General features: G+C 40.9%; 10 protein-coding genes across 15 annotated transcripts in view; 5 read left to right on the top strand and 5 right to left on the bottom strand.

Annotated features, from left to right (window-relative positions):
• Positions 1-3860: 3860 nt before the first annotated feature.
• ptpn9b (protein tyrosine phosphatase non-receptor type 9b) lies at positions 3861-17499 on the bottom strand. The gene is made up of 13 exons (XM_083927162.1): positions 17446-17499; positions 13958-14101; positions 13722-13811; positions 13306-13430; positions 13020-13125; positions 12812-12922; positions 11250-12160; positions 10956-11052; positions 9731-9800; positions 9474-9552; positions 9170-9320; positions 8682-8889; positions 3861-6509 (listed from the first exon to the last, which is right to left on the bottom strand). Exons 1-13 carry the CDS (start codon positions 17476-17478, stop codon positions 6286-6288), a joined length of 2349 nt encoding a protein of 782 aa, XP_083783288.1. The 5' UTR covers positions 17479-17499; the 3' UTR covers positions 3861-6285.
• A 2155-nt stretch (positions 17500-19654) lies between these two features.
• Positions 19655-37885, top strand: polq (polymerase (DNA directed), theta; the record flags this gene model as incomplete). The annotated part of the gene is made up of 35 exons (XM_083937286.1): positions 19655-19725; positions 19860-19959; positions 20056-20507; positions 20592-20833; positions 21176-21352; positions 21441-21571; positions 21674-21830; positions 21912-22023; positions 22103-22304; positions 22637-22778; positions 22890-23036; positions 23119-23331; positions 23570-23712; positions 23880-24069; positions 24320-24462; positions 24641-24834; positions 25283-25407; positions 25863-26106; positions 27389-28985; positions 29754-31245; positions 31474-31614; positions 31702-31904; positions 32159-32366; positions 32454-32647; positions 32756-32884; positions 33022-33196; positions 33342-33465; positions 34206-34306; positions 34406-34488; positions 34569-34670; positions 34745-34856; positions 35055-35179; positions 37190-37325; positions 37445-37551; positions 37772-37885. 35 exons carry the CDS (start codon positions 19655-19657, stop codon positions 37883-37885), a joined length of 8328 nt encoding a protein of 2775 aa, XP_083793412.1.
• A 2267-nt stretch (positions 37886-40152) lies between these two features.
• uba6 (ubiquitin like modifier activating enzyme 6) lies at positions 40153-54350 on the bottom strand. Its single transcript, XM_083922484.1, has 32 exons — positions 54316-54350; positions 53745-53821; positions 53084-53178; positions 52933-52961; positions 52711-52805; positions 52438-52549; positions 52045-52125; positions 51775-51897; positions 49392-49515; positions 48793-48896; positions 48606-48668; positions 47356-47432; positions 47116-47182; positions 46815-46958; positions 46526-46672; positions 46363-46443; positions 46169-46246; positions 45792-45973; positions 45495-45600; positions 45265-45354; positions 45084-45164; positions 44828-44956; positions 44683-44734; positions 44524-44587; positions 44365-44434; positions 44214-44285; positions 43999-44122; positions 43565-43758; positions 42815-42942; positions 42516-42603; positions 42292-42386; positions 40153-42011 (listed from the first exon to the last, which is right to left on the bottom strand). Exons 2-32 carry the CDS (start codon positions 53783-53785, stop codon positions 41870-41872), a joined length of 3078 nt encoding a protein of 1025 aa, XP_083778610.1. The 5' UTR covers positions 53786-53821; positions 54316-54350; the 3' UTR covers positions 40153-41869.
• A 3082-nt stretch (positions 54351-57432) lies between these two features.
• Positions 57433-60040, top strand: grhprb (glyoxylate reductase/hydroxypyruvate reductase b; the record flags this gene model as incomplete). Its single annotated transcript, XM_083922875.1, has 9 exons — positions 57433-57611; positions 58228-58361; positions 58464-58536; positions 58640-58756; positions 58844-58932; positions 59029-59133; positions 59405-59540; positions 59686-59816; positions 59919-60040. 9 exons carry the CDS (start codon positions 57433-57435, stop codon positions 60038-60040), a joined length of 1086 nt encoding a protein of 361 aa, XP_083779001.1.
• Positions 60041-64157: 4117 nt separating this feature from the next.
• Positions 64158-68685, bottom strand: zbtb5 (zinc finger and BTB domain containing 5). The gene is made up of 4 exons (XM_083929884.1): positions 68540-68685; positions 67376-67589; positions 66278-67129; positions 64158-66040 (listed from the first exon to the last, which is right to left on the bottom strand). Exons 2-4 carry the CDS (start codon positions 67583-67585, stop codon positions 64940-64942), a joined length of 2163 nt encoding a protein of 720 aa, XP_083786010.1. The 5' UTR covers positions 67586-67589; positions 68540-68685; the 3' UTR covers positions 64158-64939.
• Positions 68686-69629: 944 nt separating this feature from the next.
• polr1e (RNA polymerase I subunit E) lies at positions 69630-74391 on the top strand. Its single transcript, XM_083922518.1, has 11 exons — positions 69630-69702; positions 69907-70010; positions 70539-70615; positions 70709-70850; positions 70949-71093; positions 71297-71407; positions 71976-72072; positions 72169-72299; positions 72394-72475; positions 72860-72991; positions 73142-74391. Exons 1-11 carry the CDS (start codon positions 69639-69641, stop codon positions 73305-73307), a joined length of 1251 nt encoding a protein of 416 aa, XP_083778644.1. The 5' UTR covers positions 69630-69638; the 3' UTR covers positions 73308-74391.
• Positions 73347-81393, bottom strand: fbxo10 (F-box protein 10). The gene is made up of 11 exons (XM_083922505.1): positions 81208-81393; positions 80210-80846; positions 79225-80052; positions 78280-78429; positions 77898-78034; positions 77521-77591; positions 76922-77074; positions 76444-76794; positions 75631-75941; positions 75325-75512; positions 73347-74620 (listed from the first exon to the last, which is right to left on the bottom strand). The coding sequence occupies exons 2-11, from the start codon at positions 80792-80794 to the stop codon at positions 74440-74442; spliced, it is 2955 nt and encodes a 984-aa protein (XP_083778631.1). The 5' UTR covers positions 80795-80846; positions 81208-81393; the 3' UTR covers positions 73347-74439.
• A 2134-nt stretch (positions 81394-83527) lies between these two features.
• LOC310960632 (interleukin-8-like) lies at positions 83528-85404 on the bottom strand. Its single transcript, XM_083932385.1, has 4 exons — positions 85298-85404; positions 84976-85108; positions 84730-84816; positions 83528-84069 (listed from the first exon to the last, which is right to left on the bottom strand). The coding sequence occupies exons 1-4, from the start codon at positions 85347-85349 to the stop codon at positions 84057-84059; spliced, it is 285 nt and encodes a 94-aa protein (XP_083788511.1). The 5' UTR covers positions 85350-85404; the 3' UTR covers positions 83528-84056.
• Positions 85405-91024: 5620 nt separating this feature from the next.
• Positions 91025-92056, top strand: LOC310953934 (interleukin-8-like). The gene is made up of 4 exons (XM_083923199.1): positions 91025-91223; positions 91378-91498; positions 91632-91718; positions 91857-92056. Exons 1-4 carry the CDS (start codon positions 91157-91159, stop codon positions 91867-91869), a joined length of 288 nt encoding a protein of 95 aa, XP_083779325.1. The 5' UTR covers positions 91025-91156; the 3' UTR covers positions 91870-92056.
• A 2911-nt stretch (positions 92057-94967) lies between these two features.
• The window catches only part of camk2d2 (calcium/calmodulin-dependent protein kinase (CaM kinase) II delta 2), a gene marked incomplete at its 3' end in the record, with an annotated part of 39160 nt that continues 10208 nt past the window's right edge, over positions 94968-123919 (top strand). For all 6 annotated transcript variants that reach the window (XM_083929189.1, XM_083929186.1, XM_083929187.1 and 3 more), the window contains exons 1-12: positions 94968-95378; positions 100156-100250; positions 115848-115907; positions 117252-117306; positions 118815-118880; positions 119519-119591; positions 121267-121369; positions 121537-121620; positions 121838-121932; positions 122959-123081; positions 123304-123387; positions 123644-123686. In XM_083929189.1, coding sequence (XP_083785315.1) covers positions 95317-95378; positions 100156-100250; positions 115848-115907; positions 117252-117306; positions 118815-118880; positions 119519-119591; positions 121267-121369; positions 121537-121620; positions 121838-121932; positions 122959-123081; positions 123304-123387; positions 123644-123686 — 943 coding nt within the window. In that variant the 5' untranslated portion in view covers positions 94968-95316. The remainder of the gene's footprint in view (positions 95379-100155; positions 100251-115847; positions 115908-117251; positions 117307-118814; positions 118881-119518; positions 119592-121266; positions 121370-121536; positions 121621-121837; positions 121933-122958; positions 123082-123303; positions 123388-123643; positions 123687-123919) is intronic.

The raw sequence follows: 123919 nt of genomic DNA, 5'->3' as shown, positions 1-123919 counted from the left end.
GAGTCTCGATAAGTCCGTCCTTCTACCATGCAACGATTAACCCCTAGTATCTGACACATAAAGAAATCACAGTCAATAGATCCACCAACACATTCTCAATCCCAACTTGTCATGCGCGGCAGCTTGGTCAGGAGTCCTTGGCGTCACTTTTTAACGCAACAGGTATCCTTTGGTGTCATTTTTCCATGTGCAGGGTTAGGTTTAGGCAACAAAATTAGTTGATTACTTTTAGTAAAAGATTGTAGTTGGGTTAAAATAAGTACATTTGTTACATTACTCATGAACATGACATCAGTTAAGTAAGTTTACTTTTGGTTTCACACGAGACATAAACCGCAGTCTCCTTGGCGAAAGTCCTATGTTTGTTTGACTGATCAATCAACCCTGACCTCATCCCTATGACGACTTTGTCGCTCTTCATACTACGTCATCTCACTGCACCGCAGTAAAGCAGTTGATAGCCCCGTGGGTCATGTCTAGATCATGGATTTATTATAAGAATTTCTTATAATACTTCAGTGGTCTAGGTGATAACCCAAGATTTGGGCCGTAGCATGCTCAACTAAACAGTTACTGCTGATGAACACCATGTGAAGGGGACGTAATCAATTTAATTTCTTTGAACATGAGAAACTCAATTCTATTGACCTCCATTTCATTGGGCTGGAGGCACATGTGTCAGAGGGGGATACCAAAATTGCATTTTTAAAAAATGCAATTATTCGCATGGCCAGATAGATGCTTTTTGTATTTTGGGTTAATTGATCCTTTAAAGATGACTGCCTAGTTTTTGTATTTTTATTTTAGACGATAAGTGTTGTCCACATTCAGTCCTCAAATTACATTATATACTGTACGTGCAGCTCATCTTTTCGCTCTTTCTTTCTATCACCTCAGTGTTCACGCTCCTGCAATGGTGGCTACCGTGTGCGTGAGGTACGTTGTCTTGCCGACAACATTTCCCCAAGTGACCACTGTGACCCCAGTTCGGCTCCAGAGAGCCGAGAAGAATGCAACAAACATCCTTGTACAGCAGTAGCTGAGATAAGTACGTCTGCCAAGCAGTGCTGTATCACCGCTGTGTGTCCACAGTTGGGTCAGAGTTCACACAAGGGTCAGATAGGACCTGTTTGGAGTAAGATTTCTCTGTGTTGCTGTCATTGTTGATAATGTCACCATGAAGATGTCCATCTGGGGCCTATTGTCTCAACCAGGAACAGTTGAGGGTTTGGCAGGAAACGGGCTGGAAAGATCATGTTTTTTTAATGAGTCGTATATTAAGGAACTTACCAAAACCAAAAAGATAAATATGTAACTTATCATTGGGTAAAAAGACGGAAAGAGGACCATTTGGGAGAAAATAATTATCTGTTTTGTATGTCTACAATCCATTTAATGGCTAGACCGCAATTAACCGCATGTGTGATCAATCAGCTGATATACTTCCTTAATAAGGAGTTTTTGTTGCGAACACCGCCGTTTTAATGCATAGGCTTATTATCAGGACTCAAGCCCAGGGGCCTGATTGTGCACATTTTTATTCTCAGTTCTATTCACAACATGACCACAGTACTTAATCTTCAGACATGGATTTGGACTTGTGTACTGAAATTGAAACTTGAAAACCATTCACTGAATTATGCCATGTGTTGGTGCTTCAGCTTCTGTACATGACACATTCTTTAAAACAGCTATGAAGTCCCAATACGGATCTTCTTATTCATTTTCTTTATATTTAGACATGTATTTCACAAATCACAGTCATTGCAACCGATATCTTACACAGATATGAATTTGGATGCATGTAAATTGTTCTAAATTGATTTCTTGGACTTTGATTCTGACTTGTTGCTCTTTTCCTTCACAGACCCATCATGCAGCGACCAGTATCATAACTGTATGGTGGTGGTTCAAGCCAGACTCTGTGTTTACCCTTACTACAGAAGTGTCTGCTGTGCCTCCTGTACCCTTACCCAGAAAACATACCCCAACTCCTCTCAAAAAAACCACATCCGCAGGTGATGCTGCCACAGGAAGGTTAAATTCACCCCACTTATTCTGTTTGGAGAGTGTCTCCGTATGTGGAGAATGGTTCAATATTTAGTACTCAATACTTAATACTCAGCCTGCAACACATTCACTGACTGTGATCAGCTGTTTTCTTCTATTTTGTGAACAATTATTATTAATAATATATTAAGATCTGTTTCATCTGACAGCAAACTGGATGAAGAATAATCTGAAATGTTCTGGTCACATTTGGTCATGTTGTATATTTATTCATTAAAAAGGGTGCATAACTTTTGGTATTCAGCTGGGTGGGTTATTATTACATGTTACATACACTATTTAACAGTTTGATGTGTCTATGATATTGTTTTATGTCTCAACAATTAGCTATAAGATAATTACATCACTAAATACAGCCCAAGTCAAAACCATTTGCGTCTGATTTGTCTCTCGATGACACCTGAAAAGAAAAACACTATTGTAACACCGACCTTAAATAATGGTCATAATGGTCAATTTATATGTGTCTTATAGGGAATAAAGGTGGGAATGTACAGCTGACAGAAATCTAATGGGTTCAACACCAGGGTTCGTACACCTTTTCCAAGGTCAAATTCAAGCATTTTCAAGGTTCATTCCAAGCTTTTCCAGCACCTTCGAGCTGTGTAAAATTACATATTTCTACGAAAACATATTGAAAATGATTATTTCACCTTTTTTTATCCCATTAAAAGAGATGGTATTGTGCTATAAACAACTAAAATTGTGTTTTGTAATACCAGAAGGATAAGAAATTAAACAACATTTCTATTCTATAGCTATTTGTTGTGAAAGAAATGCAATACAGATACAATTTCAAGCACATTTTTTTAACCTTGAAATCACAACATTAGAATTCAAGGATTTGAAGCGCCCGTGGAACACGCCTGGAACACACATTAAAGCTGCAGTTGGTTACTTTTATGAAAATAGGTTTTTGTCATATTTGCTGAAACTGTAGTGACATCCTGACTGCAGCACATGAGACGGATAATCTGTGAAAAAAATCATGTTTCTCAGCCTCCACCTAGTGCTCTCAATGGTATCTGCAAGATCCCACCACACCCGACAACCAATCAGAGACAGGGAGTCTCTAACGCAGTGTCAATGACCGCTTGTGAACTCAAAATCATGTTACCGCACTGTCCATTTCTTGTACATTTTAGTGTACTGTTTAGCTGCCTGGCATTTGGGCGGTAGAACATGGTGGCCGGGTCACAAACTTTCTCATGTTATAGTAGGCCTTCACTAAATTATGTTTTGGAAAACATTTCAGAAAAACTCCCCCCTGTGAGTGTATTACTGATGCATTAATGTGTCTAAGTGGCAACTTACAGTTTTAGTTGGTTGAGGTGGATCTTTTTTATATGCTTTAAGCTAATTTGATCTCTAACAATGCTTCATATTTTATTCTCATCAGATGTTTTGTATGTAAAATCTTAATTTGTTAAATCACTAGCAACAATTTGAATTTCCTCTGAAATGTAGTGGAGTGGAGACATAGTTATTGTAATGATTTATACTTAATTGCCAGACTTGAGTTAATGTACTTTGTTACTTTCCTCCACTGGTGTCAGGCACACATCAGTCTAGTGACACAAACTTACATCTACAAATCCATGTCTAGCTGTTTTTGTTGATAAGGGGCAGAAAAACTTGACACACGGCAAGCTGAAAGAACGGCAACTCTGAATGGAAAGTGAAGATTTGCTTCGGAGACATCGTGTCCATTCTGCACATTTAATCTATGCACCACACGAGCCAGTCAAGAAGAGATCACATTAGCTTTGTAATCATTCAAGATAGTAATACCGTTGCTTTAATGGGGCAGCCGGGCTGACAGCATGTAAAAGGCCATAATTCAATCACGAGAACTTAAAGCACAGAATGAAACATTAAATAAACACCACTGACAAATGCATGTTGCATTCTGTTTCTCATACAACAAATTAAAAGTAGCATGGAGACCAATACTCTTTTACATACACACACTCCCATTTTGTGTCTATACATAATCTTGAGTAATGTTCCCAAGTCTTTCTGCTTCAGTGGATGCAAGGCTGCACTGGTAGGTCCATGCTAGTAGGCTGTTGAGGATGTGTGATAGGGAAAAGATCTTTAGGGTGAGCCTGGGCCTTTGGCATTGAGGGATGCAGGGTCCACATTCACCAACAATATCCAAGACTGTCTTGACTAAATAGCTCGGACACCATTACCCAAAAAACATTCAAGGCTCGCTTTCCATGCTTTTATATATATATATATATATATAAAGTTTTTACTCATAGACACCAAGCTGGGGTTTGGTGAAGAGAAACGGCAGCCATTTTTCTTTTTTTGCTATATTTTCCTCTCTTGATAGTTCTTTTTTGCTTTGTCCTTGGCATTGGGTACCAGACAGTACAAGACATTAATGTAATTGTTACCGAGTTTAACAATAAGCTGTCAAAAAACATATTTGTTAGCTCCCCGCCCCTCTCCCCATTGTCCTATACAAGTCAGTTCTGAAAATACAATGGCAAGTGACATTTTCCACCAAAATTTCATTGTGAAAAACAAAAAATATATTTCACTCCCCATCTGATTTGTTCAGCTTATCAAATGCAATAACTGGTTTGTTTTTCTTTGTAGCATCGTACCAACATTCACTGATTTCAATATTGTAGAAGTTTTACAAAGACATAAATATAGTAGGATACAATACAGTAAAAATACAAAATAAAGTTGATATAGTTTTTTTCTTAAATGATAATTTACCAGAGGCAAACCCGGAAAATGATCTTTGACACTAGGCAAATAAACCACTACAATTAACCCCTGAGGTCAAATGATAAAAGAATAGCCATGTCTCAAACCAGAGCTTAGCCCCAAATAACTCACTACTTTCCTGTTATTCAAAAGTAGCGTACTACACAAAGGACTATAAGCAAAATGTGGGTGTCTTGTGTGACACAGTCAGCGTGTACTACTCAAGTGCACTCGCTTGGGTGTTATTACTATACTTGCGAGACATTAAGCTAAGGAAAACTTGAAGGCACAATTATCTGAGGCAGAATTTGCCTCGAGAATCAAACACAAGTTGTGGTATCAAGGGAGTACGATTCAAAAAATGGAAAGAAAAAGTTTACAGTTTCAGGTATGGATTAGGTCGGAGTACGACGAGGCAGTGAATCAAGTTAAGGCCAAATTACTTAAGATCGTCCAGTCAGAACGCTCTAACAGTAAAGATGATGTTAGACCTGACAAATCACACAGATTTGCAATACGATATCAGTTTTAATACAGGAACCCTTCTCTATATTTTGTCATAGCCTGGCTAGCTACATAGATATTTCTTCTCACGGTTTAGTCAATTATATTAAACAAGGCTTTTTTGCTCAGGTTATTATGCACAATAATGTATAAATGTATGTTACAAGAATATACATGGGCTTCAGTCTATAATATCTCAGTAAGGAGTACATCCAAGCATTCAGGGTAAGGACTTTGGCTTTGAAAAATTAGTCTACATATGCACAAATATGAAACACACGTAGAAAATGCACCATAGAAAAAAAGGACATGGAAAATAAAGAAAAAACTGAAATGGACTAAATAGCTCACGCACTGATCTACTGTCAAGACCATTTGCTCACGCACAACCATTTCCTCTCTAAAATAAAAATAAAAAACACAAACCAAAATACTTTCAAGTTTCACCTTTTCATACCCCCAACATTTTTTCTGTGATCACAGATTTTCTGTGCTCGGGGGTTGAAAAGGAACAAGAAATACAAAAAGGAACAAACACTGGGGTTTGGAGGGCTTCAAGGGGTAAAGTTCAAGTTTGTCATTCCTCATGTGCAAGTCAATATAAAATGCTACAACTCGTACAACTCTCTTGTCAACAAGACAGGTTCAGAGCAAGCCAAGTCCCTCTGTAGTTTGCTAAATAAAAAGGGGCTCGGAAATTGGCAGGACAGTTTGCTCAATCGATGACGCAATGCACAGTCTTTACTCCCTTTTTTTCAGCTATTCACCTCCGTTGATCAGTTCATGTGGAGGAAGAGCAACTGTGAGAGTCTGCATTATTACATCAAGAGCCAAAACAAGATCTCCATCCTTTGTCTCTTCTCTCTTATGGCAGAAGAGTTATCTCCCTCTTCTACTCTGAAATGTCATTCCAAACTCTTTCGTTCCTATGACTTCGGCTTAGGTTGGCTATGCCATTTGTTTTTCTGTCCCTCCATGTGTTCCTCACTCGCTGTCAGTCTCCAGGTCTGAGTCAGACCACTGCACCGGGCTCAGTTTTTCATGGCGCTGGGCATACTCGATGACTGCTGTGTAGCAGAAGTAGTACTGGTCCCAGGTCTGGATGCTAAAAGCTCTCTGTGTACGCATCCGCCGCACCGTCTGACGCACATCTACTGAGGCGATGTCCTCAAGCCGGGACAGGCAGATGTCCAGTGTACAGAACGTGCCTGGTTGGGGAGCATGGATGGGACAGAAAAAGATGGAGAGGGTTACACAAGAAAAAGTAACCCAATAAACTTGACAATAAACACAACACCCTGGGCTCAACACTAACTTTTAAAAATAGTTGCCATTTGTAATCACCTTATATGTACATTAAGATATTATGCAGTCATCAGTCAAACAACTTAATTTGCTTCACTATTGTCTCTCATGTCATCTTCATCCACTTATCCGGGGTCGGGTCGCGGCGCAGCAGCTTTAGCAGGGGACCCCAAACTTCCCTTTCCCAGGCCACATTAACCAGCTCTAACTGGGGGATCCCAAGGCGTTCCCAGGCCAGTGTGGAGATAAAATCTCTCCACCTAGTCCTTGGTCTTCCCAGAGGCCTCCTCCCAGCTGGGCGTGCCTGGAACACCTCCCTAGGGAGGCGCCCAGGGGGCATCCTTGCTAGATGCCCGAACCACCTCAACTGGCTCCTTTCAACGCAAAGGAGCAGCGGCTCTACTCCGAGTTCCTCACGGATGGCTGAACTTCTCACCCTATCTCTAAGGGAGACTCCAGCTGCCCTCCTGAGAAAACCCATTTCGGCCACTTGTACCCGCGACCTCGTTCTTTCGGTCATGACCCAGCTTTCATGACCATAGGTGAGGGTAGGAACAAAGATTGACTGGTAGATCGAGAGCTTTGCCTTCCAGCTCAGCTCTCTTTTCGTCACAACGGTGCGGTAGAGCGACTGCAACACCGCCCCCGCTGCTCCGATTCTCGGGCCAAACTCACGCTCCATTGTCCCCTCACTCGTGAACATGATCCCGAGGTACTTGAACTCCTTCACTTGGGGTAAGGACTTATTCCCTACCTGGAGTAAGCAATCCACCGGTTTGTGTTTAAAACAAATGTCTGTCTGCATGCGAGTGTGACACCCATATATGTGTGGTTTTGTTTTTGCCTAATGAATAATCAGCCATATTTGCCATTATTTGAATGCATAATTTATTCTAATTATTTTAGGGTAATGAAATTCTATTGTTTTTTGACAATGTGCACTTAAGAGTCAAATTGTATAAGGTAGCAGTGAGGCGGAACGGTTGAGTTCACTCTGGTTGCTGCGGGGACTGATAATAGAGCGGCACTTATGCTGTGTCCTCAGTTGCAATCTGGAATGACACCAAAAAGCCGCTTCTTCATTGCTTCTCCTTTCATACAGGAAGTCAAAACCTGTTCACTGGGTGCCAGTTGGTACTCGAGTAAACGCACAAATGCATGTGCCGCGTTGTTATGTGCAGTTTTCTGGTTCCGGTTTTAACTATAAGAGCAATGTGCAAATATTACTAACGCATCAAATATTAAGAAATTGCTTTTTGTGGTGCTGTCCCTATTTTTTGTATGTTAAAATGTGGTTGCCACTGATGACGACCAAAGACCAAAATTGGTTGACAATTTCTCAAAATTGTTGGCAATGGCAACTTGGCAACTGTTAGTCGAGTCCTGAAACCAGAGAAAAACCAAAACTGTAGTACTGGGAAGGACTTTCTTTTGCCATCAGAAGAGCAACCCATTTAAGTTGTTTACATTTATTTATTTATTTTTTACTAAGAATACATTTAAGACTATGTTTAAGGCTAGGTGACAAACCTTAATACTTCTTTGGTATTGAGTGAATGAAAAAACTAATACTGAAAGCTGACATCCAAAACTCAGATTTCTCTTTTCTACTATTTTTTTTAAATTTAATTAGAGGTTGACAGGAAAATTAATTATTTCACCAATTTTAACTGCTCATCTTTAGTCAGTATTTGACAGGTTTGAAACTTTATTTTTTGTTAAATAAAAAAAGTACTTTTTTTAGCAAAATGTTTACATAGACAGTCCAGAATTATATTTTATCATTAACATAATCTCAGTTATTGCACAGACTAGTATTGAACACTACAAATGTCCAAGTCTACTAAATTAATGGACATCACCACTATATAGCAAGACAAGGCCATATAACTGAAAGGAACAGTCTTTACATAAACATTTATGTAAAGACTATGTTCCAATATATATATATATATATATATATATATATATATATATATATATATATATATACATATATATATATATATATATATATATACACGTATAATATACGTACATTTGAAACCCACACTGGTAGTGGTAAATGCATTTACCTGTACGACCAATGCCGGCACTGCAGTGCACAACCACAGGGGGGCCCCCTGGAGGCCCCTTCCAACTGGAGCCCAGGCTCTGGACTGCAGCCTCCCTCCTCTGAAGTACATGCTCACGGAAATCCAACATAGCAGAAGCACTTTTTGGCACCCCAAAGTCTGGCCAGCTGACATAGAGGTAGTGGCACACTTCCCGTCTCTCTCCAGACTAAGAAAGGTCACAAAGGTTCATAGAAGAATAGATATCAGACTCATTCTCATCCATATGCAAGGATTATTGTAAATATACATGAAATGGTGATAACTTAAAAAATGAGCTTCCACTAAAAAAAAAACACATCCCACAATCTGGAGTCAGCAATGTCGTCATATGTTAACTTCTAATAAAATTTTAAATACCTCTTAAGTCATTAAAGATATTTCTACGGTTACTTTGTCATCTCAAATGAATTAAGAATTAAAGCACTAATGCCGTGGATGTGACTCACCTGTGTGTTGTAAAGTTCAAGATGGGAGAGTTTGAAGTCCTGAAACACCTGGATGTGTGTGTTTCTGACCAAGAAGAATCCATGCTGCTCCGTTCTGCCCTCCTCAAGAGGCCAGTACTGACCACACTTGACACGCCCGCGCTCAACCACTCTGAGACGCACAGAAATAAGCATCTTTTTAATCTCACCATTTGACCATTGAGGATATGTCACTTGGACTACCACTTCTGTATACAAACACCCTTTGTACATCTGTGTACAATACACAATTGACTTTAAAACTCAAAAGTAAAAGGAGTCTCACCTGGTGGTCATGACAATGATAAGTACCATCTGTTCCCACACCATGCGCCAGAAGTCACCAAAAGTTTTTGGAAGAGGACCTGAAGGACACAAAAGTCTGTCAGGTCACGGTAACACCGTCCTGAACCCTACATAGGTCTGAGGGGGGATTAAGGAGGGTTGGAGCAGGAAAAGTGTAAAAATGCAGTAAAATGCTACATCGATAGTAACATAGATAAAAACAAGTGGGACTATAGAAGTGTGTAAACTGCTTCTCACCCTGAGTTGCGATGTAAGCGTTGCTCCTCTTGTACCCATCCATGAAACTGGCATTAATGTAATCTGAAGTCTGCAAATCACAAAAGAAAAGGTGTGAGACTAACTGGCTGATGTAAGGGTCTACTGCCTCCTGTAGGGGGACATTGATCACTGCAATAAATGATTAAAACTGTAGACTGGTGTTGCATTAAAATGTTATAAATGTATATATATGCAACTCAATATGAATCCACAACAGATTCAGTCATTCTCCAGTTTCTTCAGTTAGAGATTGATTTTGTTGCCTATACCAACATCTGTTCTAAAGCCATACCACCATCTGAAGGAATATTTACAACCTGGTTTTATGTTCATAGTGTTGGTCATTATCAGCGTTGGTTACTATAACATTGTACTCTTTTTTAGAAAAGTAAAACCCAGGTTGCCAAAGAAATAAGCCCTTTAACCACATGCTGTGGTTACACTTGTCTTTTAAATGCAACTTTTGTCATCTGATCATACATGGATGCAATAACTGTCAAGTCGGTACTCTCCGAGATCAGATCTTGCTTGCATTGGGATCCGATCAGTCAGACCACATGCCAATGTGGATGGCATGCATTGAGTTCGGATCTCAGTGAGGCGTGGACATCATGTGGGCACTATCCTGCACAGTACGGGCCCTGCCACCATTACAAAATAAACAAAATATAAAGAAATGACTTTCTCTTGCACCAAGTGCCATTTTGGATGTATGACATTGAAGCGTCAAGTGTGGAAACCTATGTGGATACAGCTGAGTTCAGATCTGCTGCATACGATTAAGAAAGTCAAAAAGATAACGACAGCCTATGATACTGTCAAGCATTCCACTCCAATCACACATCATGTTCAGTAGATAAGGACAGGTGAAGACATCACAAGGAATAGACTCAAAAGTTGGAATACATTTTCTACATTTATGTCTACAGCCAATCTTTTTTTGATCGTCTCAGTGCCTTCCATGAATTACCCAACTAAATGCATGCAACATATAAAAACATTAAATTCTCTCAGAAGTGACCAATACACAGTTCTTGTGAGAAGGTGGAACGGAGCCCTAATCTAGATATGACAATTTAGCAGCAAACATTCATAAACCACCATCATCTACAAAGTAACAGTTGTTTTTTAAAATATGTGTGACTGAAATTAATAGAGATTACAAAAACAAAAGAGAGTGAGAGAACTGAAGTTTGATTATTACCTCATCCTCATCGTCACAGAGCTCGCTGAGTCGCACCCGTGACTGGTCGAGGCAGAGAACATCACTGTACCGGTTCTTTATCTGATTGGACAGTTTTCTGTAAAGGCAGAATTGAAAATAATGTGAGCTAACACGACAGATTTAAATAGTGGGTTGATGTGTTATCTGTAATGCATTTTTTCTTCACCTCTGTACAGAGAGACTGAAAATAAAGGGAGTGACTGGCAAAGACACAGAAGCACACAGAAGAAAAAAAAGGGGCCAGATGGAGAGATTTTTTTTTTTATCTCTTACTTGGAGTAGTCAAAGGAGCCTGCTGGTGGCTCCTTCCGGATCTCCTCATACTCCTGATAGATCCCCTTCTTCTTCTTTCTTTTTACATGTTCCACGAGATCATGCACTGTCATGCCTCCCTGCTCTGGCAGGTGAACAGACACCTCCATGCAGCTGTCCTCATCATAATGACCCCATGATGAAGAGAGGGGCGGGGACTGGGAGAAAGGCTGGTGAGGGGGGCGAGGCAAAGACTTCTGGGGCAAGGGAGGCACCCCTTCCTCTTCGTTGCCATCCTCCTCGTCCTCCTCCTTTACGTCATCATTTTGAGACCTGTGGACAGAGTCTGTCGCATCGCCATCAACTGTGTCCCCGTCACCTTGCTGGGAAAGTGGTGTGTCAGGGGGTGTGTCTGACTGGGGAAGGGCTTGGCAGCCACGACCATTCATGTTAGCATTGGGGCTAGAGCCACTAACAGACATGTTGGCCCCGCTCACTGCTGAGCCGTTCCAGTGTTGGTGGTTCCCCTGTGGCCTGTTTGCAGCAGACTGTGGGTTCTGGTGGTGCTGTCCTTGGCCTTGAGTCCTGCCCTCCCCCACACCGCAGTGGTTGTGTGGATTAGCATTGCTATCATCGTAGCAGTTAGAGTTAGCCACGGCTAGCTCAGAACCCAAATGTGTGTTTATATGGGTGTGAGACAGTGTAGCGCCTGCGCTTGTGTTGCTGCACTCTAAGCTATAGGAGCGCAACAGGCTTCCCACACAGTCGTGTGTGTCATGTTCTTGCGTGTCACCCTGAACAGTGTTTGTGTGTGTGTTAACACAGGACTGGATCCAAGCCACGTGGCTATACTGGGATGTCCCACCGAGGTGTTCAGGGAGGGAGGAGACTGGGATGTGACTGGCCAACTCATGAGCTTTCACTGTGCACACCTGGGGAATGGTAAATAAAAAGGATATATTTAAAATGACGGACGATAACCAAACATCTTAAGGCCATGGCACACCAACCTGACAGTCGGAGGTCTAAGTTGGGGCAGACAGTGAGCGACCGTAGCCCTATTTTTTTGTGGTGTGTGCCGCACCATTGGCAGTAGTCCGCTCTCATCGGCTGTTTTTCGGCCGATCAGCAATTGAATTAGGAAATATATTTTGTTCTTTCAACATCTGTCTTGCTGTCTTGTGTCAGGAGTATTAAAGGTGTTGGTTTTCACATTACTTGCACTGATCCGCGACAAGGAGTCACCAACTTCAAGGTCTTTCACCAGGAGGAATCCCCTATGTGTGTGTCTGGTCTCCAAAGTGGAGCACTTGCTCTGAAATCTAAAATTGCCGCGGATGGGTTTACTGTTGAAAACACACTAAATTTGAAACTGACGTTGTGTGTCTGTGTCATATCTGTGGGCCATGACGATGCAGCCGAACGCTGAGTCACGTTATGTCAAGTGCAACTTTTTGGGGCGAGACACAGGATGTGAGGCGCAACAGTTGGCCTTTGTCACCACTAGTTTGGTGTTGTCATGTTGGTGTGTCTAGGCATTTACACAGTATGACATAACTCCAACAGAAAATAAAAATACATACCCGTTCTCTTAGCTTCTCCCGCACAAATAGGCGGAGGACCGCAAAAGGTGCTCGAAACCAAAGAGGCGATGACACAATGAAGACACATTTTAGACGAGCTGGAAATGCCCCCTAGGAAATACAAACAGAGAGACAAAATGATGAAAAGGGTTTTTCATTAAAAAGAGACAGTTTTGACTCGAAAAACGTAATTGTTTCTTATATCTACCTTGAGCAAATTGAGGATCTTGACACAGAGTTCATAGTCAAAGTTACCATAGCTGGAGTTGGTCATGTCGTAGATGAATATGAGGCCATCTCTTTGAGTTTGTACACTGGGGATACATGAACAAGATTTCAAATAAAGAGAAAGGAAGTGGGTCAAAAGAAGCTTTACATTATATTTTATAAAATATATACATGAGAGAAACGTAGAAATAAGGTAATACTCTATACCACAAGAGCAGGGTAAAGTGCAAAAATAAAGTTGAATGCCTAAAGGGTTAGGGCATCACCTCTCTATGGCTTTGTCCAGCTGATAGATAATGGCCTGCAGCACAGCTTTGTGGGTGGTGATGTCTGGCCGATGGAGACGTGCAGTGAAGAGTGCTAGAGCGGCACCCTTTTCATCACGGCCAGGCTGGTAGGAGCATCACATATATCACATATCATACACATGAATGTAAATTAACTGTGCTTCCATTCTATGTTATTTGTCAAAAGGTGGCAGCTATAAATTCTGATTATGAACAAACACATTTTCAGACCATCCTTTACTCCATCTCCTTTCATAAAATGACACAAAGGCAGACATAAATGTGCATACTGACATGTGCGCACGCACGCACAACTTCCTAAATGATCAGCAGGTGCACCATTTTCTGTGTACCCTGTATCCTGAAGTGTGGCACACAATTGCTTCAACACTCACCAGGACTGTAAATTTACCACTCAGTAACTCAGAGCGTAGGGGCTCCTCGTCAGGGTTGATATTGATGATGCCTTCTTTGATTCTTGTGTTCTGATTTCGATAAATGTTTGGAGAAAAAGGAGAAAGGGAAAAGTCATTACCCTGCAGCTAAATAGTATGTAAAAAAAGGCATCAAAAACATTATCAAAAAGTAAGTGGACATCTCAGTTTTGTCACCAATTAAAGCACAGCTGTACCTTGTATGCTTGGAAGAGGTCGATGGCTCTGGAGACATCAAACTTGCGGGCCATAAGAAACTTTATAGCTGTAGGATTGGACACGAGCCCAGCGCTGTGAGGCTGCTCCCTGCTTCGCACCTCACCCAGGAACTCCTCCACAGCCTGGGACAAACGTGAGAGAGGAGATGGGTGGAAAAAGATAAGTGTTGGTGTGTGAGGTGAGATTAAGGGCGCACTCACACTGTCCTTAAAGCATGTATATACTGTATATATTGTTTTGGGGGGGAGTGGGGGGGGGGGGGGGGCAGATGGGTAATAACCAGAGGACAAGAAACTGATTAAAAAAATGTAATGGCTTGCAATGGCTTGGCACTAAGGCAGTAAAGTGACAAAAATGACAGAGAGAAGACAGGCATGAGAACTGACATGACAAAGACAAAAGCATGAGTCTGTCAGTCCCCTCAGCTGCTTAATTCTTTCCCTGCCAGAGTTACAAAATCGTTTGATAGAGATAGTAGCAGCGGGCTGTGACCCTGGAAGATGCCGTGGAGGAGACAACAGTCAGCTTGTTGTCACCCAAGTGAGCTGCATCTGTCTTCTAAATATGTAAGCAGCACAAGGAGAGTCTGTGATGGGTACATCAGATTAAATCAGCTATGTATAAAACTTGAATCTACTCTCTCGTGGGAAAAAAATAAGAAAGCAGATGTAGGGGAATAACTAATCCAAATACAGGGTTTCTCTATGAATTGTTTGGCAGACAGTAATAAGATGCACCCAGACCATGATACATTGGGATCAATTTTGTTATTAGCCTAGAAGATGATGAATAGCCTCCTGGCTTACTTTTTACCTTGTTACAAAAATAGATACTGGGAATGTATTAACCAAAATGGGAAAAACATAGGATGTTTTTATGATGTTAGCAGAGGTGGTCTTTATTGAAGGTAATGTGGCACACCACCGCATTATACCACTAAGGGAAACACTAGCTGTGTTCCAAATTGTTCCCTATCAAAGAAGTAGTGCACTGTAAACAGTAGTATGTATGCCATTTTGTGGTGTTCGAATTCCCCGTGGTTAATTCCTTTCACTATATAGTCTTCTATAATACCCACCTACACAAGTCAATGTAGTGTACATGCTATGTACACTACATTGTACTTCCATATACCACAATGTAATGTGGTCGTGTTTTACCAGAAAAAAAATAGAAGCAGAAGAGGTGCTAACGGTAGCCAGGTATCTGAGAGCTAACTGCAGTTACGAACAACTGTTACTCACGAGCTGAATAGTTCTTTGTGACTTCACTACTGTTACTTGCTTGTGAAATAAATTAGCCATGGGCTATTACAGCTCGTAATCGGGACACACAACCATTGTTAAAAAAACGAAACCACACTTTCACACCATCGAAATTTCAACAATTTATTTAGGATTAAACACTGAAATTAACATGCATTATCAATACAACCTTTTATCGTTCTCCTGATTGCCTGGTTTGTATGATGAACAGACGGCAAAAAGAGTTTACAGCTCTGGTTGTTTATAGGATGCTGGATGCACCCACTTGCGTTACACATATATCCGGCGCATCTACTGACACAACAATTTGTTGGAAAATTCCAGTGTAGTGTCCGAAATCAAGTAATGTGTGATTTAAAGGTGCGCTCTCCCTTACATATGTTGTTACTGCAACACACTTTTTAGCCTAAATCCATGTTGATGTTGCTAAAACCGATTTGTAAATGGTTGGGATACATTTTTCACTATAGGTCAGGGAGGGTTCCTTTAAATCACACATAGACCGTATGCTACCACCAATATCTGAACTTCAGCACCAGGACGATCTCAAGCCTTGGTGGGGATAAACGATTAACCGAGCTTTCAAGAAACAGTATAAACAGTAAAGCAGTATAGAGCTGTCCTGTGACTACTAAGTAGGGATGGACTGTTTAATTAGCAGAACATCGTATTGGAAAATGACACCATGCCGAAGAAAGATCAGCGACTTAAACCGCCACCAGCAAGACTAGTCCTTGATAACCACAGCATTTAAGGGAGGGAAAAATTGCACAGAGACAACGTCAAAGCTAAAGGCACTGCCCTTTTAGGGCCCCAAAGGCCCCTAAACTTACAAACAGGGTGATGGGAGACCATTGCATTAGATGAAAAGCCTTTCTCCTTTTGGGGGCATGGTTTCGAAGCCTATATTCTGCCCCCCAAAATCTAAAATGTGGCCACACATTCATGAGCTTATGTTACTGGATATGGAGCTTGGATACAAGCCCTGTGAGTATGCTAAGCTTCACGGCACATTGACATAGATTTCAACTTGACAAAAGCAATGTTACACTGCCAGGATAATATATTAATATATATTTGCCATGGATTTCACATTTACATTTAATTTATGTTTCACAAAATGTTTTTGTTGCAGTCATTTTTTCATGTGAAACCAGGATATAGTAATGGTCGTGTGAATATGTGCTTAAAGATGTTATAAAGTGTTATAAAGGGAAGATGACTTTAAACAGTTCAGTTGTTGTTTAATAATTAAGATTTCTTAGCTTCCCTGTCACAAAAGGGGGAAAATATAACAACAATTCATAACAATAAGAAATCGGTATTGGCCATTTGTTATTTTAAACATCGGTGCCGAATTGGTGCATCCCCACTGACGTTCATTACGTTAGCTCACAAATCCGTTATAAATAATCCATTAGGATAAAACAAGTAGCTATGCAATGAAGCTGTCATCAGAATTGCTGCGTGACATTTGATGTTTGTTAAAAAAGTCAGGCCCACCCCTTTTTACTAGAAAGTAATGGCAACAACAATGCCAGGAACTGGAGGATCACTTCTGTGAATCCTCGACCGTAAATCTGATAGCTATAGTTGGCTCAGGACAGCAAACATGATCTCGGTCTGTCTTATCGGTGTCCCGGCGCATTATGACAATCAACGCTTTGAAGCAATCAGTGTACGCTCATTTTATAACCTTCATATCTGGTCCAACGTGCTTTTTTTAAACGTCTAGCGAGATAGCTGTCGAGGAAATTCCCTACAAGTCAACAATAGCTGTTAGCATTAGCCACCAGCCAGGTTTACATGTGGCAGCTGGCCGGCTAACGACACCGTTTAGACACGAAAACACATACTTGTATGGTAACCAAGGTACCCATCGCTAGTTAATATTAACGATGTGAACGTATTTATGTGGGTCTTGTTAAGCACGGTTACCAAGGGAACGGGCATCGAGAATACACAGCCGGTTAAGTGATCCCGACTAGCAAACGCCATGATGCTAACACACATGCTAACTGCTGTCAGTCACACCAGAACGGGCCAGGGCTATTTACTGGACCACATCGTTCCCAGGGACAACCACCGTGACAAAAAAAATATGAAAAAAATCGCCGGTTACAGAAGGAACTGAAGATGACATGTGTACACATTGAACATGGCCGGAAGATGCGGGAAAAAAACCGTTAAGAGACCCTTACCAGCTGCTCCTGAGTTGTCAGGGCTTCCGCCATCTTGAAGCCTCCGCAACGTCGCAACGGGCGCGCCCACCAGCCGCTCGGTCACGCCCTACACCCCGACGCGGAGGACTAAGGCCCCGCCCATCTGCGTTCACTTTAAAACAAAACGCTGTATTTGTCAATGCAGCTACTGACAATTTATAAAAACGATGAACTGTTATAGTTCATGCACTGTATTCATCAGAATATTCGCATTGCATTCAAGGTTTAATATGTAGAGTCTTTATTAAAAGCTATATATTTATATATATATATATATATATATAGTGTATATATTTTTTTTTTAAAGAATACACCCATGGGGCGTTTTGAGGGGTACAGAATGAAAGTATTGCTTTTCCATTAAAAAATATTTTTAGTCTGAATTCACTTTTAAACATTTTTTGAGGGGTTTGACAATGACTTTCTGTCACGTTCTGTTTACATTGTACTAGCCAATAGTGGCTGGCGTTGCAGGTTGCCAGGGTTGTCTGTTGTTGCTACAGAAACAGGGAATCATTTGAGTTGAGAGCTAGCTAATTGACTACACACCACTCAAAGAAAGACTTCCAGTTGAAGACTGGCTAACATTAAATGCTATTGTAAAATTAATTGATTAGTCGAAATTAGTCTACCCTGTATGATTCATCACTTGACATGGCGCAGACTGATCGTTTGACACACTCTGCAACAAACCTGGCAACCCGAATTATTTTTTGTTGTTGCGACTACGATCTTGAGACACTGGATGGCGGTGTTCTGCTCATTCCCCATATTCAACCTTTAAGTTTTGCACTTTTGGTCTCTATCCACATCACACATTAGAGCCTATTCTCTTAAAAATCCTCCCACATTTTTCCTGTATAGCTTTATTCATATTTTTTTCATACAGTAGTTCATAAACTATTTTATCCATACTGTTGGTAGCGCATACATTTCCATACATATCCATCCATTTTTACTATGGACAGTTTGTAAACTGACCTATTTGTACATTTTTATTTTTCACTCACTTTATAAACCATAATTCATTCAATTACACACACATACCACTCTTTTATTTAACCATAAAGATTATATTTTTCCAAACATTTCACCAAATGGCTATTCAATATTATTAGAATCAGCTTAAATGGCCATGTAAGTGTATAACATTCAAGGAATTTGACTCCGGCTTTTTGGCATTCTCAATTTCCATACACTGAAATAGAAATACACATACAGCTAAAACAAGGACTACAAAAATGAACAAAGGCAAACCTAAACATTTAACTACTATGTACAGATATAGATAAGAATATATATATTTATTTATTTATTTTTAAACACACAACAAGGATAATGGTGCAGAGTGCAACGGCTGCTAAAATAAATATATGGGATTATAAATGTACAACAGGCTTTATTGGGATTGTTTCAGATACTATGGATATTAAGTGTTGTAGAAGTATTATTAATATTACTGTAGTAGTAGTATAACCATAGCTGGTGTTAGTATTAGCAGTATTATTATTAGTAGCATAGACTATTGCCTGTAGTAGCAGCAGCAGTAGTACTTCAATTCAATTCAATTCAGTTTTATTTATAGTGCCAAATCATAACAAAAATTATCTCAGGACACTTTACAAACTAGGTATAGACCACACTCTATGACTTATTTATGATTCACATAGTCCGAACAATAGTACAGTAGTAGCAGCTGTAACAGCAGCAGCAGCTGTAGTAGTAGTAGTAGTAGTAGTAGTAGTCGTGGTAGCAGCAGCAGTAGTAGTAACAGTAGTCGTAGTAGCAGTAGTAGTAGTAGTAGTCGTGGTAGCAGCAGCAGTATGAGTAGCAGTAGCAGTAGCAGTAGTCGTGGTAGCAGCAGCAGTGTTAGTAGTAGTCGTGGTGGTAGCAGCAGCAGTAGTAGTCGTGGTAGCGTAGCCTGGGGGTGCTATTGGGAACCTTTGTATTCAAGCACTTGTTCCGTCGAACTGTTTTTGTGGAGCACCGGGGCGGCACTCCGGCGGGCTTTTTGATTTCACAGCGTTGCTCAACATGTTTTTTGTTTACACCTGACGTTAGCGAAACAAAATAATATATTCTACAGCAAGTTTAGAAAGTTTATAAACTCGCGTCAAGCGTCAAACCGATGTCATGTTAATGAACATCCACCCACTCACGCGGTTGTCAAAAACAGTACAACTTCAGTATGAGTACCTCGGGTCCTCCCCTGAAAAAGAAAAGCTACATGGGGCAGCACCAGATCAAGAAGAAAAAAGGGTAAGTATTATTTTATTCACAGTGTTAGCTGATAAAACAGTTTGGATAATTATGACCACATTCCACCTGTTGCCTAGAGACATCGTCTAATCTTTGTAGCATTTGTATCGATCGACATACATTTTTCTGAGCAGTTTCCAAGCTCCCGAGGAGCCACCAGAAGAGGGTACACTGCTGCAGAACACTCATAACATATCAGACAGAAAAACAAACATTAGCAGAGACAGGCCCATGGTGAGTGTGAGTTTTCCCTCTTACTCTATTTGTCATCTCTGATTCTCTTCCACATCCAAGGAGATCACATTTGACATGTATTAATCTCCATTTTAGGATGGAGGAGCAGTGTTTCCACTGGGAGAATCCACATTAGCTCTTGATGAAGAGATGCTGCAGGTGTTGGATGTTGTAGATCCAGTGAAGCCTGCAACTAACAATGCTTGTGCAACGACAGTAAATAGAGGTGCACAGGAAGAGCCAGCATCATCCGCAGTCTTTGGCCCCTCGGGGGCTGACAGACCACCTCAGCCCACAGGTCAAGGACCCCACAGAGCCCCCAGCACCCAGACAAGAGTCGGTGGGCATAGAGGTGATTGTAAGAGACCAGGATGGAGAGCTGACTGCAAAGACCTTGCACAGAGGCTTCTCTTCAGTGAGGACTCTGAGGAAGTGGATAATGCTCAGAAGGGCACAGAGAACTTCCAGCCGTCACCAGCTTCTGCCTGCATCAATGGGTTATCCTGTCAAGAAATAAAAAATGGTCAGCAAGCGGGCAGCTCCACCAAGTGAGTCACATTCTTACCCAGTTTTTCTTTTGTTTCGATTATCCGCTTCTGTACTTCACTGTTAACAAATGTTTTTTTCTGTAGGCAAACACTTGCATACAGAAGAAAAAGCTCTCCTCGTATAAAAGACAAAAGTGGGTTGAATTGGACTGCTGATCCACCTCTGGATGTATCCAGGGACTACATCTTGTTCAGCCCCACCCGCCTTGCAGCTGCCATGAAGAGGGCCAAACTCCAGCCGTCATTACAGAATCAGTCTGTCTCTGTGCTCACAGTCCCCAGTGGCTTAGACCTCAGTACTCTCAATGACACTCTACCTCAGCCAGGTGAAGTACAACTATAAAACCTTCTTTAAGGTTGATATTTCCTGCAATTATTCTTGTTTCTCTGTGTTGTTGACTCTGTTGACACCCTGTCATGGCTGAATTTACCTGCTGGGGTGACCCAAGGCAAATATACATATATATCGTATATACACTGGAGATCAAAACTCTAATCAGGTATTTTTAATATTAATACTTTGTTCCCTCATTTTGATCCCCAGTGTATATACTCTATATACTTTGTACATGTTGATACTTTCACAGTATTTTTCATAGCACTTTGATCTACTTTATTAGACATGGAAATGTCACTTTTTACAATATGCTTTTTTATTTCTACTATAGGCATTGCCTTGTGTGCTCCCATGGGGCAAGCTGAAAAGCTGCTGTTATGCAATTGGGGCTTACCAAAACCTGTCCTGGAGCGCTACCAGAAACACGGAGTGACTCACATGTTTGAATGGCAGGCTCAATGCCTCACTGTTGGACAGGTGCTGCAGGGAGGTAACCTGGTATACTCTGGTGAGAAACTAAAGCTCTCTCTACAAAGTGATAAACAGAGTCGGTCACTGCTGGGGTCACTTTAGGCTTTATATTCCCTCTTTTACAGCCCCCACCAGTGCTGGCAAAACTCTAGTGTCAGAACTGCTGATTTTGAAGCGAGTGTTGGAGACTAAAAGAAAAGCTCTCTTCATTCTGCCATTTGTCTCTGTGGCTAAAGAGAAGATGCACTATCTTCAGGTGAGGGAGGGCTGGACGGAATGGATGTTATTGGTATGAACATTGTGCTGACCGTCTGTGAATACATCTCTATCTAACAGACTTGTATCTTTGACCCCGTAGAGTGTATTTGAAGAGGCAGGAATTCGTGTGGAGGGATATATGGGCAGCACCTCAGCTGCTGGAGGGTTCACAGCGCTGGATGTGGCTGTTTGCACCATTGAAAAAGCCAATTCTCTCATCAACAGACTCATTGAAGAGGACAGCATGGATCTACTAGGTAATATACCAGTGGTAGCAGTGTGTTTTCTTGAGTTTGATAATATGAGTTTAAGAAGTGTGTTATTTTATGTATTATTAGGCATGGTGGTGGTGGATGAGTTGCATATGGTTGGAGATTCTGGAAGAGGATACCTATTAGAACTGCTCTTAACCAAAATCCGCTACATTGCGCAAAAGAAGAACACCACTGGGTTTGTGTTTGTTAGTCTAACAGCTTTCAGTGTTTAAAAATCCAAGCTCTTCTGTTAATCTGTACAACTCTGTCTGCAGGTCTCTTTCTGAAGGCGTACAGATTATAGGTATGAGCGCCACCTTGCCTAATCTCTCCCTCTTGGCTAGCTGGTTAGGTGCAGAGCTTTACCAGACAGACTACAGACCTGTGCCTCTGCAGGAGCATCTCAAAGTGGGCTGCAACATCTACGACAAGAGCCTCTCTGTGGTCCGGCAATTTACTCCTGCACTCCACATTAAGGTAATTAAGAGTGTAGTTCAGGTCTTATCAGGTAGCATGAATGAAACCTACTCTCTCTAGAGCAGTGTTATATATATATATGTGTGTGTGTGTGTGTGTGTGTGTGTGTGTGTGTGTGTGTGTGTGTGTGTGTGTGTGTGTGTGTGTGTGTGTGTGTGTGTGTGTGTGTGTGTGTGTGTGTGTGTGTGTGTGTGTGTGTGTGTGTGTGTGTGTGTGTGTGTGTGTGTGTGTGTGTGTGTGTGTGTGTGTGTGTGTGTGTGTGTGTGTGTGTGTGTGTGTGTGTGTGTGTGTGTGTGTGTGTGTGTGTGTGTGTGTGTGTGTGTATTCATAAGGGTGATGATGACCACATAGTGAGCTTGTGCTATGAAACTGTGAGAGAGGGCCGCTCTGTGTTGCTGTTCTGCCCCTCGAAGAACTGGTGTGAGAAACTGGTAGACGGCATCGCCAGAGAGTTCTATAACCTCAGACATACTGGTAAAAAATCATTTATGTTTTGTGCATACTATATTTAATTGTGAGTTCCAACTGTTGCTTGTTCTAAAGATTTGTTTGCGCTAAGTCTAGATTCTGGTCTCATCCTTTCAGATTGTCAGGTTGAAACAGAGCCTCAGCCGGTGTGTCTGGATCGAGAGGGACTAGTGGATGTCGTAGCCCAGTTGAGACGAACTCCAGCTGGTTTAGACCCGATTCTTCAGCGAACCGTGCCATGGGGGGTGGCCTTCCACCACGCCGGTGAACACACACACACAAACAAAGTGCAGGCTTAATGGTTTTTTTGCAGAGGATATGAATAAGATAAAGTTTGTCTCTGTAGGTTTGACATTCGATGAGCGTGATGTGTTGGAAGGAGCCTTCCGTCAGGGGATGGTCAGAGTCCTGGCTGCCACCTCTACCCTCTCCTCAGGAGTTAATCTCCCAGCTCGCAGGGTCATCATTCGAACCCCTACCTTCAATGGACACTTGTTGGACCCGCTCACATACAAACAGATGGCTGGACGAGCGGGAAGAAAAGGAGTAGACACTACAGGTATGGAGTGATGAAGGATGCAAAATAGCTTTTTATTATTGCTTGTTCCTTTATAATTATAATAATAATAATAATAATAGTAATAATTAGGCCTAAGATAGAGCTTTTCAAAGTTGAAGAAGATGCATTACAACTATGGGAGATAAAGCTGTGCTAAGAATAAGTTCAGTTTAGTCAATTTGAAAAGTAAATTTAAAAACATCTTTCTTTTTTGGCCTCACATCCTGTCCTCTGTCAGGTGAGAGTGTGCTTGTGTGTAAGGAGGCAGAGCGTCAGAAAGGTTTTAGTCTCCTTAAGGGAGCTCTTAAGCCAATCAGCAGCTGCCTGGTGAGAAGGGAGGGAGAAGGCGTCACCACCAGCATGCTACGAGCCATCCTAGAGGTATGGTTGATATCTAAATTAACTTGGCACCCATTGAAATGACTTATAGACCATAAATAGACCACAGTCTGTTGCCTCATCCTATGGAGGCCATTGATGTGAAGTCAGATTTGATTAACTTTTTAGAATTGTTTTGTGACCCTAATTTGAATCATCCCAACTTTCAGATCATTGTCGGAGGTGTAGCCAGCACTCCACAGGATGTGAGGTCATACGCTTTGTGCTCACTACTTGCTGCCAGCATTCAATGTGACAGCAAAAAAGAGTCAAATGAAGAGACCAGCAAAGGAGCTATTGAGGCCTGTGTTGAGTGGTTGATGGAGAATGAGTTTATCAGTATCCAGAAGGATGGACAAGGTATTGCCTACGTGCGGTCTGCTTCATGTTCATTGCGCATCCTTGATATATTGACGTACAATAAAAGTAGACATTTAGTAACAAATTGAAACAGTGGTGCAAACGTGTTCTTACTTAAGTTTTGGATAATAATGCAAGCATTTTATGTCTTCATGCATGATGTGTCATTTCATTATAAAGGGTAAAGAGTATAAGCTCAACCACCCTTGCTATTACACTAACTGCTGTATATCCTGATGTTTTTACCCAGAGGAGCGGTACTGTCCGACTCAACTTGGTGCTGCCACCCTGTCCTCCTCCCTGTCTCCTCCTGAGGCTCTGGGAATATTTGCAGATCTCCAGCGGGCCATGAAGGGCTTTGTACTGGAAAATGACTTGCACATTCTGTATCTGGTACACATATTTTTTTTATAATTGCTTGCTTAATCATTTTCTGTCAACTCTATTTACTCCCTATCATCCCGGAACCATACTTTCCTTTACTTACAAAATCTTAATTCTAGCTCACAACAAAACCAAATGCCCCCCTAAATATGCACTATGTAAAATTCCATGTCCAAATTCTTCTTAGATCACCCCATTGTACGCAGAGTGGACTACCATAGATTGGTATCAGTTCTTCTGTCTGTGGGAACAGCTCTCATCGTCGATGAAGAGAGTAGCAGAGCTAGTGGGTGTCCAGGAAGGTTTTCTTGCAAGATCTGTCAGTAGCAAACTCGTCGCCAAGACGGAGAAACAGCGTAGACAGATGGCTATTCATAAACGGTAATGCACATATCTGTGTTAAGTACACAAACTATATGTATCATAATATTGGCAAATAGTCTTGCTGGTTTTCTGTTCAGGAAGGAATTCAAAATATCAGAATTAGATTAACATATTGTATGTGTATAATAATGTGACAACCTAGCTTGGAAAAAATGAAATACAAATTATAGTCACGGTTAATAAAGGTACTTTTATGAAACTTATAATGTTCCATTTTGGATTAATTTAATAACCAGCTTCTGAACATTACCTGTACTTTATATATACTTCTAGTTTATGGATGGTTTTTGTTCATGATTATATTATTATATGTTGTCCTATTGTGTTCTGTACACAAACCACTCAAGGATCTATCCCCTGAGAGTCATACAACAAATACAGTTTTAGAATTTTTTTAACATACGACTTTTGTCTTTCACATTCTCTCTTTGTTACCTCCTCACAGGTTTTTCACCACCATTGTACTACACGATCTGGTGAATGAGGTGCCTCTGGGAACAGTGGCATCCAAATACAACTGCAATCGTGGGCAGCTACAGTCTCTCCAGCAGTCTGCTTCTACATATGCAGGTACATGCTGAAGAGTGTTGCTGACAGGACATGTTATACTGTAGAATATACCGACTCTTAAAAAATGGGAGGGCAGTAACAACAATAGTAACTTGATGCAAGATGCAGGAGCACTTTAGACTGCCAGATAAACAGAATAGACTTAATTCCATTAGGTTATGTTTCGACTACATGCTTCTTTCAGAGTCTCGTTAAGTGCTCATGCTTCTTGCATCAAGTTACTGTGAGAGGGTTCATGGCGTCCTGGTGTAATTCAGACTCAGAGGGTGTGTTCTTGGAACAAGTTTGTCAGGGTTCCAGTATATACCATACAAATTATGGTGTTTATTATCAGTTTAAACAGAAAAACTCAAAGAAAATCAGAACCAATTTGCAACACGTAAGTAAATCAATGACTCTAAATCATATGCTCAGTGGTACAGCTTACAGAAACCTTTCTGCTGTGATCACTTCAGGTATGGTGACGGTGTTCTGCAAGCGTCTGGGCTGGCACAACATGGAGCTGCTGTTGTCCCAGTACCAGACCAGGCTGAGCTTCGGAGTCCAGAGAGAGCTGGTGGACCTGGTCAGGGTTTCCCTGCTGAACGCAACACGAGCCAGGTCGCTGTATGCACAAGGCCTCTGTACTGTCGCGGAATTAGCCAGAGCCACTTTAGCTGATGTTGAGAAAGCCTTGAGGAATGCTGTCCCATTTAAGAGGTAGCTGTGTGTTTGTTTGTGTGTACCATTAAGACATGCATATTAGGTAAACAAGGGTATGAGTCTCTTAACAGCAAATGCAGTGCCAGTGACAGATCAGTGGTACTTGGGGCATGCACGCTGAAAGGATAGTATATAGTGCCATAATGCAAAATTAACTCCTGCCTCTTCAAAAGTAATTTTTAAATGTATGCAGCTGTTAATTCAATTTCAGTCCAATGCATTTAAATGCACTGATGTTGATACTACTGCTACCATAGAAGAAGCACAATTATAGGAACATCACATGTAGGTGTTTGGCTGTTAGAAACCAGCATTGATTAATAGAGTTATGCCGTTACAATAAATGCAAACCACAAATTTATTTAAATAGATGTGAACGTTTTTGTCCCCATCTATTTCTGCTTAAGTGACTAATGGCAACACCTCTTTTTTAAAAAAAATTGGTCCAGTATTGAGTGCAAGTGCTCCAGCCTGGTTGCTGTGAACTGGGCTGTAATTGAATCAAACAGGGCAGTTGCGCACCGACAAATATACGTCCAACAAAAGTATTTGATTTTGCCACGGACAGGCTCAGTTTGTTTCTGACTACATTGTTGAAAGGTGGAGAAGTCGCTGTCATCTTGCCATTCTTTTGTGTGTTTCGTGTTGTGTTTCGTGTCTTCTCCATTTTGGTTGGCAGCAGTGTCCCAGTCAAACTGCAGTGTATCCGGAGCTATTAGAATACATTTGTAGCACAACTAACCACAACTTCTGCCCGTCTGCATCCAAAGGTAACGTTAGTCTATGAAAGCTTTGTGAAGTGTAGCTCAACATATTGTTGGCACAATTCAGAATTGCAAAAACGAACCATTGTTTTAATAAACATCGCTTAGATAACACAAAGCTATGCTTCACAATACTCTCCGAAGTTATACTCCAGTGTCTTCCGGCAACATCCCACGAGATTTCAGAACGAGATTTCAGAACAAGACTTTAGAACAAGACTTCACCATCTTTCCATAACACAGTCAGTTATGACACTTATGATAACAATCTGAGCCTGTTCGATTACATTGCAGCCCAGTTCAGAGTGGCCCTGCTGTGTTGTGCTCAATACTGTAACCAATTAAAAAAAAAAGTTGAGTCATGGGGAAATAGGTCCAGGTCAAAAACAATGAAATTCCCCTTTAAACTCTAACTTTTATAAAGTATGCGCAGCTGTAGCATCAGCACAACAAGCTATAATAACCCTGAAACTAGTACCCAGACGTAAAGCCAATGTACTGTTTGTCTGTCTCAGCTCTAAGCGTGCAGTGGATGAGAGTGAGATGGAGGCAGCCGAGAGACGGAGCCTCCGCTGCGTCTGGGTCACCGGTGGTCGGGCTCTGACGGAACAGGAGGCCGCTATTGAGATAGTGTCTGAGGCAAGGCTCCTCCTTCGGGAAGACTTGGCCCAATTAGGAGTTCAGTGGGACCCGAGAACACATCCTCCTGGGGCTGCTGCTGTAAACAGCCCCGACTCAGAAACATCATCTGCCTCATATCTCAGCTCACATGAAGCACAGGGGGACAATAATAAAGATCACCAGGAAGGAGACGAGGAAAGAAAAAGTGAGAGTGGAGAAACTGGCAGACTTGGAGAGAAGAATAAGGTAGAATATAAACATGACAAAGGGATTTCTGAAAGTAAAATGGAGAAAGCAGGAGGAGAAGCCAACAGAGAACAAGGGAAGTCCAACCCTGAAGACACGGTAGAAAACAGAAAATTGGAGGAGCACAGAAAGGTAGGCAGGACAGATCCAGATGTCAGACAAATGGATAATGCAGTGCAAGTGGAAAAAAGCAAAGAAACAAAAAGCGATGACACAATTAAAAAGTTATTAATGGCAGATGACACAGGAGATCCAGATGAAAAAAGAGAAAGCCAAAAGCCCGCAATGTCAAGGCGAGGAGGGGAGGGGGGTAAGAAAGCAGTGCTAAAAGAAGGGGAGACAAGTAAAAGGATTGTCTTAATCAGACCAGAGAGTCATCAATCAAAAGGTCCTGTTCCTGAAAGAAGCCTGACACAGGAATTGGCTGAAGTCTTATCTACCCCCCTGCTGCTACCAATGACACGCCCTCAGCCCTCTCCTTCCCCAATGCCTCCTCCTCGGTTCAGAGCTCCAATATCTCGAGTAGAAGAGCAAAGTGTTCCTACAAGGACATCAGAAGGAGATGCTTCCACAGGGCTTCCTGCCTCACCTGTGCTTCCAGGTAGACTGAAGCACTCAAGAGCCTTAAGCAGAGTCCTCCACACTATACAAACTGACAAAAGCCTACAAGATAATGTAGTGACACCACAGACATCAAACTCAAAACCCTTGGTGGTAACTTTAGTCCAAAATCCAGTGCCTGCAGGCAAGGGGCCTACAACTGGTCAAGCTCCTGGCTTGGTGTTCAAAACCCCTCCTGGTGTTTCTGCAACTACAAATGCAGATATGTTAAACTCTCCTGCTTCTGTTCCCTTATTCTCCCCTGAGGCAAAGCGAAGAAGGATGGACGGCGGAGAGGTAAATAAGTTTTCATCTCCCGAGCTGTATGCAGGAGATGAAGAAGCTGGGGGTGATGTTAAAAAAAGAGAAGAGAGTTTCGGTGACAGCTTTGAATTGGACACTCAGACGGAAAGAATCATTGTTCAGCTGGCATGCCAACAAAGAGATGGGAATGATAGAGGTATGAGTCGGTCGGTGGAAACAGAGAAGATAAGAGAGGAGGAAACCGTAGAAGCAGCTGTAGAGATGAATGAGGACACAAATGAGGGAAGTATAAGGCTTGAAGCCCCTGACAATGCATGTCCCAGATTTAATATTTCTCTCACAGATAGCCAGATGGAGCTTATCCTTAACACCAGCCACCAGGTGAGTGACCAGAATCATCCATTATGTTCTGATCATTAACATCACATACATTATTTTCTGAAATGGGGTTGAATGAGGTACTTATCCATAGTCGGTGTATTGACTGCAGTGGATGGCAGTCAGCACGTCCCCAGTTTGGAGAAGCAGGCAGTAGTCCTGGCATGGAAGCTAAGAAGTTGTACTGGTGTAGATGCGGTCAGCAAAATGTATTTAAGCCACCTGTAGAAAATATTTAGAACACTTTCACCAATTTACCTTTCTCTCAGTCCGGCCTGTTCAAGTTTACGCATGGGGCGCTGATGCCGTGCCCTATGCTCTTTTCAAAGTCACAAGACTCATTTGAGAAAAACAGTAATTTTACTTTGCAGATCACAGGAGTTGCTGGTCTTCTGCTGCCCTGATTGGTTAGGCAGGATCAAAGTCACACAATAACACAAACATGTTTTTTTCAATGGAGTCTGGTGGCTTTGTGGAGAGCATAGAAAGTTTTCAGTTACCCCGCTTAAATTTAAACAAGCCTGTCTGGCAGCAAGGTAAAGCGGTGAAAATGTTCCACCACACTAAACACTAAAACCGATTGGTTATTTAGGTGGCTAAAGTACGTTTGGCTGCTGCCCTTATCCATAGCAGTACATTGCTTAACTTCCTAACAGTATTCCTGTCTGCTTCTTCAAACTGAGTGTGTGCCGACCACCACACCACCTCATTCAATTCCATTTAAAAAAATCTGAACTATTCCTGTTAAAAATCAAAATGTTGTTTTTCCAGATTTTTCCAGATCCAGTTGGTGATAATGTAATTGAAGCTAAAGATGAAGGTGGCGATGAGAACGCCTATCCGGATGCCTCCGAGAGTGTTAACAGAAGCAGCAGCTTCCTGTTTGACAGCCTGTTTGACAGCTCTCTGCTGGCTGCTCTGAGCCCAGACCAGATCCATGACCAATTAGATCAAGAGGAGTCCGGTGACAAGGAGATCAGAGACCCTCTTCCATCAACTCAGGAGCGAAGACGTAGTGAGCTTCTCGCCAATCAGGAGGCGGAAAAGCAGGAGGCAGTCCAATGGGGCGAGTCCTCCTTCAACCTGTCAGAGTGGGGTGATTCACTGCTGGTGGGGGAACACTTTCTGGAGAGGCAGAATTTGCTCAAACACACAGAGAAAACTCAAGAAGCCAGTCAACAAAACGCAGACCGTGTTCTGCCTGAGGAACAGCTGTCACAATCACAACCTAAATCCAGTCAGATAGAGCCACAACCCACCACTACAACCACAACCACAACTCAAAATGAACATGAAGGGGGTAATCAAGATAACAGTAATGCACAGAATGACAAAACAACAGGCAAGAAACAGGAAATGATGAATGAAATGGGGAAACAAGTAGATACGAAACCTAATGGTTTACTTTCAGATGATGTTAATGATAATAAAGTCCAACACTCATCTGAAAGCTCTTTTTACTGCAGCCCTGGTTTGCAAGAGATCTTTGACCGCTGGCCTAGTATGTCTGACCAGCCCTGCCAAAACACCATAACAGCCACTCATGCATTCGTAAATTCTGCAACTACAGCAGAGGTTACAACTCTACCTCAGCCCTCAGTGGAGAGAAAAGGTACAAAGTCGAAAGCGCCGATTGTTGCTGCTGAGAAAGATTCTCGAGAGGAACAGCCATCAAGACATGATAGTGAGAATGTTAGAGAGAGACCAGCCTCTGCTGGTGATCTTATTCCCCCAACTCAGGAAACACCACCTGTAACACCCAGAGTAAAACTGACGACCTCATCCACCGAGTCGCCTCTCACCACTCACCCACTCAACCAGTCAACCCCCTCAACCCTCCTGGCCAGGAAACCATCAATCACAAAATCTCCTAAATCTCGCCCACGACCCAGGGATCATCCATCAGTCGTTGACGCTAAACAGCTTCAGGGTTCAAAAACGAAACCCCTGCTACTCACCGATCAGAATCTCAGCCCTACCCGGGACCATGCTTCTCCGTCCTCCCACCGGCGGAAGCCTCCCTCTGATGGAGAATCACCTGTGACTGATGAAGGCTTCACTCTTCAGCTGTCCCAGGATGCATCTCTCTGTTCCAGCAATTCAGGGACCTTCTCCATTATAGATGTGGCAAGTGACAGGCACCTCTTCAACACTTTCATTAATGAGTGGAAAACAAAAGAGCGGTACTCTCTGGCCTTGGCCTGTGAAAAGAAGGAGCACAGACAGCAGCCTGAGGAGGAAATAGGAGGGAAACATAAGAGAGGTAACTGGTAAAGAGGTACACAAATGACGTTAGCTTGTCGTAAATGTGTGTTGCTAAGCGCTATCCTAGAGATTGACGTCTTCTGTCAAGTTTTGCTGTATTTGAAGTCTCCTCTCTTGCATTTGTGTTATTGCGTCATTATCTACAACTAATGACATATTCAGAACATCATAAGCATAGCTCCTGTTGTAGTCAGTCTCCTCATCCATGCATGTGTTAACTGTGCAGCGTCAGCAGCTCACCAGGCGCTCCAGAGTACCGATGGTTTCCCAGTAAGAGACAGTGATGGCTTGGTGTTGATTGGACTGTCTGTCTGCTGGGGAGCTAGAGATGCGTACTACCTGTCTCTGCAGCAAGAGCAGAGCAAAGGTATAGACACACACATACAGTTCATGCCTGTATGCACGAGCGCACTCAAAAGCGCTTCCTTAGTTCAATCTCTCTGTTACCCCTCAGGTTTGAGCTCCAGTCTGGCCCCTCCTCCACTGGATGATGATTTGCCAGTAAGTGAGAGGCTGCAGCAGGCGAAGACCTGTCTGAGCAGGTCATCAACAGGTCATAGAGGAGGTGTGGTTGTCACGTATGACATCATCCAGGTGTACAAGATGCTAGTCCTGAGCTGTGGCATCAGCTTGGGGGGAAACTGTGAAGATCCTAAGGTGAGGGAAATCTGTTTTTTCTTGACTCTTAGTTATGGTATTTAAAGTGAGACTGTGGAAGACAGCAATGCATTAGATGTCTGAAAGCCTGTCGGGCCCCAACTTGCTGAATATATTCAGGCCACTCTCAGGCCTCTTTTTTTTTTTTTAATTTACCTCTTAGTAGATGTTGTTTTGCTAAACATCTTTGCTGCATTGTAAAGTTTGTTTCTGACATTTTAGCAAAGTGACTCTGGTTGGAATGTCTACTACAGGTTGCGTGCTGGCTATTGGACCCTGGCAGCGAAGAGAGGACCCTCCCCAACATGGTGACTGTCTACTGTCCTGAAGAGTTAGCTCTGCTGGACGGACTTGGGAACGCGCATGCACACTGTCCTCGTGTTAGGGCAGCGACCAAGAGCGTGCTCGTACACTCTATCATGAACCATCTCACCGGCCTGCTTGAGAAAGACGGCATGCTTGGTATAAAGAACACTCCAACAGACATTCATGCAATATACCTGCAGGAGAACTGTAGTCATTTAACAATTTTTGTAATGTTTTTGTCAGACTTATTCAGGAGCATTGAGATGCCCTCCCAGGTGTCTTTGGCTCTGTTGGAGTTGAATGGTGTGGGCTTCAGCGTCGAAGAGTGTGAAAGACAAAAGCATGTGATGCAAGCCAAACTCACCACCCTGGAGTCTCAGGCTTACAACCTGGCCGGACACAGCTTCTCCCTAACCAACATCGATGACATAGCACAGGTCCGACACATCTTCTTCATCCCAGACATGTTTTTGAATCAAATTCCAAAATAAAGTACAACAAAACATAGTAAAACTTAACAATTTTCAAACCTACTGCTACTGTAGGTGCTGTTTTTAGAGCTACACCTGCCTCCAAACGGTGATGTGAGTGGATCGAAAAGTAAGAAGACTCTTGGCTATACGAGGAGAGGTGGCGGCAGAGTACGACTTGGAAAGCAGTTCAGCACCACCAAGGTACCTTGCATTACGTGATATTCTTGCTGCTGCCATCAAGGATAATTACTATGTTTATTATACTCTTTGGGGAAGACGAGGTTATATCTTCGAGGTGTTCAATATGTTGATGATATGTTGATGATGATGATTGGCAGGATGTTCTGGAGAAGCTTCGCCCCCTGCACCCGTTGCCAGGTGTTATTCTAGAGTGGAGGCGGATCACTAATGCCTTGACTAAAGTGGTGTTCCCCCTGCAGAGGGAAAAGAAACACCACACCACACTGGCCATGGACAGAATATACCCCATCGCCCAGACTCACACAGCCACAGGTAACCCACACAAAGACATTACATGCGCCTGTCTTTACAATATGTTTCATGTAAACACACTGATGGTAAATTCATACATTGTGCAATACAATTTTCCTTGAAGTAAATCTAAAGCATGCAGTGACCCAGCTCATTCTGTTGTCAGGTAGAGTGAGCTTCACTGAGCCCAACATACAGAATGTCCCGAAAGACTTTGAGATTTACATGCCCACGGTCGTGGGGGAGAGCCCACCTTCACAAGACAGCTGCCACATGACCACAAAAACAGGGTAGGTCAACATCAAAATTCACTGCACCTGATCTTTGAGCCTTTCAAAGTGGTGTTAAACCACTGAGGGAGTACTTGAGGGGTAAATGTGAGATTGTTGTATGTCACTAAAGAATGTAAAATAGCTTATATTTAAATCATAACTTTCACTTTATTGGATAAACTTAAAGGGAACATATCATACTCATTTTTAAGGTTCATACATTAATTTGGGGTTTCTATTAGAACATGTTTACAGCTTTAATGTAAAAAAACAAACACTTTCACTTCTCATTCTGTGTCTCTGAATATACCTGTATTCACAATCTTCCTGAATCGCGCCATTTTAGCTCCTGTCTCTTTAAGCCCTTCAAAATAAGCCCAGTCTGCTCTGATTGGTCTTCAGCATCTGCGTCTCTGCACCATCATTGCAGCTGGGGACTGACTGCAACAGCACTGCAGTGCCTTTCTGCCTAGTATAGTTGTGACATCTCAAATGTGCTGAAGTCCTGACGGCTTGTTTAAAGGCACAGTTTCTGAATACAGGCTGTGCGCATCTCTGTCCACTGACATTTTGATAATTTGACATTATTTATATAGCACCTAAACATGCTTTATCATCAAAAAGACATTGAAATCTCACTTTTTACAAGGGCCGCCTTGAGAAAACAAATGAAGTACATTCATTCATTAAAGCACATTAAGCAAGCGTTAAGCTTACTACACTTTTGTCTAACTAATGCTTGTACTGTTATGTTCCAGGAAGAAGAGACGTTCTGTGGTGCCTTCAGCTGTAGCTGGACGTGCAGTGCAAGGCCCGGCCTTCTCTGTCAGCATGAGACATGCCTTCGTACCTTTTTCAGGTTACTATGACGATATAGCGGCTTTATGTGGGTGATCATCTTTTCTCATTGTAATCATGTCTCAGACTGCTTTACCAGCTGTGTCTGTCTGTGCTGTAGGTGGGATGATATTGGCAGCTGATTATTCTCAGCTGGAGTTGAGAGTGTTGGCTCATCTCTCCAAGGATCAACGCCTTCTTCAGGTTAGAAAATATCAAGGAAACACCATTTTACAATAATCAATAAGCAGGTAAAATAAATGATGAACTGTGTGCGTTGCCAGGTGCTGAATGGAGGAGCAGACGTGTTCCGTTGCATTGCCGCTGAGTGGAAAAGTGTTGACCCGGAGTCTGTGAATGACAACCTCAGACAACAGGCAAAACAGGTAGGATGCAGCTTGGCAGATAATGAATGGATGGACACATATGCATTCTCTCTGGTGTGTATTTGTCTTTGCAGATTTGCTATGGCATTATCTATGGGATGGGACCCAAGTCTTTGGGGGAGCAAATGGGAGTGGAGGAGAATGACGCGGCCTGCTACATAGAGAGTTTTAAGGGCAGATACAAAGGTATACACCGCTGTTTGTGGCAGTAGAATCCTACATGCACAAGTAATTGTTCATAATGTAATTCTGTATTGTTTTTACTCTTTTTAGTGTTAAATTTGGTGTGATTATGTGATTTGTGTGTTTATGTGCACATACAATAGAGTACAATCATTACAGATGTCCGGGGAAGACTAATCCATGTCCTGTGTTGTTTTTCAGGGATCAATGCTTTTCTTAGAGAAACTGTGAAGAACTGTGTAAAGAACGGCTATGTTCAGACTCTGATGGGACGTAGGAGATACCTACCAGGGATCACTAATGCCAATACGCACATCAAAGCACATGTAAGCATACTCATCCATCAGAACTTGACAGAATGTATTTATAAGCTGTAAATTGTAAACAAGCAAGGGGGTTGGTCACTCTAAGTTGGAGAGATCGTGTCAAAGAGGTCTATGTGTTGGAAAAGGTATGATAGCACTGCAGCAGTGGTAGCTTTGTAGGTGCCATAATTTTTTTTTCATCCCTACAATTTCAAGGTTTTTCTTCCATTTCACACGGACAGTATAAAAGAGAGTAACCTTAACAGAATATCATGAAGACATACAGCGCCCTCCATAGTTATTTGCACCCCTGATTAAGATGTGTTCTTTAGCTTCTAATAAATTCATTTTTTTCTAAATAATATAGGACCACAATGAAAAAAAGAGTAAAATCCAACCTTTGACTCAAGTGCATTTAATCAGAAGGAAAAAAAACCCACATTAAGAAATGATTATTTTACATTAAATCAGATGTGCCACAATTATTAGCACCCCTGATCTTAATACTTTGTACAACCCCCTTTTGCCAACAAAACAGCACATAATCTTCTCCTATAATGTTTCACAAGATTGGAGAAAACAGAAAGAGGGATCTTTGACCATTCCTCTTTGCACAATCTCTCTACATCATCCAGCGACCTGGGTCCTCTCCTCTGCACTCTCCTCTTCAGCTCACCCCACAGGTTTTCAATGGGGTTGAGGTCTGGGGACTGAGATGGCCATGGGAGGAGCTTGATTCGGTGTCTGGTGAACCATTTCTGTGTAGATTTGGCCATATGTTTAGGGTCATTATCTTGCTGAAAGACCCAGTGACGACCCATCTTCAGCTTTCGGGCCACCAGATTTTGATTTAAAGTGCCCTGGTATTTCAAAGCATTCATGATGCCATGCACCCTAACAAGGTTCCCAGGGCCTTTGGTAGAGAAACAGGCCCACAGCGTCACCGATCCTCCCCCATACTTCACAGTGGGTATGAGGTGCTTTTCTGAATACTCATCTTTTTTGTTACGCCAGACCCACTTAGAGTGTTTGTTGCCAAAAAGCTCTATCTTTGTCTCATCTGACCAAAGCACACGGTCCCAGTTGAAGGGCCAGTACCGCTTAGCGAACTCCAGACGTTTGTGCTTATGATTTTGGGTAAGAAAAGGTTTTTTCCGTGCATGCCTCCCAAACAACTTGTTGGCATGTAGATAGCGCCTGATGGTTGTTTTGGAGACTTTGTGACCCCAAGATGCAACCATTTGATGCAATTCTGTAACAGTGAGCTTTGGAGATTTTTTTTATTTCTCTTACCATCCTCCTCACTGTGCATGGTGGCAAAATAAACTTGCCTCCTCTTCCAGGCTTGTTTACCACTGTTCCAGTTGTTTTAAACTTCTTAACGATTCCTCAGACCGTAGAAATGGGCAGGTGTAGGCGAGTGGCTATTTTCTTGTAGCCATTGCCTGACTTGTGAAGGTCGACACACATCTGCCTTACTTGAACAGTGTGTTCCTTTGTCTTTCCCATGTTGAAGAGAAATGGCCTCCTTGTCACGTCATATTTATACCCCAGGGAAACAGCATGTTAAGAATTACTAATTAAATGCTCCTACATACTCTGATCAACTTTGTTAACTACTGTAGAAATGACAGAAATACTTTAATTACATTTATTTCCTAGGAATTGTTAGGGGTGCCAATAATTGTGGAACAGGTGATTTTATGAAGAATAATTATTTCTCAGTCAGGGATTTTCTTTCCCACCTTAAAATTCATTTGATTTGAAGGTTACATTTTTCTACAATTTTCAGTGTGAGAGTATGCTACTACAATAAAAATTGTATTTATTTTAAGGCTTTTAACACATCATAACCAGAGGTGCGAATAATTATGGAGGGTGCTGTATATCATAAAGTTCAGACTTTAGTCTATCTACCAGTCACACTTTCAACTCCTAATCCAAAGACATTCATTTGAAAACACAAGAACATTGAATCTGTGGTTTTTGTTTTGTTATACGCTATTATATTTACAACTTCTCTGTCTTTAGGCAGAGCGTCAGGCAGTGAACACAACAGTACAGGGTTCAGCGGCAGACATTGTTAAACTTGCCACTGTGAACATCCAGAAACGACTACGAAAAACATATCCTGCAGCTCCACTCTCTCACCAGCACACACACTCAGGTGACGTACAATTAATCTACTTTCCCCATACTGTGTAAACGCAGCATTCAGAATAAGATAACCACCGTGGCATTACAAAGTCTGTAAATTATTCATGTCTGCTGTTGTTTGTTATACAGCCAACAATAAACACAAGGTTGGGACGTCTCTACTCAGAGGAGCCTACTTCGTTCTGCAGCTGCACGATGAGCTCATCTATGAAACCAAAGAGGAAGACCTCATACAGGTATGACAATTGTTTTGACTGATTTTCATCTAAGCGATTTGCTTCTGGGCTGAGAAAGCAGGTTAGTTAAAGATATGTATTGATATGTCTCATTTCACGCTAAAAAAAAAATTACAACTAACATACATTTGCAGTAACTGATTTGCCTGTGATGAGATAACAAATAGATATTTTTGAATGAAAAAAAAAGCACATAAACATAATTCTTTGTCTCTGTCAGGTTGCCCAGATAGTCAAGAGGGAGATGGAGTCAGCAGTAAAACTGTATGTAAAGCTTAAGGCCAAAGTCAAGGTGGGATCCAGCTGGGGAAACTTACAGGACCTGGATATATAATGTGAATGTTTTGTTTGATGTCTTTTTAAAAAAAAAAAAGAAATCACTACATTAACAATAATGAAATGCAATATAAAAGCATGTTTATGAGCTCTAAATATTGAATGTATTTATAATTCTATTTAACAGTGGAGTGACACAAATTATACATTTTTGTAAAAAGATTAGAGTAATTTATTGACTGAAAACCGTAATACTTGTCATATTTTATACATGATATTCTATGTACTGTAATTACTCAATGTCTTTTTACTTACCAGAGGGATATCAATCCTGTATCTGCAACGATTATTTTCATTATCAGTTAATTTGCTGATTGTTTGTTCATGAATCATTTACTCTATGAAATGTCATCATCCCAGAGCCCAAGATGATGTGTGTAAATAGATTGTTTCATTCAAATAAAAGTCCCAAACCAAAAGACATTGGCCCTGATTTATCAATCTTGCGTGAAAACAGGCGCGGATCTGAGCGCATAATTGGTCGTAGGACAGGACCTACGTGTGATTTATGAAACATTAGTATCTGACCAATCTCAGCGTACGAATGAGCGGGCCTTGATAAATGCGGCGGCTGAATTCGATCGTCATTAACATGTTACGTCCTTAAATATTCCTGGTTCGGAGGCCTCGCCCACTGAGGTCAAACACGGAGAGACAAAACACTTGTTAGAAAAGAAACTTTTCCGACACACAGATCGGCATCCTGACATCCGAGATGGAGCAAAATAAAGATGTGCTTTTTGGCAGTCTTAAGAGTGGAATAAAAGGGGCCCGTAAAAACGCTGTATGGAAAAGAATAACGGAGGCAGTCAACCCGAAGCAGCGCGCCACTGAGACCCGTGTGCATGTCTGCGCACTGTTGGACAGGTGTTGTGCCGTATTCAGCACCCCTGCCGTGAAATGCACCCCCTCGCATTATAGGTGATATTCTGGATCAGAAGGCTGTTGTTTCCACCTATAGGAGTAGTTTATTTACAGGTAACACAATTAAAAGTACACACTATTAATTGCAAGAAAAACTGGGATTATATTTAGGTAACGCTAAGTCAAATACATTCAACTTGATCAAAAGATCCATTTAATTCATTTTGTAATTATGGCTGCAGTATATTTCCACAGAACAAACAAAAAGGTGTTTGTTTGGGTTCGCTATTATCAGAGGTTGTGATTTTAAACTCTTAAAATAGTTTAAAGACTGTAAGTAACCAATGTGCTGACTGTTGTGGGTTACCAGTATATAAACTACTCCTATAGGTCGAAACAACAGCCTTCTGATCCAGAATATCACCTATAATGCGAGGGGGTGCATTTCACGGCAGGGGTGCTGAATACGGCACAACACCGGCGCTCTTGCTCTGTAGCGGGGTTTGCCAGCGGGGTTATTAGGTATTCCGTTAGAGGATACCTTTTTTGAGTTAATGCAATTTATCGAGGCTAGCCACTAACAGAGGAGATGACTTTGGCTCTGCAGTGCGTCTTGCTGCAGCCGTGCGCCAACACATTCGTCCATTAATTCATCTTCAATCGATTGTCCCTGTCGGGGTCGCGGGGGGCTGGAGCCGAGCTGTTTTGAAATATAAAAGAATCGTGTGTGTGCCCCTGGCCACCACTTTTAAAAGTGATAGCTTGGCATCACAAATCACCTGTACATTTATCGAGTGGTAGTTTTTGGCGATTGATGAATGCGTAATCATTCATGGATGGTGCCTTCAGACGCACATGAGTACAATCAATTGCTCCAACCACAATTTTTTTTTTTTTTATTCGTTTTAAGAATCCGTTTTGATCTGTTCTTAATATGTGACTGCTTATGCTTAGTGACAGCTGATGTTTGTTCATTATTTTCAGCCAGATTTTGCTGTGCTGCACCGCAAATACACAGGCTGAAATTTGCGTACACGATCTCAGACCAGACGTGAGATTTGATCGTAGCTCCCGCTCACGTCCAAATTGATAAATGCTGAAGTTTGCCAGGAAATGGTCGTACACACGTTTTTCTGCCGTATTTTCGTTTGATAAATGAGGGCCATTGCGTTTACGATATATGACAACGGAAAGCAGCATATAATCTCACGAGAAGCTTTTTTTCTTCTTTTCACAATTGTTGCATGCAAAAGAAAAACTGAAACAAAGAATTAACTTTCAAAATATTATTTTTCTCTCAAACAATCATTTATGCTCTACTGTGATGCATTTCAAACAAAGACACAGACCAGCTTTAGGCTTTAGGACATCCTGAAATCTCACATTTTATTGGACCGTTGGTTGAGTTTTCTGTCACAGGAACATACATCATTATCACACGTTAACATTGTTTTGTTTACCACTTGTGACATTCAGTGCACAAGAAGTGTTGTCAATATGATATGACGTTTTCTGTGCAAAGTGAAATTCACCATCTCTGGTTATGGGGAGAAAAATAAACATGGTCGAGGAAGCATTTGGTGACTGAAGTCTTAACACAGATGATACCTGTTTGTGGATTATCATCGGGTTGATCTCAATAACCCTGATACAAAAAAAATATTTTTAAATGATTCCGTTCAAAACTACATTGACTTAATCGCCAATGCAGACTATTTTAAAGACCCCTTTAACAACCTTTAACTGGAACTAAATAGAAGGGTGAGTTACTTTAACACTTCAAGTGTAAGTTCATTGTTGATTCACAATTATCCAGCGCGCCATGACTCCACAGAGCCCATCAACACAGGCTCAGTGAGTAACAAGTAAATAAATACATGTTATGGACACACATCCATAAACAAATCCAACAAATAAATCATTAAAACAGATTCCGTAAAAAAAAGAAAGAAAGAAAGAATTGTTTTTTAACAGTAGGAGTGTGATCCGAGATGGTGGTGCAGAAGTTTCATGTCAGTCAAAAAGGATATTTGTGTGTCAGCCATTGAACTTATGCCATTACTTAATCTAATGACCCTATTGTTTACTCAAACATGTTAACTGATATTAATGCTGTCATTACCTAGTATTACCTAGTATTTAACATGATAGGTAAGACTAGCAGCTACAATTAGTGGGTGGTTTTTACCCATACAGTTAAGTGCAACAGTCATCTGCTGCGTCATTTGATGCATGTCAATTGACTGGGGAGCAATGTAATAAAATTGCTGCCTTTTTGAAGTCTTGACATAGATGAAGCAGGTCAAGATGTGTGTGTTGCTCTATGTTTGGGTAATGCCCAACCCCTGCAATATAAATGTGTTGTTTTTTTTGTTTTTTTTACAAGGCAGTTAAAGTGATCATAAAACAAATCATCTGCAGACACAATGATAATCAGCATCTTTGGTGGTTTCGCCTTTGTCCAGTGACCTGTTACACCTAAATTATACGACAGATATTGGCTTGACCTGTTTCCATAAAGGGAGATGACCAACATCTGGCAAATTCTGTGGTTGGCAATAAGTTCATAGCCAATGAGAGGACTTTGAGGAATAAGAAGATGTGAGGCCTTTGAACTACAAATCCACTTCACTGCCCCAACAGTCCTACCACTATCCCTCTTTAGGGCCTTGCAGACTTAAACAGAAATGAGGCTAATGGGGTTGTGTGTTGGGTGTTTGCAGGTTTTTATAAACACAGTTTAGTCAGATTCACTGCCACAAACAAAACACTGTTGTTCATCAATTAAGGCATTGACACAGGCGGGGCTGTGCATTTCACCGGAGTAGAAAACAGAACAGAGAAAATATATGTACACAGGTGCAGTTAAGTGCTACTCAAGCAGCCTCGTGGTGGCTAGATCTGGGGCAAGAAAATTGGGACCAGGAATGTCCTTTTCTTGCTCCGTAGAGTACAGAGGGGGGGGGGGGCTGGTGTTTGGGCCAGGAGCTTTGTCCTTTTCAGAGAACATCCTAAAAGAAAGCTCTTGGTCCTGGCCCAGGTTACTGGGATACAAAAATTGACATGAAGAAAGGGAAGTAAGGACACAAGAGGTCTGAGGATGACATCTATGAAGGTGTCAGGGTGTCTCTCCATTGCGGCTGAAGAAGTACCTGACAGGAGGACCGGGGAGGTCATCGTCTCCGTCTGCCTCTGGAGCGAATGACACGGTAAGGTCAACATATCGACGGTCCACTGATGGCTTGATCAGCTTCTGCATCCTGCAGAGAGTCAGAGGCAAGGTTAAGCGCATCTGTCATTTGGTTTAACATCATGCTTTAACATTTACTAGCCTTTGTCCAGGAAACCTCCAACAATACAGACACTAAAGCAAACATCCACAGGGTGGTGCAGGGATGAGAAAGAGACTCTTTTGATGCCCTATGACAGAAAGCATTCACCCAGATGAAGTGTCTGAGCAAGAGACGGACTTCCTATAACCTACAGATGTTCTATTTGCAAGTAATATCACAAAAAGTGGGAGAATCAGAAAACACTTGCGTTAGTTTGAGTCTCTTTGAGTGTCCAGGCATCACAGGCACATAGAGCATCTTCACACCGTGGACGACCATAGTGGGTTCAATTCCATACTTTTCCTGAAATAAGACAACAAATCATGAAAAAGACAAAACTACAACTAAACAACAACAAACCTCAGGGGAAAAACGATTATGTATTTACATCAGAAATGCAAAGAGTGTGGATGTGTGTAAATGGTATCTCACCCTCACTGCATTCATGAATTCAGAGAGAGTGAAGTCCTCATGACCGAAGATAGTCCAACAGTCCCAGATGGAGAAGTAAATGTTGTCCCTGGGAAAGACGTCATACAGCTGTCACTAATATTGTAACAATAAATTAAATATGGCTAAAGATCCTTCATTTGGTGCTATATTGCAGCTGAATTGTCACTTTGCTGCTGTGATGGTGAGGAATAGTAAAGTGTGATCATAGATATTACGGGATGCCGACATGAAAAAAATAAATATTGAAGGCCTTTTATCACCTGTGCATATGCGCTTACCTTATGAGTGTCTGTTTAACTGGGGCAGGCTCAGTGTGCACCACTACAGGGATGGCCAAGTTAAAGAAGCAGTTTTTGAAAGATTCAAATTCGTAGCCTCCAATCACCTTGACCAACTCGAGGGCCACCTGAACACAGCAAAAATAATAATGCAAATTGATGAATATATTTTTGATATTGAACAACAAAAATTATACTTCTGCAATTCACCCACACTTCGATACGCACTGTATATTTACATTGACATTGTAATACTGTTGTCAGCTAGTTTCATACATCTGGTTTAAAGTTGCACACAGCGGCACGAACAGTAACATCACATTCACACACACACCGCACACAGTGGCAGCAGCAGCAAAGTACAACCACATACACATGTCGCTGGTGCGTTGCAGTGTCAATAAATAAGACATTAAGCTCTCAATTTTTAACAACTACAAGTCAAAAGTCGTGGAGGAGCAACCTTGAAAACATTTGGAACAACTATCTTAATCAGAGACTTAAAGGGATACTCTGGCCTCGGAGGGAAGCCACACCATTCACCTGCACATACTGTCATGACACAAAGCTGGATTTAAAAATCAGAAAAATATCTCTTCAACTGTCTATCGTCAGAGCCACACAAACAGTGTTGTCAACGTGGCGACTTCCTCTTTCAGACCGTTTTAGTGAATTTATTTCTGAAAAGTGACTCATTTAGTTGAAATTGACATTGTCCGCCAATATGGCAAAATTTCCAATGTTTCTCACCAGTCCAGCCACAGCAGCTGTTGCTGTGGCGATAGCAGGGATGATCTTGCCAGCGATTCGTTTGGCCTTGAGTCTGTCAGCTGGCTCAATGGAGTACATCCTGGCTCTAAGAGCAGATGCTGATGTCACAAAGTCCATGTGGCCGTTGCCGTCATCGTCCTTTTCAAACTGCAGTGGACTCACCTTTAACATCTCTACATGTAAAAGCACAGACATTATTATAAGTAGTTTTACAGTGTTTGTAATATAGGCTTGCCTACTTAATAGGATGGGAAAAGAGACTTGCCGTTCCCTAACTATTCACACTGTTGTCTGTAGTTATTATAACTAAATACCACTACAGATTGCAGTTTTTAAAATTTAGCCGTCATCTGGAATGTTCATTTAAAAATCTGCCTGTGGAGCATTTGTTTTGCTTATCTTATATTGCGAACCTGCTGCAACACTGTCAGAAGCGATGGCCTGCTCCAGCTGTGTGATGGCCTCCCTCTCTTCTTCGCTGCTTACAGGCATCTTCATTGAATCAGGCTTCTTTGCCGTCTCATCAGTCTCTATACACTTGAAGGGACACATCCAAAACAATCAACAAGATAAGGATTTTTTTTTTTTTTACACCTCAGATAGAAACAAGAATAATGGTGAAGCTTACTTTCTCTGAGGGCCTGTACTCAGGAATCTTGACATCTGAGAGAACTCTGGTCACCGCCTCTTCAGAGAGATCCTAAGAAAGAAGAAAAAGTTCAGTCAGTTAGGGAGGGTATGGGTTTGAGAGAGTCTATGCGTGGGTGCATGTGACCTACCTTTTCTGAGTAAGGGATGTCATAAATCCCTGCGAAGAGTCGGGCAGTGCTAACAATGAAAGTGAAATGCCTGATGGGAGAAGAGGAGAGTTTTACAAGCTTAGATAAGATTCATACAACAGAAGAAAGGCTTAAACTGTAACGTAAGAGCGTACTCACAGAGAGTCTTTCAAGTCAAAATCAAAAGGTGCTGGAGGTCTTTTTGGTGACTGCCAAAACAAATCTAAGAAAGGGGAAGAATAATTTGCTTTTTAGTAAAATTGCTACTGTAGTTATATATATTCAATAATTTGACAACTTTATGGGTATAAAACGTACTTCCATCTTTTAACCTTGTTTCCAGGGGGAAAGAGTGCAACAGTTGTAGCGCCTACATAAAAACAAAATCAGTACCATGTAAACACATGCTTGAACTAATACATACAATCCGTGAAATGATTATTTTTTTTTAGGAAGAGACTACCTTTCTCTTGAAATACTTTTCAAATTTCAGACGGGCAATAGCGATGCACTGTTCCCACTGGCAAGGCCGTTTGCTCAGCAGCCTAATGACCTGGAATGACCCCTCCAAACTTTCACCCATCCGCATCCGCTGGACAAAAAAAAATTAATTATAAAATTTGTTTTTTTTTCCAAATTAAGTATTGCCTTGCTGGCAAAGATGAACACAAAGGCTCCTTATAAGTGGTCAAAACAAGACCTGACATGCAAAGTCTTACCTGTAGCACCGCTTCAGCCGAGTTGTGGGTTTGCCAGAACGAGTTGTACATGGAGGGCTTGTGGACAAACAAATTCTCAAACTACACAAACCCAAGGAAAAAGTTTTAAATTAGGACAATACGCTGACACATACCATCAGAAGTGATATTGATCATTTGTTGTGTTTTTGAGATGACTGACCTTGTCTCTGGCCCACTGAATGGTATGCTCTATGACCGAGGGGAAAGACTTGAGAGTGCAGAATGGGATCTCCTCTTCTGGGGGGTCCCTCTGGTAAGGAAGAGAAAACGATATATTTAAGAGCACCATAAAGATGTGTGAAGCAGGTCTGGTACGGGACTGAGATAATACAGGGAATACACAGAGTCAAAAAGACAAAGATGGTCACACATATACAGTATTGTACTCACATGGCTATTGTAGGACTCTGTCAAATTTGGCACAATTATTTCTGTGTGTCCTTTAGTTCCCATGGTACCAGAGTCCAGGAGAGCTCTCTGATTGGATAAACAGCGGCTGAAAACAAACAAAAAAAAATGCTGAAACATGATATCAGTTGTTGGCCAAATTACTAAATGTTTCATGAAATGCCTTCTCCTCCATTCATGCCATAAGCATACTCTTCCTGTGTTTATGGTGAGGCATGGGTTCAGTCAATGGGGATATTGATTGAGTATTGATTGTGTCATTTTCATATATGCACCAACCTGTCAACATATCTCCGAGCCTCTACGTTGTCCAGCGCGGTGACCACTAAGTTCAGGCGGGAGTAGAAGGAGTCATTGTAGATGCTCTCAGTAGCAGGACACACCTTGTTGAGATGAGCATCCACCTGCAGGTCTGGGTTGATATCATGAGTTGCTTCTGCTGCTGTGGTACTCTTCGGTTTCTGGGAAACAGGAAGGCCAGGAGATAGTGTGTGAATGTCTGTGTGATTGATTCGATTGTAATCTGAGTGCTTTAGTATGAGTATCAGCCAATCTGATACTTTTTCATTTTCCTACATTATACATACAGCTGCACAGCAGAAGAGAAACACTGCAAATTGTAAAAGGTGAATAAATATTGCATTTAAAAGGTTCACCTGTATATGATGTGGTCTGAAGAGAAACTGCCGATTGAGGTTAGACTTTTCTATAAGGTCTGGGTCTGTGATGCATACCTGGGAATTGACAAATAACAAAACACTAAATACATATGATCGAGCTATGAAATACATTGCAACACATAAATAAATAGGGTCAAACAGAGGAGAAGAAATGCAGAAAGAACACCCACCCCTCCTGAGCTCTTGGTCAATCCCACTCCAAGCAGTGCAAAGTTTTTCAGCATTTCACAGCCTATGGCACCACAGCCCACCTGGAAGAGAAGACACTGTAGGGTTCATCTGGACATAAACCTTAATATAAGAGAGACCTTGTATGTACTGCACAATCCTTACCATGAAGACCCTGAGCTTGTGCAGTTCTAGACACATTGATTCACCAATGCAAGCTCGTAATCCATCATACCGATCGCCCCTTGGGAAAAACTCCTCAGCAGAAACAGATTGAAGTGGCCTGACTACCTCGATGGCATCAAGATAAAACTAAACCAAGGAGAAACAGAGAAGGAAATGATATTAAAAGACAGAGGAACATTTTTAAAGGGAACACAATTTACTAAAAAACTAAGTTAATGTTTTGCACTGCTGTGTTCCGATGGAAAAGGGTTCAAATTCAGTAACCTACCCATTGCTGCAGTGGTGCAAACTTCCCTGTGATGGCCTTAAGAACCTCCTGGCTGGCTATACCTCCTACAGCTGCTGCTAAGGGAGGAAGAGTTCCCCTTGCTGTTCTCGACAGACAGCGCACCAACTCAGTATTCACAGAAGCCTGGAAGGAAAGAGGAAGAAAGAAAGGGGAAAAATAGAGAGATTTTAGGGCATATGAATGCATGCAATTGTCTGTCAACGAGGATATATGTGCATCTCTGCAGGTTCACGAAAATTAAAGCATGAGGGATAGAAAAAAACAAAACAACAACACTCACTTTGTTCCTGAGAGTTGCATTCACTTCTTCTGTTAGCTTCAGTAAAACCTCAGCATCCTGTAAACACCTGATAGCAAAAAAAATGAAAACTGCTCACAACTGAATGTGTCACATTTCACAAACTTAACACACTGAAATCTGCAGCCGGGACAAATGATATTCTCAGGGGCTATTGAAGTACAGAAAGTAAAGCAGCAGATAAAATCTAGACAGCAAAAAGCAGAGAAATATTTTGTTTACCCAATGTTGGGAAGTCTGCTGTGCTGCTCCTGAAAGGTGTCCAGAGCCAGCATGGCTGCATGGATCTGTAGTGGGGCCTGATGATTAGATTGAAAAAAAAAAAAAAAAAAGACTGTTTGGTTAAACTCAGTTTGTAAACAGCAGTAATTATCAAATAGTAAGGTTTACTAGCAAGACTATTCTGAGATATCTGGGCTCACTGAAACTAACATTAACTGTTACTCACACTGTCCATCCGTACCGTGCCCCGGGCTTTAGGGTACTTGCCCCCCCCTCCCTCTCCCCCCGCGGGCCAGGCCCGTTTGTACTCGCACTGCCTGGGGCTCGGCGGAATGCTTCTTGCTGCCTATACGCCATCACGCCGTAAGACGTCACACGCATTAATTGACGTCATCGCTATGCGTCGCTTTGTTTACAAATCTTTCAGTAGACCTCTGGGTTTTTGTGCGTCTTGTCCAATTGTTTTTGAACATTTTCATCCAACCAAATCTGCAGTAAACACTCCACCTCCGCATCACACCAACGTGAACCTTTTGTTTTAAATGTCCGCGCATGGTCCGTCTTCTTTTTTTTTCTTTTTTCTATGTCTGAACAGGCGCACACAAAATGTTGTCAGAGCCGTCGTAGGCCTCAAGCTCGTACATGTGCGCACGCTCATGCTCGTACATGTGCAAACGTGCTTTACAAAAGCCCACCTCTCCCAAACGGGCTGTGGTCGGCAAGCGTGCCGCGCTAGGCTCGGTACAGTTGCACTCACACTGGTTAAACGAACTAGACTTTAGCCGTGAAACAAGCTTGGGCACGGTACGGATGGACAGTGTGAGTGCGACCTCACACTGTCCATCCATACCGTGCCCAAGCTCAGGGTCAAGTACCCTAAAGCACGGGGCATGGTACAGATGGACAGTGTGAGTGCGCCCTAAGATGCTATGTGATTCTTGTGGTATGTATGCACATGTGCTCCTTTACTTGTTAATATAATGTGAAGGCAGTGGTTTTGGCCATGTGTGGATGCTGAAGGTATGATGGCTTCTGTTATTCCTGAAGCTGAATGGTTAGTAGTTTGGATTGAATCCAAACTCGCCTGCTCTGGAGTGGGTTATGCTGCATAGTTTATGCTTTTTGGTGATGTGCCTCGGTAAAGTGAGCTCGCTTTGTTGTAGAACGGGGTTCAGCCCAAAGTTAGCTGGCTAACTGGCCCATTCATCTTGCTTTGTTGACAGTCTCCAGGAGCACCTTTGAAATCTCACCTCTGGTTTACTGAAGTCTGGAATCAGGACCTGAGGATCACTCAACTGTCTCTCTATTGTCTCCTGAAATACATAAGTGGACGGAACACAAAAACAACAAATATGTTTATTTAGAAATGTATACAGCATGAATGTATAAACGTTCACATGTAATATTGCTGGTTGATATGACGACTAGTCAACTTACAAATCTGTACGTTTTAGGGGTTTTCACCAGAACAAAGAAACCTCCATGTGCATATGGCTCTAGTTGGGATGTGTCTCCTATTGCAAAACTGTGAGGGGAAAGGACTAATAAAACACACAAACACACACACACACACACACACACACACACACACACACACACACACACACACACACACACACACACACACACACACACACACACACACACACACACACACACACACACACACACACACACACACACACACACACACACACACACACACACACACACACACACACACACACACACACACACACACACACACACACACACACACACACACACACACACACACACAAGATTAATGTACCATCATGTCACTTTATACAGAAAACATCTCACCAAATCTGTTCTTGGAATAGTTCAAAATCTGATAAAAGTAATAGACTCAGTATGTATTTGTTTCACCTTATATGAATATTGACCACAGCCACTAAATCTCTGTGTAAATCTGTCATTCATCAGGTATGCTTGTGTTTCACCATTACAATAATAAACGTACAGTACAAACATCAAAAATACTGAACTTATTACCAACAATGTGGAAATAATACCTGAGACCGGCCGTGCTATGCCGTTGACTTCCACCATGCCATTGACCTCTCTGAAGATAACACTCTGGCCTGTCTGTAGTCCATGGGGTTGGTTGTCCATGCAGGTTACCACTCCGGGATTGTCCTGAAGGGTCCAAATTCAAAAGGAGATCAACTATTTTTGGAGTACTTTTTGTAGGCTCATATTATCAAAGATGAATTTTGGAAACAGATAGATGGATAGATAACTGATAAAGGTTGAATATGTAGAATCTTTATTAAAAAGCTATATTTAAGAAAATAAAATAAAACAAAAATAATAATAATAATAATGATATATATATATATACACACACAGTGCCTCTGGAAAGTATTCACAGCGTTTCACTTTTTCCACATTTTATTACGTTACAGCCTTATTCCAAATTGTATTAAATTAATCTCTGTCCTCAAAATTCAACACATAATGCCCGATTATGACCACGTGAAAAAAGTTTTCTTGAGTTTTGAAAATGTATTAAAATTAAAAAACAAAGAAATCACATTTACGTAAGTATTCACAGCCTTTACCATGAAGCTCAAAATTGAGCTCAGGTGCATCCTGTTTCCACTGATCATCCTTGAGATGTTTCTACAGCTTAAATGGAGTCCACCTGTGGTAAATCCAGTTGATTGGACATGATTTGGAAAGGCACACACCTGTCTATATAAGGTCCCACAGTTGACTGCATGTCAGAGCGCAAACACCAAGCATGAAGTCAAAGGAATTGTCTGTAGACCTCAGAGATAAAATTGTCTCGAGGTACAAATCTGGGGAAGGATACAGAAAAATATCTGCTGCTTTGAATGTCCCAATGAGCACAGTGGCCTCCATCATTCGTAAATGGAAGAAGTTCGGAACCACCTTCCTAGAGCTGGCCGGCCGTCTAAATTGAGCAATCGGGGGAGAAGGGCGTTGGTCAGGGAAGAGACCAAGAACCCGATGGTCCCTCTGTCAGAGCTCCAGCGTTCCTCCGTGGAGAGAGGAGAACCTTGCAGAAGGACAACCATCTCTGCAGCAATCCACCAATCAGGCCTGTATGGCAGAGTGGCCAGGCGAAAGCCACTCCTTAGTAAAAGGCACAAGGCAGCACGTCTGGAATGTGCCAAAAGGCACCTGGAGGACTCAGACCATGAGAAAAAAAATTATCTGGTCTGAGACAAAGATTGAACTCTTTGGTGTGAATGCCAGGCGTCATGTTTGGAGGAAACCAGGCACTGCTCATCACAAGGCCAATACCATCCCTACAGTCAAGCATGGTGGTGGCAGCATCATGCTATGGGGATGTTTTTCAGCAGCAGGAACTGGCAGACTAGTAAGGATAGAGGGAAAGATGAATGCAGCAATGTACAGAGACATCCTGGATGAAAACCTGCTCCAGAGTGCTCTTGACCTCAGACTAGGGCGACGGTTCCTTTTTCAGCAGGACAACGACCCCAAGCACACAGTCAAGATCTCAAAGGAGTGGCTTCAGGACCACACTGTGAATGTCCTGGAGTGGCCCAGCCAGAGCCCAGACTTGAATCCAATTGAACATCCCTGGAGAGATCTGAAAATGGCTGTGCACAGACGTCTCCTATCCAACCTGATAGAGCTTGAGAGGTACTGCAAAGAAGAATGGGCAAAACTGCCTAAAGAGAGGTGTGCCAAGCTTGTGGCATCATATTCAAAAAGACTTGAGGCTGTAGAGGCTGCCAAAGGTGGTTCTACAAAGAATTAAGCAAAAGCTGTGAATACTTATGTAAATATGATTTCTTTGTTTTTTAATTTTAATACATTTTCAAAACTCAAGAAAACTTTTTTCACATGGTCATAATGGGGCATTGTGTAGAATTGAGGGTGTGTGTGTGTCTGTGACTGACTGACTGACTACAGGGCGTTTTGAGGGGTACAGAATGAAAGTATTGCTTTGACAATGATTTTCTGTCACGTTCTGAATACATTGTACCAGCTAATAGCAGCCGGCATTGCAGGTTGCCAGGGCTGTGTGTTGTCCGGCGCAGCTACTATGCGCTGGCACTGGGTAAAATGGAGTTTGCCAATCCTGCAGCTAAGTGACTGGAGACGGGCAAATACGAGAGTCAATATAGGCCAAACATTCACTCTATGGACTGAGATAAAGGCATTCAACGACATTCAAACACACTCTGAAATGGCTACATTTGTCCTTGATCGGTAAGCTAACTTTCATGTTTACTTAGCTGTAACGGCGGTAACTGTCAGTCAAACTCCTCTGCAATACTTGTTTTTATGGCAAAGAACCTGGCAACCTGACTGCTGGAATTATTTTTTGTTGTCGCGACTACGATCTTGTCAGCATTCTGCTCAATCGCCATATTCAACCTTTAAGAATGTTCAGACTACCTGAGTGATACTTTGGATGAAAATCTCCTTGGGCTCCTCTCCTGTGGGATCTGAAACCTCAAACTCCTCTCCAAAATCACAAAACACCCGCACACAGATGCCGTATGCGTCACAGCCAATGAACTGGAAAGAACATATGGTAGAACAGTTTACTTAATATATAGGCAAAGGGTTTGGTTAATGTTTGACTGTCTGTGTGTTCCCCATGTCTCAGACATGGTTTAGCTAATGCTCTGTAAAGTATAACCACTGTGGGAACTGTAGACTTACTCTGATGGGGGGTTGTTGCGAGTGGCAGAACTCATTCACTTTCTTCTGTAGGCTCAATCTGGCTTCAGTCAGAATCACACACTGGAAGAGAGAGCAGAGCAGGAAACAATGCAGATTTTAACTAAGGTTATCTGCCACATAGAAAAAAATGACAAAGGGACAATTATCAATTGTTTAATTAATAACCTGTAAACAGGTGCATCCAGCCAGCAACTAGAATATGAAAATCCTGAATGTTTTATCAAATCCTACTAGATGATTTGACAGTTACAACATTTCAAATTATGACCTTTAACTGGAAAGGCGGGAAAAGTTCCGTCTCTTTTGGAAACTATTGTAACTGCTACGAATAAAAGCCGGTCACACCCTCTGTGAAAGAATAAAAAGCAATACCTGATACTTTCCGAGAAAGCTGAGATCAGTGTTGTCATCCAGAGCAGAGGAAGACATGTCAACATGGACATAAGGGTTCAACTCTGCGACTCGAGGGCACACTGCCTCCACCCTGTGGTTGAAAAATAAGAGGGTGAATAACAATTTGTAAAAGACAGACATGGGAACTGAGCTAGAAGAGTTGCATATTATTACAGGAAAAAGTGTGGATAAGAAATTCAGATTGCAAATAAAGTCAGAGGCTAAGAGGGTTAAGTGGTGTGTGTGTATTACCTTCTCCTCTGGCTCAACACATCTTCTTTGCGGATAAAGAAGTTTGAGCCCAAATCCCATGTTTCACACTGCTTGGTGTCATGAAGGGTGACTGCCTGTACACACACATGCGCACAGAAGAAAATAAAGATAAAAGATAAAATTCTTAATACACCCCCCATTGAAACATTTTATACTGTCGCTGTATTGGGCACTCAAAAAATTAAGTGAGAAAGCGCATACCTTCACACCAGCAAGGACAATATTTTTTGCTGTGAAACCAGAGAGTTGATTTGTTTAGTGTCAAACCACAATAGTCAATGCAGATCATGCAAATACTATGGCACTGAATATATTACAGTTCTGATGTGCAATAGTGTGACATTTAGCGTACCAATCTCAATTCCCAGTCCTCCCATACCACTGAGAAAGACTGAGGACTGGGCCATCTGGTGCATAGCACTGTCTCCCAGCACATATCGCTGGCGGCTGGACAGACAGAAAGGAAGGAAGAGGAAATGTGAGGAAAAGTGACAGAGAGAGAGAGATCATGAAGGAAATTGTTGAGCACCAAGTGCAGTATAAAGCACAGAACTATAGACAATAATAATAATAATAATTATTATTATTATTATTATAGTTTAAGTTAATTATGTGGTTGTGTCTGTCTGTCTGACACCCCATCTGACATAGAGCTGGGTCTGTTCGATGTTCCTGCCTATTAAAAGGAAGCATTTCTTTTGCCAGTGTGTGCACAAGATTGCTGACTAACTACTGTAAATACATTAGTATTATCATTATTAGGATTGTTATTATAGAAAGCATGGCTTGCTGCTGCTCATCGAGGAATTGTTGGGTCTCTGTAAACCATAAATAAGTCAGTCAGAGTGGGCTAGACCTTCTCTATATGTAAAGTGTCTTGAGATTATTTTCGTTATGATTTGGCACTATAAATAAAATTGAATTGAAGTAGGAAATTGAGGAGCACACAGTCTAGTATAAAGCACATTACTGTAATTTCCTGTATGTTAGAGGAAAAGGGTAACTAGACTTGCCTGTAAAGAGAATCGTCAATCTCCATCGAGTCTGCAGCCATGCTGGCAGGGGAAGAGGGGTGAGATAACGGCTCTACCTGATAAAAATGTGAAAGCACAGACAGGGCTATAAAACGCTTTGGTTGTTACTGGTAATAACCTAAAAACCAACGCCCTGTTGAAGGTTAGCTACATGGCTAACTTACTCTCAATGCCGGCTAACGTTAGTTGCCCTGACAACTGTCAATGGTAAAGTGACTATCTTGAGTGAATGAAGTGACGTGTTCCAACAGTTAAATACGACAACAGTTAGCTAACGTTACCACAGTAACGCTGGTGGATGTATGAACCTGCTGAGGAGAGCTCAGCGTTAGCGGCTACAGCTAACTAGCACTAAGTGCCACTGCTGCCTGCCTGGTGCCGGGTGGCGAGGACACTTGTCATGAACTCGTTAAAAGTGATAACACACGCGTGAGGCTACGAATAACTCCCCAGGATCGACAGCTGTTTTAGGTATTTCCATTCTACTAATCAATATGAAAAATGCGTTGTAATTATATTTAAAACTAGAGAAATAATCAGACGTAGATACCTGTCAGTGTGCGTGACGAGCTAAAACGAATGTTGTACTTCTTCTGGGGTTTTTTCGGCAGCTTGTGTCCTTAATGTTGCACCACTGCCACCCTCTGGAGTTAATCTTCTTCCTCCTCTTCCGTAGTTAGACAGACTAGACGCAGCTATGGCGTATTGCCGCCCCTGCTGTTTGTTATTAAGAACTACATTAAATTAATGTGAACAAGCCTGTTTTGTGAAGATACTCCACCACATTAAGAAGCGTTTGCATATGAAAAACAGTTTCCCCATCGGCCCCAACTTTCCTGAAGAGAGTCCTTCTCTGACTGGCGTATATTTTGCTCTGGAGTTGCACATGTTTTACTGTCTCACTATCTCCACACTCAGGATGCTCTCCAATCAGAGCCAGCCCACTCCTCAGCCCACAGTGTCCAAGTCTCAATCTTGAGATTACTTTTCTACCAAGTCTTTTCTACTGCACCTGTACGTGCATTTGTCTTTACTTTCCTGCACTGAAAAATGCCTTTCCTTTCCTTCTCCCAAGACTTTTGCCACTTTTCTTTTAGAGATCTGTTTATTCTTCCACAATACTCTGGTGGCCCATATAGCAAATTAATTTGCACTCTTTCCTCCCTGTAATTCAACTATTCTTCATCTTCTTTTCCCCTTTCTTCTTCTTCTTGACGGTTGGTAACCTGTTCAGGTGTATTACCGCTACCTACCGTAGATTGGCAGGAATAACAAAACAAAATAATTTAAAAAAATAAATAAATTAACAAAATTAACAATTAATAACCCTGTTTCTTTCAAATATTCAATATCTTAAACATGCATTCCCCATGCTGCATCCCCAATTAAATCCTCTACTTTGAAACTCAGTTTCTTTTAATGCTGATCTCAGTTTATTCCTTTCCTTTTCATAGCTCCTAAATTCCAGCAGCACATGCTGCACAGACTCATGCTGATCACAATGTATACACCAACCAGTAAGGTGTTTACCTATTATGTGGAGTGTCTTATTTAGTCCAGTATGTCCTATCCTGAGAAGAGTAGTTTAAAGATTGCCTCTTCCTCTTTAATTTGCCGGCCTTCTTCCTGACCCAATACGTCTCTGAATGTGATATAAATGTTTTCCTGTATCATTTACATCCCAGTAGCCATACTTCTTCCATTTGATTTTTAATAATTTTTCCCACAGCTTTAATAAATGGGATTTTCATGTCCAGAATTTGTGATCTAACTAATCGCTAATATACTCAACTCCTACAGTGTTCCTGGTTAAAAACTTGGAGTGTTAACTATGATGAATGAATTTTTCATTTAACTGTTTCTGTCACAGTTAAAGGATTACCTCTGGCAATTGATGCTATCCACAATAGTTTTGTGTGAGAGTTTTTCACATTAAGCTAATGTATCTCTGTTTAATCCTGCTGACAGCCCTTGTGAATAAGAATAATAACAGTATTCCAGAGTGAGGTTGTCTGTAGACTTATGTCATTACATACTGGAGTAACTTTGCTCAGAATATTCCTTAGATAAAAGTTACATAAATGCCTTTTTGGCTGTTATTACTAATAGATTTCCTCTAAAATTATACACACGTTTTGTGTGTGTGTTTGTACCTTTTGCACAGCTCAACCTGAAACCATGAGTCATCTTTATCTTTATATTTATATAGGCCTACAAGGATGATGAGCCATGGGATCATTTTGTTGTTTGGATTTGAAGTGTGAAATTGTCCCCTCCAACCAGCATTTATGAGGTAGTGGTACAGTCTTTTTCACTCTCAGGAGAATCAGTCATGGAGCAAGCAAGTCTTGTTTGATCATCCATCTTCATATCTCACTCTCATTCATAAAAATCAAGGTTTAGCAAGCAAACCATCATTTATTGTTTTAAAGAATGATTTGAAATATATTTTAATCCTATTGTTAAACGCCAGAAATAAAAAATATATATATATCACGTCTCAACGAGATGAGCTCATTGGATCAAAACACTGTCAACAATTCTCATTCAGAAAGCACAAACTGTCACTTATAACACACCGACTTAAAAACACTGACAGCAGGGAGCATTACATAAATGATCAACTTTGTCTTCATGGTGAATCATTTGTTCCACATAATTTAGAATATTTTAGAATAAGAACAAGACATGTTCACTTTATTGACTGTACTAAAGTGTGTAACAAGAATAAATAAAAATGCAGCAATTTGCTCCAATATCCTTCATGGTTTGTTTACTTGTGAATAATAATGTACATTTGCACAAACATGTACAGTATGACTGATACTGTACAGTACTGTGAGGAGTGTAGTCCTCCCTCTCCCCTGGATTTGTCTGCAAGTTCTCATCAACATCACATCTTTTGACTTCTCTTTTTGAAGCTGAAATTTCTTTGAGAGAAATTGAGAAAAGACAGACATCTGAACTAGTCCCAACCAGAACAGAAGTCCGAACAGAAAGTACAAAACAACGTTTAGGACCTCCACTGTTTAAAGAAACAAAGGTCAACAGCCCAGTGAAACATTTACTGACTCCCATTCTGGGAGATGAAAACACATGTCTGCTGCAGTCCTAAACATATTTGTGTAGTTTGTGTCTCTGTGTTTGTCAGTGTGTGTGTGTGTGTGTGTGTGTGTGTGTGTGTGTGTGTGTGTGTGTGTGAGAGAGAGACAGAGACAGAGAGAGAGAGAGTGAGAGAGAGAGAGAGAGAGAGAGAGAGAGAGAGAGAGAGAGAGAGAGAGAGAGAGAGAGAGAGAGAGAGAGAGAGAGAGAGAGAGAGAGAGAGAGAGAGAGAGAGAGAGAGAGAGAGAGAGAGCTTGTGTGTCTTTGTTTGGTGTACATATGTGTTTTAAATTCAGTTTGGCCTGAAGTGAAAATTATCTAAAACTTCACTTAATCCTGAAGCCTAAACTGAGGGTTTTTGTGTTTAGACTAAACACAAATCCCAGACAATATCCCTCAACTTCAGACTTTAGAGACAGCCCTCGCTCTAATCATACTGGTCAAAGTCACGCACAGGAACCTCCCCCTATAGTAGAGCCCAAATCATGCACATGCACACAACAGACTGTGAACTCCAAAGCACCACTGTCATCTCTGGGACACCTGCTGACATATTTACTCTCTCATGGCAATGTTGTGCAGTCGTATGGCACTGCGTCGGCTCCAGCGGATCGCTGTCACTCCTTTGAACTTAACTGGGGGTCTTACAAGCAACACACAGAGGGAGATGTCAACCTTGCCACGGGTGTATGTCACAAGACAGGTGCCACCGGAGGGCCTGAAGATCCTCCGTGAATCTGGACAGTGAGTCATATTGTCCTGTTAAGTCACTTTAAATAAATTATATAGAATTAGAATTATTATATAGAATAACAACCAATTATTTGTGTTGTCATGCTGTTGATTTGACCTCTTTGAATGGTCAGCTTTATAAAGTTCATCATTGACTTTGAGTAAATAGGACTGATAATGTTTGCCTTGAGGCCGTTAGATAAGACTGGTAGACTAAAGGGTATTCCCCCATAGCCTAGTTGAAGAAATTTCGCAGTGCACCTTAAAGGGGACATATTATACATGTACTGTATTTCTACTACTAGAACACAATTATGTTTTAATCAAAAAGCAGAATTTTTTTCTGGCCATCTCTGCACCATAATTGCAGTAAAGGAATGATAATGGCACTGTAGCTGCACTGTATAAATATATATATATATATACATCCTGAAGGCTTACAATAAGGGTCCTCTGAAGTCTGAGTATTTCTATAAAGACCTACAAATGATGTGATATAGTTTGATATATATCTTAGTAGGACTTTTAATGGAAGCTTTAGCAACCAGTTCATTTCCTTAGAGAAGTAGGATAGAGTTGCATAGAGAAGTTGGATTTGGATCTTCAGTCATGGTTTCTGTTTTCCCAGGGTGCAGTATGAGCTATGGGACTCAGATGACGTCCCTGTACCCAGGAAAGAGCTCCTGCAGAAGGTCAAAGGTGTTGATGGTCTCCTGTGCGTGCTGACAGAGAAGATCGATGCAGAGTTGTTGGATGCTGCAGGTCTGAGCACAGACAGTCTTTGAGTCAGTTGAGTCACGATTGCAATGAAAAACCCTCTCAGATGTATTTATGTGTGTGTTTATGTTTGGTTTACTCCTGCAGGTCCAAACCTAAAGGTCCTCAGTACTATGTCAGTGGGTTTTGACCATCTCTCTTTGGATGAGTTAAAGAAAAGGTGATTCTTATCTATTTCCTAAAGACACATGATAGTTAGGAGTGTAGCATTTGTGTGTATACTAATGTGTCTGACATGCATATGTGTGTGTGTGCTTCCACAGAGGGATACGTGTGGGTTATACCCCTGAGGTTCTGACCGATGCTGTGGCTGAGCTGACTGTTGCTCTGCTGCTTGCTACTTCCAGGAGGCTCATAGAGGCCACACACGAAGCAAAGACGTAATGTTACATACACACTCGCACATTCAACCTGATACACAAAACATTCTTGGGGTCAGAGGTTACATTTTCTCTCTCTCGTGTCAGGGGTGGCTGGGGCACATGGAGAACTATGTGGCTGTGTGGACACGAGCTGGCCAACAGCACTGTGGGTATCATGGGCCTGGGGAGGATCGGTGAGCATCTATCCAAACCACTACACACAACATGCACATGGGTGTATCATCAAACTGACATTTCTTTTAATATGATACATCTTTCTTTGCTCTAAGGTGTGGCAATCGCTGAGCGTCTGGCACCTTTCAAAGTTAAGAAGTTTATTTACACAGACGTGGCCCCCAGGCCTGAGCTGGCAAGTATCATCAACGCAGAGTATGGTAAGGATGATAGATTTGCGGTTACTCTAAGATGCCAGCATTTTATATTGTTATAATTAATGCACAATGGATACCCTGTCAACAAGATGGACGGTGGAACGGTTTATAAGGATTTTCTGCTCATCAAAGACACCTTTTACATCTTAGAGATACTCAATATGCCAATATGTTGTTATTTTAAAGACATGAATTTAGATGTAATGGGATTATGCAGTCAATCTTTTTTTTTTATTTCATGTGATAACATCAATGGCATTATCTCTGGGTCTAGTCTCTTTTGACGAGCTGGCGAAGCAGTCGGATTTCCTGGCGGTGTGCTGTGCTCTAACTCCGGAAACAAAGGAGATCTGCAACAAAAACCTCTTCTCCAAGATGAAAAATACCTCCATCTTTATCAACACAAGCAGGTACCCTTATCTACTTATACACGCATTGCACACAATGCTGTGTAATGAAAAACATTACTAAGATGCCCATCTAGTTCCACCAAATCTGGCCATGAATACAGTATCTGTGTATTTCCTGTCTGTGATTCTGGACTTTCTGTGTCAGAGGGGGTGTGGTGAACCAGGAAGACCTGTATGAGGCTCTGTCCACTGGCCAGATTGCCGGAGCTGGGTTAGATGTCACTGTTCCTGAGCCCCTGCCCACAAACCACCCACTCTTTACCCTCAAAAATTGCGGTGAGTCTTTCAGATGTATTAACGCCTGAAAAACAGCTGGCAAACTAAGAGCTCATTTCTCACTGCCTTTCATTTGTCTTTTTAAATTCTCTCCTCCCACAGTGATTCTCCCTCATATTGCTAGTGCCTCTTATACTACCCGTAATGTCATGTCTGCTCTGGCAGCAAACAACCTCCTCCTTGGCTTGAGAGGTGAGCCGATGATCAAAGAACTCAAACTGTAAGAAGAAACTGGTTCCACACCGGTCGATTACCGGACCATCCATTCAACTCATGTACCTAATTATTCTTTGGAAGATTAAAATAAAACCACAACTTTAAGTTTGTAATGGTATGCTTCCTTATTTGGTTATGTTTTAAAGGTTGTTGTATTGTAAAATGTGAGATTTTTACTAAAGCAGGTCGAGGTGTTATATAAATACTGTGGAAATATCGAAACACTCAATCCACAGAGAAATGCACACAGCCTGTATTCAGAAACTGTGGCTTAAACAAGCCACCAGGACTTCTGTACGGTTGTGATGTCACAACGATACTATATTGTAGGTAGGAAGTGCAGCTGCAACCCCCAAATAATACCATTTAAAGCTACAATACATGTCCTGCCCCATTTTTCTCAAATTGATCATCCATGAAGATTGAAGTCCTGCTTTCAGAAATCCACAAATGAAAGTCCATACTCTTGAATTAAAGGCCTGTTAAAGCTAAGGAATGGGAGAAAATAACGAGTCACCTGAGGGGCGTACTGTCATTTAGGATGTTCCCCTTGACAGCGACTCGCATAAACCTGCATGTGAATACGGCCACTAGGTCTGACAGTAAGATTTTGAATTCATAAATGTGACAGAAAAAAAAAAAGATTTATCTCCCTCTCATCCCACTCAAAAAGCAATGTAAGTTATGTAGTTAAATTAATAACATAACTCCTAACAAATAACTCCTAACAAAATCAGTAGAAATGTTATGAGTTGTCATAAAAGCAAACATAACTATTTAGTATGAAGTGTGGTGGTGAAGTGTAAATATGATTTATGATTTATATTTAGGACTTTTAAAATAAAATTGCTTCAAAGTAGGCTAATGAAATATACAATCCATTAGTGGAAAATTAAGTTTGGATAACAGCAGAAAAATACACGACGTCTACAACAGGTCTGGACCACTGGTAAATTGTGTTCGTACCTAAAAAAAAATGTAAAATACGAGAAAATTGGTGAATGCTGCAAGTTCTGCTAAAGACTCTTAAGAACAAATGTGTTCGTATGAGTGGTTTTTGCACGAGGTCCACTGATGTAGCAGCAAATATTTTCTTCGTAAAGATATAGTGGAGTAATGGCGTCCTGAGCAGAGAATGAAGTCACTCTCCATCTGTGTGCGTTGTGATCAGTTTCTGTTTGGGTAGCCAGTCCTGCCGTGCGTGCCTGCGATTCCCTTGTGCAGTATCAGAGGCAGAGGGCTGTCTCACAATGTCTTTTAAATAATTTCCCCCTGGGATTATTAAAAGTATTTCTGATTCTTATTCTTTGATGAGTTGGGGAAGAAACTTCCCTGGTTAAATGTTGGGGAAAAAAAAAAAAGTTCCACCCACCGACCCGGTGAGAACAGTGTTGATGTTTTTTGCAGTATTTCAAGTACAGCACCTTTAAATCTCAACATGTCCAAAAATAATTACATTTTGTCGTAGTCTAAATGAAAATATCACCAGCATCAAAACTGAATGTCATTGTTTTTTTAATTCAGCCTATAGAACAACTGAACATACTGTACAATCGTCATTGCCTTCAACAGTAAAGAGACAAACATTTAGTTCTCTCACGGTTACACTACGTTAGGTATACAGAAAAAACCCAGACACTTCAGATTTGGCATATCAACAAAAAGCCCAGCTTTTCAAGCTAAAGGGCATAAGGCAGTGACTTTCAAAATTAATTTAGGCCCTTCATGATTATTAACATTTTGGCATATTCATACAGGGGTAATACTGCCAGTGCATTTTTCAGAGATTTACATTAATGGTTTACGCAACAGCTTTAGAAGACAGCACCATGACAACACCCCTCCTTCAACTGTCAAGAGCATATCCCTCTTTCCAGAGTGTGGAGGAGGCTGAACAACACAGAGGAACAGACTTGAGATCTAACCTGCGGTGATCATTTGAAATTCTGTGGTCATGTTCAACAACCTATTCATTCCATGCTATCAAGAATTACAGGGCAAACTGTATGTTAGCTTATGTTGATAGGGTCCTCCTAAAAGACGATTATTCTTCTGAAGTAAAAAAATGATTATCCACTTACACTTCTCAAATAAAACTGGCATTTTATACAGGATAACAGTGTTGTGATGAATCTACAGTACACTGAGGTGCCGGTTAGAAACGGAAGCGATCACCGTGTTTTCCGTTGACAGTGTAGGTGACACATTACAGCAAACAATGTACAAAAGGGCAACATGTATCCCCCCATTTTGGTTCACTAAAACAGAACTCAAAAAATCAATGCATGACCACTGAGATCAATTAATCAACTGTCTACCAATGCAGCTGCTCATATTTACAACCTGCAGGAGGTCAGGCATCTGAAAGTGATATCAAAATTCTTTATATGATGTTTTCTATAAGCTGAAAATTTAGACTCCTTCTCGACATGACTGTTATTTTTCAATCCAATCGTCAAACTCACAGTATATGATAGGGTTTACCAAGATACAGGTACATTAAAATACACTCACATACATACAAAACAGCTTAAACAGGAAACACTGTAAATAATTCTCCCCACATGCATTTGCATTTCACAAACTGTGGCCTTTGTGTGTTATAAATCAGCTGCCAGCAAAAATGCCTAAACCCTTAGTTTGCAAATTCATCCTGATGGTAAAGAAAGCCCCTTGAGAGCTGATAGAGTTGGATAATTGCAATAGAGCAATGTGTTCACATTGTTCAACATTCCGGTAAACATATTATTTGATTTAAGTGCTTTTGTAACAGATGCAACATTAGACGTTATAAAGAGACATGTATAAAGCACTGATATCAAGTACAGTAGCAAACTTATACACAAAGTTTACTTCTTTAGGACATGTTCCATCTCTCCTCCAAGAGAGAAATCATGAATCCCACCACACGTGCAATATTTACATTTCTAAAGCACTTTTCAACAAATGCTGAACCTCAGCTGTTTTCTTCAGACAACTGCCTCTTAGCACAACTTTAATAAACAGTGATACTGTACACACAAGAACACCAGTGACCGGGGAACCTTAGCTGATGTGAGGATGGTCAGTAGCCTCACTGACCACAGCTCAATGTTTGTGGCCATTCCCAGTCAGTAACCAATAAGGAGGGAACTTTGCTAAATGGCATATTTGTTTTTTTACAATTGAAAATCATAACAAATGTGCTGTTTCACACATCATGACACAAAATAAGGTGCATTTACATGATTTCCTGTGAAGTTATCTGGGTATTAAAATGCAGAAAGAGACTGAAGGGCCCAGTGAATGCAGACTTTTTTCCTGCTTTTAATAAAAAGATGGCATGAGTTGACACTTTTCTCTCTCATTGCTACCTTAAACAGTGCAACTTAAGTTGAAGGTCAATAGCTCTGCCTGGCAAGCGCAAACTGGGGCAAGAGGTTGATCCGAGCAAATCAATCCATGTTCCCCATTCCTCTAAAACTTGTACTTATTAAACTACAGGTATACATGTTTGTAGTAACAGGCAGTGTGAAGGCCTCATCAGTGCAAACTGACATATTCTCAAATTTAACTGAGCTCAGCAACACTTCTGATGATGGGGATTCAAAGGTGCTTGGACTAAAAGGCAACTACAGAGGTCAAACACTTGACCTGACTTGGTGATTAAATATGTGTGTGTGTGTAGGAGTGTGACCATAAATGACAGCAAAACTTGGTAGAAAACTTGGTAGAAAACTTTCCTTTCTTTTCATTCAACTTAGTCACTGTCATAACAGCAGGCAACAATAACCCTTTTTCCTCCACTTTTTTCTTCTTCACAATTGAATATTCATATATTGATATTAATTTTTTTTTTTTTTACAACTTGACCGATAGCCCTAATGTGCATGTATATCATCAGATACTGAGAAACGTTGAAATTATAATTTTTTGGTTACTCCTGTCCTGGTCGACAATGTCAATCATCCCAAGTTTCATCACTTCACTAAATAAAACAATCACTTGACCATACTTGTCCAGTTGATAACAACACTATATTCTTAGTAATCTTTTCAGTTGCTTGAACTTGCAAAAAGTGACAGATTTCCACATTGCCTCGGCGGAGTATCAAGACCTGAGCACAGCACACAACCATCAACGGTCTTTAGTACTTGAGGGCATTTTATCAGGTGCCCAAACTGAATCTAAATAAGTCCTCAGTCTGTATGACTGCCCTTGCACAAAAACAAGGCACAGTCAATATGTTTGATTCCGATGACTCAACAGTTTGATGTCGGATGCTTCTACATGTTTTACAAATGTGCAATGAAAAATCTACATATAAGCACACTATTTTACATATTAGCTCTTAATGTTGGGGCTGCACAGCTGCCTTTCATCTGCAACTGCTCTCACACAGAGTGTTAGCTAGTAGAATTTGACTCAATAAGTGAAGTACAAACTATAGATGCTCGCTCCAACAGATCGAAATTTCACTTAACAATGAGAGAGCCCACAGGACAACCTTTTAGAAAGATAATATAGCTGACAGTGTAGCATGTAAGGCAGAATGTATTCGCACTGATGGAAAATTCTCATAATTCACTCATGATTACAGGGTATACAGTGCATATCTATGGTTCTCTATGATAAATCCATACCAACAGTTTTGTCCCCTTTGCATATCCTGCATCCCTATAATTTTTCTAGAGGTTAAATGTGTTTAGCATAACTTTAACTGACTTGACAGTGATTATTATTACAGTATGATTACATTATCATCCCTATCTTTGGTCTGTGATCAGGACAGAACAGCTGATCAGATTCAGCTACTCTGTTCCAACTTCAGGAAAATCTAAATATTTAAATTAAGCACATCACTGATTGCTAATGTATTCATCCTGTTGCCTCGCTCTGCTTTGCATTGCTGTGCAGTGACCTCAGGGCTACAGTAGGGCATTGGACACATTACTGTTCTGCCAGCGCAAACAGGTAGTCTTGCAATGCTTGTACAGGTGGGAGGACTGGCTGAAGCGCTTTCCACACACCAGACATGCGTAAGGTTTCTCTCCAGTGTGGACACGGATGTGTTTCTTGCAGTCAGTCAGGGTGAGGAAGGTTTTACAGCAGATTTTGCAAGCGTATTTCCGAGCTCCCTCAACTACCAAGACATTATGCTCGGACAGAGCCTTCTTACACTTGGACAGGACATCTGCTGAAGCTCGGGTCAGCTGAGGGCGAAGAGAGGCGGTTCTGCCATTGTTCATCTCATATCCACCGCTCTCGTTCAGAAGCAGAGGACTTGCCAGGCTTGAGGAGGAAGAGGCAGCATCCTGGAGAACACCGCCTACTCCTTCTTCTCCTCCCATGCCGGTGGTCATTTTCGGAGCGATACGTCTGTAACCTGGATAACCCAGAGCAGCAGCAGTCGTTCCACCTGCTCCTCGGGAGGATCCGAGGCTAGAGCGCTGGAAGTCCGAACCAAAGGGATCTACCCCTCCATGACCTCCACCAGCACTTCCTCTAGGGTTTCCTAAACTATCATGCAAGGGGTAGAGGAAGAGAGAATCGGCTTGAAGGTTGTCCCCAAAACTGTTGCGACTCTCACCACTGAGCGGACCGGACTTCAGAAGGGAGGAGGAAGCAGAGCCAGATGGCCCAGCTGCTTCCTGTCTGAGCAGTAACTGGTGTGCAACTGCATCGGCAGTGTTGGGGAGGTCATCCTCTCCAGTAACCAACCCTGCCCCACCACTTCCAAAATCCTTAGGGCTGAGGAAGCTAGAAATACTAAATCCAGGTTTGCCACCTAGTCCGCTACTGCACCCAAAACCTCCTCTGATTCCTGTGCCTCCTCCCATAGAGCTGGGCTTCAGCAGAGAGTCAGAGCTGTGTTGGAGTTCAGAGGTGAAGCTGCGGTCACTGCTCTCTGGGCTCAGCTCCGCCTTCTCCTCCTCCTCCTCCTGGCCTCCTGGGACAGCCTGCGATGTCACATCACCGATTTCATCGGTTGGCTCAGGCGAACTCAGCGGCTCTTGCTTAACCACCACCTATTCAAAGTAAAGGAGGACTTTAATCTCAGGTCGAAGAAGATTTACATTATAGGTTAAAAAAATAGATTTATGCAGTTTATGTGTATGCACAGAGAGTTTGGTGAATCTGAGGTAGAACACACATACGAAAAAACCTCATCAAAAAAAAGTAAGAGATTTAGGATACAAATATGAAGATGTTGTTGCATAAGAAGGAGAGTTACTTCACAACAACAAATCAGGCTGAAACTTTACCTTCTGTTCCTGTTCTTCTGTCTCCTCCTCTTCCTCTGTCCCTGACTGGATCTTCACCCCCGCTCTGTTAACCTGGTGGTCTGGATCTTCCATGTCCTCCTGCTTCCTCACCCCTCCCTGCATTCTCCCCAAGTCCTCCTCCTCACAATGTCCACTATCTGACTGAGTAGGCATCTGAGTATCATCTTGGGACACCCCTACTAGGAGAGTGATTGCAGCATTCAATTTGGATTCGTCCCCCATCTTGTGGGAGTCTGGGGAGAGTAGTGCTTCTTCTTCTTCTACTGGCTCTGCATTCACCCCTTCTTCCCCTAACAACCCCAGGTTAGGGCCAGAGGGCCGCTGCCTCTGCCTGGGTCTCTCCTCTGACAGGGCCAGAGAGGGCTTGCGCTTGTGGAAGCGTCGGATTGGGAAGGAGGCTCTCTGTTCCACCACTCTACTGCCAACTCCATTTCCAACTCCTTCCTCCTCCATCCCACCCAAAGCAGAGCTAACCAAGCTAAGCCCCAGCTGCTGCAGGAGGAAGGAGCGCTGCAACTTTGATGTGGCAGCATTAGCTGCAAGGTTAGCATTAGCTGCCAAAGTAGGGTTCACTGATAAATCTGCTACTTGTTGTTGTTGCTGCCTGTGCCTCTGCTGCTCCAGCTGAGGGTGGTGATGGGTGGCTCTGTCAGATGATGGGGACATGGGCAGGGTTCGCGTGGTCAGGTAATGTTTGCAGGCCTTAACTACATTGTTGAGGTGCAGATGTGAGGCTGCAAGGAGCATATCCATGACGTTGCTCTCCCCCAGCATCAGTGTTGAGGTGTACATCATGTCCACCAGAGCAGCAAAAGCCTCAGCTGTCACCACCTGCAAGTACACAGGAAAGTCAATTGACAATGTTGCTACTAATTATATTTTTTATTTATTTATGTTAAGTAACAAAGTTTAAATGTCTGGAATTTTTACTGAAATTCTATCTCTTATTATTATCTGAAGAGTTGAAGAGTTACTTTGTCCTCAACTCCCACCTCTGATCACCATCACACTCGTCCGTTCTCATCACTACAAACATGTAATCAATTCACTTTTACACAACATTATTAAGATCCTAACCTCGCTGTCCAAGTGGATCATGTTCATGCTTGCATCTCCCTCTGCAACTGTAAACAGGGCTCTGAAGTGGGTGCTACAGGCTGCAAGCACAGAGCGGTGGGCCTTGAAGTGTCTGCTGCCCACCACGATAACACAGTCACACAGCTGACCGTGGACACGCTGATAGTTGAGCTGCTGAAAGATCTGCTTGAAGTGGCCTGGGAAATCCATGGCCCTGAATACAGAGGCAGGCAGAGGTTAAAGTTCAGATGAACAGGGAGAGGAAAAATCTACATGTTACTAAGCTGAAACAATTAGTCAACTGACATAACGTGTAATAATTGACATAACAGCAGTTTTGATGAGCAGTTTAAATCATTTCTCAACAAAAGAAATGCCAAACAAGCAATATGAAGACATCACATTTGAGCTCCGGGAAACAGTGAGGTTTCATTATTTTCTGATAATTCAGACTAAATGCTCAACCAATAAATCGGGAATCTAACATTACCCACAGATGAACTTATAATGAAAATTGCAGCTTTAGAGAGTGTAAATGTGATGGTTAAATGAGAGTATGTATAAGATATATGTTATTAACAGTGGGGTTAGAGTGAGTTTTTACAGAAATGAAGATGGTTTTAAGGTGCCAGTATTGTTTTAAGTGTTGATCATGTTATCTGGACCTAAATAACCCAAACCTGATGAAGGTGAAAGGCTATATTCTGTGGTCCAAACAGACAAAGAGGGCCTAAAACAATTCCAGTGAGATGTTTTATTCTATTAATGTGCACCCAGAGCAATGTTTTACAGTGATCTGAAATAACTTTTACATTAGATTAAGTGAAACGCAATGACAATACAAAATATACAAACGTTACTCTGCACTGTAATAACGCGAGATATAAGATAGCTAACAAGTGTACATTGGCTAACACATGAGCAGTTTAGCTAGTTAAAGTAACTAGCTAAATTGGCGTAGCATTCAAATGTTATGGCGGTGGGGTAAAACAGCCTGTTCTAACTAACTTTACCTTGAAATTCCCGAAGCGTTACGTTAGAGAAGAGGCAGAAACAAGAGGCCCTGACCAGAAACTGACAAGGCTAAAGTTAGCTGGCTGCGGACCAGCAAATTTCTTGTTAGCTAACTAACAGTCACAACAGAGGCAGTTAGCATACGGTCACCTGGTTGGACCGCTGGTGTGTTTCGAGCAACTGAACCCGTCTTGTCGGTGTCACCCCACAGGCTCAGTCGGATAAAAGCAACTGTACTGACCGTCAGACACTCTCCATGTCCGAAATGGTTTGGAAAATTGCTATTAATTTATCACTCAGACGGGTTTTTCCCAACCAGACTCACAGGGTGGCGCTATGCATGACCTAGCAGAGACGAGGAGCTAGGCTGTAATTATATGTTTGACCACAAGGTGTCGACGTTGCAGCCTCCTCAAAAGCGTCAAAGATAATAGAGCGTCAAGATGATTCACCCTTTCACCGTGTGGAGAAATACTCCAAGTACTGCTACTACCTTGTCAGAAAAGGTACAAAATACATTTTCTAAGGCTAATGTTATAATGTAATGTTATGTTGAATGTATGTATTTTTTGGGGCCTGTCTTGATGTCATAATGCCTGTCTTTTCTTGTGTCTTTTGTCTTTTCTGTGCTGCTGTAAATGATGCTGCTGCGATGCCAAACACATTTCAGACTTGCTCTGACAATAACATAATATTGTATCGTATTGTATCATATTGTAATGATGGTTTTGATAGATAAGATATGATGGGCTACACAGATTCTTGCAGACTTAAATAATCAGCGTTTGTACATATGTGTGTGTTTTTTGTATTTAAAGTTGTTTGGTGTGGTGCCAGAATAATTGTAATCTGTTGTTTTCTTTTTTTTAATTGTTGTATATTTTTTCTAGTACTTATTTAGATACACTTACATAGTTTGGAATAAAGTTTGTGTCTAACGCATTTTGATCTAGCAAGTTGATTCTGTTTGCTGAAATATTTCAATTAAAAACGCCTTTAATACAATAATAATAACAACAATAAAAAAAAAAACAACAACAACAATAATGATAATAATAACAACACCAACAAAAATAATAATAATAATAATAACAATCATAATAATAATAATAATAATAATAATAATGCGATTCTAATATAAAAGCTCAAGTACTGCAGCTACCGAAACTAGTTTCATAAAGTGGTGAACTTGGCGAACACGGAAGTACGAAGGAGTGAAACCTCTTGCCTCTAACTCAAGGCAACAACAATGGCTGCCTCCTGTTCGTTGGTGTGTTGTGGAGAGGAGAGCGACTCCGAGAAAGCTGTTATTGGTGACTGTTTTTTATCTGTTCTTTCTCACCGAATATTCTCGTTGTAATTGTTCGAGTAAATGTTGGGTCGGACTTATCTTCTCTAGTTTAAACACCCGTTTGAATTGCACACGTGGGAGCCACCAATAGTGAGTGTTGTGCTGCCAATCTGTAATGTGTTAATGGTGGTATACAATGTCCTCGTTGTGTTTCTCATTCTCACAGTCCGCTTTTCAAACGGCAGCGTCAAAAATGCAGACAATCTGGATTTCACGATGTACAAGAACACAGATGAGCGTAACCCCAGGAAAAAAAGCAGACGCATAATGGTGAGAAAATGGACTGATTTCATCCTCACTATTTGCAATGTGTCGTTTCATAATTACATCTACAGTGTATATACTCAGGTAGGGGCTACAGAACACTTTACACTAAAACAACCAGACACAGGTACAGATTCTTCCCTCTGGCTGTCACCATGATGAACAGCTAATACCCATAGTTCCTTCAAAACCACTACAAAGCAACCTGTTGCATTAATATTCCCATATTTATTCTAGGACTATTTGCACTCTTGCCATTATGTTTACAATTTCACTGTCCTCTGTTTTTTTTTTATATATTCTTATGTCTTAAGTTGTACATAGTAGTCAAATGTTTGTTTACCTTTGTCATCTGTATGTCTATTTCTACTTCTGTGTACGTAAACTGAGGGTGACAAAAAGCCACAGTCACATTCCTTGTATGTGTTCACACTTACTTGGCCATTGAAGCTGATTCTGATAAGACTCGTTGTGCTGCTCTACTTGAGTTAAGTAACTCTCATGACTGTGTTGTATTTTTTCCCATCTGTCTAGGCTGCTGAATCAAACAGACTTTCTTATGTTGGAAATAATTTTGGAGCCGGGTCCTTGAAATGCAACAACCTCTGCAAGTAGGTCAATGCAGTATAATTTGAGACGTGACTGCGGCACAGCTAGCACTCTGAAAAGAAGTAATAATGGGATCTTTTTGGGTGTCTGTTTAGATATTATGTAGGAGTGTTGAACAAGCAGACCATGGAAATGGAAGTACACAGTGCTCAGCTCTTCAACATGCAACCTGTTATACCGGGAGAGACAACGGAGACTGCAACACCCCAAGACACCACTCTGTCCTTCAGAGACAAAGTATGATGATTCGTCCTGTTTTTTCCTCAGAATAACCAAGCACTGTGTTCAAATAAGAATGAACTCGGCATGAATCTTATGTTTCATTTTCTCTTTAGGTCGACTCTTTGATCGAGGCGTTTGGCACCAACAAACAGAAGAGAGCTCTGAGCTCCCGCAGGCTGAATCAGGTGGGCAGTGATACCCTACATCAAGCAGTGGCTAAGGCTGCCAACACTGTGATTGACCAGAAGGGTCTGGAAGGTAAGCTACTTGGAGTCATGTATATCGAAGTCAGTAGTCTAAAAATCATCAAGAGAAGTCGGTTAATAAAGAAAGATGAAGTTTGCGTTAACCGTAAATGTCTATCTGCTTGAGTCGTGGTCTTTCTCTCCACGTAGTCGTCTTCTGCTTTTGTTCTGTTAATCATAGTGTCTTTTTTTTGTATAACCCCCACCCCCCCCCAGTTCTACAACAGGAAGTGGCCGAGACAGAGGCCCAGGGAGACCTGGCGCTCCACCTCCCTCCCTGCAATGCAGACGCTGACAGACCTGAGAACGTCTACGCATTTGATGATTGTATCCTTCATTCTTTTTGTGTGTTTCTGTGTGTAAAGAAAGAAAGAAAGAAAGACATAAAGCATTCCTTTATTAGTCCTTGGAGGGGAAATTCTTTGGTTTCATTCTGTTATATCACACCCACAGGACCTATAGACCTTTTCAAAGATGTAATGATTCTAAATGTGCCCTAGTTTATTTCCTGTTGCAGTTCATGTGAATGACATCAACTGATAGGAAGTTAACAAGGACCAAGGCTGAAAGGTCTTTATACATGCATTAAACAGAGAGATGTCAGACTGAGGGGGTAGCCCCTTGGAAGGAAGTGCCAAGAGCAGTTTGGGTTTGGTGCCTTTAACAAGGGCGCCCCGGCAGTACCCAGGAGGCGAGGTAGCACCTCCCTGGCTACCAGTCCCACTCTATACTGGCAACCTTTCAGTTCCTGAGCCAAGTCGCTATGGACTGAGCTACTGTTGCCCAATAAGGGAATGCAAGAACTGTAGATGTTGGAACAGATAATGTAGTTGGAGTTGAAAGCTACAGCTGGGCTCGTTTGTTTGGGTCTCCAATCCTTAATTGACCTCCACAGTGCTGAGTCCAGCAGAGTTTGATGCTTTGGAGCAGGCCGGTTCCAAGATGGCAGCACTCACCTCTGAGGAGCTGCAGAAGATGAGAGATGACGGAGGGTAGGGTGACAAAGGGCTCACCAATGCTTAGACATTTTATTAAGCAACACATTGTTTCCTTGTATTCTAATTTTTGTTTGTGCCTTTTTATTTAAGATGCTTGTGTGTTGTGGAGCACCTGGAGAACATGCCAACTGTAGGGGAAGCCAGAGATAGAACGGCTCGCTGTGCCTTTTACCTTTCCATTCTCCTCAAACTGGCACGGCAGAGGAGCATCAACCGCAAGTGTGAGTAATGTTTATCTTTTTTTAAAATATATTTTTCAAGTGTTCCTACATGAGTCTCTGTAGCACAAACTGTGACTTATGTTCACATATTCAGTTGGGCAGGAGGAGGGCTGTCCTCGCATCATTCAGAGCAAACTGCTCAGAACATTCACTGTGGAGACTTTCAACAATGGCAGGTAAGATGAAACTTTTATGCATTTTATTTACTCTTATGCAACGTAGTAAAATATCTGCACTAGCTTTTTATAATGAGCGCCTTTTGAACATGTACTATTTCATAACCACTGGGATGTGTCTAGAATTTTATTTGGCTGGATTCAATTTTGCAACTTCTTATTAAAAAGAATCCATGGAAATTACTTTAACGTTCCTTTTCCAAATTTCAGATTACTGCAAACAAAGAGGCTGTCATTGTCTCTTGCTGTTTTTTGAACAATTTCTACACCCAGATGTATTTGTCATACACATTGGTCTTACTGAGTTCATTGTTGCACAAATTTGTTATTGAAAATACATTTTCTCTAAATTTCAATTCCCCCCACCGTATCTCTTTCTTTTAGGGTTCAAAACATGGTGTCGTCGTCAATGCGTGCCAAATTAGCAGCGTACGCCCTGGCCTTGCTGCTGCATATGAGTCACATGACTGGTGACCTCACATTACTGCATCGTGACCTGGGAATCACTGAGGCCAGGTAAGAAAAAAAAAACAAGTCTGCGTTTGTATATGGAAATGTGTGTGGGGGGGGGGGGGGGGTTTAAGTGTGAAACACATATTACACAGTCAGTATGAGTTGCATAAAAAGAACTCTGCAAGTATACAGTATGTTTTTGTTTTCCTACAGGATGATTGAAGTAGCAAAGTCAATGGGATTAACCCTGGTTAAACAACCCCGGGGGAAGGCTGTCGAGGATGGGCTGCAGAACAAAAACAGGCAGGCGTGTCTTGTTCTACCTCTGGTCAAATACGATCAGTTCATGGAGAGAAGGAAACGCAAGAAAATGCACTGAAGATCAAGATAAGAATTGGATAGAGGGGGGACTATACAATTTGGAAATGCCACAAACAAGAACTGTTTATTAATGCATTTTGTAGACAAATAAAGTGGTGAACTTTGAGTTGTACACAATATAGTTACTTATTGCTTACTGTGCAAGATAAAAAAATGTAGAGGAATGAGCTGTAAACAAATTCTAGATGACAGAAAACATCCAGCATATACAGTAAAAACATATAGGCACATTTGTAGACGGCACATATTGCACACTGAGTATCATTTTTTTCTTCTATAACTGGCTACTTCTAGGTGAGCGAGTGGTTGCGTGTCACTGCATGTTGATAGTATCTGGAATGATTGTCCGCTGAATTTCATAAAGTCAAAGAAAGCTGATGTGCGTTACATAAGAAACATGGAGGACATGATACGAAAACACAGACTCCCCAGGAAGTGGCTCTGTGCAACAGGCAGAAGCTTAAGTTTGGCTTTGTTTTTTCAGCTTTTTTTTACGCATATACACCTCACACTGACAATTCGTTCCCAAGCTACACTCATCGATTCAAGTCCAACAAGGCACAGCTTTACTTTGTAGCATGGTTGAAGCTGGCATCTCTGAAAAATTTTACTTCTGCTAGGATTAATAAAAAATATGCACCTCCCAATCACTGAGTCTCACAAGCAAACTGATAAAAAAAAAAAAAACACCAAAGTCTACATAGGTCTGTACAGGAATCTCAAATCTGAATGTAAAACAACACAATTAAGTTAAAGCTTCAGTATGTAAATGATTGTTTAAGATGTAAGACGATGATGAATATTTTGTACACCAGCTTCAGTTCATTAGTCCACATTTGATGAGTATACTGGCGTTTGATAATAAAATTACAAAAGTCTTAATTTCAAATTTACAAAATGTTCTGCCACTCAAGAGTACTGGAAGGATGGCCCCTTTAGTGGTTATATTCGGGGCAGCCTCTTAACGTCTTGGACGGTTACTAGACCTCAATGAGGGCATTGTTTTGCCAGTTCTTCTCTGAGGAACGTCAAAGTGCTTCAAACGTACCATATACATCAGTTTAAAAGTGACCAGATGAAGATCTTTCTTTGGAAGTCATTCATATTGGTTTCTAAGTGCTTGCCAGCATTCACAGGATGGAGCAGAACATGCTGCCACTGTGGCAACCACTTTCCACAGTGGCGCTTATCCTGTTCGTCATGGAAATTCCAAGTCTTGAAGGATATTGGGATGAGGAGAGGCAAGAAGGGGCGCTTGCCACTGGACGAGGTGGAGGGTTTTCCAAAACCCAGGGAGGAGCAGATGTACAGCTACAAAATGGCAAGAGACAAAACAGTAGGAGTAAATAAGATTTCTTAAGAAGAAATTCATACAAAAATCAGGAGCCGTGCAGATGTTAAACCTGCAATAACTGATTTTTTTGGTTACTTGTGGGCAAGGGAAACGAGCTGTGAACACAATACTGACAAGTAAAATGATATGGTGAAAGGTTCTTAATTTAGACATCCAGGATTCACAGGGCAACATCATTTATTTGGAGTTTCATTTCTGTCCACCTGGTGAATATACATGTCCAATATTCATTCTCTTTCAACTCAGTTTTTGGTCTTTACCAAGCCCTGTGGGGGGTCTTTAGCCGGTAAATACTTAACTATGTTCACCAGCTGGATGCTTACGGTGTCTGTGTTGAGGTACTTTACAGTGAGTTATAGAGCATTTTTACTGGAAACAACTGCCTTCTGCGACCGTAAATGACCATTTGAGAGCTGTGTTGAAACTCATAATAGAGCGCTGTAAAGCCGACGAGCTTCAGATTTAGGTGATATTTCGAATCACTGCTATGATAAAAAATGTCTCCTTCCTCGTATGGACAGCAGAAAAAAGAGAGAAGGAGTACTATGTAAATCACAAATAAGTCATACAGTGTGGTCTATGATTTGGCACTATAAATGAAATTGAATTGATGCCACTGATGGTCTGAATCTCTAGCAGTTCCTATTGGTTGCCTAGTTACCTGTTATTAAGCCTTAGAACACTGTTGTTGCGCAACACACAGCTCTCATTGCCAGGATCCATATGTAGCAGTGCATTGTGGTTTCCTGGTCGACCCTGGAACAAGACATTGTCATGGACAACACCTTTTACTGACCCTAGCACAGCAACGCCACAGCCCCGTGCTGGTTGGACACGATTGCGCAATACCTAAAGATAAAAATGACACCATAAGAATGCATGTCAATTTTGTGTTATTTCATTAAAAAGCTGTATACAGTGTTGGTAAAAGTAGATTTAACTGTGTTCAAGCCTCAGTTCATCTCACCTTGATGTCAGCACTGCCAGAGACCTGGATCCCATATCCGCGGTTTCCAATAACATCATTCTCCACAATCTGCCCGTTACCACTGAAACTGACACCGTGGCAGCTGTTTTTATAGATGCCGTTACCACGAAGCTCCACTCGGCAGTCTTTCTCCACTGTAACACCACCTCGACCATTTTCGAGAACGCAGTTTGTAACGAGTCGGGTCAGCTGATTGCTCTGCAGCACAGCTATGCCGTTGCCTCGGTTACTGTTTACGAGATTAGAAAAAACGTTCAGGGGCTCACTGCTCTTCACGTAAAGACCGACCGCTACAGAAAGAGACAGGGAAAGATGGAGAGAACATGAGAAGCAGGAAGTGAATGACTTGACACTATAGACTCTTCTCATTTCTCTGTTGCGTGCATCCTCGTTGCCCTCTCTCCTCCGTCCTTGTGTCTGTGAAACGGAAATCGGTGTCCGCGTGCCATCTTGAAGGATGTTTCAATTCCTAAAATGCATCTAGAGGAGAGGAGGCTTGCCGGAAGAGCCACGAGTGAAGTTGCACAGGTGCACAGTATTCTTTGTGCTGTAAAATACAAAGCCACACTACCGTGCCACGTCATATTTTATTGACGTGGCTTCAAATAGCAGATCAGAAGCACAAATGTATAATTTGTAAAATATCTGTGGCCTCGACTCCTCTTGTCTCTTCCTTGCCTCCTCTGCTCGCATCTCACGACTAAAACCAGAGGAGGCAAAGAAAGAAATTGAGGATGTACAAACTGAGAAATGAGAAGAGGGGTATGTAATACTTAACAGGTCTATTATTACCTCCATTGTAGCTCATGCAGTTGCTCTCCACCAGGGCCACACTGATGGAACGACGGGCAGAGTGGCGCTCATCCTCACTGTCCAGATCGCTCTCCCATGCAAACAGTTCTCCCTCTTCATTCAAGTTCTCCTGTCCTTCTCTGCCTTCTCCTTCTACGCCCCTCCTTTCCCCACTGCCTGCATCTCCACCAATCCCTTCCTGCCCTAGCCAGTTTCCCTCCCTGGCCTCGATGTTCTCCGGGTCTTTCCTGCAGAACACCGCTAGCCCATACATACAGTTATGGGTGATATAGTTTCCCATGAGCTGCGGGAGGCTGGACGACATAACCCACACACCACAGCCTTTATTACCTGACAAAACAAGAGGAAGAGGAGAATTAAAACCTCAATGCCATGGTTGGTAAAGATGAGTTTAAAGGTGAGCTGATAACTCAAGATAAATGCATTATGCTGCAGTTAATAGGTTGTGAGTACATACAGTAGACATGATTTCCCTCAATAAGTCCGCGGCCTCTCTCTCCCACCACAACACCATCTGAGTAGCCATAACAGATGTAGTTGTTCCTCAGGATGGGGTCACCACCTCTGCGGATGTCCACACCCCCCCACTGGTTCTCTCTGATCACATTCTCTGGGATTAAAATGCATTTATATGTTAAAATGGGGGTTCTTGTGGATGGGACAATAATTATTTTTAATCGCAATTGGGGATAAATAACAAAAAGATGATTGTGGTGAATTGCCATTATAGGGATAATCGTGAATATCCGCACGAGTGACTTGAGCAGAAACATGATTGCCGTTTTCTTTTTTATGACATTTTTCATAAGGGGGACCTTATGATTTTTGACTACCTTATTCATGAATGAGCAATTTTATTTTAGGAGTTCTTTTTATCACATTTTGACAATTATTGGGATAATAGTGTGAATTTCAATAATTTTAGCCTGAATCATCTCAACATGAAATTTTCATCCCATACCTAATTCATTACCACAATTGGTGTTTTCTTTAAGTGTTCCACAAATGGGGTGAAAAGAAAAAACTATTTTGCATGCTTTTGTGAAATGTTATCACCTGTTATCATCCCTCTGCCATTCTCGTTTATAGCAATCCCTGCTGCCTGGCCCTGGAAGATGTGATTGCCACTGTGAGTGAGAGAAAGTGAGGAGAGAATGTAAGTGGACAGGAGCAAATATTGAAGTACATATTTTATGTAGCAGTCTATGCAGAAACACTAGGCGAGGCTTTGTGTCTGCTTATACCACACTTACTATTAAAATGCTAGGTTATGTATAGCAGCAAAACATACTGTATACCACTTCACAGCAGCAGTTATAGTTTTACATTTGAAGAAAGAAGTAGTAGGAACACAATGAATAACATTCATACAATGGGAAAAACATGGACAACACATTCCTGTGCAAGTGATAAGTTTGTGGAGTCCCACCTACCTGACCACAGGATTCCCACTGAAGAGAATATACACGCCCGCTTCCTTGTTGTTATAGATCTGGTTGCTCCGAATTGAGCCTTTTCCATTGCCAAGGACAACAACCCCTGAACGCAAACCACTATGTATTTTGTTGCACTGTGGGATGAAAGACAGAGAGAATAAAATGAGTAGAGAAAACTATGAGCCGTTTGGAAATGTACCCTACTGCTGTTACAAACTAAATTAATCAAATGTGAACTTCTATACATCACTTTTTATTGTGTTTGACAAAATAATCGTATCCATCCAATAAGTGGATGGTGTGATAAGATTTTTTTTGGTCAAATGTGACCACTGTTTCGTTCTTCCTTGACTTCAATAGAAAGTGGAGCAGCAATTACTACAATGATGGGGTTAGCCCCTTTTCGGATATCCAGCCCCGCCTCCCCATTTGAGTGGATGTTGTTTTCTGCGATGAGGCCCTGAGCAGAGAGGCGTAGGAACACACCCGATGCACGGCACTCACACACCTCGTTTCTCAGCATCACTATCTGAAAGAGGTAAGAGAGAAAGATTGGGAGCTCAAGTAACACTGCTGCATAATTACTCATGATCTGAGCTACTTCCTTTAACGTGATACATGACACAAAGTGTCTACAGCCTGTAGAAGTCATTGGACAAATTGAATGTAAATGTCTTAAAGGTCCCATATTGTAAAAAAGAAACCATGTAATTACAAAGCAGGTCAAGGTGCTAAATCAATACTGTGAAAGTATCAAAACGCTCAAACCACAGAAAAATGCACACAGCCAGTATTCAGAAACTGTGCCTTTAAATGATGATAAAAAATGTCACTGTGTTTCCCAAAGCCCTAGATGACTTTTGTCCACAACTCAAATTATTCAGTTTGCCATTGTAGTAGTAAAGAAAGCATAAAATATTCAAATTTAGGAAAATGGAATAAAAAATGTTGAATTTTTTCCTTATCTAATTCCTCAAACCAATAAATCGATTATCAAAATAATTGGCGATTTATTTCATGGTTGACAACCAATCAATTCATCTTTGAAGCTCTACATAGGTAGAAAGGGCCGCTGCTGACCAATCAGAACAAACTGGACTTTTAAAGAGACGGACGATAAGGAGGGTGAATACAGGTATATTAAGACAGTCAGTATTAAAAAAAATAATGTTTTTGTTTTCTTTTTTAACATAAAACCGTGTATTCATGTTAGTAAAAACCCAAAATACAAGCATGAAACTGGAAATGAGCACAATAAGGGACCTTTATGATACAAACAAGACACACTCCATTAGTCTGAAGAAGTTATTATAATCGTATTTACTGTGGAATTCTGAATGCAGCGAACAGCATAATTCAGCCCACGGAAAACATTTCCCTCCAGTCGAGCATGTCCGTAATTGGACAAATGCACGCCACCCTTCCCTTCCCTGAAGAGGCAGCGTCTGAGTATACAGCCAAGGGTGGAGGCTGCCAACATCTGAGCCTCTGGGTCCCTGTCTAGTTCCTGCTGAAGGGTGAGGGGTTCAGGTGTCACAGACGGTGGATCCGGGGAGGAGGCCAGTGGCAGAGACCCATCTGGCCGGCGCTTGAGCAAATGGGATAGGCCGTGATGGTCACAAGGGATTTTGTAATCCAATACAAGTGGGTTTTTAGTACTTTTAGTTCCCCCTCCATCTCGGTTCTCCTCCTCTCCCTCGCTGCGGTCGCCATCACTCCAGCCATCTTCAATCACTGTGCCCTGACACACTGCATCTACTCCCGTCCTCCTCTGCCAGTCTTCTATGCTCACATGCTCCTTTTTAACATTAGTGCCTGGAGGTTGAGGCCCACCAGTGGAGCCAGTCAGGAGGCCTTTGGGAGGGTTACTGTTCCCAGATGTGCCACATGATGGGAACGTCCTGGCCAGGGCAGCCAAGTGTTTACAGGCCCAGTTTCGTTCTGACACTGGAGGACCTTCAACAGTCACAGAAGCGGTGTCACTTCCTGAGAAGTCACAGCTGTCCAAAAAACTAAGGACAACGCCCAGCAAGTGAGCAGAGCTGCCTTGTGAGAAGGAGCAGAAGCGAGCCTGGCATGTTCCTGGGCCGCGGATTTGCAACTGAGCCCCCTCAAAGTTGCAGTTATCTAGTTGGACATGACCCCATGACGTCTAGAGCGAAGCAAGGAGAAAAAGGTTTCTGGTATGAGACAGATTCAGCATGAAAAAACACCAAAATAATTAGACCTGATTTTAAGATGGTGAGCAGACTACGTTAATCTGAACACTTTTTAGACATTGCTGTATCAAACAAAATGTGTTACTTCACCTTGTAGACCACAGTGGAGAACCAGGGTGGCATGAACACCAGATTACATAGCCTGGCAGTAGGGCACTGCTGCTCCATACAGACCAGGAGGGCCACCTCACCCAATCGACCAAGGCCAACCAGCTCCACAGGCACCTTCAACGCCACTTCAGCCTGCTCCTCATAAACCCCTGGATGGAGAACCACACGGTCATATGGTCCCACCACCCCGAGGGCCCCGCGTAGGGTCTCAAACTCACACCCAGGCCCCACGTGCCAAATCCTGCGGTCTTTCCGACGCCTGAAAAAGAGGAGGCAGGCAGAGGGCTGGAGCTCTGGCCCATTTTGGGTCCAGGTGCGGGTGGACAGGGCATGCTGCTTCAAGGCCTCTCTCCAGGATGGGGGTTCCTGATGGGGCTGACTGGGCCAGTTGGGATGTCGGCACTCAGGGCAGCCTAAGCAGAGTTGTCTCCAGCGGGTGTTGTCTAGTGAGAGGATGAGCTCCCGCCAGGCACGGCACACCTGGCAGCAGCGACCCAGGTCAGGGAGCGACAGATAGGCTAAGATAACCCTCCACAGCTCCACAGGGAGGCTGCCCGTCTCCATAGCAGCAGATACACCAGGCTTGGGAGCACCGGTCCCTGGCGGGGAGGGGGACCTGGAAACAAGTCACACGCACACGCGCAGTTAACAACAAAAAACACATGAGCTTATAAATGCGAACGTTATATTCAATACTACGGTGGCCCGCTAGTACCGTTAATAAATAAACTGTTATTTTAGCAGGGAAACCACAAGTAGCACACTAGACATTTTTGAAATAACGCCGTGAACCTGACACGTTATTATTTGATATCACTAAATAAATTCACGTAACGTTAGACCTGCAGTATAATGTTTGAAGTTGGCGACGGTTAATGACGGCTAGCTGGCGAGTTAACTTAACGCTAGCTAGTCATCTCCAAACCTTGTACGTAAACATCAACAAGCATCGTATCCGCCAGGATTTAAAGTCTTACCTTTTATTTATTTATTTATTTTTACCAGTTTTCCATGGTTACATGAATCAACACGTCTGTTGAATATTCAGAGCAGCATTACATATCTTTCATTTCCGCCTCCGGAGTTGATCACAGTCCATCATCATTGCAGATTTGCCATCGACGTTGAGTTCAGACGACTGATTCCAGTTTACGGCAAGAGACAAAAACAAAGCAGGCCATCTTCCGCTTCCCTAAAGTGGGCGTTGACCTTTACGGAAGGAGACTGCTGTTAACGTCGTTAACCACTCAGGTCTTCGGTCCCGCCCCTGTGATACGTTTTCCTGTAGACCCCATGGGACCTAGTTCCCGAAAAATGTACATTGCAATGGAACAGTTATGCCCTGGTCCCATGCATTATCTGTCATTTTTTTAAAAACATTTTATCAAATCACACATACTATCTATAATTACATTTTTGATGTCCAGCCATTTATCCTAGTCAATATTTAATTCTTACTAGTCCGAATGATCATCTCAGATACCCACAATGAGTTTCTTGCCATCTACAATTTTCATTTCAGATATCCACATCATTCTTACTAGTACAACTTACGTCACTTTGGACAATCATGTGTATTGGGCTTTCGGTTCTAGATATCATCCATAATTACATCTTTGATATTTAGGATGAACATTCTGGATATCTGTAATGTCATTCTGGATATTTAGGAAAATAGCAGTTGTACATATCCGTAATGACATTTTTACTAGTAAGAATTCGTTTTGGATAGTCAAAATTAAATTTTGGTTATCTGGAATGTTTTTTCATTTGGGATATCTGAAATTAAAATGATGACTAGTAACAATTGGGCTGTAGATATCTGAAATGAGAGTAATCCTACCTTTATATAACATCTATCTATCTATCTATCTATCTATCTATCAATCTATCTATCAATCTATCTATCTATCTATCTACTATATGAATATTTTATAGACATTTTTGCTACTATATTATTAATATGAATATTGAGTACAACTCCTTTAAAAAACAAAGAAAACTGCTATGCCAAATCTCTATGCCCTTGTCCAGTTAAACATTTTTACAGAGTTTTTCTTTCTTATAGGTGGGTGAACTTGCTGGAGGTCATATCCCATAGCTGCCAGAGAAAATGCCAAACTTAAAATGAACTGTCTGATTTATTTGGTATGTTTGGAAATTCTGATATTTCACATGCATATGAAATCATATGAATTGGTAAAGATGTAGTGGTGGTCTGACATATTTTAATCCACTTTAAGTAGCAAGCTAGCAATATTCAGCTCTGCTCAGAGCAGAGCAGTGACTTTATGATCCCATCTATTTCTTTCATTGATATTGATTGATATAAATCAGAGCAATGGTCAACTAAAGTTGACTTGTCTTTTTTTATTATAAACATCACAACAAAAACAAATGACCTCTACATGCACTGAGTAGTATTTGCCAGAAGCAACAGCACTGATATGATTGAGTTAGAGATTGCCTCTTTTATAGCTGGATCATGAACAGATGTACTGTGTTATTGTTGGCTTACTTGTCTCTTTATCGTGATTAGGTAGCCAGTTGTTGCTGAATGTTTTTCTTATAAATGATACACTGAGAGATTGTTTGACTTTAGGGAAATGTTGCAATAATCCATACATTGTCGGCTGCCAGTGAAGGACTGCACTTTTTAGCCACAAAAAAGATTATATTATATTTATACAGTATATTCTATTCTATTCTTGTCGTCCTGAAGGTGTGCATCTTTGTCCAAGAGGTGGCAGTGTCCTTCCACTGGGAATTGAATCTGACGGTGCTGTCCAACATGACACAAACCCAAGAAACACAGTTTGAAAAGTTGTTTTCCAAATTTCGTTTTCAGGACATTTTACTGTGTTTTCTCCATCACAAACAGAACAAACAGATCTCCCTAAACCCGGAGAATGTTTGAAAGAAGAGAGTGGAGCATAAAAACAGTGTTCATGTCTCTGAAGGACATACACAATGTGAAGACAGAGATGTGTTTAGTTCGACCATGCTCTTTAAGACAGACATTTTCCTTTCATATCTGACCTCTTGGTGTTGAGTTTGGTTGCCATTTAAATCCAAAGTTTCATCATTAAGGTTGATGATGCTTGGTTTATATAAAAAAGCTTAGATGTGTATAGATTAGATTCAGGCATAAAAAAACACTAGGCAACATTTTAAAATTTGGTATACATTTATATTTTATGCTTTGCTGTGTTCTTTTGTATTGCTACATGTTTTACAAAGTTGCAAAACTTTCCTCATACACAACTGACAAACAAAAAATGACAATTAAATGATTCATCTTAAAAGAGAAGAACTGAACAGGACATGAACACATTTCTGGTTTGTAATCACGTTACGATTTATTCACAATCATTGTTAATATTCTGGATGAATGTATATATGTTTTTTATATGTTTTTTGAAGACACTGGCTTAGACATGACTTTTATTGTATAAAATCTCTATTGTAGAAAACATACCAACAAATCTGATCTGTGTGGTAATAGCAAGGCTTTTAAATTTTATTCTATTGTTTTTACAATTATTCCATCCGCTTTACATTTGAAATATTGGTGTTTTAATTGTTATAAAAAATAGCTCTTCTAAAGTAATTGACATACAATGTTTAACATATTGCTCAGAATATAGATTTATGTCAGTATGCCTTTATTTATTGCTGACAATGGAAACATTAGTATTAACTTCCACATGAATCCCATGCAGAAAAAAATGCACTTTGCGCTCCATCAGTGCAATTCATGCTTCCATTATGAACTTCAGTGGTGATGAAAATGTACTTCTTTCCCTCTGAGCCTGAGGTTTGTTCTTCAAGGTGTCCGCCTACAGAGAAAATGTACATTTGTTAGCTTACCCAGTCTCACTTCACTTCACACACATACCAAATATGGAATTGGTGGCAGATGATTAGTTGCTCACTTTATGATCACAAGTAATTCAAGTTTTGAGATTTTTGAATTAATTAAAAACATATGACACATTTTGAAATTCAGTACCACGGCTGAAAATTGAATGCGATACATTTTAACTTTATCATTTCAAATATGTTGTTGTTTCCAATTTTAGCGTAAGTTTTTGTGATAAGGACTGGGATTTTTGCTTTCATAGTGATTGGAAGGGAGCTGTTGCCTCTTGTTTTAAACAACACTCAGTCAATGACTAATGGTTAACCACCTTCCTGGAAGGTCAAGCGGAAGTGATGACTTAAATTCTCTTCTGCAAACATCCTTGTCTTTCTCTGATTTATGACTAAGTATGTAAACACATGAATAATAACCAACTGAATAACTGCAATAAAATGGCCAGAGTTGCCATTCAGTCTACACTAAGCAGATAAAACCCCCCTTGTTTAGAAAGATTTGCCTCAGACTGTGCAATCCTATTGCTTTCAACTCTTTACCCCAAACACAAAAATTCTAATTATTCTCGTTCATATGAGGTCTGTTCTCACACACAAAAAAAATGCATTTGAGATAAACTTACTTAGCCAGTATTCTCTCAAGCACTTTCTTAACCCATGGAGCATCAGGGTCCAGACAAATCTTTTTCCCGTCCTTTTTAAGAGTGGCACTGCAGGATCAAAGAAAAGTCAGAGACACCACTATTTCCAGTAAGACTTTATAATATTACACCAGACACAGTCTATCTTCTCAGACATGTTTCAAGTGTTTTAATGTATAAATTAAGAGAACAACAGAAAAACAGTTGAACTTTTGCCCCGTGGCTTACATAATCTCAATGTCTTCGCAGTGGGAGCTGGGGGGGTTTACCTCCACCTTTCTTATGTAACGTCCAATGCGTTGTTTCTCCTTGCTGATGCATCGACATCGCTGAATAATTTCATGATCCTCAAGACTGAGACCTGAAGTTTTGAGAAGTCAGAGAAGGATGACAATGTCCAAACAGGAACCAAGTAAAGTATATTGACTGAAGGCAGATTGAAAACAGGCACTTGACACAAATCATTGGGTGCATTGATGCTGCCAACAAAGAGTATTTCCAAGACATGATTTTTCTTGTATTTTAACAGTAATTGACAGATTAGACTCACCCTCAGGGATTGTCAGGAAAACCATGAGTGCCACAGTAGTGAGGATAGACATATCTGCTCTGAAGCTGAAGTCAGAGAATCAAACTGTGTGAAAAGCTCAGTTCCCTGTACAGTTATGATGCAACTGTCTACTGTTGTATCATTTATCCCTCCTTCACTTATTCCATGGAACTGAGTTTTTTTTTTAATCTGCACTTCTGAGGACAGGAGGGTTCAAGTTTTTTGGAGTTAAGTTTTGATTTAGTTTCCCACAGACCACAATTCTCATTTATTGGTGATTATTTGAGCTCATGGGAGTTAAAAAAAAACAAAACATAATTCATTTTGAGGAACTTTTGCTCTATTTCATTGCACTGGTCTGGTCCGCAATTTGTTAGTGAATGGATTTTCTTAACAAGTGCTGTACTCGAAATACTGAAAAAAAGAAGGGGCTGAGATTCCCTCGACCATTCCCCAACAAGGCACTCACATGCACTCACATGCACATGACTATAACAATTAACAAACAGAGAAACTCAGATTACAACTCACACAGGGGGAGAATGACTTTATTCTCTGCTCAAGACGGCATTACTCTACTATATTTTTACATTGCAAATATTTGAAAAGTAGAGCCCATTTTGGGATCACATCAGATGCTACACCAAATCTGGCCAGGGGCCCATTGTTCAGCCCCATAAAAAAACACACACACACACACACACACACACACACACACACACACACACACACACACACACACACACACACACGCACACACACACACACACACACACACACACACACACACACACACACACACACACACACACACACACACATTGGTTAATTGTTCTAAACACAGCTTCTTCTTCATGAAATATTGAAACTGGCACAGCATTGATGCATTTTAGGTCACTTAGAAGGGAGTACTCTGGAATTTGGGTATCTGTGCATGACCAGCTGTGTTTATCTTTGCTGTCTCTGTTCTTTTGAATTTCAGCATCTTTAAGTTCCCTGTTTTGATTTATAACCCCCAAAAGCCTTGCAACAGAACAGAGCAACTTGACTTCTGTTTCCCCTTAAACAAATCAGTATGCATAAAATAGTAATTATTTCTGTTTATAACCATGTAGACCACCTATATAGATAATGGGTATAATTCCATCAAAGAGCAAAAATAAGAGTAACAGTTTGTGACTATGTATTACTTTTAATGTAAATATGTGCTGTGTACAACAAAAGATGAACACTATGTACTGTACATGCAATAATAATAATAATAATAATAATATAGTAATAATAATAATAATAAGCTTTATTTGTAAAGCACCTTTCAAAACATAGTTACAAAGTACTTGGATTATGTTAATTTTGTCGTTCTGACTAATGTATGCTTGAAATTCTTTTAAGACAGATAAGTGCAGTGTTTACCTTGTTGACATGTTTCGACTTTAGCTGCAGCCTTCCTCAGAGCGTCATCTGACGTCATCTGACGATTATCAGGTGACTGTCATCCATCAACCATCAACCGGGACGAAGGGGCCTACATCCTCTGTCACACACCTGGGAGTCCATCCTCCGGAGACACTTCAGATGACGCTCTGAGTAAGCTCTGAGCCAAAAACATGTCAGCAAGGTAAAAACTGTAACTATCTATCGTGAAAAAAACAATTTCAAAAATAAAGTTACAAAGTGCTTCACTACAACAAAAATAAAAACAGAATAAAAAATACAATAGTAGCATAATTAAAAGAACATAAAACTAAGAATAAACAAACATTAAGTGTACGATAACAAAAGCCTTTGCACAATCATCTATGGCTGTCTTATAGGGGTCGGATCTCTCGTCCAATACATTTCAGTATGGGAAGCACTAATGCTGTAAAGAGTTTATGACATGGCAGCAGGCGTGTCCTAGCATGATGTTCAATGTCAGAGGTGCTGTTACACACGTGGAATGTAAACTCCTGCAGGGTCACCCACCCACAGATTTATACCTAAACTCAAAGTTTTGTATGAGGGGGAAAAACCACGTCAATCTTTATCCCCTCCTCCAGCTGTTTGAAAATCCTGAAAGTCCTGACATTTCCTGGAATCCCCAGAGGCTGGCTGCCTCTGAGACTTCCTATCACTTCCTTTTGCGTAATCAGTATTAAGATTCCAACCCTAGATCAGCTAATTGTTTGCTATTGTACACGTTACAATGGAGCACGCTTACACTAAAGCGGCACAGTAACGATCAAGCATACCTATCTGCTACAAAGACATAAAAAAAAAGAAGGTAGGGTGATGTCAAGTTCATGATTCATTCCTGACTTTCCCAGCTCCTGTTTTCCTCCCTGTTAACTCAGTCTTGTGTTTGGTATCAGTGTGTAGTGTTTTGTGTGCATGTGCCTATGTCTACTTTGGAAACCAATCTATGATAAAGCGGTGATAGTGAATGTTGTCAGGCAGACAGGCATTCCAGACAGAGCAACCTCTCTCTAAATGGGCAGTATTGTACTCCACCAACAACATCCTATGCATATATGCTATGTTATGGAATGCTATGCAATACCTTAATGCACTTGGAGGCAGAAGGCAATGTAGTGCTTTCAAATTTGAGGTTCAGTCATTAAAACCATAATTTTCCAGCCAAGATAAAGGCAAGGCAAGACAAATTTATTTGTATAGCACCTTTCAACAACAAGGTAATTCAAAGTGCTTTACAAAAAACATTAAAAGCATTGGAAAAAAACACATATAGAATGAAAATGACATTTAGATAAAAAATAATTAGTAAAGTAAATTAAGCAGTTAATAAACTGTTTTGTTTACTGAAAAGCAGCAGAAAATAGAAAAATCTTCAGCCTCGATTTTTAAAGAGCTGAGAATTGCAGTAGACCTACAGTTTTCTAGGAGTTTGTTCCACATTTGGGGCAGATATGGGTAGACCTGTCCTAAACGATCTGGGAGAGGTCTGGATGGTTCATAACAATGCAGAAATCAGAAATGTATTTTACCCTTAATGACTATCTTTCTCCCAAAGACCTAGAGAGGGTAACCCATGCCTTTATTATTACGTGGCTTATTGTAACTCTCTGTACAGTATGTTGGTATCGACCAGTCGTCACTTTGACACCTGCAGCTTATGCAAAATGCAGCTTCCCGTCCCCTTACTGGTAAAATAAAGCGCGACCACATTACAACAGTTTTGGCCGCATTACACTGGCTCCCTGTGCGCTTCAGGATTGATTTGAAACTTTTGTTATAAATGCTTTAAATGGGCTGGCACCTCTGTTCTTAGCTGAACTTTTACATTGTGACACTCCAGCCAGAGCACTGATGTCGGCAGATCAACTGCTGCTCGATGTCCTTATGACTAGACTAAAAATCAGAGGTGATCAAGTCTTTGTGGAAGCTTCCCCTAGGCTCTTGAATAGCCTGCCCTCGCATATTAGATCTGCCCAGACACTAGAGTTTTTTAAGTCCTTATTGAAGACTCACCTTTCCATCCTGGCTTTCAATTCAGGCTGAGCAAGACACCCTTTTTATTTTATTTTTATGTGTACTTTTCTTATTGTATTGTATTGTTTATTGACCTGTACAGCACTTTGGCTGAAGGTTGGTTGTTTTAAATGTGCTTTATAAGTTAAGTTTGAGTTGAGTTGAGAGTTAGCTGAGGTCAAGGGAAGTTTTGGAATATCCAAACAGCTATGTATCATGTTGTGAAAGAAAATTACTTCCTTAATGATCCCATGGAAGCTACAGACCGCATTTCCTCTATCGCGCGCGTGCATGTGTGTGTGCGTGTGTGTGTGTGTGTGTGTGTGTGTGTGTGTGTGTGTGTGTGTGTGTGTGTGTGTGTGCATGTGCGTGTGAGAGAGAGTGAAATTGATCCTGCTATACAAAATTAAATCGTATATAAATAACAGCAACAAAATCAAAATGTTATGTACGTACAGGAAACTATGTTATGTTATGAATGCACACATCCTAAATAACGTCTCTCTTCACTATATTTAAAAAATGTTAAATCTTATGTAATATTACCACTCTGCCCGCAGCACCACAAAGTAAACTTGGGGGAAGACCGATAGATCGAAGTAGGCATATGTGTCCTAACACATTTTGGTCATGTGCTGCCATGTCACGTTGTCTCACCATATATTCTGGCTTTAACCAAAACGGTGACAGAAATTAGAAACTTTCCAGTAAAGTTCCTCACATTCTTCCATGTTTCTATTTCAATCAAAGCAGAAATGACCACAAAAGGACATGTATAGTTCTAGATGAGATGTGGTCATAACTTCCTGGCAGTGGTGGAATGTATGTATCTTTCCTCAAGTACTATACATAAGTACATATTAGAGATACTTGTAGCCTACTCTACTTTAATGTTTCCATTTTATGCTACTTTTTGTACTTCTACACCACCATATCTCAGAGACAAATATTGTACTTTTTACTCCACTACACTTGTCTGACAGCTTTTGAGTTACTTTACCAATTACATTGTTCCATTACCTTCCTGTCCAGTGAAAACCATGTATCTCCAAATTTGGTGATTTTGAATATAAATGTTTGTTATAAACATGAAGGATGAAGTGTTACTTGCGCTGAGAAAATGTCTCCTACTTATTGAGCTTTGCTGATTTATTTAAGTTCCTGTTCGATAAGGAAATAATTACAATAAAATTGCTATACTCTTAAGAGACTTAACTTTGTCTCCTGTCCAAAAACTTTCAATAAGCATGCATTGTTTAAGAATTTGTGTTTCAAAACCACAAGATTAGTTCCCTATTCAGAAGTTACTTCATACTTCCTTCTGCTTTGTAAGAGTGACGTACTGACTGCGGGCAGATGTGTTTGAGCTTGTTGAAGTTGTGTCAAGTTCTCTGTCCCGTGGAAATATTTGGCACATTGCCATGCTGTTTTTTTAGGAATGTAAAACGCATGAGCAAATTATTTATGAGTAAAAATGATTGCCTTGCAATAACGTGCTTTTAATCTATAGGATGCATGAGTGGGGTTTAAAAATGTAAAGTTTCTCTTTGTGATTACATTTAGTCTTAATTTGTTATTGCTGGAACTTGGTAGATTGCACCCTGATTTGAAAACAAAACTTTCAAACCAGACACCACATTTCTCTCTGTTTTTTTCTCTAACAAGTCTTGTGAAGCATTTTACAATGTTGACCTTTAACAGCAAGGAACAAAGCAGTGTATGCAGCTCAGTTGTCCAGTTGTTGATAGCTACATAACATAACTTCCTAAATTTTAGATGTCAAAACATAGCATTACATTCGTCAGCAGTTCATTCACAGATTTCTTGTAATTATTAATTTATTATCTGGGAATCAGTTACTAGTTGATATATAATCTTGGTGTGAGCAGTGGTGCAACACACACTGTGAACAAATATGTCTAATTGGCAAAGTATTTCTCTCAAGCTCTCTTGTCACATCGACTGATGTACTGTACTGTATTACAAACTTTTAGTCACTGTGTTTTTCCAAATGATAACTCTGCATTATTGACAAATGCAGAGCCCTCTGAATAAATCAGGTGTCAGTCAGATACCATGTCGTGAAAAATTCCCACTCAGCTGCTGACAGTCCCAGGTTGCGCAACCTGCTGAAGCCAGGGAAATGACTCATTTCCAGACGCTATAAAAGGAGAGACTCGACTCTTCAGCGCTATATTCAAACAGCAGAGCAAGAAGGCGACTGAACCAACAATAGAAACGGCAAAGGAGAGAAGGAACTGTGTAGACGGAAAAAAAATCAGTAGAATAAAAGCTCCTGCTTTACTTTTACATCCAGGCTTCATCAGACGGCTCTCTGAAAGTCATTCTCAGTCTTTAGTATTAATTGTTGCAGAATTTAAAAAAGCAAAAATGATGAGCAGCAGAGTCATTGTCACCTCTATTTTGGTGCTCCTGGCTTTCCTGGCCGTCAGTGAAGGTAAGATTTTTTTTGCTATTCAAAAATGGAATGCAAGTTCACATTTATTCAGTTTTGCATTTGAACTGCTGTCCTCTTATGTTCAATGCATCGAGAGATATCAGCACACACATATTGCATGTTGTGACCATATGTGACTCCTGTCTACTAACAGGGAGCCTGGGAGTGGAGCTGCACTGCCGCTGCATCCAGACAGAGAGCAAACCCATCGGCAGACACATCGAGAAGGTGGAGCTGATTCCTGCCAACTCCCATTGCGACGGGACAGAGATCATGTAAGACCTAATTTCAAAGTCTTCACCCCATCTAGATACTTATGATGTATATACTTTGACTTTCTGGCAGTGTCACTTTTTGGCTTCACTAGCTTGTTTTGACTGGATCTCTGTTTCTTGCTTGATGTTGCAGAGCCACTCTGAAAAAGACAGGCCAAGAGGTTTGCCTGGACCCCGAAGCTCCATGGGTGAAGAGAGTGATCAAGAAGATCATGTCCAAGTAAGTACAGGTCATTCATACAGTACAACAGCGCTCAAATGCAATAGTTTACTTTCATGGTTTAACCAGATAGTGTAGCAGAAAAAGTGTTCACTTTTGATGCACAAAATAATTATTTTCTGTTTCTTTTCTCTGCAGCAGAAGACGCTGATCCTGAGAGATGTGCTTCATGAGTCTGAGCTGTTTGAAGACCATTTAAAGTACCAAAGAGTATTTGTTGTTATCACACTCATCTCATTTTAGTACCAGAGGAATGTTCAAGGTCCTGATGAAGTGTTGAAAATGACAACAGAATTTAGCCATTAAGGTTATGTTTGTATCAAACATGTTATTTATTAACAAGGCTGTGCTTGTTTGTATGTCACTTGTGTGTGTCTGTTATAACTGCATTGTTATTCATTGTTATTGTCTATAACTTTTATGTTCAACATATTTATTGATGTATTTATGGAACTTAATATTTAAATTATATATATGTGCTGACAACCTATTGGTTTATTAAAAAAAGTTTACATGAAACCAAAAATTGAATTTCTATGTTTTTTCTTTCTATCATAATCATTTGTCTGTCCTGCTGTATGTCCTATGTGAGTTTTAACATCTAGTAACTGATATGTCAATTTTTAGAATATTCCTTAGAGGTGACATATTGTGCTCATTTTCAGGCTATGTATTTTGGGTTTCAACTAGCATATGAATACATGTTTTATTGTTCAAAAACACATTATTTTCTCATATTGTCTGTCTGAATATACCTGTATTCTCCCTCCACCTGAAATTATTATTATTATTATATATATTATTATTATTAAAAAAACAGTTTTAGCTCCTGTCTCTTTAAGCTCTGATTGGTCAGCATTTCCAGGTCTTCCACAGCTACGTTTCCAGTTGGACAAGAGTTCACTTGTTTGGTCCGCACCAGAGTTTGATTGAGGTTTCACACCACCCAAAATCCACCAGACTATCTGCTTAAAGTGGACCAAACAGCTCAGGTGTGAAAGTGACTTTAGGTCCAAATTTTTGGAGTCAAAGAAGAACATTAAATGTTAGCACCAAGCTTCAATCAGTAATGCTAAAAACAACAAACCAAGCCAGAAACTTAGGTGTCATGGACTCAGACTTCAACAGCCACATTAAAACAGTTACAAAGTCAGTCTACTGTCACCGAAAGAATATATCAAGGATGAGTAGCAGGATTTGGAAAAACTTGTCCATGCATTTATCTTTAGCAGGCTTGACTACTGTAACAGTCAGTGCGTTTACATGCACATCAGCAACCCGAAAATGGTCTTTCCCCGGCTAAGGGAATGATCGGATTATTGAAGTTCACCTTGTAAACATGAGCAGGGGTTGAATGGGAAAATGACGGAGTAACTCGACCTCTGGTACAGTAGGTGGCGCTCCGCCAACATAAAGCTGGAATGAATACAGCTTTTTTCCCGGTTCACCTTTGTCAAAATCACAAACGGCCGACTTTTGGACATAATTATGACTGAAACTGGTCCTCTTGCTACTAATGTTTCTTGCCGTTGCAAAGTCCTCTCTTGGTTTAAAGGTAACAATCTATTATTGTTGTTGTTGTTTTTTTAAAAAAAAGTAAAAAGTCGATCAGACAGCTGCAGTTAATTCAGAATGCTGCTGCTCAAGTTCTCACTAAGACCAAAAAGTGTATCATATTACTCCAGTTTTCAGATCTTTATATTGGCTTCCTCTCTGTCGGAGAAATTATTTCAAAATACTTCTGTTGGTTTACAAAGCACTGAATGGTTTAGCATTCAGCATTCTGCATTGCTATGAATCATTCAGACCTCTCTGATCTTCTGGGATTTATCTAAATGTCATTTCATATCTAAATGTCATTTATGCATTTCTTTCCAATGCTTTTAAGGTTTTATGTAAAGCACTTTGGATTACCTTGTTATTATAAACTTGCCTTGCCTTGTCTTACACACTCTTTTGTTAAGAAGTTGTTGGAGGGTGTCCATCAACATTCCACTTCCTTGTGGGACTGTAGTCAACACCACGGATGCTGCTGGTAATAACCCTGCTATCTTCTCATAGGGCCTAACCCTGAGTTTATGCTCACATGGATTAATAAAACAAATAGTATGAGATTGTGAAGAGGACGGCAATCAAACAGTGTTTAAATAGTTGTAATTTTTAATTGCACCAATAAACCCAAGCCAGTAAACTTAGACTGTACCATAAGTCACATGCACTAGTTATTGTGTCAACTTTCCAACCCCTGCAGATGTTATTATTATCACCAGGATGATGCTGCAACAGCAAATGAAATGGTTTATTTATTAACTAGTTTTAAAATAGGCCTGATGTAAAAGAAAAGCCCAAATGCCACTGATTCCAACTTTTCCAGTATACATTTGTACTGTTTTTTTTTGTTTTGTTTTTTACATCATCTATGATAGTAAACTGAAGATGTTGATATAACTAATTATTTTAGGTCTACTCCAAAACTCCAGATTGTAATGCAACCTTCAGTTTAAAATTTGTATTCTGCGGGCCCAATAGTGATGGGAATTACGGCTCTGTGATGGGTCCGTCCTTTCCACGAGCTGTTCAAGAGAGTTGCTTGTCGTTCCTTTTTAGATACTTTTTTGAGGGGCTGGGGTTACTTTGTGGGAAATCGGTCACGCATTGTGCACGCCTGCCTGTCAAGCATGTTCGATAAAAATGTCAAGAAAAGTGTCAAAGAAAGCTTGTTTGGTAAGTTTTCACAGCCCGTTGCTGCTGTTACTGTCAAATGAGGAGGCAGAAGTCCAGAGAAGGCAGTGACATTTGGGAAGTAAAACTCTGTCCCTTTGTTTATACCAAAAAGTCAAAGAACTGTTTTGTCACATCAATAATAACCCAGATGACATCAGCAGGGTTATTTTTTCAGACTCTCCATCTACAGAACACATTAAGCGGGTGGAGTGGCTCTTAAAAAAGGAATAGGACAAGTATTCACTTTTTTACCCCAAATCCCCAGACCCTTGTGTGCTTCTCACTTCATTTTAAATAAACAGTTTGGTCATCCATACCTACATTAAAGGTAGCTGCATTAAAATGCTCATGTACCTGGTAATATTATTAACAATAATACCAATAGTATTGTTACTATGATTATAATATTATTATTGTTTGTTTGTTATTAGCCTTTGTGAGGATGCAGGCAAAGGGGCGGGCCTGAGCACACAGCCGGGGGTAGGTGCGGTAGTGCGGCGTCTGATGCGCGCAGAGAGACGACACTCAAAGTGCTGGACGGACACACACCACAGATACGGAATGCACACAAAATGCTGCATCTACGAACTGTGACAAGCCGCTACGTGTGAAGACGATACAGAAACAGCAAACGACAACGCCGGAAGCTCCCTCGTCCGGATTGAAGCCCTCGCGCAGGCAGTGTAGGCTATTTGCCGCAGAAATCATCCCAACCAGGGCTCCCACCGATGCGCTTCAACTGTGCATGAATCCCTCAGTTTGGCTTCCAGGTCCAGAACAAAAACCGAGCGGTGTTGACGACTGAGTGTGGTGGATACTGTTTGAGAGTTCACCTTATCCGCGTCTCCGCTCACCCCTTGGCACTTCCTTCAGGATGGCGTTAACGATCTGCACGAGATTTACCGACGAATATCAGCTGTTCGAGGAGCTGGGGAAGTAAGGAAGCATGTTTTTTAAAAATCATCTGGTATCCTCTCTGTATGAAATGTCAGCCTGTTATGTAATAGGCCGCTTGGCTTAGGGACGCGAATTCCGGGCTCTGTCTGTGTATCTGTGCGTTTTTGTGGGCTATGAGCGTGTGCGTGTGCGCGCTGCTGATATGGTGTAGCCATGAAACCTGTGAAAGAGGACGGGGCTAAACACACTATCACGTATCATGCAGGTCTGTGCAGTGGCATCCTTTTTGTTTAAATCCCTCATTTGAAGCCCTGCTTACGTTTAGCGTTTACGAAAGATGTGAAACCGAGGTTGTCGTCATTCGCCTCCATCCTGTGCAGCCACTGATGTTGCATTTCGACCTTTGGGGTGTCCACAGGAGGGCAAGGAGCTGAACCGGGGTTAAATGCATCGGGGTGTGTGAAATGGTGAGATTTGGTAACCCACCCCCTCCCTCTCTACCTCCATCTCCACCCCCCACCCCCCGCGTGACAGAAATATACACGGTAATGCGACAGCAGACCATGTAGTTGGTGATGACAGATTCTCCAGCCAAGCACCGAGCTGCGGTCAATTATCAGACACGGGCAGGGAATTCCTCACCTTTGAAAGAGGGAGACAAGAGACCCACGTACCCGCGCGCGCGCGTGTGTATGTGTGTGTGTGTGTGAGAGAGAGAGAGAGAGAGAGAGAGGGAGAGAGAGAGAGTGTGTATGTGTGTGTGCGTGTGCGTGTGCGTGGCCATGACCTGCAGTCTGCCCAGCTCCCCATAGTCGGTATAAAGCCCCAGATGTAGAGATAGAAATATACTCCCAGATGTTGACCAAAGCATTGTTACTGTTTGTGGGTCTCTCCTTAACTTCTGATGGAAGACCTGTGTTTCCGGTGAGGAATAAGAAATCTCCTCTATAGCCCCAGCCTCATTTATGATCCTGTACTGTGTCCATTAATAATGCAGCCATATTGCTTTTTATATTACTTTTCAACTCACCTGAACCATTTACTGTGAGCAGCACACTAATTTATCGCAGGGAAGATCAAATCTGCATTTGTTCAGTATTACATTACTTTTGAGTGCTTATGTAGTTAAGTGCAAGACTGCACTGTGTTACCCTTTGTGTACACTACTGACATTATTACTGACAAGTAAACGTTATATTACTAGTGTTTAAGGAGTCTGCAAATAGATTTGAATACTGTACAGAAATTAATTGGATTTTCAGTGAAATTAAATTCAAATTCCTAAAACATAGCCGCATAGTTTGCAAAATGGTGAGCTGTGATTTACGTGATTGGACCAAGACATGCAAAACCATCGGTATAATAAATAAACTTATGTAAAAAGTTTGAAAAAAATGTCCTTGAATTGGTGATATTTAGTCGATATTATTTATTTGTTTGTGAGTTTATGCGAGCTTTGGTAACTTCAACCCTGTCTTTGCGACCCTGCACAAATATGTTTGTACCCGCAACTGAAATTTGGAATTTACTTTGGTAAAAAAGTGTTTTCTGGGTTTTCCAAAGCACAAATCTAAAGAAATTATATTTCTAGTTCTATTATCTTTTACAGGGGAAAAACAGTAGTCTCAAGTGCCAAAAGACTGAATATTAAATAATAAGAAAATGGCTGTTTCCAAGAAAGGAGCACGAGTATTTGGCATCTATCAGCTTATAGCAAGTTGAATATCAAAGATATGCACACATATGCAGTGCAAAAAAACATGTTATACAGAAGTTGTACTCTTAGAGACTTGCACAAAGTACGTCCGTACAAAGTTCTAAGACTTAAAGTTGTACTCCCTAATATTTTCATCTATTTAATTGTCTTTTAAGTCACTATCAAAGAGTAAGTTAATACAATGGTGATTGATCATATGACCCACTAATGAAAGCACTTCTACTTGCCTTTTTTGCCGACTATTCCAATATCCATGTCTGTGGCGACACTCTCGGCTTAGATGTAAATAAGCCGCCATGTTAGTGATGCTGCTGACAGCGATTGGTCTGTTGGTCCAGATCGTCACCAACGGCTGTGCTGCGTTAACTTGTAATCAGAAATTACAACTTCTAAGTCAGGCTTGTAGTAAGGGCAGACATGTTATAGGAACGTGTGTGTGTGTGTGTGTGTGTGTGTGTGTGTGTGTGTGTGTGTGTGTGTGTGTGTGTGTGGATTTAAGAGGGTAACACATATGGGACAGACTGGAAGTAGAGAGATGACTGTGTTTCAATAAAGTTTACAAAAGAGCAAAAAAAAAAAAAAAAAGACAACACACATAGTGCCCATGAACGTGACATTATGGAGGCTCTGAAAGAATTTGTCTGCAATTACATATAACCACCACAGAGGCAGCTAGAAACAAGGTATCTCTAATCTTATGGAGAGCAACTTTAAGACCAATCAGAACATATGTTGTGGCATTTTTCCTTCATACTAGATATAATGAATAGGCACAAATGGGTTACATAATCAGATCAATCAATACTTTATTTGTTAGGGACAGTGCACATTAATGAACAACGATAACAACATATCTCTGTAAAAGTGCCGGATTATAGCAAAGATGCTAATTTGCATCTGTAGTCCCTGCTAAAAAAAATAGAAAAAATACAAATACTACTAAATAAATAAATAAGCTAGTCATGTACCATATTTTCCATACATTTTTTTAACCCTATTAGTCTGAGAACTCGAAAAAATACAGACACATCGTCATCTTAGATGGTTTGGCTGCTAACCTTGAATCTTGGTTCAGTTAGCTTGTATTTTCTTTACTTTCAAATACAGAAGAACAGATAATATTACTGTGCAGCTACTATGCATTCTACCACGTTGCACTGTACAGACCCAGTTAGCATATGCCTCTCACGGTGTCATGCTACCCAACTATGCACGATAGTCAAGTAAAATTCTTATATAACATTTTATGTTATGATCATTTCCTTTACCAAATCCTCTATAAATTAGAGATAAGATTTAGTGGCAAGCTGCTCTCTCCAGAGGATATTAGATAACATGTTTATGGTATACATAATGCTATATACTCAGCAGTGACTATATGGGCACAAAGCTTATTTCTCATATCATTATAATGATTTAACAAAATAATATAACATTGTACAGAAACATCACACCACAGTTGTCAGATATTAGACGTACAGTAAGTGAAAGAACATGGTTCATCTGAGGTAATGAGTATTCTCTCTAGTGTCTGTATCCAAGCGTGTGTAACTATTTGTGATATCTCTTATGTTGGCTGGAACTGAACAGGAGGAGAACAGATTTTATTTGAAAGACAAGGTGTGCATAGAGGTTGAATACCAAAGAGGCGTGCAGAGCTAAAGCGGACGTCTCCATGGCTGCATTTAGAGATGAGAGATGCAGCACTTTGTTCTTCTCCTCCCTCAAATATAGCTGACCTAGTTTTTGATCTTCATACATGTGCCTGAAACACCAGAACAACACACGGCTTAAGCATTAGAAGGCTGGTAGGCACGTTGGTTGGTGCTGATGGTCTCGTGTAGTGATGAGGACAGTGTGTACTTTAGGTATGATGGTGTGAGTGTGTTCGTGAGAGTAGCTGCAAAAATGTTGCATCCATGCTTTTGTGCAATTTAATGTTGAAATGAGACTGTAAAACATAAATTTTGGCTCAGCCATGGTTGGTTTTACCTGATCTGAGGTCTGTTTCATGAAGTAAAACGGCAACGGGACAAGATTTGGGTGGCAGAAGTGTTCTGGTTTGGAGACCAAGTAGTATTGACCAGGACGTTTAAGCAAGCTTTGTTTGCATGCGGATAATCTGTTGATGTTTTTATTTATCGGCATTCATATGCAGGTATCTGTTTATAGAGAGTTCATCTCTCAACTAAAACTCCATTCTCACATCTGAAGTTGCTAATCTGACTCGTTCGGAGAAGGAAGTCTTGGCCTGGATAGCTTATTTGTTCCGAGATTGAATAAGGTTTATTTCAGTAAATTTAGCTTATTTACAGCAAATCCTGCAGGTTGCAATACATTTGACCTAAGTTACTATGGAAACATATCCCCCCAGACAAGCTTAGTTCCTGCCAAGCTTAGACTGAAATAGTCTCTCCTCCAAATCAGTTTGGTATCTGGTTCCTTTTTTTAGACTCACTCAAGCCTAAGTAAGGTGTTTCATACTTATCTCATATTTTCTAAGCCTCTGTATTGAGACATCCCTCTGACTGTTAATTGGTTTGTATGGATCTCACCTTATACAGTATATTGTTACTTTGAGCTTTTTTTAAAAGACATAATTAAAAAGTGTAAAAAGTAAAAAGTATAAAGTGAGATTTTCACATCATTATTTTTTTTTTTACTATAAAGCAGGTCAGAAAACTATGCCTTTAAACAAGCTGTCAGGACTTCCATGTGATTGTTATGTCACAACTATATTATATATATCGGTAGAAAGTGCCACTACAGTGCTCTTAAAGTCATTCCCCAGCTGCAATGGCGGTGCAGAGATGCCGAGATTACAGATGTAAAAGACTGGAAAAGGCTGACCAATCAGAGCAGACTGGGTTTTTTTGGGGGAGGGGCTCAAAGAGACAGGCGCTTAAACGGAGCGTTTCAGACAGAGAGTGAATACAGCTATATTCAGACAGACAGTATGAGAAAAATAATGCGTTTTCTGAACATTAAACCATGTAAGCATGTTCAAGAAGAAATCCAAAATAGTATGGTAATACTAAGTATACACCTGAAAATGAACACAATATGTCCTCTTTAAGTATTTCTGTGTGTTCCTTTCAGGGGCGCATTCTCTGTGGTCAGGAGGTGTGTGAAGATCTCCTCTGGACAGGAATATGCTGCAAAAATCATCAACACCAAGAAGCTTTCTGCCAGAGGTAGGAAACACAAACATGTACGTAAACAAACAACGGACAACATAGGAAAACCGAAGCAGAAACGGAAGCAGAAACAGAAGCAGAAAGAGATGCCCCAAAGTGTCTGAGTTCTGTGTGGGTGAGCTGTGAACATTGCTGCCCCCAAAACAGGCTTTGGGGCTCTGAGAGGGAACACATTTATGTGTGTGAGAGTGAAAGTCAGTGAGTGAGACACACAGGGGCAGAGACTTATCTGGGTTTTGGATGGTTAAGTTTTCTGTTTTTGCGCAAAAGAAAACAGCAGATATAAGAAGTAAATGCTGTAGCTGTGTTTGCCCGCTTGCACTTGTTGTGCTGTATGGTACATTCCTCCTTCCTTTTGTGTTATTCATATTTGTCCTTTGGTTTCTATGTAAATGTTTGTTCCATACAACCTTGTGAGTGTGTGTGTGTGTGTGTGTATGATGTGTGTGTGTGTGTGTACGTGTGTGCGCATGTCTTCTGTATTGATTCAGGGCTCTGGCTGGTCTTGTTGTCCCAGGGGCAGATCTCTTGCGAAGCCGACCCAGTTCTTTCACATCCGTCACTGTAATTGTAGCCGCTGGCCCAGTTGCCTTGGGCTTGGGACACACACACATAATCGCACACACGCTCACACATAATGTGCACGCACAAGCACACACGTGACCCAGGGACCACCAACAGCATATTTGTGATTACTATCCAATGATGTGTTGCGCTTTTGCTGTGCCTCCTTCTCTTCAGAAATGGTGTGTTTTGTCAAAGCTTGCTTGTCTGTGACGACTGCTGTCATACCACACAAGCAGTCAGGCCTCTGGAGATGTGAGCGAAGCCATCTAACTAAAATATAATTTCTAATAATGTACTATGAAAGGCCTTGGATGTCATTGTGCACTTGTTCGGCCACTGTCTATAGTTTTATTGTGATAATGCAAATCTTTCCAGTGTTGTGTAGTGTGCGTGCAATAACAAGAAACTCCCTCCACTTCTTTGCAGTATTTTACCTTCCAGCAGTGCCTCCTCCTCAGCATCCTTGTTCTCCATGTTCTCTGTTTTTTTGCATTAACTCTTCTTCCCTATTTACCATTTTCTTTTTCTCTTTTTATATCTGTTCTCTCTCTCTTTTTGGTTAACAAGACACTGTCATATTTCTCACCAGGCACTTCTACCCACCACCCCTCCTTCCTGCATATTTTCTCCTCTACTGCCTCACCATCTATCCCCGTCTTCACTCCTCCATCGCTTCGTTTCTTATCTCTTCTTTTCTTTGCTGCCTTCATGCTGCTTCTCTTTTCTTTCTGCTTTCCCTCGTCATCCCTTATGGATCCTTCGTTCTCTCCCTCTTCATGTCTCTCTTCTGCCCGTGTTGACCCTGCCGCTCGCTGAGTGTGGTGTTGGTAATAGACACCTTGGCAGACAGATCAGTGTCTCACCACTTGCATGCTGGGACAGATTTTCCAAAAATACTGCAAAGGGTTATCTCACCTCATATACATGAGGATCTGCTGGTGTGCACAAACACTCACACACACTCTTTCTTTCTCTCACTTTTTCATCTGTGTGCATGTCTGTGCATAGAGGTTTACATACCGGGCATGCTGGCGTGTCAGATATGGTCTTACCCTCTTTCCGCGATAAGCCCTAGAATTGCAACTCTGATTCCCTTCTCTCTGGCAGGATCATGACCTCCCCCCAACCCCACTCCACAGCTGTGAGTGTTTGTGTGTGTGTGTGTGTGTGTGTGTGTGTGTGTGTGTGTGTGTGTGTTTGTGTGTGTGTGTGTGTGTGTGTGTGTGTGCGCGTGTGTGCACGCGTGTGTGTGTGTGTGTGCGCGTGTGTGCACGCGCACGCGTGTGTGTGTGTGTGTGTGTGCGTGTTTGTGTGTGTGTGTGTGTGTGTGTGTTTGTGTGTGTGTGTTTGTGTGTTTGCCTATGCAAGTGCATGTGAATGTGTGAGTATATAAAATTGAAAAGGGTTTAGGAAAGGATTGGAGGCTGGAAAGCAGGCAGATCAAGGCACTCTGTGTGTGTGTGTGTGTGTGTGTGTGTGTGTGTGTGTGTGTGTGTGTGTGTGTGTGTGTGAGTGTGTGTGTGTGTGTGTGTGCGTGATTGGTGTTCCTAGTTCCATGCACACGTGTGGTGTGTCTATAGGACCAGTCACAGTCCTGCAATCTGCTATCCTGATTATGCAGCGTTTCATTAAGAGCAGCAGATGAGCCAGTGAATGAGAGGAAGCAGTGGAGAGATAGAGGGCAAGAAAAGGATAGGAAACAGAGGGAGAGAGATGGATAATCAGTGAAAGAAAGAGAGAATGGAAAGTCAACATGTGTGTGTGCGTGTGTGTGTGTGTGCTTGCGTGTGTGCGTGCGTGCATGTGTGCCATGCTGTATCCCTCACAGCAGTCGAATATTTGTCCTCTCCCTTCATGCATGCGTCAGTGTCCTGTCACTCTGACTCTGTCTGCTATCTTTTGTCACTTTGTATTTGCTTGTGATGTGCTGTTTGTGTGTGTGTGTGTTTGTATTTGTCTATGCAAGTGTTCATGCGCTCATGTTTGTGTGTGTCTGTAATCCCTCATCTTTTTTTTGTGTTTGTGCACATGATTGCTCTTGTTTGTGTATCTCTGCACTAGCCACATTGCCCACTATGTGGCCCTTTCAGCTTGTCTTAACAGTTGGGAAGGTTAGAATCCATTGCAATAAAGATGTTTAAAATAATAATAAGGCCTGCTTGTCTCACAGTGTAACTATTGCATTGCATTGTGGGAGTGATATGCAGATAGTGAAAAGAAATAGGGCTACATTTGCGAGGAGGGAGGAATCAGATAGATTTAGTAATAGGTTTTTGATACAGAGATCCTCTTTCTCAAATTTGTTTCTTATTTGAATTCATGCCCTTGATTAATTGGAAGTGTACCATGTTGGTAAAAGTCCCATCACTTCTGCAGATACTGCATTATTGTTGCAGCTGGTTTGATGATGTTCCAATCCACCGTTCTGTAAATGACCCTCCTTCATAAGCCGTTTTCTCATATGAACTCAGCACAATGCCTGATGAATCACACATATAGCACACAACAGGAGGTTGTCCGTTTAAGACGTGTTCTCACTAACTGTAATATTCTGTTTGGTTCAGGCGAGGGGGTGTCTGGGTAGAGCATGCGGGAGACAGCACATGACATGGATTACACTGCAGTCATGATTGCGGTTTGTAATTTGGTCATAAAAAAACAAGTCTCTTCCTGCTCCTTGAATTTATTTGATGATTTCGGTCCTTACCGACCGAACTCCCCGAATCTCATTGTCTCTCCATTAGACCTTTTTGTTGCTGTCTTCATGTAACTCACCCTTCTGCTATACACTGTAGATCAAAATGTAATACTCGATTTATTCTGAGATGTTTTTAGTCTTTATTGTTCCAAGTTTGATAGAATATCCAATGTGGCTCTACTACTGCTGTACTAGCATCCATCCATCCATCCATCATCTTAAACCACTTGCATGGTTGGAGCCGATCCCAGCACATTGGGCGTGAGGTGGGGTAAACCCTGGACAGGACGCCAGTCTATTGCAGGGCACATCACACTTATGGGCAATTTAGAGTCATCAATTAACCTAACACGTGCATGTCTTTGCAGACACACATGCAGAGAACCAGCACACACATGGGGAGAACATGCAAACTCCACACAGAAGGGCCCAGCTCGGATTCGAACCCAAATTAATTTGTGTCTGATGGGAAACATAATGTTCGGTGTAGGACTGGGGAAAGACTGAACCCAAAGTGTATAAAGAAGTCAGTTAAATTTGGAGGAGGAAGTGTCGTTGTTTGTGGGATGTTTTCTGCAGCAGGAGTTGGTCCTCTTGTACAGCTAAATGGCAGGGTGAATGCAAATGTTTATGTGAACCTTCTTCGGCAACATGCAATACCTTCAGTGCAATTGTCTCCCAATCAGCTACAATTTTCATGCAAGACAATGTCCCCTGTCACACTGCAAAACGGGTTATGCAGTTCCTTGAAGCTAAGAATATTTAAACAATGAAATGACCAGCCCAGAGTCCAGATCTAAACCCCATAGAGAATCTCTGGAAAACCCTAGGCGACAAAGTAATGTCTAAGAAACCAAGAGACTGCAAGAAGATGGTATAGCAACATCAGATATTCTATCAAATTCTGAACAGTAAAAATAACCTATTTCAGAATCAATCAAGTATTTTTAATTCATTCTCTGATTTTGATCTCCAGTGTGTATATATTTACAAAAAATATATGTGCATATTTATGTGTATACATAGTGTATGTTCTCTTTTTGCATATCATTCTTCCAGCTCAGTATCACGCTTATCGGTGTGGACCAACGTATGTATTTCAAGCTTTGGTGTGATACCGGAATACATTCTTTGTGTAGTTAGGTATGATTAAGATTTGTCTTCCCTCCTTTCCTCTCTTAAGGTTTTTATTGCTGTGTTCCTCCAGTGTCACTGTGACTCTGTTTCAACTCACTTTAAAGGGAAGGAGAGAGAAGATGTGCTACACAGAGATAGGAGGGAGGCAGAGGAAGGAGGAATCAGTGGGAAGGAGGAGGGGATCACATGACTCACTGGGTGCTAAAAATAAATGTTGGTCATTCTCACTCTGTGTCTCTATCTCTCTCTCACACACACAGTATCAAAAGTAACACATCTTTTGAAATGAGCTAGGTTTTTGGTTTCATTCGATGCTCACCTGTCTAGCCAACCAGACTTAAAATGCATGAGACTGGGAGTGAAACTGTAACATGGGTGTTTGTGTGCATCTATTTGTATGTTTGTTTGTGTAGTTGGAACATTTTAGGGTAAAGACGGTAGGGAATCTCTCTTGTGTTTTTTTCCAACCATTATTGCAAGAGTTAAACTTGCAATGACTTAAAATGATATTATCTCAAATTTAGTAAGATATTTCATTTTGTCTGACATTGTTAAAGGTTTATAAAAAAAATAGCTAATTACAAGTCTACTTACATTTTTTGGAGCTTTTAGTCAGATCTCATGGCCTTCATCAGAAGATAGAGCTCAACGAACAAGTTGCCAAGTGATTAGGTTACATGATGACAACTGAGTGACTTCCACTCCCTTACAAAGGCCATTAGATGTGCCTGAAAGCTCTTGAGTATAGTGATCCATATTACTGAATTTCACCAACTGTAACAGCGATGCAGCGCTGAAATTGTTTAAACCATTCGTATGTGTGTTGGTCATCATGGCAATTGTGGTCCTGGAGACACCTACTGTAGTGGTGTACTGTAAGTACTACAGAGGTGGTTTTGAGTATTTTGCCAGGTGTTTGTACAGTATGTTTGTTTGTCTGTCTGTCTGCAGCCGGATTTATAGTGTTGCAACTGTAAAAAATAGTCACAAAACGTTACAGGTATGCAGTTGAGATCACATTAAGGCCAAGTTCAGAGATGCGCGTGATCTGAGCAAGGGCAGAAGAAGTAGGGGGTAAATCCCTTCTATAGTTTTTTTTTTCTGATGAGAGTTTTGACTGCCAAATTACTAAACGCCAGGGCCTTCAAACTTTCGTAAATAATGTAAGCTATAATCAAAATCGCAGCTCTTACATTTTTAAAATGTCAGGATTTCATTATAAAAACGACTGCTTTTCCAGCCTGATATGAACGTACAGTATATGACAAACAAGGGCAAAGGACTCTGTAGAAAGTGAGTACTGCAAAGAGTACTGCATCTTCTTCTGTCTTTTCCTTTCTCTTTCTGTCCTTTCCAACCTCTGTTTTTTTATCAGTTTGATTTACCCCTTCCCCCGAACGATCTCTCCTCTCTGTCCTCCCTCCTCTTCTTCCTGCCTCAATCCCTGGCAGTGTATTGCTTAAGTCTGGTCTCCCTCCTCATGTGCTTCAAATTCATATTGACTAGACAGAGGCCACATATAATAATTACATAATTTTTTTCCGGAACCATATCAAGAATGGAGTATGAGCACTTAGGGGGGCATTAAAGTAAATTCCACATCAAAACACTTAACAACAATGTGCCTTGTGTTTCTATTTCATTTATAATTCAAACAGATGGAGATGCAAATTTTCCATTTCTAAAACATTAACTGAAAATGATGTCTAGACAATATATGAATATTATATTAATACCATATTTCAAAGGCTTCATTACAGTAAAGTGATGTAATTTACTGAACTTAACAGACTCTTCTAGTTGTTCTATTATTTCCCTTTGTCCACTTTAGTCATTATATCCACATCATTGATGACTCACTAACAGTAAACCCTACAATATTGAGGCATTGGTAAAAAATATTGTGATATTTGATTTTCTCCATATCGCCAAGCCCTAACTGTAAATATCTGAGTTGGTTGTCAGTACTAATCCACAAGTCCCATCTTGCACTGATGTTCTAAAATCTTGCAGACCTAAATCAAAAGCAGAAGAAGCAGAGATTCCAATTTCCCTGACAAGCAGTTGCAGCAGTAGGCGTGGAATGCAGTGTAGCTGAAAAAAAACCCCATCCTGCTGTCATTACATTATTGCTTTCCCCCACCTTTGGTGGAGGGAAAGTTCAGAAAGGCATTGGGGATAAATGCAGGATGAAATTCCCAGTAGATGTAGAAAATTTGGAATTTCCCCCTAAGTATTAAGAGCAACAATGATGTGTTCTTGTGTCTTGAATTGTATGTTTATAAGTTCGCACGGAAAGTTACATGAGAAACCTTTGATGGTTGCTATGCCAGCTCCTGTGGTAACCAGGGAGCTATAGTTAGTGATCTGTCCTATTATCTTTGTTAATCAGTGAAGGGACATTTTCAGACTACACCCATGCTTTTATTGCAGCAGAAATTATATTACCCTGAAAAACAGCTTGTAATGTTATTATGGGAACAGTATTTTGATACCTTGATGCTGTCAGTATTCTTGAGCAGCACCATACACTTACATGACTGATGCAGCCCATATCATAATATAGGAATTTACTGTACATTGCATTTAAATTGTAACTTTCTCAGTCAATAATATATGTGTTTATAAATGTGACTGTGTTTCTCTCATTCTCAGTATGTGTCCTGACCACAACCTTCTGATTAAACCACTTTTACATTAGTTAAATGTGCGCATGGCTGTATTACGCTGGATAAGATAAAGGCAGACATTAGTGTACGCTATGAGCTCCCAGCAATACTCCAAGGGCAGTTTTATCTCTGACACCAGCCACCTTTTGTTTCTCCTCAGAAGAGAAAGCAAGGGAGTTATCAGTCTCATAATTCTTCCTATGTTGGGAATCAGCAGAGGGTGACAGTGTCTCAGCGTCCTGGATGGTTTCATTAGAACCTCGGGTTCTGCGGGGGGGTAGAATGGAACCATATGGATAAGGACTACTTAGCCACTGTCCACAGAGGATGTTACATTCACCCCACTACATCTTTTTAATTAAAACTCTTAATTAAACGGGTGCAGAGCAGTTCCAGCACCCTGTTGTGGTGTGTGTGTGTGTGTGTGTGTGTGTGTGTGTGTGTGTGTGTGTGTGTGTGTGTGTATGAGGGATGGGTCCATTTGTGTGTGCACGTTGGAGTTACGACTTAAACTTGGGTTTATTTTCATTATCGATTAAATTATTGATTGGTTAAATAGCATCATTGAAGTATGCCCATCATAAGTTCCCGGAGGATGTTTTCTTACTGCTCATTTTCAGTTCAACAGTTAAGATATCCAAAGGTATTAAAGGCCTCATATCCTGCTTAATTTCAGGTTCATACTTTACTATCAATACTTACACTAATATGTTTTTTTTCAAAATAGCCCAAATTATAATACGTTTTTACGCAAAATTATAATCTTGTTTTTATCCGATTACTCAAATAATCGGTGGAATGATCGGTAGAATACTTGATTACAAAAAGATTTGATAGCTGCAGCTCTAGTTGTGACATCACAAGTGTATAGATTCTTGACAGCTCGTTTAAAGGCAAAGTTTCTGAAAACGGGCTGTGTGTATTTCTCTTAGGATTGAGCATTTTGATACTTTCGCAATATTAACACCTCAATCTGTTTTAAAATAAAAAAGAGATCAAAATAGTGTAGTAGTATAGTATAATTGCTGTCCGCTAGTATGTAGGCTATACTATACTGACCAGAGACCAGATCACACGAGTCCTGTCTGTGGTTAGATTTAGGTGAGTGAAAGATCTTGGTTTTGTATAAATATTAATATACTTGACGTGTCATGCTTCAAGTACAACTGCAGACTGTTTCTGCACCAGTTGGTGTACATTTTACTAATACGTTCTGTATCAACTTCCTGATAGAACACTTAATTTGGTCAACAAACAGTACAAGCTAGTTTTGAGCAGCAAATGTTTTTTTTCTACACAATATGTGTATTGTAGGGCTGCACAACATATTTTCTTTTGTATCCTCATTGCAATGTCAACTTGCATGATAAACACATAGTGAAAGACTATGATATTGCACTTAGGGATTATTGTTGGCAAAATCACATGCATTAACATAATACGACAACAAAATGCTGTGGTTATTTTGTCGCCTTTCTAGTTTGCATCTGATGCAAAAGGTAAAAAAAGTTGTACCTTTCCGTTAATCTTCCCTGCAGTGTTACTCTCTTTCTCTTTACATTAGATGTAAAGAAGTGTTCCTCTCTGTGTGAAGTCGCTCTGTAGCATACAGGTCACACTGCCATTACAAGCCACTTAATTAACCTGCGATTTAGCAGCAAAGTCGAAAGTAAAGAAATTCACTGTAGGTCTAAATGTCATGTCTGGAAGTAGTTGAGGTATGAGTAACCCAATAATATATTTGTCCATAAATTTGACGAGCACGAGCACAAGGCCTACGCCGGTTCTGACATCATTTTATGTGCGCCTGTTCGGACAAAAAAAAGACCGACCATGCGCGGACATTTAAAACAATGACGTTGGTGTGATGTGGAGGTGGAGTGTTTACTGCAGATTTGGTCAGAGGAAAATATTCAAAAACAGTTGGACAAGATGCACAAAAACTCCAAGGTCTATGGAAAGATTTGTAAATAAAGCGATGCATCGCGATGAAGTCCATCAATGCGTGTTACGCGTGACGTGTTACGCTGTGATGACGTTTAGGCAGGCAACAAGCATTCGCGCGAGGCCCAGGCAGTGTGAGTACAAACGGGCCTGGGGCGCGGGGGGAGAGGGAGGGGGGCTCAAGTACCCTAAAGCACGGGGCACGGTATGGATAGACAGTGTGAGTGCGCCCTTTGTCTCTCTCCTCTCTTTTTTTATGTGTTTGACTGCCTTTCTCTGTCAGGTGTTTTATCTGTCTCTATTTCTGTACGTGTGTCTTCCTTCTTTTTCCTCTCACTTTCTATGTCTGTCTGTGTCTTCTCTGTCTGTCCTTAAATCTGGTAGAATTAAACTTAAACTACAAAAGGAAAAGAAAACACACAGTGGAGTACACTCTGCTGCAGTGCGGTTGCAGACACATCAGAAATGGACCGAAAGAGCAACAAGCAGCACTGGAGAGAGGGAAATAGAGGTCTAAACTCTGTAAGCAAAGAGGTACCTGAATCTGGATAAGGGAATATATCTTCTTGCCTGCAAAGTGCATTGAAAAGAAAGTCAGACCACAAAAAACAGTTAATTATACTACATTAGCTAACAGCAATTTTTCAGGTTTTACATGTAGATCAAAAGAAAGGTTTTGCAGCAGGACAATCCAGGATGGAAGCATGATTTAAAAAGCGTGGAAAATGAATCAATTCAAAGTAATGTGGTCATGGCAGTTAGGGACTTGGTTACTTTGCCAATAACATTTCTGTGAGCCTTGAAGCTTTACTATGAAAAGTCACATAAAAGGATTGTCTCTAAAGCATTTGAGTAGCTCTTGTTTAAAGTTAATGTCGGTAGACTCAAAGGTAATTCTTTAGTGTCTTGAGTGTTGCGGTCAAGTCGTTTAATCACAAAGCTGTAGCTCTCCTTCTCCAAGAGACTTAAGGAAGACATATAGGAAGCTCCACTTTCCACTTAATGTCAGCTTTGCTGTCAACTAACCAACATGTAAATGACAACTGGTCCGTAAATAGATTGTTTTAGACAGTTGGTTTATGACATGACAAATGCAAGAGGTCAGTGTCTTACAGACAGCAAAGCAGCTGACAGAGACACAGAACACAGCTTCCTTGCACCGCCCTGTTCAGTCCACATTTAAGATCAAAAGAGAGCTGTGTGTTCACCAGAATGTGTCCTTTAAATATGCTGCATCTATAACATAGCAAAATATAAACACAATAGTTTTTTGAGATATATTTGAGATTACATAAACAAACAAGACCAACAACACTCCAAGCCTATACTGCATCATACACTCTTCAGGCTTGTTCAAAAGCACAAATATTGTAAAAAAAACAACAAAAAAGAACAGTTTCTGGGAATAAAAGCAGCTAAACAGACAAAAACATCCCAACTCGTTAAACCCTCATCAAAAAGTGTTTCATTCAGTTATTGATGAGGCTTTGACATGTTGAATTTGTTTGATTGAAGGGGCCCAAAATTGTGCAGAAATCATGTTATTAGTGATATTGTAGTTTTTGCTCCAAACTTCATGGTAATAGCATAAAGTGGACATTTCTGAGGTACCCATAGAACCCATTTTCATTCAGATATCTTAAGGTTGGAAGTTAAGGAACCCCTTCGAAAATGGCCAGGCAAATTGTTTTCCTTGCCACAATATGGTTGGTGCCAATGGATTCCTTCTGTCAGCCCCTTATTGACAGTAATCTCAAGACTGATCGCCAGCAGTCCTGTGGATCTCTTACCGGGGTGGCCAATCATATCTCAAGGGTACTAGAGTCCCCTGTCTGCAGTATGTGACTGAAATACTGGATTCAACCACAGCGTAGAGCAGTTGACTTAACATTTACAACAAGACACCCTATTGTAATTAACAATTTATCCACCGTTTTACAGCCTTAACAGTTGCGATCATAGACTGTATGGTAGTGACCACGGCGATGGAGGAGCTACAGCAGAGCCAATGATATAAGCACAAGTTTAAGCAGCTCATTGTCTAGTCTCTAGTCTTTTCCGGCGAGAAACTGCCGTTTGGCGTCATTATGCCAGAAGAATCGCACAACTAGGGAGTAGGCGGACTCAAAGGGCTGCAAAGTTAGAGTAACATACAGACATACAGATATGCAGTTTAGATCAGGTCTGAATGATAACAGCTGAGTGGACTGGCTACACATTTGTCTGCCACATTTGTCTGCACAATTACGTTGGCCTAACATTATGCAGAAATGCTGCTGTCAGTTATAACTAGCAAAAGCCTCTCACCAGTAGGGCTCAAACACACACACACACACACACACACACACACACACACACACACACACACACACACACACACACACACACACACACACACACACACACACACACACACACACACACACACACAGGTACATTGGAGTATTGTAAAGTATTAAGTCAGAACTCATTGTTGTCCGTTTGAGGCATTTTGAAAGTGAGGCACATTTCAGAGCAGCAGAAGTTGGTTCAGGGGAAGGTGCACAATGTGATTTTCTAGCCCATTAAAAGAATAAAAATGCTTTGACAGGCTAACATACAGAAAAATAAACCTCTACTCACACTTTTAAGCAATGCTGTGCTTTAATCCAGACTTGTATATCCTCACATCCTTTGCACAGGGCAATGTACAAACTACGTATAGAAAGGACAGGAGTAACTCAGTGCCCTCCTCGTTATGAATAGTGCTAAAACTTGAGCAGACCTCAACCACACTGCATTAAAATATTCACAAAGTAACTGATATGTTACCAATATTGTGCAATTTTATTAATTTGTTATTATTATTTGAATTCATTTAAGATAGTGTCTGTAGTTGTTATACTACTGTTCTGTTTGACAGTAGCTCTCTAACAGAGGACTAGGGCTGCACGATAGGAGGAAAATATGTGATAACATTATATATTACAATAAATAAACAGATATTAAATTGTACTAAGTGCTGCTTTCAGAATAATGCTCTGTGTGCTATGGGTTAAATTCTTTGATATTCCAGAGGAGATGAATTCAAATGACATACCTTTTAGTACAGAATTAGTTATTTGGGCTTTCCTCTCTATAGTTTGATAGTTGCGTGTGAACTTTCTATGTCGGCCATTTGCATGCAAGGCTGGTTCCACTGCAGAGGAGAGGAGAGGCCTGACGCTCTGATTGGTGCAGGAGTTGCTAGACAACAGATGTCCAGTCGGCTGGGAGGTGGACTACCTGTGGAGGAGGGAGAGCGTGTAGAGACAGAGTGAAAGAAAAGTGGAGGTGGAAAATGATGGCGAGAGGAAGTGAGGCTGTTATATGACAGATATTTACAGTGTACAGCACAGAAAAAAATACAATCAACCTAACATGACCACTTGGCATGGTGTTTTAATTGCTTTAAAGTTCTTCTCCTGTAGGCCTAAAAAGGCACAAATACTAACATTATAAATGATAAATGAATAATAATGAAAGATTTTCATTAAAATAAATGTCTGTTAGTCACTGTATATCGCCAAATGATGTAAAACAATGGTGATTGAGCCTATGGCCCACAGCACTGCTGCACAAGTTAACATTCAGGGGGAAAACATTCTGGCTTGTTTGTATTTTTTTCAAGCATTCACAATCGTCTTGGACAGTTGTAAGCTCCGGATGCAGCAACGGTGCCCTTGCAAAATTGAGGAGATAGCTTAAGGGGAGGAAAATGCCAGCTTAAATAGGCAGTGGCAGGCTTTATACTACACTCAGTGATTCAGACTAATGGCTCCTCGATGCAGATGAAAGCCCTTGTATTAGCAGTTTATACTTGAAATGTTTAAATTGGCACATGTGTCAATGATGACTGATGATATTAAAGGGATTAACTGAAAATGATGATGAAAAAGATGTTCATAATATTATATATCAAATTAAGTTACTACTTTCCAGATAACACTCTCTCAATTTTTCCCAAATGTTTTGCTTCTTTTTTTTATGACCAATTTCTGCATCGTCGGGTCGGCTGCATACACGGCATTCCTAAGACTATCCCTGAGTACATCAATTCTCTTGCTGTATAGGTGTACCAATGAATGCAACATTTTGGAAGACTTTCTATATTTCTTTAACTTTTTTACAAAAAACACAAAGTGAAAACATAAATCATATTTTTAGTAGATGTATTTTACAGTATGTAGGAGAAGGGCTGGGGGCGCAAAATGCGGACCAGTCTAATTTCAGTAGAACACTGTAAGCTCTTTAGTAATTTGTTGTAAAGTGTTGATGATCATGATGAACTATGAAGTGGGGCCATTATATAAGTCAGTGAGGAAGTTTAAAATGAACACAGGGTATCGGATTGTTTACATACAATAAGAGAATATTGTGACTAATTATTGGGGGCTTAATATACAGTATGTTGTAATAGTATGTATGTGTTATGTGTATTATCTATCTAATCATGAAATAATGGCTAAGCTGATTGTGTTTCTGTTTTCCTGTCAGGATGTCTGTCTTCCTCTCTGCTGTTGTGCTCGTCTATAAAACTGGCAGTATACTACAAAGAAAAAAAATCTAAATTGGCGTGTTCTTACAGGCAATATGGCAGACTTGCAATAACACAATGAGCAGCACTGGCGTTTGTTGCAGCCGTGTCTGTCCATGCCACTTGTCAGAAGTCTTTACAGTCTTTATTCACCCCCCCCCCCCCCCAACACACACACACACACACCCACCCCAGTCTGCTCACAGTTTCAGTTTATCTGCTGTTTATTTACACCTCTGTCACCTCTCTAACTTAAGTAGATGGTTCTGTCATGTGCCGCACAGATTGTAAAGCCTCTTGAGGAAAGCATGTGATTTGTGACATTGGGCTATATAAATAAATTGACTTGACTCATTTTAGTAGATCATGAAACTGACATCTACCTCTTTGTCCAGGCTTAAGGGAGTGGACATCTACTTTTATTTTCTGTACCAGGGCAGGTTTTGAATCTTCTTCTCCCCCCTGTATTTTTAGCTTTAACTGTAGTGCAGCCACACATCATCCCATATTTGTTTTGCATTTCACTGTTGGGATTTTATTCTGGCTTCATCTCTTCCACTGTGGCTGATAAACCTCACCCTCTGGTGTCGATGAACAGTCTTTCAGTCACAGTGAACATAGTGTACTGTACTGTTTTTTTTAACAGAGCATATGAGAACACACTGGATTCCATTTTGTTTTAAGTATATAACAGCCCCCAGTTTGTCTGTGTCTCTGCCTGTCGCTTCCTATAGATGCATTACACCGACACAAACAAAGAGATACCTGTGTCTATAATGGGAACACACTGCCTGGTGTTCTTTGTTGGTCTTGCCTCTGAGTCCACAGTTTCCATAGCATCAAGAAGAGCAGAGGAAGGAGACACGGATGAGAGTGAAAAATAGGCGTCCTATTTTATTTGGCAAAAAAAAGTTGAACCCGCTGCTCTTCTTTCCCTCTCTCACTTTCTCTCTCTCTCTCTCTCTCTTGCACTCTACAGTATGTCCCAAGGCAAAGCTGAAATGGGTCGCCTCAACGCTGTGCTGCAACACTCATTATAACGACTGCTGCTCTTACTCAGTTGTTCCAAATCAGAGTCACTGGACTTTGGTGTCTTCTGATAGGGAGAGTTAAGAGTCACTTTTTGTTTCACAAAGTCAGATAAAGTCAGTTTGGTCTCACAGAGGAGAGAGATGTGAGATTCTCTCTGATGGCTGTAGTCACATGGAAGGAGTACAATAACCCTTGTTACAATAACCCTCGTTTGACTGTTAAGCATGCATGTAATATAGAGTGAAATAAGCAGAATATACAGTATATAAAGTCACAATCTCAAAGTCCTCCATTCGTTCTCTTTGGCGTCACCTATTGATGAGTGATGAGGAGATGTATAGGTGTGTTCTATAGGATCTCCCTTCCCACAATTCAATGCCTGTGATTTTTCCTGAGAATTTCATTACACGCCCTAGTCCAGTGTGATGTATGTGAACAAGTACATTACGTTAAGAGCATGAAAAACCTAATGATCTTAAATATATTTAGGTAAGAATTACTTTATTTCGATTTGAGTTAGGCCTTATGAGCTGTAAAATACAATTTGCAAGTTTATTTTGATCACAGGGCAGCAGATGGAACGTAGAGCTCATATTAAGCCTGACGCTGGAGGTCAATATGAATCCACTGTGTGCTGTCCACTGATGCCTTCCTGTTTGTGGCACATAACCAACACATATCATGTCACATTATTTTTCTCAAGCATTTCAGTTCTGATAAGATAAAGAACAGGACCTACACAAATTTTACACATACACATACACATACATACACAAGAACAAGAGTGAATGTGAAGTACACAAACACACACTGAAGCTGACAATGATGCCCAAACACTGCGCTGTGTCCTCCACTTAGTCAAAACTAACTTGCAGCCAACTTCATGTTCGATGATTCAGAAAGCCAATCATAGCAGGGAATAATGAAGAGCAAATAAAAATAACATGTCTCTGTTTCTCTCTGTGTTTGTATTTCCTCTGTTTTACTTTTAGATCATCAAAAGCTGGAGAGAGAGGCGAGGATTTGTCGTTTACTGAAGCACCCCAACATCGGTGAGCTGCGAGTCCTCGATCTTAAAATACGCACACACAAGAACAGACGCTGATCCAAACAAAAGCACACATATTTTGTTCAGGTCTCTGGTGTATCCTGCTATGGCTATTCATCTTCTAGACACAGTTTTGAGGGAGAGAAGTGTGTGTGTGTGTGTGTCAGTGTACAGGTATCTAACGTTGATGAATCCATGTGCTCTTCCAGCTGAATCATTAGAAAGACACAGGGGTGCTACGCCCTCTCTCTAAACCACTGACCTTTTACACTCTTTCCTCCTCATTATACCTCTGACAGAACCAGTTTCTTCTCTTTTGTTCTTTTCACACTCATCCGCTCACATTCTCTCTTTTCTTCGCTTTAACTTTTTCAAATTTCTTAAATCTGTTCTCCACCACAGCTGCCCTTCCAGTCAGATTTCAAAGATTAATTCTTCTCTTATAAAGTTTGGGTACACCTTGAATATTTTGACTACCTGGCTTGGAAATATTAAAAAAAAAAAGAATAAATTAATTAAATTACCTAGAAAAAAAGAAAATAAACTATATAGGACAATTCAGGATCAGGAGCCAAATGCTCAGTGGGCTTTGAGGGAATTATTGACTTCATAATGTCAATACTAAATCCTGTGTATGTTAATACCTCAGATTAAAACAGCACAGCTGCAAGGATCAAGGACCAAAGTGGAAGCCAGTCCGAATATTTATTTCCCCATATTAAATGTTTTAATTAGGGCTGGGCGATATGGCTAAAATCTTCTTTCCAATATATTTTAGAGATTTTGATTTTTCATATCTTGATAACAATGTCACGTTATAGCATGTTTTCTGGTAATTCAATAAATAAATAGTCCTTATGTAATAACCACATGGTAAAGCTATTAACAATTTTGGTATACTCCTTTGTGAATGAATTACTTGTCAAATGAAAAGTGCGTTGTGTGTATTTGCTCATTTTATTAAGAACCTTAGTGCGAAAAATAACATACAAGAATCAGAATGTAATCATGATAGAAATGATATAGAAAAATACATACAATAGACATTGTTATATTATTTTGATAATACATATTATATCACCCAGCCCTAGTTTGATTGGATTTAAAGAAAAACATTAACTCATTGTCTTTAAATCCAAGACAGTCAGCATAAACATGTTTGATCATAGATTTTACACAAGTAGGAATTCATTTAATCTTTTTTTCTAATCCACATAAGCACAAAGGAAGGTGTAAATAATGAGTATTTGTATTGAGGTATTGTCTGATATCTGTTTCATTTTGGCACTTTCTTCTGTCTCTTTTCCTTTTCTGTCTTGTGTTTGTGTTTGTTGAATTTTCTCGACAGTACGACTCCATGACAGCATATCTGAAGAGGGTTTCCACTATCTGGTTTTTGATCTGTGAGTAACTACTAGGACTCTCTCACACACATTCCCTGTCAACTGTCACCATACTTCTAATTTCACATATTTTGTCTTGTTTTACTTTCCCTTCTAACTTATGTTTAAATTTAATATCCTTGTTCTATGAAGTTGAATTGGGTTAGAGCCATTTTCCGTAAATCTAAGTTTGTCTTGTTCCTAGGTAGCAGTGTGATTCAAGTAATTTGGTCCAAGTCCCGAGTATTTTTTTTATTGGGCAAGTCAAGTCAAATTCACAGATTATGTCAAGTCAGGTTGAGGCCTTAGTTAAGGCAAGTCAAGTCCCAAGTCAAGTCAGTTATTTCGGTGATTGGGTTGATTAGTGATATCAATTGATATCAGGCTAATGTTAGCTAGCTACAGAGTTGTGAGAGAGAGTAGATTGTATCTGTTCACAGACACCGGGTAATCTTACACACAATTGTAATATGACATTTTTAATTTTGAAACTGAAAACATAAAATTAACACAGACAAGTAATTTGAGTCATCGTGTCTCGCCAAGTCATTTATCTTCTGTCAAGCCAAGTCAAGTTACAAATCATCAAAACACTGACTTGAATCACTTCAAGTTCAAGTCCACATCTCTGGGAGTTCAGACAGATAGGTGATTTACTGAACCAGGTTGCACCATAAAAATGAAGGAATGTAAGAAACAGGTAGCCTAACTCTGTCCTCTATAAAGCAACCAGCTAAGTTAACAAGAAGTCACTTCAGCATCACAAGCTGTAACTTAACTACCAAATATAAAAGTTTTAGGGGACCAACTGGTGTATTACATGTAACGTACTGTTGCTTTGTTTTATTTTTACATGGATGAAAAAATCTGCGGTTTAGAGAGGGTGGGATACTGTATCCTATTGAGCCAACCTAACCAATGTGCTAAGTTAGCGTAGTCATTCAGTCTGACATTATTAACATAATGCTTTGTAATTTAAGTTGTATCATGTTGTTTAAGCCAAATGTAACTTAAAGTATCACAGGTCTACATTATCAGTAAAAATAATTAAGTTGTAAATTAGGTGTCAGTTCAGACGTGTGAACCATGTTTCATATTTGCTAACAATACCTCTTTTACTAACGTTTTGTCACTTAGTTAGCTTAGTCAGCTACACACCAGTAACATTACACCAATTACCAGCTAATCTCGGCATAATGTTTGGCTGCCTATTAAAAACCTTATTAAGATACACAAACACACAAACACACAAACACACACACACACACACACACACACACACACACACACACACACACACACACACACAAACACATACCCACATGCACGTATGTGAAATATTAATACCGGGCTTTATCTTGCCTAACTGTTTATGGATGTAATAACTGGTGTGTGTAAGGATGTTTATACTGTAAATACATGAGGCTGTGTGTATGATTGAGTGCAGTTGAAAACAATGCATGATTGTTTCCGTCATCGATACAGAAACATGTGCACTATAATGTTTTATGATTTATTTTTCTACACAGGGTGACAGGAGGAGAGCTGTTCGAGGACATCGTAGCCAGGGAGTACTACAGTGAGGCTGATGCCAGGTAACACACACACACACACACACACACACACACACACACACACACACACACACACACACACACACACACACACACACCACACACACACACACACACACAATGCTGAGCACAGAAGCCATTATGTATCTCTGTTATGGGTGTATATTTGTGTGTTTCACATGGTCTCCTCAGAGGTGTAATACAGCTGCCTTGTCTCTGAGGCATCTCATAGAGTTATTTATAAAGGTGATTAACGATATATAGCCTGTGGCATTAATCATACACAGCCTACCTTACACTGCCAGCTTTGTGTTGAAAGGCTTTTTCCCAAGAGAGAGAGTGAAAGGGAAATGTAGTGTGTGTGTATCTGTGTTTTCTTGTCATAGACACTGTGCTGTATAGCTTCGGTTTGTCTTTCTAGTGTAATACAATGAAAAAAAAATGACTTCCCTTCATGTGACTTAATGTCACCTATCAAGAAAGCAGCATCACACATGAGAAGCCTAATATGATACATTGTTATGGGACTGTTTCCTCTTTTCTTCCCCTTAATTAATTACCTCCATATTCTCTTCTCTGCCTTTCTTCCTTTCCTTTTCTGTCTCTCCTTCCATTTATTCCATCACAATCCTGTGCTTGTTCATTACTTTCACTCTCAGCCACTGCATACAGCAGATTCTTGAGAGTGTCCATCACTGCCATGTTAATGGGATCGTCCACAGGGATCTGAAGGTTTGTATGATCGCAGCCGCGGCTGCATCCATGTTCACTCCTGACTCTGTACAACAGATGGCAAAATTCAGAAAGACACAGTGACTCCCCTTTCAGTCGTTACCATTTGCTTTTTTAAAACTAAACACAGATCTACAACTTTGAGAGGAAAAACATCATCATGAAGGTTTTTTTTATTTGTCACACTATGCCAATATTCCTTGTATAAGCCTTGATAGCGTTAAACAATTAAGGAAGCTTATTTGACCTTGACTTCAGCTTTAAAATTGGCTGCAACTCTGGGGTGCTGAATTAGATTTAAATCTAACAACGGCAGACTTGGCTCCTATATTGTTACATTAGAATCTTGTTGAGTGGATATTCTGGGCTTAATACCCATCCTGCCAATGTCAAGAATAAGGATCCTCCTATAATAATACCCCAGATGTTGCTGAGAGCATGTTAGCATCTGTGTGTGTGTGTGTGTGTGTGTGTGTGTGTGTGTGTGTGTGTGTGTGTGTGTGTGTGTGTGTGTGTGTGTGTGTGTGTGTGTGTGTGTGTGTGTGTGTGTGCGCGATTGTGTAGTACTCCGAGTGTATCGCAATGGTGGCAGGAATAGGAGCAATCACAACCTCAGGAATATTCACCATTTGCATAATTATGTAAAAATTATGTTGAGATGTGAAAGATTTTCCAAGGTCATGAATATTCTAATGATAGGCTGCTCCCAAGAGCGTTTTTATGTGGAAGGAAAAGAGGAGATATAGCATGAGAGCTTTCTTGAATATTTCCAAATGTAATCACTGTACTGTAAGAAACATTGGGTAAAGAATGACATATAATGGTTGATGAGATTTTAAATCTTTTGACTTTATTAGGGGAGATGTCCTTTTCTAGTTATTTAAAATTTTCATATGCGTCATAATCAGGAGGATTTATTCATCATTATGTAAATGATTATGTAGATGTTATCCAGTTGTCATGACAGTTAGTGTCCTATTAAGTCATATGTCTGCCATAAACTGACTACTGCTCACAGGCTGTCTGTGTTTCAAGTATCGAAATGTTAAGAAATGTATTATTCATTAGAGCGCACTGTCTAACTGACCTTAGGTTAGCAAAGACCTTTCTGCACCTGTGTCCATGTGTGTGTTTCTAAGTGTGTTTTTAAGAGTGTGTGTGTGTGTGTGTGTGTGTGTGTGTGTGTGTGCATGCTGGGAGCTTGCATATATTTTCGATTGTGCTAAACTGTGTTAGTGTGCTGTGTGTGTTTGTCGTTACCCACATGTGGCTGAGTCACTTGTTTTTACACCAACGTCTCCTGTTACACCACACCTCCCTCCTGTATCCTTCTCCCTGCAGTGTGCACTTTGTTCCCACTCATGGATTTTAACAGTGAATCCACTCTTTCAGAATCCATGAGATTTAGGGAGCAAGTCCACAGCTCCTGCGTGGAAAATGTCCTTTGTCACATAGAGATTTGGTCCCGTGCACATTAATGTTTTTCTGTCATTTTTGTGGCAGAAAGGGAGTTGCCCCAGACACTGATTTAAGAGCAGTCTAGCATCGTTGACCCCTAATAGTCTAGATTAGGATTTGGTTTGGCTAATCTGATTTTAGATCTGTGTCTGTGGGCGGCTTGTTCCCAGAGCGTGTGACCTCTCACCTCTAACCTGTTTGACTCCGCCCCCCCCAGCCTGAGAACCTTCTATTGGCCAGTAAGCTGAAGGGGGCGGCGGTCAAGTTGGCTGACTTTGGGCTGGCTATCGAGGTGCAGGGGGACCAGCAGGCATGGTTTGGTGAGTATTCATCCATCCATTTTTCAACCTGAATCAGTTGGTCAATCAACCAGGCAACCAATCAGTCAATCACTCATTTAGTTAGTTGAGAAACAGCCTAGTCACTTAATTGCTCACTCCTGCCTACCATTCCACAACATCTCCCCAACTCCATATTACTCCTCCAGGTTTTGCCGGCACCCCGGGCTACTTGTCTCCGGAGGTTCTGAGGAAAGACCCTTATGGGAAGCCAGTGGACATGTGGGCCTGTGGTAAATAACATTCAAATCCTCTTAAAGCTGGAACTAAAACCTCAGTCTATGGCTTTCTCTGAGCTGGTAATGTGTGTGCAGAAGAGTGTTCTGCACCAACACTGAAGCGTTGTGTTGTTTCGTGTGTATAGTAGTGAATAATAAAAAAAAGTTCAGAATACAGCACTACAGAATATTGCTATTTTCTGTTAAAATCCTTAACTTACGTGCCTTCCAGGTGTGATTTTATACATCCTGCTGGTGGGCTACCCTCCCTTCTGGGATGAGGACCAGCACCGCCTTTACCAACAAATCAAGGCTGGGGCCTATGATGTAAGGGCTTACACACACACACTGTACAAACTAGGGCTGCCATAAAAGGAAATTAAAACTAACATGTACTAACTGTTTGAATACATTTAAAGGCAACTCACATAGCCCAATCGTAAAATATACAATATGTAATAATATAGAACTGACATGGTTCTGACTAACAGACAACTTAAGATTTGTTGTCAGGGTAATGACACTGGTTACTCTAACAGCTAACTATAAACGTGTACAATTAAAACTACTTTTAGGATGGGTAAAGCAAAAACACTGGGGCAGCTTATTCAATGTAACTTGGTGCACTTTTAATGTCCATCTCAACAATAGGACTAAATAACAGCAACCAAACATGATACATCACCTCATCATCATGTCACTCCAATCTTACATATACAGGCAATGTGCACCATGATATGTAGGTCCCATTCTAAATTAAGAAGGTAATCTACAAAATATATCTTCACTAAAATAAGTCTAATTTTACATAACCATAACCATTTTTAAACGTCAACACACAGCCTTACCTTTGATTTTGCCATGTATTTTGAATTTGGACAGATCCTTAAAGATTGAATATTTGTTTTCTCCCATACCCCCATTGCATAAAAGAAAAGTAAATGCTCAGCTTGAAATAATAATAATTTTAAATCAGTTATACATTCAGTTGTAATCACATATTAACCATTTTGTTGATTTTTTAATTAGAACTTCAAAGCTGTAGTAAACCACAGATGCTCAAGTAAACCACAGATGACCTGAATCAAATATCTAGCCTACGAATTTCCTCAGCATCTAGTCAGTGAAAATTATTTTAAATTACAAAGTGAATAGAACACATATTTGCTCATACTTTTTATTTTTGATGCACTCTTTTCCTCAGAGGATGGTTGTCTTACTAATTTTATCTGCCTGTTCACTTGTGTTTTTGTTCATCCTATGCCTGGCTATAAAAAGAAAATCTTATGATGCTATATTTTGTCCCAATTAGATTTTTAATGAGTGTTTGACACTCTCTTGTTGTTTGACTAGTTCCCTTCCCCAGAGTGGGACACTGTAACTCCAGAGGCCAAAGATCTAATCAACAAGATGCTAACCATCAACCCCAGTAAACGCATCACTGCCGCAGAGGCCCTCAAACATCCCTGGATCTGCGTATGTGGCACACAAACAACAGAGATGCAGAAACACACACATAAACAGATATTCAGACACTGAAATAAAGACCCGCACAATGAAAATGATAACATTTTATAGATCCAACTTGTACGAACACACAAATAGTCTCATTGCCCACACATGCAAATGCATACATTCCTCCCATCCATTGTTTCCATCCTCTCTTAATCTTCAAATCCTCTCATCGTCTTCCTGCAGCAACGGTCCACTGTAGCTTCTATGATGCACAGGCAGGAGACTGTGGAGTGCCTGAAGAAATTCAACGCCAGGAGGAAACTCAAGGTGAGACGTCTGGCAATCCTTCATGTTTCTATTTATATATAACAATCCATCCAGCCATCTTTCTCTCTCCCTCTCTCTTGATCTCCCTTACCCAAGACTTTACAGGGTAACTTCGAAATGATGACTAATTTTCTTCAAGTTGCCCTTTGCTGTGCTCCTCTTTATTGCTATGACCTTATAATCAACCCTCTTTTTCTGTCTCTTCCTTCCTTCCATCATCATTACTTCCTTCTTTCCCTCTTTTCTATTACTGCAGGGAGCCATATTGACCACTTTGCTGGTCACAAGAAACTTCTCAGGTAGGTCTCTCTCAGCCTGGTGTCCAGGACCTGCTTAACCAAACATATCTTATAAACTAAAAACATTTATTTTAACGAAACAGGAGGCTTAAAATACTTCTTAGCCTTTATTGATATTGATGGTATTTTGGTTAGGTTCGGTTAGAGGAAAACAGATCAGAGGCACTCCAAAGTAGCGAAAATGTGGTATAATTTTGTGCCCTTGGTAAACAGAGCCATATCTCTTTACCTCC

The sequence above is a fragment of the Echiichthys vipera genome, assembly GCF_963691815.1.
Source record: "Echiichthys vipera genome assembly, chromosome: 2".
NCBI classification, from domain to species: domain Eukaryota; kingdom Metazoa; phylum Chordata; class Actinopteri; order Perciformes; family Trachinidae; genus Echiichthys; species Echiichthys vipera.
The sequence above is the reverse complement of the archived record's forward strand: the minus strand, read 5'-3'. Positions and strand labels throughout refer to the sequence as shown.

Excerpts from the sequence above, each read along its gene's own strand:
- ptpn9b (XM_083927162.1), bottom strand. The coding sequence starts at position 17,478 with ATGGCGGAAGCCCTGACAACTCAGGAGCAGCTG. Across the intron at positions 13,431-13,721 it reads GTGGTAAATTTACAGTCCTG|CCTGGCCGTGATGAAAAGGG; the intron begins GTGAGTGTTGAA and ends TGCTCCTACCAG. Across the intron at positions 9,801-10,955 it reads TCTGTGACGATGAGGATGAG|ACTTCAGATTACATTAATGC; the intron begins GTAATAATCAAA and ends TGTGATTTGCAG.
- uba6 (XM_083922484.1), bottom strand. The coding sequence starts at position 53,785 with ATGGCTGCAGACTCGATGGAGATTGACGATTCTCTTTACAG. Across the intron at positions 46,247-46,362 it reads TGACCAAGAGCTCAGGAGGG|GTATGCATCACAGACCCAGA; the intron begins GTGGGTGTTCTT and ends GTCAATTCCCAG. Across the intron at positions 45,601-45,791 it reads GCTCGGAGATATGTTGACAG|CCGCTGTTTATCCAATCAGA; the intron begins GTTGGTGCATAT and ends GTTTGTTTTCAG.
- zbtb5 (XM_083929884.1), bottom strand. The coding sequence starts at position 67,585 with ATGGATTTCCCAGGCCACTTCAAGCAGATCTTTCAGCAGCTCAACTAT. Across the intron at positions 67,130-67,375 it reads TGATCCACTTGGACAGCGAG|GTGGTGACAGCTGAGGCTTT; the intron begins GTTAGGATCTTA and ends GTGTACTTGCAG. Across the intron at positions 66,041-66,277 it reads CAGAAGAACAGGAACAGAAG|GTGGTGGTTAAGCAAGAGCC; the intron begins GTAAAGTTTCAG and ends TACTTTGAATAG.
- polr1e (XM_083922518.1), top strand. The coding sequence starts at position 69,639 with ATGGCTGCCTCCTGTTCGTTGGTGTGTTGTGGAGAGGAGAGCGACTCC. Across the intron at positions 70,011-70,538 it reads AAAAAAGCAGACGCATAATG|GCTGCTGAATCAAACAGACT; the intron begins GTGAGAAAATGG and ends CCATCTGTCTAG. Across the intron at positions 72,476-72,859 it reads GAGACTTTCAACAATGGCAG|GGTTCAAAACATGGTGTCGT; the intron begins GTAAGATGAAAC and ends TCTTTCTTTTAG.
- fbxo10 (XM_083922505.1), bottom strand. The coding sequence starts at position 80,794 with ATGGAGACGGGCAGCCTCCCTGTGGAGCTGTGGAGGGTTATCTTAGCC. Across the intron at positions 77,592-77,897 it reads AGTGGGAATCCTGTGGTCAG|TGGCAATCACATCTTCCAGG; the intron begins GTAGGTGGGACT and ends TCTCACTCACAG. Across the intron at positions 75,942-76,443 it reads CTGCATGAGCTACAATGGAG|CGGTCGGTCTTTACGTGAAG; the intron begins GTAATAATAGAC and ends CTCTTTCTGTAG.
- LOC310960632 (XM_083932385.1), bottom strand. The coding sequence starts at position 85,349 with ATGTCTATCCTCACTACTGTGGCACTCATGGTTTTCCTGACAATCCCT. Across the intron at positions 85,109-85,297 it reads TTTCCTGACAATCCCTGAGG|GTCTCAGTCTTGAGGATCAT; the intron begins GTGAGTCTAATC and ends TCAAAACTTCAG. Across the intron at positions 84,817-84,975 it reads TGCGAAGACATTGAGATTAT|TGCCACTCTTAAAAAGGACG; the intron begins GTAAGCCACGGG and ends TTGATCCTGCAG.
- LOC310953934 (XM_083923199.1), top strand. The coding sequence starts at position 91,157 with ATGATGAGCAGCAGAGTCATTGTCACCTCTATTTTGGTGCTCCTGGCT. Across the intron at positions 91,224-91,377 it reads TTTCCTGGCCGTCAGTGAAG|GGAGCCTGGGAGTGGAGCTG; the intron begins GTAAGATTTTTT and ends GTCTACTAACAG. Across the intron at positions 91,499-91,631 it reads TGCGACGGGACAGAGATCAT|AGCCACTCTGAAAAAGACAG; the intron begins GTAAGACCTAAT and ends TTGATGTTGCAG.